This window comes from Armigeres subalbatus, chromosome 3, assembly GCF_024139115.2.
Source record: "Armigeres subalbatus isolate Guangzhou_Male chromosome 3, GZ_Asu_2, whole genome shotgun sequence".
NCBI classification, from domain to species: domain Eukaryota; kingdom Metazoa; phylum Arthropoda; class Insecta; order Diptera; family Culicidae; genus Armigeres; species Armigeres subalbatus.
In genome coordinates, this window is record NC_085141.1 from 369,720,792 (window position 1) to 369,842,687 (window position 121,896).

The following is a 121,896-nucleotide window of genomic DNA, read 5'->3' on the forward strand; positions in this document are numbered from 1 at the left end:
AGTTTTAAAAAAGTGTGTCTACAATATTTTATACACATACATCCCTTTTCCATACAGGAGCTTGGCAGAAGGAATTCCAACGGAAGAATCTTTTGAATTTCGCCGGAGAAATCTGATCAACTTCCTCAGAAAATACTTAAAGTTTTTCCAGAATATTCATTTGGAAATTATTCTCAGATTTTCCACGGGAGCTACTTTGAAGATTCGAAAATTCTTTGGAATTACCAAGTGGAGCTCTTTGTGAAAAATTCCTCAGATTTAAGATGAGAATCTCATCAGAATTTTCACGGTAAGTTGTTTCAAATTTCTACGGGAAAATATTCAGAATATCTGCGGAAAGTTCCTGTTGAGTACTCTTCAAAATTTACACAGAAAATCTTTCATAATTGTAGGAGCTTGTGGAAGAAGGTATGCTTTAAAAAGTTGACTTTCTCAATCTAGATTTATTAAGGAAGGTAACTAGTTTGGCATGGCCAACGTTAAAATAGAAAATTCTTCGGAAATATCCGCGGGAGACTCCCTGGAATTTCCACGAGGATTTTTCCGGAATTTCCGCGGTCGTTCGGATCGTTTGGCCACAGAGGTCATTAAGCGAAAATGCCATTTGGCCATTTATCTGAAATTTTATTTGGCATACGGCCAAATGTCAATTACTGAATGGTCAAATATGGTCAAAAATGGCCCCTCATTTGGCGGAATGGCCTTTTTGTCAAATGAGCATGAGCATGAGCATGATTGACCGCCCACGGTTGCTACTCCGTTATTGCCAGGTCAGCTGTAATTACACAGAGAACCAACAGATGATGTTTGGGACTAACAACATCCTCAATGTGTAAAAACTGGTGACCCAAAGTCAAGCAATACCAGCGCCGGCCGTGTCCGAATGCAGATCAATTAGGGAATAGGTAGGAAATTGTTGACGTGATACTCGCTTTGATGGAAGCCGACGAGTCATCTGCACTTCCACGAGAAATCACTGGGATGTTGGATATATGGGGTAGGAAGTGTAGCATGGTTCGTTTTGGTAAACGGTTTGCCGTGTGTAGCGTGTAGTTTAATGAAGTTTGAACAAAACACAATCGAACGCGCACTAATTAATCGACTTATCGACCGCACTTAGCAGAACAAAATATTTCTATGATCACGCGATCGCTCTGCGTACTAATAGAAACACGATAGAACACGCACTAAATTTGTATTTGTTAATTAATTTAATTACCCGCACAACGCAAAGCCTAATATCTCTACGATCACGCGATCGTTCTGTTTATTAGAGGAAACACGATCGGACGCGCACTAATATTTCATTTCATAATAAATTTATTCACTCACACAAAACAGAACAAAATATTTCGAAGAACGTATGATTGTTCTATATTTGTTAATTAATTTACTCATTTGCACAACGCAGAACAAAACATTTTGATAATCGTGGGATCGTTCTGCGCGCAAGAAGTGAAAAGAAAAGACCTGCAATATTTTCAACATATAACTAAATCTCGGTATGAAAACGTATACTCGATTATTTTAGCACAGAAAAGTAGTAAGGCGGCAGTACACTTTATGTTCAGAATGATAAGCTTACCGTATATTTGACATATCATGTTCTACTCTGTTTCTCACAAAACAATTTGATATAAAGGTTTAATAGAGAAAATTGATTAACTAATCCTAATAAAGAAAATTAGCATCGAAGTTGCTTCAAATTGTTGCAATATAGGGAACAACTGATCTGATTTTTTCTTGTGTATCAGTTGATCTATGGATTTGTAGAATTTTTGGATCAATAACTTTATGCAGAACATGATATAGAAATAATAAAAAATGCATTTGAGCAATCGTTAATTTGACAGTGCATAGTAACCTATAATCTATTTTGTAACAGAAAAATCTATGCGTGTAAGATGTAGTGTTAGTTTGTGCTACTCTAGCACATAGGCCATTTTACTCAAGATCTATCACCCCAAAAAATGTAAATAATGTTATGTTTAGTTCATAAAAAAAATCCCTTTTGAAATAGTAGCACTTAGGCACATTAACTTCAACTACAAGGCATTTTTTCCAATCTGGCCACGAGGAGCTCAACGTTCTATTTGTATATATTTTATTTAGAAGACAATTCATATTGAAAATCTTTTATTTTTCCGTAATTTAGTGGGCTTGAGTAGAACGAGTATGCCTTAGAAGCAAATCAGTTTTAGCTCTGAAGCATCAGTAGCAAATGAATATGTTGGAGTGCATTTCAAAAGAAAATAAAGAAGCATTCCATCGTGGAACAAACTCACCGGGCATTCCAGTTGGATATCGAATTCACTGGGTCTCTTGAGAATCACATAACAGGGCTCAGTTTCAGTCAAAATCATTTAAAATACACAACTGACACACACAAGAAAGCACGATGTATACGTCCGAAATGAACAATATATACAATCTTTACTATTTTCCAAATCTCTAAAACTTTTTTTTAGCTTTTCGAGTTAAATTGAAAATTTGAAAGGTAAATTGAATAAACACAGAAAAAATGACGGGAGCAAAAATTTTCTGCGTCCAACCGCAAACTTCTGAATGGCCTTTTTGTCAAATGACAATTGAACAAAATTCCGTAACCTTTCTACTTTTTAAACCGATACTGGCCTTTAAGCCGAGCCGAGCTGAAACTGTTATCAGGTCGAAAAAAGTTTCACCGAAAATGTAGTTTGGCCGAAAAAGTCGTTTGAACGAATAATTCATTTGATCGAAAATGCCGTTCGGTAGGAATGGTCATTTGGCAGAAAGAGCCATTTGGCCCGAAAATGTCCTTTCTGCGAAACAACCATCTGTGAAAAGATTCGTTCGACTGAATTGATCGTTTTGCTAAGAAGTCGTTTGGCCAAAAGGGTTGTTTTGCAGAAAGGACATTTTCGGTCCAAATGGCTCTTTCTGCCAAATAACCATTCCTACCAAACGGCCAAATGGCCCATTCTTTCAAACGACCATTTCGGCGAAAGGACATTTCGGGCTGATGACCTATTCGGTCAAATGACTGTTTCGGCCAAACGACCTGTTAGAGAAAACGACTTTTTCGGTCAAACTACCAGTTCGGCCGTATTTTGCTTTCAGCCAATGGAATTTCCCAAGAATTTGTTATGGACAATACTCTAGTCGTTAGATAACTGCAACATGTTTACTTAAGTACAACGCATTCTGTCAGTTGACGTCAGATCCAATAGAAGTACACCTGACTGTGCTGCGCAATGCAGCTATCATCGATTTTGACATCATTTTGAAGTTCAGCAACTATCGAATAGTAATTGAAAAGCATTGCAATTAAATGACTTGCAGTTATCGAGTGTCTACTGCACAAAGAATTTCCCTTAGAAATCCAAAGAAATTTCTTAAAAATTCCGAGCAATTTTCTGTTGAAACCCAAAGATTTTTTTATAGAAATCTACATTTCAAACAACTTTTCGCCTTTTCAAACTCCATATATTCTCCCGCAGATATTCTGAAGAATTTTCTGTTTTAACGATTACTATGCCAAACTAGACGTCTCAATTATTGTAGCTAGACTGAGCAAGCCACCGTTAAAACACCCATTCTACTAGCCGCACTCTTCTACAATTATGAAGAATTATTCAACAGAAACTCAACAGGAACTTTCCGTGGATATTCCGAACATCTTCCTGTAGAAGTTTGGAACAATTTTTCATGTAAATTCCAAAGAATCTCTTGCTGAAATTCCAAACAATTTTCTTTGGGATTTCCAAAGAGCTTCTGTTGGTAATTCCAAAAAAAATCTCGAAACTTTAAAATAGTTCCCGTGGAAAATCCGAAAATAATTTTCAAATTAATATTTTGGAAAAAAAATTAAAAAAAATTTGAAGAATTTCATCAGATTTTTCAGGCGAAATTCTAAAGATTCTTTCTTTAATGTCTTGAAAATATCCCGAAAAAAGGCAAAATAAAATCTTGAAGAAACGTAATAAAAAAAAATCGCCACGCCGATTCACGCCGCTGCCAACGCCGGCTAAAATGGCTTTCAACGTGACGCCGAAAACGCTGCCAGCCCAAGGAAGACCGATAAATTCCGTGATTCTATGTTGGCCTTTTGTACCGGATATTCCAGGTTTCCGGAACCGTTTCGGTGGTTATCCGGAGGTCAATATATGTATATTGGCTACGAAATGGTGAGTTGCCATCCGGGAAGGAGCGCCTAACATAGCTCTGGTCCTCACAAGTTCAAATCCTCCACGGGTCTTCCGATGACAATTGACCGCCAGCTAAGGGTTGGTTACTTAGCTGGTAGTGTAGCCTGGGCACTGTTGTCCTTCTGACATCAGCTAGAGTGAGAGGGTGCGTCCTGTGGGGTCTGCCTAGGATGTGGTGGGGTTCGACAGTGGGCTCTGTTGAACTTCTATAAAAAGCAGCATGTGTCCCCAAGCAGGCCCTATCAAAGCGACCGTGTGCCGCTCAAAGCGCACTAGCCTAGTCCTGGTGTTGGGTGGGACTTTAAACAAATTTGACCCGACTGATCGAGCGTCTGTTCACCAAAGAGGTGCGGCTCCAACAGCGTCTGTTCTGGCATCCAGCGGCTGAGTGTGAAATGCTATTCCCCGGAAGCTACACCTAAGATGGCAGCCCCATCCCGGTGGATAGGGAACCTTGGGCCAACAACCTACTGTTCCCGAAACATCAATTTGTTCAAGAATCCGATAATAAAAGAATACGGACTGATTTTACGGCAACGACTCTTAGCGCGAAACAACGGACACGAATAGGAACACGGAACGTTTTAACCCTAGCCCAGCAGGGTAAATTGGCACAACTTCCCAATGAGGCACGCCGCATGAAGCTTGAGATCCTGGGACTGAGTGAAGTCCGTTGGCCAAACTTTGGAGAACACAGAACCCCGTCAGGGACAAGTTCTGCTATACTCTGGTTTACGAGGTGAACATGCTCCTCGGGATCGCTGAGCTGGCTTCCCACTCTGCGCTTATGAAGTGGGAACCTTTAAGTGAAAGGATAATCGTTGCCAGATTTAGCCAACCGATGCTGCCGATCTGCAAGACAAAGAGAACTTATACAGTCAACTCAATGCCGTCGTAGATAGAATTCCGAAGGGTGATATCAAGATCTGTTTGGGCGACTTCAATGCGAAGATCGGATCCGACAACTCGAACCATGAGCGCATTATGGGACGCCATGGTCAGGGAGAAATGAGCAAAAACGGAGAGCTGTTCGCAGAATAGAGTGCCGCGATAGAGCGATCAAAAACCAGAGAAGCCAAAGTCTGAACCCGTCAACGATACGCGGCTCTTGAGGAGGAAGTAAAACGCTCATGTCGACGGGACAAGCGAGCGTGGGCAGACTCTGGACATTCGCCTCCTGTGCGATATCTCACGACGCTTAAGCGGAGCAAAGATGGATGCAACGATGCCTTTGAAAAACGCGAATGATCAGTTATAGACCGACCCAACTGACCAGCTGAAACGCTGGTTCGAACAACTTTTTCAAGTGCCAGCCAAGTCATCACCACCATGATCTGCCTAGGATCCGACGAATAACACGCGTCAATACCGAAGCTCCATCACTGCTAGAGATTCAAACAGCCATCCAAAGCATGAAATCGAATAAAGCCCCCGGGGTCGATCGCATATCAGCTGAGATGCTCAAAGCTGACCCCATGACATCTGCTCTACTACTGCATCGCTTATTTCGTAATATCTGAGATACCGCAACATTCCCGGTCGACTGGATGCAAGGTATCTTAGTGAAGGTACTCAAAAAGGGTGACCTGACTGTATGCGATGATAACTGGCGAGACGAGGTGAATGTTGCTGTGTATCGTTCTCAAAGTTCTATGCAAAGTAATCCTAGCCCGGATTCAGGAGAAGATCGATGCGACTGTGTGGACCATGTTGTCACGCTCCGTATCATTCTGGAGCAGGTCAACGAATTCCAAGAGTCCCTTTACTTGGTATTCATTGACTACGAAAAAGCTTCCGACCGTCTCAATCACGAGAATATGTGGGGCGCCCTATGACGCAAGGGGATTCCTGAGAAAACCATCAGCCTCATCGAAGCACAGTACGAGGCCTTTTCGTGTAGAGTGCTGCACAATGGTTTCCTGTCAGACCCTATCCGGGACGTAGGATGTATCCTATCACCGTTACTGTTCCTCTTCGTAATCGACGAGATTTTGGTAGATGCGATTGACCGAACCAAACCGCGGGCTGATATGACAGCCTATAACCATGACATTTGGCATAACTTTTCTTTGCGTTCGCAGAATGGTGACTAAGTGGTGCGAGAAACATCCCCGGAATAGTAAATATAACACTTGTCGATAACAATATTAAAAAGACATTATCCTCTCGTGGAAAGAATGCATTTGCAATGCAATGCAAAAGTAGGCGCATGCCCGGATTAGAGCAATGGTGGATGTAATTCCTTCTTTAAAAGTAGGCGCTTGCCCGGACTAAGGTCATGGTGGATGTGATTCCTTCTTTGAAAGTAGGCGCTTGCATGGATTATGGCAATGGAGGATGTGATCCCTTCTTTAAAAGTAGGCGCTTGCACGGATCATGACAATGGTGGATGTGATTACTTCTTTAAAAGAAGGCACTTGCCCGGATTGAGGCAATGGTGGATGTGATCCCTTCTTTAAAAGTAGGCGCATGTCCGGATTAAGGCCATGGTGGATGCGATCCCTTTTTTAAAAGTAGACGGTTGCATGGATTATGACAATGGTGGATGTGATTCCTTCATTAAAAGAAGGCGCTTGCCCGGATTGAGGCAACGGTGGGTGTGATCCCTTTTTTTAAAGAAGGCGCTTGCCCGGATTGAGGCAATGGTGGATATGATCCCTTGTTTTAAAACAGGCGCTTGCACGGATTATGGCAATGGAAGATTTGATTCGTTCTTTAAAAGTGGGCACTTGTCCAGACTGAAGCAATGGTGGATGTAATCATTTCTTTAAAAGTAGGTGTGTGGCCCAAATTGTGGCAATGATGGATGTGATCCCTTCTTTAAAAATAGGCCCTGCCCGGATTATGCCAATGGTGGATGTGACTCCTTCTTCATATGTAGGTACTTGCCGGGAATAAATCAATGGTAGATGCGACCTCTTCCCCGAGTAGCACAATTCAGATTAGTTTTAGTTTTGATTAGTTTTAGTAACTCGTCTACGACAAGTGTATTGCTTAAGTTTTTAATGTTAGGCGCTTGTCCGGATTATGGCAATGGTGAATAAGTCAATGATGGATGTGATCCCTCCCTCGGAAGTAATTCTGCTGTTTTTTTTTTATTTCGTTCTTCCGGAAAATGTCTACCATCAGTCTAAATTAAAGTGACCAGACGTCCCGCGTTTCGCGGGACAGTCCCGCATTTTTAATATTTGTCCTGCGCTGAAAAGCGTCCCGCGAAACGTCCCGCATTTCACTTATTTTAAGAAAATATCCCGCGAAAAACAGAAAGGTTAAAATAATTGCAGTCATCCGGTAAACATTCTTAAGATCTTATTAGATTTGGATTTATTATATCGATTAATGGCATGCGTTTTGTATATATATTACATATTTTGGATTAGAAGCAGAAACGTTGAAATTAAGAGACACGTCTGTGGCTCATAAGTAAGGTCAACGATCCGTCTATCCTAGTTAAGTTCTTAGCGCCGCGAGGAACGAGAAATAATGTTTAGTTGAAATTGGATAGCCACTATAGAAAATTTATTTCAAGTGAAATAAAAGGTTCGAACCTATGGAAATATGGTTATTAGCGATCCAATATTTACGTTGAATTACAATACTAATAAGATGAAAATCGTTTTTAACCCGAATAGACTCTTCAGAATAATAAAGCAATTATTTTTTCTACCACAGAATCAACGATAGTTTTTTTTTAAAGAACTTTCAAAACCCAATACATTCGTATTATTGTTAATCTCAAAGCCATAAAATAATATTAATAAGATTTTATAGTTATGTGGAAGATTTTGATTTGAAAAATGTATTAGAATTAACTTCTTTCCCTTCGATGTGACTCGAACCCACGACTCTAAGTACGCTAGACTGGTCGCTAGCCGCTAAGTTGCAAAGGTTCTTCGTAGCTTAGTTGATTAAAAGCACGTTTTTCTTTGTCTCTAGCTTATTAATGAAATAAATTGAATAATACAAAAATTATAATAAATCATCCGTCAGTTTGCAAGAAAAAACTAAATAACTGAATTGCATCTCATGAAAAAAGAAACTAGAAATAGCTCAAAGTAGATGATTTTTGTTGAAAAAGATCTGGAGCAAGTTAGAGGAGTTTTAAGGAGTCACGTACCTATTTGCATAAAACGAAAAATACGCTCCTTTTGAAAGTTTTTTTTTGTATCTTTATTAAGGAAACTTTCAGCCCTAGGCTGGCTAGTCTCCATTTGAATGTTAGAAAAGTGAATCACAGCACAGTTTTGCCTTAAGCACGTTTCTGAATATAAACAAGGATTTAAATGTTTTGTCCCGCGCTGGCACAAAATATATCTGGTCAGTTTAGTCTAAATTTATCAGAAAACAGCCTCGACCTACTTTATCTACATGAAATATCCCTTTCTCTTTCACAGTTCAAAACACAGTTCAAATGTCCGTTATGCCAAATGACCATTATGCCAATTGGCCTTTATGCCAAATGATCTTATGCCAAATGACCCAGACCCCCTGCAGTATATAAATCGGGCCTGGTGGCCTCACAACTGGATCTCCAACAACGAGCTTCATCGTCGTTGTCACCAGAGGCCGATAGCAACAGAAATTCGGGATCGGAAGTGGGGCTGGATCGGCCATACTCTACGTAGGGGCGGAAACGAAATCTGTATTATAAACAAGCATTATACTGGAACCCAGCGGGACATCGCAGCAGAGGCAGACCCAGAGGCTCATGGCGGCGAAGCCTCAATAAAGAAATAAAAGAAGTCGACCGAAATCTAACATGGCAACAGGTTAAAGCGATAGCCGGGCAACGCCCAGGATGGAGATCTTTCAAGTCGGCCCTTTGCACAACCGGAGGTAGTAAGAAAGTAAGTTGCCAGAATGAAGTGTGTTGAAATCAGCACCCCAGATTTTCTCAGAGTGGCGATTAGCTTCAGGACGTTGCATTATCGTGATTCACATGTTTCATCATGATGCATTTTAGCTCCTCGATGCTTATTAGCTTCCATCATATTTCTTTCTTGAGCCGCATTATTTTCAAGATCCTCTGAGAAACACCGCACAACAATCTTGATCCTTCCACTTCTTTTTTTGATTCGATATACCCCTTAGGCTCCATCTTTAAAATGCCCACAGAGAAACTCCAACAGCCATCTTCAGTGCTCTAGGACTTCTTGGAATTCTAAGCGAATTTAAAAATTGTGACTAGACAACGAATTTTACTACCTTCTTCTTTCACAGCACACTATGTTCTTTCTGTTGATAAGAAAGTATGATGCGTGCTTAACTGATTTCATCGACTGAAGTGCTTCGATAGAACGATCATCTGCGATATATTTACCCTTAGAAGTTGTGTTGGAAGAATTCAATTGTACTGATCGATTTACTCCAACTACGCATATCGGAACTCTTCATTTGAACGTTCTCGAATCCGAACCCAGAAGTTAAACACCAATTACGACATTCGGAACAAAAAATAGTACAACTTGTAAAAACAATTGTATTCTTTATATACATAGGTGGATTCAATTAGCTATAGGCACATGCTTATTTTATCAGAAGCACTCGATTCGAGTAGACACTTAAAGATCATTGAATATTAGAGTTTAGCTTACCTATCAGTATTAGCTAAGGAACTTTGTGTGTGTGTTACACACATCTCCACACGCATGCAGACCTTACAATTACTGTCCGTCGAACGGTCCATAATATCCGTTGATGTTGATTACGCTGATGAACTCGTAGATCTCCTTCTGATAACCATGATCGTACATCTTGTTCCCCAAGTAGATTGTGTATTTGATCAATTTTTCAAAGTCACTTTCGTCGTCCAGGATCTGGGCATACTTTGGGTGGACGTAAGGCGAACTGGGATTCGATCTGTCCTGTGGCTTCCATGGTTTCGATTTGAGATGCTTGTAGAACCGCAAAACGACCTTGAAGATCTCCTCTACGTTGTTGTAGAACTCTACGCTTTTTTTGTTCAGCAAACATAGAAACAAAATTCGTTTGATGTAACTGGTGTGCTTTCGATAGAGATCTTCCATCGATTCGGCCGATTCCAAATCTTTACGAAAGTTTTCCCACGATGCCAGCAGGGCACTACTGGTGATATAATTCTTCAATGCGTTGACAAGATGTGACAACTTGTGCGAGATTAACTGTACTCGGCTGTATTGCGGCGATAGCAACATCTGTTTTCCAAACTGTTTGTGGGTTTCCTTTAGGAGTTGGAATGACTTCCCCAGGACGAAACTAACCCTCCGAACCTTGACCAGGTACTTGAAGATATTCGTATACTGTTCGATAGTCTCCGGATTCAGAATCAAGTTCAATGGCCATTCTACACGATAGCTTAGATTCAACATGCTGACCACATTCGGATGGTATAAATCAAACCGTTCCGGAATTAATTCCACACTAAATGACAGTCTGTCGGCATTCGTATCAGCTCCAGCGGCACTAGAGCACAATGCCGAGTCCAAGATCGTGTGAAGAGTTTGATAATTCAACAGCTCATCCGGGCTCCTCACTTCCTCCAGCATCATGAATATGTTGTCGCAAACATAGCAGGAGAACTCCCCATCCATCAGCAAGAAATAGTTTCTCAGGCTTTCGAAGTGTCCTAAAATATCCAGATCATTCAAGTACATTTTCAGGATCTCACTGTTTACAATCTCCATGTGTGCCTTCAGCGGTATTACCAAAGAACTTTGCAAGAATCTAGTCACTGTCAGAACATCAAGACTTCTCAGTTCACTACCAATTTCTTTAAGTTCCGACACATTACCAAGATCACTCGTCACGTTCGGCAGTTCGCACAGGTTCAAGTTCCGTTTCTCCATCGCCTCAATGAACTCCCGATAGATTTCATCGTCTTCGTAACTAGTTTCTGATCTTATCTCCGACTCGGAGCAGCTCTCCCGCACCATCGGAAATTCGAAGCTCTGTCTAACTTGCAACCCAGCAGAGATCAAACCACTTTCCGGAGTTTGCTGTGCCAATACTGCCGTATCCGGAACACCGAAACGCCTCTCGTTGAACTTCTCTTGCGCTGCTGCCGTATCCAGCTTCAGCTTCCCATCCATTTCGACAATCGGATTGGCGTTCACGTCCTGCGGAACATCATCGATCACGATCACTGGCACCTGGATATCCTCGCTGACCGTATCACTATCCACAGACATCGGTGTATCGACGAAGTTCTGTGCCCCAGTTAGTATGTCGTATTCGCATTCCAATATCTTACGGCGATTTTTTGAACGATCTGTCTCCAAATTCAAATACATCTCCGGCTTCTTGTGCTTCTGCGATCCACGATCGTGATCATCTAACACCACATTGTACTCTTGGCTCATGATTTTGATTCGATTCTTCTGCAACTCAGTCAGCTCAGTGGATGCCTTGACCGTGTGTTCATCGTCTTTCCGACTTGTGTAATCGCTTATCAAAATTCGCTGACGGTTTCGGTGCCGTTCCTCCATTGTATTGCTATTAAGATCCGTTCCAATTGTTCCTACCTCCCGAACACCAAACTCCTCCGTCATAATCTTCATTTTGTTTCTTTGTGCCTCTGTCATTTGTCGCATTCCAACCACCGCCGTTTGCTTAATTGCCTCCACATTTGCATTTGCATGGTCCTCCGCCAAGTAATCTCCCAAATTTGACCCTAAAACCCGCCTCTTATTTTGCTCACTTTCACTGATAACATCGTTACTATTCAACACATCGCTCTCCGTGATTTCTTTCAAGTTTTCCAGCACTGTTCGATCTTCACTTTTATCGCTGAATGGACTCTTTTGAGCATCCTCGTAAACCGATCCCGCATCTTCCTCCGTAACGCTTCCAACACACGACTCAAAATCGCTGCTGTCCCCGCCGGATGCCGCAAGCTGCACCTTCAACCTTTCCACCTCCCGTTCTGCCTTCTCCACCTTATCATCCATCATCCGATTCAACTCCTTGTACCCTTCCACAGCCTTCTCCCGTTGTAGGTTCTCCGCCATCAACCTTCTGTTTTCAAACACCAACCCCTCCTGCTGATACTGAAGATCTAGCTCCACTTGCTGCTTCTTAGCTGCCAACTTGCTCTCCCTAATCTCGTTCAATTGGTCCAACAGTTCCTCCATTTGGCGTGCCTTCTTCTTGCGCAGCTCGAGCGCTTCGGCATCCTGATGCTGGCGCCACTGCTCCATGCTGCGCCGGAAATTAGCTTCCACCTGTCGCAGGAACTCCTCCCGTTCGCGTTCCTTCTGCTCGTACAGCTCCCGTACCGATAGCGAAGGGCCGCATGCATCGCGTGCTTTGTTCACGTACTGAAGCCATCGGGCTTTCAGGCGATCAACCGCCGGGTAGGAGAGACACACCTCCAGTTTGGGGATTTTCAGCGAGAAGATGGGATGCTGTGGGAAGAGAGATAATGATGAGTAAAAATCATAAGAGAATGAATAGAAAATTATAAAAAATGCTTATAGAAAAAATGGAAAGGTTTTATAAAGGACACGACCGCATTCAAATTAAAAGTGCCGTCAGTCTACTGTAGAGCAAATACGGTCAGACTTTCAAATGTTGATATCAACGAATAATGGAACGTACACACGGTCAAGCAGTTAGACCAGCATTGACTCCACCTCTCGTTTGTTCAAACACCCATCAAGTTTTACCAACAGCGGCACGAACAATCAATTTGTTCGACCAACAATATCACACACGAAAGCGCTAACTTGAGCACCAACCATCAAAAAATATATGGGGATTTGTGCAACTTCACTACAAATGCTCAAACATGTTCGGTGAACCTTGACTCCGCCCCGACAACTCAAACCGAAATCAATTATTTATTTATTTATCATCAGACTAAGGCCGGAGTGGCCTGTGCTGCACATAAAAGACTTCTCCATTCAGCTCGGTTCAAGGCTGCACTTCGCCAGCCACGCAGTCTGCGGAGGGTCCGCAAGTCGTCCTCCACCTGATCGATCCACCTTGCCCGCTGTGCACCTCGCCTTCTTGTTCCCGTCGGATCGTTGTCGAGAACCATTTTCACCGGATTACTGTCCGACATTCTGGCTACGTGCCCGGCCCACCGCAGTCTTCCGATTTTTGCGGTGTGAACGATGGATGGTTCTCCCAACAGCTGATGCAACTCGTGGTTCATTCGCCTCCTCCACGTACCGTCCGCCATCTGCACCCCACCATAGATGGTACGCAACACTTTCCTTTCGAAAACTCCCAGTGCGCGTTGGTCCTCCACGAGCATCGTCCAGGTCTCGTGTCCGTAGAGAACTACCGGTCTTATAAGCGTTTTGTAGATAGTCAGTTTGGTACGGCGGCGAACTCTATTCGATCGGAGCGTCTAAGTACGTACGATTTCCAGCCACTATGCGTCTCCGAATTTCTCTGCTGGTATCGTTATCGGCGGTCACCAGTGAGCCCAAGTACACGAATTCTTCAACCACCTCGATTTCGTCACCACCGATAGAAACTCGTGGTGGGTGGCTCACATTGACCTCTCTTGAGCCTCTTCCTATCATGTACTTCGTCTTCGACGTGTTGATGGCTAGTCCAATCCGTTTAGCTTCGCTTTTCAGTCTGATGTAGGCTTCCTCCATCCTCTCAAAGTTACGTGCCATGATATCAATGTCGTCGGCGAAGCCAAATAACTGGACGGACTTCGTGAAAATCGTACCACTCGTGTCAATCCCTGCCTTCGTATAACTCCCTCCAAAGCGATGTTGAATAGCAGACACGAAAGACTCTCACCTTGCCGTAACCCTCTACGCGTTTTGAAGGGACTCGAGAATGCCCCTGAAACTCGAACTACGCACATCACCCGATCCATCGTCGCCTTGATCAACCGTATCAGTTTATCCGGAAATCCGTTTTCGTGCATTAGCTGCCATAGCTGGTCCCGATCGATTGTATCATATGCGGCTTTGAAGTCGATAAATAGGTGATGTGTGGGCACGTTGTATTCGCGGCATTTCTGCAATACCTGACGTATGGCGAACACCTGGTCTGTGGTAGAGCGTTCACCCATAAATCCCGCCTGGTACTGCCCCACGAACTCTCTTGCAATTGGTGTTAGTCGACGGCATAAAATTTGGGAGAGTACCTTGTAGGCGGCGTTCAGCAATGTGATTGCGCGGTAGTTGCTACAATCCAGCTTATCGCCCTTTTTGTAGATGGGACACACGACACCTTCCATCCACTCCTGCGGCAGAACCTCATCCTCCCAAACCTTGGTAATCACCCAGTGCAGCGCTCTAGCCAGTGCTTCACCACCGTGTTTAAACAGCTCTCCTGGTAGTTGGTCAACTCCAGGGGCCTTGTTGTTTTTCAGCCGGCCGATCTCCTCCTGGATTTCCTGGAGATTCGGAGCCGGAAGTCGCATGTCCTGCGCGCGTGCTCCTAGGTTCATTACCATACCGCCACCGTTGTCTGCCATATCGCCATTCAGGTGCTCTTCGTAGTGCTGCCGCCACCTTTGGATCACCTCACGCTCGTTCGTAAGAAGGTTCCCGTTTATGTCCTTACACATATCGGGCTGTGGCACGTGGCCCTTACGTGAACGGTTCAACTTCTCATAAAACTTTCGTGCGTTATTAGCGCGGTACAGTTCCTCCGTCTCTTCACGGTCTCGATCTTCCTGCTGGCGCTTTTCCTCCGGAAAATCGAGTTTTGTCTGTTCCGCGCCCGTTTGTATCGTGCCTCGTTCGCCCTCGTGCGGTGTTGCAGCAATCTCGCCCATGCTGCATTCTTCTCCTCAACTAACTGCTCACATTCGCCGTCATACCAGTCGTTTCTCTGATCCGGAGCCACCGTGCCTAGTGCAGCGGTTGCGGTGCTTCCAATGGCGGATCGAATATCTCTCCAGCCATCTTCAAGAGATGCTGCGCCTAGCTTTTCTTCCGTTGGGAGTGCCACTTCCAGCTGCTGCGCGTAGTCTTGGGCTAGTCTACCGTCTTGTAGCCGCCCAATGTTTAGCCGCGGCGGAAATCAAACCGTTTTGATTTTTTCAACCGAGCCGCCAACTGTCAAATGGTTGTTAAAACAACTTCACACACGTTCAAACAAAGCAGCAACCGACGCGTTTTCTTGGAGGCGGAGTCAATGTTCGTCAAACTGCTTGACTGGTGTGTACGCTGCATAACAAGCAGGAGAGATGCAGAACTTGCTATTAGATACGACTTATGGCAGCAAGTGTACAATGCCGCTATAGGGGCCCACTATTGAGAATTTTACCCTATATCACGTTATATCAAATTTCCATATTTCTATTTTCCCTTGGTTTTTTTTCCTTGGGGCAGCACTAACGAAGGAGCCATTCCTATTCACACCATGCATACATAATTCAATAATAGATAGCACCCGAAAAGTATTCAAATACCAATTATTGAATCGCACTGTGTAGTGGATACATAAACGGGTAGTAAGTGGTATTATAGTGTGTAATAAAAAAAGAGATCTAAAATAGTCAATCAAGCCTGAAACATTTCACATAAAACAAAACAAGACAAAGCCTCGTAACAAAGTAGCGATTATTAACAAATTATTTTCCATCGAGCCCTTAAGAAGATCCCATCTCGGATCGAAACGTCCTTTACTCTATTAATTTCATCTTTATTCAAAATTGTCAGCACCTTTGGCAAATCTTCATTGTGCGTACCTGCTCAACTGAACTGTCTTTTTTAATTTCAAACAGACTATGATATAAGACTAGTCTATAGTTTGATGGTTGAACAATTCAGTGTGTCAAAAATATCTTTAAATTGCACTAATTGAACAACGAGCGACACTATTATTATTATTTATTCAGACTAAGGCCGAAGTGGCCTGTGCGGTACACTCTAACTTTCACCTACTCAGTGTGACTGAGTAAAATTGTATTGCCCTCTCTTTTCTTCCCATGGAAATTTTACTCAATTTCCGTCAAAAGCAGGTTTAAGCAGGTCATAGTTTAACGGAAATTGAGTAAAATTTTGCGTGGGAAGAAAAGAGAGAGCAATACAATTTTACTCAGTCACTGAGTAGGTGAGATTTAGCGTGTATATAAGAGTCTTCTCCATACGGCTCGGTCCATGGCTACTCGTCGCCAACCACGCAGTCTACGGAGGGTCCGCAAGTAATCTTCCACCTGATCGATCCACCTTGCCCGCTGCGCACCTCGCCTTCTTGTGCCCGTCGGATCGTTGTCGAGAACCATTTTCACCGGGTTACTGTCCGACATTCTGGCTACGTGCAGTCGTCCGATTTTCGCGGTGCTCCCAACAGCTGATGCAACTCGTAGTTCATTCGCCTCCTCCACGTACCGTCCGCCATCTGCACCCCACCATAGATGGTACGCAGTACTTTCCTTTCGAAAACTCCAAGTGCGCGTTGGTCCTCCACGAGCATCGTCCAGGTCTCGTGTCCGTAGAGGACTACCGGTCTAATGAGCGTTTTGTAGATTGTCAGTTTGGTATGGCGGCGAACTCTATTCGATCGGAGCGTCTTGCGGAGTCCAAAGTACGGACGATTTCCAGCCACTATGCGTCTCCGAATTTCTCTGCTGGTGTCATTTTCGGCAGTCACCAGTGAGCCCAAGTACACAAATTCTTCTACCACCTCGATTTCGTCACCACCGATGCAAACTCGCGGTGGGTGGCTCACATTGTCTTCTTTTGAACCTCTTCCTATCATGTACTTCGTCTTCGATGTGTTGATGACTAGTCCGATCCGCTTAGCTTCCCTCTTCAGTCTGATGTAGGCTTCCTCCATCTTCTCAAAGTTACGTGCCATAATATCTATGTCGTCGGCGAAGCCAAATAGCTGGACGGACTTATTGAAAATTGTACCACTCGTGTTAATCCCTGCTCTTCGTATTACCCCTTCCAAAGCGATGTTGAATAGCAGACACGAAAGATCATCACCTTGCCGTAACCCTCTGCGGGTTTCGAAGGGACTCGAGAATGCCCCTGAAACTCGAACTACGCACATCACCCGATCCATCGTCGCTTTGATCAACCGTGTCAGTTTATCCGGAAAACCGTGTTCGTGCATTAACTACCATAGCTGGTCCCGATCGATTGTATCATATGCGGATTTGAAGTCGATGAATAGATGATGTGTGGGCACGTTGTATTCGCGGCATTTCGGCAGTACTTGGCGAATGGCGAACACCTGGTCCGTGGTGGAGCGTTCGCCCATAAAACCCGCCTGGTACTGCCCCACGAACTCCCTTGCAGTTGGTGCTAGTCGACGACATAAAATTTGGGAGAGTACCTTTTAGGCGGCGTTCAGCAATGTGATTGCGCGGTAGTTGCTACAATCCAGCTTATCGCCCTTTTTGTAGATGGGACACACGACACCTTCCATCCACTCCTGCGGCAAAACTTCCTCCTCCCAAATCTTGGTAATGACCCAGTGCAGCGCTCTAGCCAGTGCCTCACCACCGTGTTTAAATAGCTCTCCTGGTAGTTGGTCAACCCCAGGGGCTTTGTTGTTCTTCAGCCGGCCAATCTCCTCCTAGATTTCCTGGAGATTCGGAGCCGGTAAGATTAAGTCCTGCGCGCGTTCTCCCAGGTCCATCACCATACCGCCATCTTCGTCTGCCACATCGCCATTCAGGTGTTCTTCGTAGTGCTGCCGCCACCTTTGGATCACCTCACGCTCGTTTGTAAGAAGGTTCCCGTTTATGTCCTTACACATATTAGGCTGTGGCACGTGGCCCTTACGCGAACGGTTTAACTTCTCATAGAACTTTCGTGTGTTATTAGCGCGGTACAGTTACTCCGTCTCTTCACGGTCTCGATCTTCCTGCTGGCGCTTTTTCCTCCGGAAAATCAAGTTTTGTCTGTTCCGCGCCTGTTTATATCGTGCCTCGTTCGCCCTCGTGCGGTGTTGCAGCAATCTCGCCCATGCTGCATTATTCTCTTCCACTAACTGCTCACATTCACCGTCATACCAGTCGTTTTTCTGACCCGGGGGCACCGTGCCAAGTGCAGCGGTTGCGGTGCTACCAATGGCGGATCAAATATTTCTCCAGCCATCTTCAAGAGACGCTGCACCTAGCTGCTCTTCCGTTGGGAGCTGCTGCGCGTATCCTTAGCTAGTCTACCGTCTTGTAGCCGCCCAATTGTTAAGCCGCGGCGTTCGACTACGACGCGTGTTGTACACCGTCGAGAGTTTTGAGCGCAGGCATACTGCAACGAGGTAGTGGTCGGATTCAATATTCGCACTGCGGTAAGTGCGGACGTTCGTGATGTCGGAGAAGAATTTATCGTCGATTAGAACGTGGTCGATTTGGTTTTCCGTTTCTTGGTTAGGTGATCTCCATGTGGCCTTGTGGCCACCAACTCGAACAACATTCAAATATAAATGTAACAATATCCCCTATCGAATGCAACATGCCGCATCGAAATCTGCTGAAATTATGCACTCTATCAGTGAGAAACATGTTCGCGTAACGCGACACCGTTTGCAGAACACTGTTTGTCGATCAGCGTAAAGAGCGGAGCAGAATGGATACGTTTGCGTGCGTTTTGACAGTTTTGCTATGGGAAAATTGTCAAAACGCACGCAAACGTATCCATTCTGCTCAGCTCTTAACGCGGTGGTGTTGAAATCAATCCATCGAATTTCATTGTAATTTCCGTTTTTACCCACAATTTGAGTTCACTGCCTCATTTCTGTTGATGTATACGAGAAGTGCTTGGAATAAATCGAGATTCCAACCCATGTACCAGAGCTAAAAATCGCACTTGCATTGCAAACGACGAAAAAGTTCATTTCAGCGATGGTGTCGCGTTACGAAATGCACCGCGTTTTATTTACTATATTTAAAGCAAGAAATCTTAAAGTAAATATTCTATCAGAAAGAAAATTTAGTGAGGATTATTATAAACCTGTTTAATCATATGCACCCATATGCTAATTTTCGAATGCAGACCTAATTTATCACTGAAAGTCGGCTCCTCATGGTGTCGCGTTACGCTAGAATGTGTCTTATGCATATGTACAACATGTGATAGATTTAGTTCGGAAAAGGTATTGGAGGGTAACCGCCCCTTCGGTGGGCTTTGATCCCACGACGCCAGTACGCTAGACAGGTGCTTTTCCCTACTAAGCTACGAAGGACCTCCGTCGTCCTCCGCAGGCAATTAACTTTGAATGTACTGAACTCGAGTGGCGATCTCTCTTCGCTTGTGTGGTCGGGTCGGGATCTGACGACCAAACTGGCACAACCTCACACAACCCTACTTCATTGAGTGCCGTTGCTGATGAAGCAAGTGTGTAGGAGCCGGACAATACTAAATATGTACTCATCCTACTTGATTGGCATGTGTACAAAAGGGAGCGGGCCATTTGGCATAAAGTCATTTGGCATAACGCCATTTGGCATACGGTCATTTGGCATAACGGACATTTGGCATAATTGTGACCAGCGTCAAAAGTAAGGGTCTTTTGGCATAACGGACATTTGGCATAACTTTTCTTTGCGTTCGCTGAATGGTGACTAAGTGGTGCGGGAAACACCCCGGAATAGTAAATATAACACCCGCCGATAACAATATTGAAAAGACATTATCCTTTCGTGGAAAGAATGCATTTGCAATGCAATGCAAAAGTAGGCGCATGCCCGGATGAGAGCAATGGTGGATGTAATCCCTCTTTAGAATTAGGCGTGTGGCCGGATTATAACACTGGAGGATATGATCTCTTCTTTAAAAGTAGGCGCTTGCCGGATTAAGGTCATGGTGGATGCGATCCCTTCTTTAAAAGAAGATGTTTGCATGGATTGTGGCAATAGAGGATGTGATCCCTTCTTTAACAGTAGGCGCTTGCCCGGAATGAGGCTATGGTGGATGTGATCCCTTCATTAAAAATAGGCGCTTGCACGGATTGCAATGGAGGGTTTGATTCGTTCTTTAACCGATTCAATCCGGATGGGTCATATATGACCCAAGACGAAAATCAGTTGGCGAAATTCAGTTTTAAGAGATAGAGCCTTGCTTTCTTCAGCACAATGTTCAAAATTAACTGTTCCATCCAGGAAAAATATTGCCCAGGTCAGGTTATGGTCACTGGGATGATCTAGAGCATCCAAACTATCCTTGAGTTCTAATTTTGATGTTCTAAGGAATCAACACCATTTTTTACCACATTCTGATTAAATAATTGAAATTGAAATGCTTTATGATAATATCCCGCACCTTTCCTGCAGTATAACAGCTTTTTTTCTTTACCTAAGATACTCCAAACAGTTCTTGAACTCAGATCTTAATATTCAAATCGGTCAACAAAAAGATCTACGATGTCCCCACTATTTTTATGAGTTGATACAGCTCCACGGTTCTTCATTACACCATTACAGACACACCACAGAATTCGTTCGGCATCTACGGCACTCCAAACTATCCTTGAGTACAAATCCTAATATTCAAATCGATCAATATGCAGATCTTTGATGTTCCCACTAGTTTTATGAGTTGGAATTGCTCCAGGATACCTCGTAACACCATAACAGACACTCCACAGAATTCGTTCGACACCTACGACACTCCAAACTATCCTTGAGTACGGATCCTAATATTCAAATCGATCAACATGCAGATCTTCGATGTCCCCACTAGTTTTATGCGTTGGAATAGCTCCAGGATACCTCGTAACACCATAACAGACACTCCACAGAATTCGTTCGACACCTACGACACTCCAAACTATCCTTGAGTACAGATCCTAATGTTCAAATCGATCAACATGCAGGTCTTCGATGTCCCCACTAGTTTTATGAGTTGGAATAGCTCCAGGATACCTCGTAACATCATTACAGACACACCACAGAATTCTTTCGATATCTACGACACTCCAAACTCTCCTTGAGATCAGATCCTAATATTCAAATCGATCAACATAGAGATCCTCGATGTCCCCACTAGTTTTATGAGGTGGAATAGCTCCGCGATACCTCGTAACACCATTACAGGCACACCAGAGTTCGTTCGACATCTATGGCACTCCAAACTATCCTTGAGTACAGGTCTTAATATTCAAATCGACCAACATGAAGATCTTCGATGTCCCCACTAGTTTTATGAGTTGGAATAGCTCCACGGGATTTCGTGACACCATTATAGACACATCACAGAATTCGTTTGACATCTACGACACTCCAAACTGTCTTTGAGCGCAGATCCTAATATTCAAAACGATCAACATGAAGATCTCCGAAGTCTAAACTATTTTTACGAGATGGAATAGCTCCACGGAACTTCGGTACACAGTAAGATATACACCACAGAATTCGTTGAACATGTACGACACTCCAAACTCCAAACAAGCTCAGATCCCTATTTACAAATCGATCAACTAGAAGGTCTTTGATGTCCCTACTATTTTTATGAGTTGGAATAGCTCCATGAGACTTCATCAAACCATTATAAATACATAACAGAATTCGTTGAACATCTATTATACTCCAAACTATCCATGAGTACAGATCAGAATATTCAAAACGATCCACAAAGAGATCTTCGATGTCTCAACTATTTTTATGAGTTGTAATAGCTCCACGGGATTTGGTTACACTATTAGAGACACGCCACAGAATTCGCTCGACATCTACGACACTCCAAACTGTCTTTGAGCTCAGATCCCAATATTCAAATCGATCAACAAGAAGATCTTTGAGGTCTCCACTATTTCTATGAGTGGAAATAGCTCCACGGGACTTCGATACACCATTATAGATACATTACAGAACTCGTTGAACATCGACGACACTCCAAACTGTCCATGAGTACAGATCTCAATACTCAAATCGATCAACATGAAGATCTACGTCACCCCATCTATTTTATGAGTTGGAATAGCTCTACTGGACTACGTTACACCATTATAGACACATTGTAGAATTCGTTGAACATGTACGACAATACAAATTGTCCATGAGTTCAATTCTTTATATTCAAATCGATCAACAAGAAGATGTACGATGGTCTAGCATGAATTTACCGCCAAAAATTTGTATGGTGAAAGACATCTAGGGAAGATCGATATAGTACGTGCAATTACTATTTTTAACACCCCTCTCCCCTTCGCCACTTCTTGTAATGAACCTCTAGTTTTTTTTATTATTCGTCACGCAATTTGTGAATAACCACCTTACACAAATTTCATCAATAATGAGAGCATTTCTCGAAAAAAACTACACTCAGAATAATATACTTATTATTTGCATTAGTTTTGCACTTAGAATTTGACCAGTGAGTTTCGATCTTAAAAAGTATGTGCAGAGCTGTTTGATTTTTGTCGATTTAATCATTATATATTATATGTGTGTCGCGAATATATTTTCATTATTTTGCACATAAAACGCATTACGAATTAAGGTTAGGCATTATTAGTATTGCATATAATTTTCAATATTGAAACTACTGGTCGAAATATATTAACAACGCACATTTTTTTTTAATTTTGTTTATATTTTTAGAGTAATTTTGTCATTATTCACATGGATTCACATTTATTTATAACGTAATGCAATAAAACGATAACGGAAAACAACAGGATTCGGAGGATTATATTGTTAAGCAGAACGGACGGAAACGGCCGGATCGACATTTGTTTTCATCACCGATTCGTTACATTGCGTCCAAGGCTTAAGAATTGCTATCGGATGGTCAAAGTTTTTTATGTAAAAATGCAGATTACAGCTCCAAATCCACCTTTTGACACAGTTCATCCCTGCTGATTTCGAGATCGGATTTAGCCGCACCAAATTCCGTACCCACATCCGCGGTCTTCTCACCAAAACGTGTTTTAGGTATCCGATGGCGGGGGATGATCGAGCGTCAGCGTCTTTTTGGTGTGTGCTGCATAATTTTCTTTTCAAAGTTTTTTCTGCTGCGGCAATAAGCTGTAAACTACAAGAATCAAATATTTATGAATCATTCGGAATGATTGTTTAGGCGGTATCATGAACGTAATTTAACTTACCTTTGAGTCGATATCAACATTTCAGATGGTTTTCCTTTGGTATCGTTTCCAAACCTCCGTATCGTTGCTTTGTTTTTTTCTTTCAATTTGTGTTGTCTATAGAAGCAACTCTATATGCAGCATGTAATAACTATCAGAACGTTGCATATAAAATGCTTGCAGACGGTTATGTTATCCATTACGATTACATATAATTCATATAAGTTGCACTTAAAATGGGAAACCAGATCAATTTTCAACTTCTATGCGAGTTTCGCACATAAAAATAATCATTACATTAATTTGAGTGTACAATGACCTGTTACCTGTTAGTCTACTAAATGAACCGTTTGTTTGAGAAACTGCATATGTAACATTTTTGGCCAAAATGAGATTTTTATATATTCTGAATCCTCTTCCAAAAATACGTATTCTGGCAAAAAATACGAAAAAAAAATTTTTGTTCAGGAATGTATGAAATTTTTTTCGTTTGTTTGAGAAACTACATAAGTCCACGCACTTTGAAGAGCAATTATGGAGTACTGTTTACAGTTTTTGCACTGGAAGTGCCTCAGGGTGTTGAGTTTTGCCAAACACTATTGATCTGTATCGAAGAAATCGAAAGGTTCGGTGCCAATTTGTCCAAAAACAGTTTTTTGTTGTTTTCTCGAAATTGTGTAAAATGGACTTATGCAGTTTCTCAAACAAATGGTTCAAATATTTTTTCGATGAAGAAGATTATTATTGAGAAACTTAACTATTGATTCCTTCTGGTACACTGCCGTCAAAAAGTTTACTCCTAGTGTGCTGCATGTTTGCAGCAGTGCACCAGAGCTTAACATGTCGATTCGAAAGTTTTACTGAAACGCCTTCTGTTGACGATCTCGCAGAATCACATCAAATGGTTGCAGAGGAACTGAGAGAGATTTTTTTAGCAACATGATTTAGCTATTACATTTAATTATTTAATTCATTTTGGGATAAGTATGGAGAAAAGCATTTGAAATGAAATTTTGTGATATTATTCATACGTAAATTACTTTACTCTTACATATAAATGTTAGTCTTAGTAACATCCACTTCCGTGCAATACTGAAACCAATTATATTGTCGATTGAATGTATTGCGAGCTTTATTCAGTTCTTGGTACGCAATCCTCATTTATTGGTTAGACTGTCATCTCATGATACCCCTTGGTGGTTTCAATACGTATAGAATGGTAAATACTTGGGTAAACAAATCGTATAAAATATATTATATGTATAATAAGTATGAAACAAGTAAGTATGAGAGTACCAACGCCTTCAGGGTGCAACTTACTCTAATTCTGATCGATTATGGAGTAGCAATAATTCACATGTATAGCTCAGCCGGTCATCAAGAGACGCCGTGGTACCAAGCTTTATTCTATAACACTTCTTCTTTTTCTTCTTCTTATTGGCATTACATCCCCACACTGGGACAGAGCCGCCTCGCAGCTTAGTGTTCATTAAGCACTTCCACAGTTATTAACTGCGAGGTTTCTAAGCCAGGTTACCATTTTTGCATTTGTATATCATGAGGCTAGCACGATGATACTGTTATGCCCAGGGAAGTCGAGACAATTTCCAATCCGAAAATTGTCTAGACCGGCACCGGGAATCGAACCCAGCCACCCTCAGTATGGTCATGCTTTGTAGCCGCGCGTCTTACCGCACGGCTAAGGAGGGCCCCTCTATAACACTATAGATGATAAAAGGAAGAAAAAAATTGTGGATGCGATGTTTGTGATCACAATAACACGTTTTTTTTCGTATTGTGTACGTAATGATGTCCATTTGAGCAATTCCAACTAATAAGATTTTTATATAATGGTGTAATGATGTTCCATGATGGTTCTCCAACTAACAAACAAGCTTCAGAATCCATGAATCACTATGTTGGTCTTTTAGACCTCCAATATCTGAACTTATGTATGGCGCCGTAAATATTCCGGGAATGTTATGATTTGTATATACTGGTATATTGATGTCCCTTGGGGTTTCTACACTGACGCTCAGGATCCTATGATTCACTCTCTTGGCCTCGTAGACCTCCAATATCTGAACTCAAAAATCGTTTGGAGTACGATATTATTTGTTGTTACTATGCGTACACCAGTAGATATTCTTGGAATGTTTAAATTTTCATATACTGGTGTAATGGTGTCTCATGGGGTTTTTACAACTAACACATAAGCTGAGTTGCCTTTTAATCACTCTGTTGGTCTTGTAGACCCCCAAGATCTGAATTCAAGAATGATTTGGAGTACCGTAGATACTCAAGGAATATTGTATTTTGTATACACTGGTGTAATGATGTTCCATAAGGCTTCTCCAGCTAACACACAAGCTCGGAAATCAATGAATTATTCTGTTGGTCTTGAAGACCTCCAGTATCTGAACTCAAGAATGACTTGGATTACCCCAGGAACTCTGGGAATGCTGTGATTTGCATATTCTGGTGTAATGATGTCCCAAGGGGTTGATCCAACTAACGTACAAGCTCAGGACCCTATGAATCACTCTGTTGGTGTTGTAGAACTTCAAGATCTGAACTCAAGAAAGGTTTGGAGTACCGTAGATATTCTGGGAATGTGGATGTTTTTATATATTGACATAATCACGTCCCATGGGGTTTTTACAACTAACACACAAGCTCAGGAACCTATCAATCACTCTGTTGGTCTTGTAGGCCTCCAAGATCTGAACTCAAGAATTGTTTGGAGTACCGTTTATGTTTTGGTAACACTGCGATTTGATAAAAAATAGTTTAATTATGTCTCAAGTAGCAATGCCAACTTCAAATAAGGATTGAGGCCCCGTAAAACGCTTTGTTGTTTATGTAGATCATCAAGATCTGAACTCAAGGAAGGTTTGGAAGCCCTAGAAGATCTCAAAAAAAATATTTTATCCCATATTTCTACTTTTTCATGGTTTGCATACGTTTTTTAAGCAGAATGTCCAAAATTTATGTTGAAATACGACGAAAAAAAAAATCCGGGTTGAATCGGTTAAAAGTAGGCGCTTGCCCGGATTGGATCAATGGTAGATGTCATCCCTTCTTTAAAAGTAGGTGTGTGGCCCGAATTGTGGCAATGGTAGATGTGATCCCTTCTTTAAAAGTAGGCCCTGCCCGGATTATGGCAAATGGTGGATGTGACTCCTTCTTTATGAGTAGGCGCTTACCGGGAATAAATCAATGGTAGATGTAATCTCTTCCCCGAGTAGCACAATTCAGATTGATTTGGTTGCAGTTACTCATATGTGACTTGATTGGTTTTAGTAACTCGTCTACGAAAAGTGTATTGCTTGAGTTTTTAAAGTTGGGCGCTTGCCCGGATTAAGGCAATGGTGGATTTGATCCAGTCTTAAGGCGCATGCCCGGATTGAAGAAATGGTGGATGTAATCCCTACTTTAATAGTAGGCATGTGGCCGTAGACTGGCCCAAAATGCATGAAATCCTGAATTTCAAACCTTGCACCCTTAAATGACAGTTTGGGGGTCCCAGAAGCTCCCCTGAAAATTTCAGCTCATTCGGTCCAGTGGTTGGCGTGCGCAAATGGCTCAAAGTTTGTATGGAAAAAGTGATCCAAATGTATGGAGAAACGCAACCGTTTCAGTTTTTTGCTTCTAGGTGGCGCTGTAGTCGACGGATTCCTGTTGTGGACAAAATGTAGAACCTTTTTTATATAAGGAAGCGACTGGTGAAGACCGGATGTAAATCCCTTTGAAATTGGCCAAGTTATAAGCATCCAATGTCGAGGGTTTCGAGCGTGTCCCCCAGGGGTGTTTAAAATGAGAGCAACGTACCACCGACCATTGCGGCAATGCAGGCGTATTCGGTGCCGTGCGAAATTAAATGCATGATTATCACGCAATCTTGCGAATTTTTATCCGATTGGTAAATACTTTCCGTACTCTGTACAGTAGTGTAACTAGAGAGGGAGGGTGAATAAGGGAGGGCAAGGGGGGGGATCTTTTTTTTAGTTCAAAAACACATCCGGGACATTGTTCGATGTTTAATCTCGCAATTTTCTGGCGTCGTTTTATCTTCGAGCTAACACGCTAAAAAAATTTACTCAAAATTGACATAAATTGAAGAACTCAAAATTTGGTCAATTTTGCTTTATGCTATAGTTTAAAGTTCAATTTTCGAAGCGTGAATGTAAATACACGAAATAAATTAAGTTCTTCTTCCATTTATTTTGTTAGCCTCAAATAAAAATATGCAGCCATCCAGTTCCAACATTATCGATATGATCCCTCAAAATTACCTTATATTTGGTAGGATCGTTCCTTATAGAACAATATTGGCCCCATTTTATTATTTCCCCTTTATGGTGACCAATTTCAATGTAGGGTATTCAGAAAAATCGATCATTTCAGAAATTTGAATTTTTCATAAAATTGTAACTCCCAAATCATTAGGCCTATTTGTTGTATTAACAAATCAAATAAAAGCTCTTTATTTCTACAGGTATACCTCGATATAACGTAACTAATTTTTCACTCTTCAAATCGTTGTATCTCCAAAACCACTGGTCCTGCAAGAAAAATGTGCTTCTTGCTTTTGTGAAGTGATATTTGATCGTGCAAGTGGAATACATAAAATGGATTCAAAATCTAAGGAAGAATTAAGTATGGAACTTGTTGTCCCAATTGAAAGTTTTAAAGGTGTAAAGTTGCCTTCAAACGGTGATGTGCTTGGTCGGATGTGTTTTATAATGAAAAATCAACACTTGAGTATAAAACCAGCTGCTAAAACTGTAGTAACTGAACTTCAATTTTTTTGAGAGAAATATAGAATTCCTCTAATGCAACACTACAATGCTGTTGTTAAGCTCCTAAAATTATTTAACAAAATGCGAGCAATTATCAAAAAATCTTCTCACGCGGGAGATAAACAGAAAGAGCAAGAGTCTAGTTTCATTAATAATTTGGATCGATTGTTTGACATTGCTCGACGAAATGCATTAAATTTGATTAAAAACGATAAGGATAAACATACATAACATATGTGTAACTCGGGTAGCAAAAGTTGTACCCTTATAACTAGCAACACTATAACACTATATATTATTCTAGTATTTCTCCTTATAACAGATTGAATGTGTTATACGGAACATCGAAACGTCAAAAGATATGGTATAACAGTATTGAATTAGCAAGGGGTCGCGTGATTTTTACTATTTATCTGATTATTATTCACACCAAAATTAGCCAAATATTTTTTTAGATTACAACGTCGTGGTGGAATAAAATTGAATAGTACTAAACTCGTCTTATGACAGGTGAAGATACCCAGTCAACATTTTGATATGTACAACTATTGATATAGGCAATCATATACAAACAAACTTATTTGTATATATTGCACAGAATCGCCATATACCTACTAAAGTGGAGGCCATATACACAATGAATAACGAGTTTCACGAGTTTCCATCTGCATTGTTACGATCCAGTGGAAATAATGAAAAATAAATGTAAACAACACTGTCTCGAACATTCGAACGCTGTATCTAAAAGCAGGGGTGGCATTGCGCATCTCGATTCGAACGCAATTCTATCGAGTCAAACATGTTTGGCATTACGGCTTTCGATTCGATCTCGAAAACGACTCATCGTTCGAGTAATGCTCGATGAGGTACAAGAATAACGAGATGTTTTGGCATTATGGATACTCGATAGCACACTGGAAAACGACTCAAGTCGAATGAAAAACACTCTTCACCTTTATACCTTTCGAATGTTGTTCGAGAGTCATTTCTTGCTGAAAGTTTTAATTATATTTGTTATTATTTCTCTACGGGAAGTGAATAAATGTTTCATTATTGTATCTTGAAGGAAAGAATTTCATTAGTATACCTACTTTTATAGTTTCCAGACAATATGCAATCTCTAATTATCCCGAAATCCGTGTAAAAACAACTTCAATCAATTTTTTTTGCCTTTTTCATGTATTTTATGACAATAGCGATAAACCGCGTGAAATCGATGGGGAAAATCGACGTAAAAACGTGTATATACCAAAATCTACGTAAAATAGTTGAGTTAAATAAAAAAACGCGCAAGAGATAACCCAAGTGCACTTAACTAAAACACATGGAAACATCAAAGTAATTTATTATCGAATCCTTCTTTAGCTTTAAATTACTTAGCTCAAAATTGATTCTGTGGCATACACTCGAATAAACATAAAACTTATAATTTGTGTCGTAACAATATCTCAATTTACAAAACATATCGTATCGGCATGATGTTTTAATCGGTTGCAACTGCTCAATAAATAATATTCCTTTTGAGTCATTGAGCACAAATTGCTTGTTTATAAATTAACTGCCAATTCATGCCCTGAAGGATGCCTTTCCAACAGGCAACATGCTACACGCAGATGAAATTACTCTTATTCTCTCTGTTTACTCACTTTCGCCATGCGCTGAAGGTTGTCTCTCCAACGGGCGGCATACAAAACACGGAGACAGCTATCTCTTATTCTCTCTGTTTACATTTCGTTTGACAGAACATACTCGATTGAGCTAGTACAGCACCATTCGAAATCTTGTACTGCGACTGAATGAAGTCGAACGAAATACATAATGCCGCAATTTTTTCGAAACGAATGCAAAAACGTACGAATCGAGTGATTCGATTCGAGATGCACAATGCCACCCCAGATTTTCTACCCTTGTACCACTCAGCCACTCTTGTAAAGCAGACGAATTTTGACAATCATAATCATACAGTATACGATACATACTACATTGATACGATTTGAATACCTTGTTGTTGTATGTACAGAAGTGCCATAAATCGTATATGGAATCAGCTTTTGATTATTATGATGACGTGCATACATAATAACTAGGGGTGGTGGAAATTCGCGGCAAATTTTTTAAAATTTCGCGGTCGGCCAATTCATAAAATCTGAAAATTCGCGTCAATTTCGCGGTAAATCATATTTCGGTACAAAAAATAAAAAAGACAATGTAGTTTCCATATTTATTTAAATTGTTGCGTTTATTAATTTCAAATATTTGTTTTAATTATTTCTTTGCATTATTGGTCAAAACCATTTTTTCCCGTTAACTTTTGGCGCTGGGAAGTGTTGATTAACCCTTAAAGGCGCAAGGCGATTTTTAGAAACCGTCGGAAATATTTTCAACGTAAATAACCATTGAAATTAATAACATTTAACGTATTTCCGGTTTGTTGTTTTAAAACAACATTGCGCATTTAAGGGTTAAATTGTACTGGCAGACACTACGTTCAGCATCTACCGAGTTTCCAGGAATAGACAGCTATTTCACCGCTATTTTGTGCTGAGGAAAAACGGAAAAAGGCCGAATAAGAAAAAATAAATTTGAAACATGCCACGAGACGATCAACGTTGGGAAACTTGTTTCTCCATACTTCGCCGATGTGAGTATTGGGGGTCATGTGAATTCGGTAGTAGCCCTTTGAGAATCTCTAAGTTTCCTAAAGAATCCATATTTTTAAAGTCTATTTTTACAATTTGAAAGAACAACAAAATCGTTCTGCAGTTTACTTTTGGCTCAACATTCGACCAATTTCGGACTACGCACTTTAAAAAAAAATCGAGTCGTCAAAAAATGCGTTGTTTGTCGAGTTGGTATTGACTAGGTCAAAAAACCTACTGAGGCAATAGAATGAAATAAATTTATTGACGGGAAAGGTAAATTTCGCGGTTTTTCGCGAACATGTTTAAATTTCACGGCTAACATCAAATTTCGCGGATTTCGCGGCTTCCGCGAAATCGCGAATTTCCACCACCCCTAATAATAACGATAATGCAGCATCACAAACGACTCTGTGAACAAACAAACGATTATTAAATGTCAAACACAGTATAGTGTTTTGCATCTCCGTGTTTAAACCCGACTTATTTCATTTTGTAATAGTTTAGTTGTTTTGATTATGGTTGAGGAGTGGTGATTGGCAGCATAACACAGCAGTAAAAACAGAAATTCAGGAATATCAGATAGAGTGAAGCAGGTAAGTGAAAATGAAATTAATTTCAACAGTAAAGTGCAGTGAAAAGGTCTTCGATGAACGCTTCGAAGTAACATAGTATATACGTACAGCGCATATCAATATACGATATACATGACAATGTGCGTATGCATAAACGATATTTGCGATTCAATCACATTACACTGATATTGTTCATATCGATTTACGACTATTTTTAAAAACAATCGTAAATATTTCATTCCCAAGAATCATATAAGATATTAATTATGTTTTAGTCATCTTTATAAGTAGTCATGTACGAGTGTGATATAAAATAGTAATATATGCGATAAAATTTCTCTTTTAATATACGATCTGTGGTTGACTGGGTATTCCACAAAAAAGGCTTATTGTTTTACAGTTATGTAACCCAATTCTTTGAAAATAATGAGATTCGTATGGAAATTTCGTATGGGCAGTTCACAACGCGCACTTTCGCCTAGGTACTATGCAGTAGAACGTATGCCGGGTCGACTAGTTGGTAATAAAATTTGGCGATCTTGAGGAAAGACAGCTCGTTTTGTATTCGTTGATCAAGATGTCATCGTTAACCGGTCACTGTGAATCAGAAAAGTAAGCAGCAATGCAAGCCCACTAGACACAGAGGAAGAAGAGGAAGACGTACATTAGGGTGGCTCAAATTAGTATGGGAAAAACTTTGTTCAGTTTTTTTGATGGGCCGCCTCTTATTCGGAACTATTTGATGCCCTGATGCTCTGGACAAAATTTCAGCCAAATCGGTCAACGTTTGGGCGGTGCTAAACTCGTTGGAAGTTCATATGGAAAAATGTATGCAGAAACATCCAAAAACAGTAAATTACAGCTGGACTACACAACTTACGATGAAGAACTATGATACTCATTCAGATCTTGGAGAATTTAATACAGAATGTTATGCAGAAAACCGCGAAAAGATTCGAGTTTGCCCTGCTAAGTTATTAGCATTTCTCTGAAGTGGGGTTTGAGCAAATTTCGTTTCTTTTACCTTTGAAAAGAAATAAATTCACCCATACAACACTCCAGTAAAATGCTAATATCTTTGCGTAATAAACTCTAATCTTCTCGCGGTTTTCAGCATAACATTCTGTATTTTATTTTACAAGAACTGAAAGAGTATCATGGTTCTTGATCGTAAATTGTGCCGTCCAACTGCAAATCACTGTTTTTGGATGTTTCTGCATACATTTTTCCATATAAACTTCCAACGAGTTTAGCACTGCCCAAACGTTGACCGATTTGGCTGAAATTTTGTCCAGAGCATCAGGGCATCAAATAGAACCGAATAAACGGCCCATCAAAAAATTTGAAAAAGTGTTTTTTGAGCCACCCTAACGTACATAGTAAATAAACTATCTGTTATTGAGCTAAAATCTTTCTTTCTGCATTACCAGGCGAAAAATGTCAAATAAAAGAATCGAACTTCGTTGCTTCAAATAGTTAATATAGACCAGGCTTCGGAATTCTCACTCATATGAATAAAAACCTGCGAATAATCCATTAAGCGGAGAGTGATTTTTCTTGGTCCCCCTGTCTGTGAGGAAGTATTCTCACACAACATTTTTATCCAGATAGAATGGCAGGTGATAAATTCGTGAGCGCCGGATCGCCGGATAATTTAATTTTAATCCACAAATTTTCCTTCTCGTCGCCTCACCAGATAAATTTTACAAGCATATTTACAAAAATTTAGGACCGCAACGGGATTCGAACCCAAAACAATTTTAAAATGTTCAGAGCGCCCACTAAAACCACACCACCACATGAATTGATTGAAAGCGAGGGGAAAAACTGCTGTATTGAACCTTCTGCTTATCGTGGCGCATCATCAGATTCAATCAGCTTGGAGAGGCAAAGTAAGCTGCATTTGATTTTCGCGAAGCATGGGAAGGAGGATAACAATTTTTCGCACCATCGCTTGTGCCGGAGTTTATCGCACTGTAATTTATCCGGATAAAATGCATGGTGGAGTGATCAGTTGTCGCGTGAGTGAGTGAGAAATCCGAACCCTGATATAGACCATTGGTTCTTTGAATATAAAAAAGATTACAGTCAAATCTCCATTAGTCGATGTTCTATGACTCGATGTCGGCTCATGGAAGCAAATTATTCCACATGAAAACAATATTTTCTGGGTTACGTTTACTCGATATTTCCATGAATCGACTGTTCCTTTCAATATCGACTCATAAAGGTCAGTCACAATCATTATAAAATTATATGATTATTATAAAATTGATTATTAACATAATTATACGATTTATCTTTTGAAACTCTGTAATTAACTATGAAATATTTTAACATGAAACTTCGATTTATCATACTACAGTAACACCAAACTTTTGAATGAAGTATTACAATATTGGTTCACAATATCACTGTTTTGCTGTTTGAACACTAAATGTAATCAATATTTCCCCCTATCGGTACAAATTTTTGAAACGTTATTACCAGAATATTATCAAGCAATTTGTCAAGTTATTCAAATTAACCTAATGCTTAGTTAAAGCGTATTAAGTAAATTAGTGTTGAAACAGCTTTTCAATTCTCAAAATGGTCAGAAACATCGTTAATATAGTTCATTATTATTCCAAACTAAAAACACCTCGCGACGCCGTCCCGTGAGTTTGCTTTCGTATACTTGGTTAATGATTTAGGTTAGAGGATATACATATATTCAACATTGCAGTCTATACGGAATAAAAGTATTAACAAGAATGACATCTAGTCAATAATAAAACTTTAATTTTGAAAACCGTTTGATTTTTTTTTTCATTTCATTTCGCAATTCATTTTTGCAACTTGTAAACCAACATTGATGTATCCCTCGCCATCCTTTTGAAAAAAATGAAAACTGCATATTCACAGATCAGTTTCTAATGTAGAACAGTTTTAAACGACATCTTAATTTATACTTTTTGGAAAAAACAATTCATACAAAAACTAATTGAACCGGTCTTAGGATCATTTCATTTTCGATACTAGTAATTGGTAGAAAAAATATATTGTTATAAAATCGCCTGAAAATAGCTGTTTTAGATAAAGAAAATGTCGATATTGATTTTATATCTTGTCCATTGTTGTGAGAAGCGCAGAAGAGATTTGTTTTCGGATATTATCTCCCATTTCTCGATAATGTTTAAAATATATGCATGCTAAAACTGAATTTCTCCACACATCGGTTGTCTATCCTGACCTTTGTACTCTTTGAAACAAAGTGTTCTAATTTTCTGATCATATGGTGTTTGTTTACATTTGAGAATGACAGAACGATGTTCCCGACGCTCGTTATAACAGTTTTGGCCCACCGAAAGGGGGTCAACTTTTTGATGGGGATTTTGTTCTAAGATCCACTTATGTTATGTGATAAACAGTTCCTTATTCTGCAAAGGGAAGTTGGGAGGGCTGGATCTGTCTTTGCGAGACTTAAAAAAAGCAACATCGAAGAAGAACCAACAACGCAACCAGAGCCTTCCTTGGAATTTCAATCAGCTACCAGCGTTTTTACTATTGATGGAGGAGGTAAGAATATAATCAAATAAGATGGTAACTTCTACTATATGTCAATATTTTTATGTCTTGCTTCTAGACGAGAAACCCTCCACTAGTAGAGCGTTTTCCGAGCGAAGTAAATCAAAAATAATGACTCCTATACTAGCTGCCACCCTAGACCGTGTTGGACTAGGCGACCGAAATGCAATGTATGTTATTTCTGCGGTTTTAACAAGTGATTGACTAAATTTAGGTAAGTTCTCGTTAACAGTACTTTTATTGTATTGTTCTTTCTCCTTGAGTTTAAATTTATTAAAAAAAAATTAAATTTATTATATTGATAGTATCTTGTAACTAAAACAAAATCTTTATCAACTTTATTTATTTTTCAGACGATTTTACCGTTAGCAGACAAACAATCTCAAAGGCCCGTGCAGAATATCGCGAAGAGATTGCTCAAAATATCCAAAGCAATTTTGATCTAAATGGACCACTTGTTGTACATGATGAAAAGCAGCTTCAAGATCTCACAGGTAATATATTTGAGTATTTTTTATAGCATTGAAATGTGTTATTTTGTGTTATGATTTTTGGATATCTTCTAACTAAGCATGATTTGAACTTTTGAAGTAATCGATAGGTTTTTTTGTTATTTGAAATTTCTTTCCTACAATTTTAGATTACATTTGGTAATATTTGTTTTTTTAAAGAAGCTATTTGTAACATATTTTTACTTTTTTTTAAAGAATTTATCTGATTTTTTTTTTCTTTTCAGGTACTGACAAAGTAGAAAGATTGCCAGTTTTGGTATCTTCTGGAGAAAATGTTCAGCTGCTTGAAGTCCCAAAATTGTCTTCTGGAACTGGTGAAAGACAGGCAAGTGAAGTTTGCAAATTGATGAATGCATGGGAACTAAGCGATCGCATCTGTGCAATGGGATTTGATACAACAGCAGCAAATACAGGAATCAAAAAAGGCGCTTGTACCCTAATCGAGAAGCGGGTTGGCAGAGATCTTTTATGGCTGGCGTGTAGGCATCATATTGCCGAAGTTTTGATGACAGCAGCTTTGGAAAAACTATTTCCTTCAAAAGGCCCTTCTTCAAGTATTTTTATAAAATTTAAATCGGCGTGGCCTACTATGGATCAATCCTTTGATGAAAATATGGTAGACGAAAACATTATTGAAATCCTTGGTGATGAAACACAACATTTGATTGAATTTTTTAAAAACCAACTCAATATTCAACAGCAACGACAAGACTATAAAGAGTTGCTAAATTCATCTTTAGCATTTCTTGGTGTGAATAGAATTAAATTTTCGCCACCAGGAGCACATAGCAATGCCAGATGGATGGCGAAAGCAATATATTGTCTTAAAATATGGCTGTTTAGAGGCCAATTTGACATGACCGATGATGAAAGGCGAAAAATTCCAGTAATGTGTGCTTTTATTTTACGAGTTTACATTTGGTCTTGGTTTAAAGCTCCTTTACCCTCATCAGCAGCACGAAATGATCTAAACCTGGCAAAAAAAATGATAACTTTACGAGATGCTTTCCCTGATCAATCAAGAAATGTGTATATGGCTGCGGCTTCAAGATTTGCAAATCATCTATGGTACTTGAGTGAAGAACTAGTCGCTCTGGCTTTTTTCGACCCAGAAATATCTACTGATGAGAGAAAAGAAATGGCACGGATGTTGTACGCTTTCGGATTTTGTTTCTCAAAATACGATGATTATTTTGAAATTTCTGGAATATCTGCAAATTTTCTCAAAGAAGATCCTAGTATATGGGATGAATTGGAAGAATTTGTTGAAAGTAGAAATAAAATTAATTCATTTTTGGTAGTGAATAACTGTGCTGAATGAGGAGTTGAACTAGTTCAAGATCTTTGTGGAAAACTGACAAAAAGTGAAGAACAGCTTCAATATCTTCTCAAAGTTGTTCAACAAAGGCAAAATTTTCCAGGTTGCACTCGCTCTGTTATAAAGAAAGGCCTAGCAGTTGAAATAAATAATTAATATAGGTATAAGTGTTGTTTGTTGATAACTTTGTAGTTTTATACAGTTAATAAATTATGCTATAAACATTAAAACTGTTGTTTGAAAAATATATAACTTATATAATATCCCAGGTCTCTCTGTCTTTCTGTCCTGGTACCAGAGGTACATGTCTGTAACGATTATATCATATCGTTCTAAAATTGATGCAACGGGCATCACGATGTCCGAAAACAACTCGTTACAAATATTTCATGAATTTTGTCTCCCTTTAAAAACTTCAGCTCGTTAGCTTCAGTGGTAAGTCACCCCCTCCCTCTCTAGCAACACTATTGTACAGAGCACGGAAAGTATTTACCAATCGGATAAAAATTCGCGAGATTTCGTGATAATCATGCATTTAATTTCGCACGGCACCGAATACGCCTGCATCGCCGCCGCAATGGTCGGTGGTACGTTGCTCTCATTTTAAACACCCCTGGGGGACACGCTCGACACCCTCGACTTTGGATGTTTATAACTTGGCCAATTTCAAAAGGATTTACATCCGGTCTTCACCAGTCGCTTCCTTATATAAAAAAGGTTCTACATTTTGTCCACAACAGGAATCCGTCGACTACAGCGCCACCTAGAAGCAAAAAACTGAAACGGTTGCGCTTCCCCATACATTTGGATCACTTTTCCCATACAAACTTTGAGCCATTTGCGCACGCCAACCACTGGACCGAATGAGTTGAAATTTTCAGGGGAGCTTCTGGGACCCCCAAACTGTCATTTAAGGGTGCAAGGTTTGAAACTCCAGACTTTTCACTTTTTCCATATAAGCTTGGGCCACTCTAATGTGGCCGGAATAAGTCAATGATGGATGTGATCCCTCCCTCGGAAGAAGTTCTGCCGTTTCGCTATTTCATTCTTCCGGAAAATGTCTACAATCAGTCTAAATTTATCAGAAAACAGCCTCGACCTACTTAATCTACGCTAAACATTACATGAAATATCCTTTTCGCTTTCACAGTTCAAAATTATGCCAAATGTCCGTTATGCCAAATGACCATTATGCCAAATGACCATTATGCCAAATGGCCTTTATGTCAAATTACCTTATGCCATATGGCGTTATGCCAAATGACTTTATGCCAAATGACCCAGACCCGTACAAAAATACATATGAGAGAGTTAGTTCTGACAATTTATTGAGAGAGTTCGGCTGGTACCTGGTGCTCTGAATATGGTTTCATCAGTACCCGCTAAGCTGCGGAGGGCGACGGAGGTCCTTTGTAGCTTAGTAGGGAAAAGCACCTGTCTAGCGTACTGGGGTCGTGGGATCAAACCCCACCGAAGGGGCGGTTACCCTCCAATACCTTTTTCGTTACAGAGGTGAACCAGCCACGAACTGAAAACCTCATTAATAAAGAAAAAAAAACGAACAGTGGGTAAAGTCTGTGACATAACCGCGAAGTGGACGTAGGACTTGACTTGACCATGCCTTTAAAGATGTATAATATATCCAAATCTCTCACGTCACCTAATTTGTATAAAAATCGGCGATAACAGCCCAAACATTATTAAAACATTTTTCATGAGCAATACAGAAAAAAATATCTCAAAAAGAAAACCTCTCAATCGATTTTTCATCTAATAGTGGATTTTTTTGTGATTTATTTCATTATATGTCACAGTTCTTGTTACGTAACGGTTATGAAAAAATCTTGAAAATCTGCTATTCGCGTATAACATTTTATCTCTAGTGTATTTTAGAATTTTTAAGAACTCTTTAGTAAGTCTATCAATGGCTCTCAGAAGAACCGTATCCTTTGAAAATAAACATTTTCTATGTCCATCTGTTGCGTCATGTTGCACTGGATTGTAAAACTAATGTTGGGTGCTCCGGGTGGAGCGCGAAACCAAAGCTGTCTTCATGCAGTGTAGGTATGTGCCGACGTGTGTTGTTTCTCCAGATGGAACCAGCGGGATACGAACTGCCGACCGATGACCCGGTGACAAATTGCGAGCATTATTATGATCTTTCTTGGACCTGATAAGGGTCGGAAATTAACTTTTTCATGGACAACTGGTTGACCGAAAGAGTTTCTTGTTCGAAACCAAAACACACACACGGTTTCTTCCAAAGCATCGCAATTCTTTCACTTGCTTTTCTTCAGCCTGTCTCGGATCGATACTGATGCCGGCCGGCCTCGACTCGACTCTGCTGCTGTTGCCGGTATCTGCTCGGCATTGCTACGGTGCCGGGTCTGTGGGGTGGACTGCTTCTGGAACTTCTTCTACTGCTGTACTGATGGCTATGCTTCGACTGATGTTGGCCTCGACTCTGCCGGGCCGAAAAAGTGGATAGTATGGACGATGCTGCCTTGCTAAAAGGTGTGAATGCTGTCGAATCGATATTAGAGTAGAGTGGGGCAAGAGTACGCACTTAGTTTTCAATCGATCATGTGGCCCTTATGAAGCAAGCTTCTGCATATCAAATCAGTGTCGATGGTTCATGTACTCTTCCTTTATGTTACCCAGTGGAAAAAATATTGAGATTATTGAGATTCGTTTTAGTAGAACCCTTATTGCAAGACAAGTGAAAAACGCACTCTTACCCCACCGGTGGGGTAAAAGTGCGCATCGGGTGGGGTAAGAGTACGCATTTATCCAATCATGTGCTTTAAGTATATATTAACACAAATAAGAGTTAATAACATTTAATTGATGTTTAATGAGCATATATTAGGGAATGTTTAAAGATTACGTAACTTTTAAAGGGGGAGGGGGTCCTAAAAATGTGCACTTTCATACGAAAAACCATTGTTTTTTATATATACATAAAACTACAGAGGTAAAAATATATATCAGGTTTCGCGTGGCGTATACAAAGGCATTTTCCTTAAAGAAAGTCTACCAATCACGTAACGTAAAATTTGGCTATTTCATCACCCCTCCCCCCTATCTTACACTATTTGTATGAATCCTCTAAAAATTATAAGGAATGTCACACATCTCGCAACCCCTCCCAGCTAAACGTTGCGTAATTTAATAATGTTTCTTTTGGTGAATTGAAATTTATTTAAATCATTTAGATGAAATTGTGTTTTTGTACTATGTTTAGGTGTACAACAAGTCCTAATGCAATTTCATTATTTCGCTTCAGTGCTTTGATCGCTAAGTCCTTTCTAACACCGAATTACTTCAACTTATCCTAAAAACTTGTGATATTTTCGAATTCTGTCCCTTTTTTTATTAGTTGTGGAGCTTGACGCTTTGGAAGAAGTCTTATTTCGGCCGGAGATACGAGTTTGACATCATAACTTGAAAATTCATATGCGTACTCTTGCCCCACCGGTTCCTGCGTACTTTTACCCCACATTCTCAAAAAATATTCAAGTAATGGTTTTGACTTTTTGGAAAACCAACCGGATTGGTAATCTGTACCATGAAGTACTCTATACAATAGGTTATCGAAATGGTATAATGTTCACCTGATTGAACGTACATATAGTAATGAAATACTAGTTGCGGAAACCCAATTATTTTTAGCAAAATGACCGAAAAGTTATCTAACTCCATATCTCCTTTGTTGTTTATTTAAATCGTTTACAATTATACATGATAATAGTTGGCCAGAATACCTGTCAAACTGATGCAGTGCTGCTAGTTTATCTTTTATTATTACTTAAAAAAATCGGAAACGTACTCTTACCCCACGCGCACTCTTGCCCCACTCTACTCTACTGTTACTTGGCTTGTCCCGGTCAGAATGAAAGGAAAAAAAATCACGTTGCGCTATTTTATGCCTTCTCGTCAGACCCAGCAGCAGCTCATTCGCAGCTTCGACTGAAGGGCCTCCGAGTCCATGCGATATCGGCTGAATAAGGAAATTATTTAACTCTTATAGCCTTGAAAAAGGCTGTTTGTTTCGGCTTGGTCCAACTAATATGAAGGACTGAATGCTCTGTAAGCGAATGCACTTTTCTTTTATACTTAATTTTGAATCGTCTCTTCTTCCTGATAGGTCGGCCAATCAGTGAACGTCTTGTATCCCGTTCCTTTGTCAGCCAAGGCGTCATCATCATCGATGCGTTCGTGATGGTCTTTTTCTTCTTCTTTCGTTTGTTGCTCGCTGCTGGCGTCTATTTCCTAACGGGACCTTTCGCACGGTACTGGCCACAAGCCAGTCATTCGAGCTAAGAATGGCTGTTCACGTGGGAAGTGCGGAAAATTTAGGATTGGTAGCTTGGGAGAACATTCAGTCACGTTCGCTTTGTGCGCGAACAGTATCAAACAATGTTTTCCTATATAAATCGATTGATAGCTTTTCATTTTGAGATATTTTTATATAATAATGTTTGGGCTGTTATTACCGATTTATTTATCTAAATTAGATTATGTGAGAAATTTGGACATATTAAGTGTCTTTAAAGGCATGGTCAAGTCTAGTTTTTCGTCCACTTCGCGGTCACAGTTCTTGTTATGTCACGGTTATAAAAAATCTTGAAAATCTGCTATTCGCGTATAACATTTTATCTCTAGAATATTGGATTTGACACCCAACACGAAGGGTATTTAAAACTTTGATATTATATATATATCAGTGGCTCTCAGAAGAACCGTTTGCTTATAAAAAAATAATTTCCTATCTCCATCTGTTGCGTCATGTTGCAGCGGACTGTAAGGCTGATGCTGGGTGCTCCTGGGTGGAGCGCAAAACCAAAGCTGTCTTCATGCAGCGTATCCGCTTGACGTGTGCTGTTTCTTCAATGGAACCAGCGGGATGCGAATTGCCTTAATGCAGCATGCGACGAACCAGTGACAAATGCCACCCAATTGCGAAAATTATTATTAACTCTCTTGGCCCTGATAAGGGCCGAAAATTAACTCCTTTCGGGGAACTGGTTGACCGAGGGGGTTTCTTTACTCGAAACCAAAACACACACACACGCGATTTCTTCAAGAACATTGCAGTTCTTTCTCTTGATTTTCTTCAACTTGTTTCGGCTCGATACCAATGGCGGGCGGTCTCGGCTTAACACTGATGCCGGTCGGCCTCAGCTCTTCATTGATGCCGGCTAGTTTCGGCTCGACTCTTCTGCTGCTGCCGGTATCTCCTCGGCATTGCTGCGGTGTCGGGTCTGTAGAATGGGCTGCTTCTGGAACATTTTCTGCGGCTGTACTGGCATGCTTTGGCTGATGGTGGCCTCGGCGCTGCCGGGCCGAAAAGCGGATGATGCGGACGATGCTGTTTTGCGAAAAGTTGCGAGTGCTGTCGAATCGATGCTGCTGTGGCTTTGCTTGTCCCGGTTAGTATGAAAGAAAAATATCCCGTTGGAAGTTCTGAACAGAATGAGAAGGAAAAATTGCGTCATCCTCTTTTATGGCTTATTTTGGTGCGCAATTGCAGCTTATCCGCTAGCGTCTGCACCCATCAGAATCAAGCGAACAAATGACGCGAGTAGAGATGTCGCAAATTAATCGATTACTTCGATTAATCGATTCATCGTTGTGATAATCGATTTATTTTGAATCGATTATTACCCAACGATTAATCGATTCAATAATCGAGATGAATCGTGAGTAATCGATTAGTTACTAATCGATTAATCAGAATTTTACGACATCATAATGGGTCAAACACAATTGGTACGTTTGCGTGCGTTTTGACAGTTTTTCCATGGGAAAACTGTCAAAACGCACGCAAACGTATCAATTGTGTTTGGCCCATAAGGATGTCGAAAATTAATTGATTATTTCGATTAATCGATTCATCGTTGTGATAATCGATTAATTTTGAATCGATTACTATACAATGATTATTCGATTCAATAATCGACAAGAATCAAGAGTAATCGATTAGTAACTAATCGATTAATCGGGATTTTACGACATCACTAGACGCGAGGAACAAGCGGCACCAATATTTATAGGTTTCAGTGCAGTCAATGTTTGGCTTCGAAAACAGTTTTAGGCCTATTGAAACAAGTTTTTCGGGTCATATCAAGTTTGCATATGAAAGGCATACTTAAGATCTGTCGATTAAGGGGTTTTCCGAAGAGATCCGTTCACTGGGACAAACGCTATTAACATTCAAAATCTTTCAACACAGCGTAACGCGGTCGATTTAGAAATATTGAAATGACACCCGGTATAGTGAAGAGAGACGTAAGTCCTACGTCAAAAACCTTTTCCGAACTAAATCTATCGCATGTAGTACAATGTACATATGCTTAATCGAGTTTAAAACATAGTAATTAATCAAAATACATGAAGCTTTAGTTTGTTGGACAGATAAACTCACACTAAACTTCAAAATGATCTATTTGACTACCTAGGCTTAATAAATGGCTAACCAGTATTGTACGTATGCTGAAATATGAACATTGAATACTTACCGACTTTTTGAACGCCTTCAGCAGCATGGTGTATTTCCCACAGAGCAATATATCTTCTTCGAAACCCTTCAGAAAGCCCGGCACCGCTTGTCTCCGGATCAAAAACGCTTTGTCGAAAAAATGCTTTGTCTTCGGCCTATAATGATCCACAAAGTAGATGAACAACTCTCCGCTGGGATCCCTCAGTTGGCCACCAAACAGCCACTGTTGAAACAGCAGAAAATATGCATTACAGCAGTGCTTTAAGATGTGCAACAGAAAAGCCGACACGTCCGAGCTCGTGATGTAGATGATTTCTTTGTACAAGTGGTCCAAGAAAACCGACCCCATGGGAAAGTCCTTGTCGCTTTCGTCTGGAAGGAAGTAAAATATCATTATCTTTCAAGTTTAAATCTACAATATGATGAAAAACTTACAATTAGGATGAATCCCGCAAAATTTGGCCAGCGCTAGAATTTGCATCCTCATGGGATCCGTTTTACGCTGTAACTGGAGCAAAGACTTCCCTTCGTAAGCCGTGACCAGGACACGGAAGCAACTCAGAATGCGTTCCACGCAGTCGCTGAACGCCTTGAACACGAATCCTTCAAGTATCATCGCATAGTTGTAAGGATTCTTTTTGGTCATTTTGTGCAACCGACGGAAGCAAGTTCCCAGTTCAATAAACTGATCCACCACTGCATTGATTGTCAGCGGTGAAATACCATCAACAGTAAAATTTCCTTTCATCCGGAACAGATTATTGCCATCATACTCGAAGCACCGAGAGCTGAATCCGGTAATTAGAAATTTCACATCATGCAGAAAATCATCTATTCGAACTATACGGATGTCAACCGACTTCTGGAAACGCGTCGCCTTCAGAGATTTCAAATGCAATACCGAGTTGCACTCCGATGCAAACGGACGTTCAACTGGGACAAATCGATTTCCCAGATTTTCCCAATTGAAATTGAAAATCTGTTCCCTCGGGGGCTCGCTTACTGCTACCACAGTTTTTGATTCGTTACTGTTTTCTGCAGCTGGGATGATCTCAAAGCTAGTTAGAAGCTGCTCATCATCTTCGATCTCCACCCCTTTCATCATATTGTACCGGAAGGGGCCTTGATAGCTATCCAATTCCGCCATAGGATCGCTAAAATAACTCGTTTCTATTTGAGGCAACTTTTGCTCTTTCTTGGAAGCATTTTCCGTCTTCTCAAGTAAGCTCGATATGTTGTCCGTAAAAACCATTCTACTCTCTTTCAAGCAGTACGGATTGGAAGACTTCTTATTTCTATGTGCATCAATGCTCATTGTATCCGCATAGATATCTCTCGTTTGGAAGATCGGATAAGGACCAATATGCAATGATGGCATCATGTCGCCTGGAAGAGTGCCACTCTGCAACAAGAACAAGAAAACCAAACTAGTAACGCCCCGTTTTGCTTTTAAACCAGTCACATACCTCTTCTCCTTTGTCCCACCCATCCGGAACCGAATCTCTCAGCATCAACAAAAACTGTAATACCTCCTTCTTTTCGAGCAGTGCTTCCCCACTCCTCCCGGGCTCTAAATCCTCCAGCAGCTGTTGGAACCGCTCGCAACGGCGCTTTTGGAACTGGTACTGCGTCCTTAACTGCATATGGAACAAATGGCAGCGTAACATCTGCTCCGGCTCCTCCGCGATGAGCTTCCGTTCCAGCGCACTGTCCCCATTGTCGATGGTGGTCAGCCGTTTACCGAGCAGAATACCAAATGCTTCCGATTTGCATCGTTTCAACACCGAATCGGATGGCCGACCAACCGTTTCGCGAGCCAATGTCTGCACCAGTTCGCCAATTAAAACGCTAACACTGTCCGAGGACATTTTCGCAATTCGCGCCCGGGAGATTATCGATTTTTCACTTCTAATTGATTCTTTTTTTCTTTTGTTCATAAATATTTACATCGTATGAACGTTGAAGGTTTTGTTTATGATTTGATTGACCTTTTTTTGCTTTTTATTTACGAAACTGCGGGCGGGAGCGGGAGAAGCAAAACTATGGATCATTGAAGAATTACGTACCACGAACGAAGGGCCTAACACTTCTCGAGTACTTTTTTAAATCGACGTATGTAACATTTTGAACAAGCTGAGAAAATAAGCTTGGAAGTTTTCAGATTTTATTAAACTAAACATTTTTATTGCAATGAATTATTGGCAGTGGCTGATTTTCTACTCGCCGCTGTCACATCCAGGCGCTATAGTATATGCGCAAAATAGCCAGCAAGAGTTAACCGCCAGAAATTTGTATGGCGAAAGTCATCTAACGCGGGTTTTCTCAAAATAAGAAACTTTTCATGAAAAACTATTTGGTACCGGTTATGTAGGAAGGTGTCTGCTAATACGCCTACCAAATATTTTTTCGATGAAGGTGCTTAACTTTGAGAAATCGAACCTTATATGTCTTTCGCCATACTGATTTCAGAAAGTTAACTCCTAGTGTGCCGCTGTAAGCACGCTCAAAGTAGGCGATTCATTAAATTAACCTCAACAAAACATTCTAGATTGCTTTGAGAATAGGTCGTATGTGCAAACGAAAGATTCTCTTTGATCACGCTCTCTTTCGCTAATATATCGGCTAGTTTTGCATGTTTTGCTACATTTCCACTTCAGCAGGATAGAAAAAGCTATTGTCTCTGGATATCTGCCAAGAAATTCGAAGTAAATTTTTGTATAGTTTCGTAATAATCGAAAGAGAATAGATCCAAAGAGAGACTCTCTTTTGCACATACGACCTATTTTCAAAGCACTCTAGCATTAAGAAAAGGTTTATCGTCGCTAACTAGTTTGCACTGCGTGTGAACATTTTAGTTATTTTGATATTATCAATTCAGTAGAAAACCGAAATATACGATTAGCGAAGTGGGATTTTTCTCACAATCCGTATGCTAAACCTGACTTCGGAAGAGGTGCGCTGTTTTCATTTGGTGATGCGCTATTGGCAGTCTAATGTTGCATGAAGAAGAAGAAACAGAAAAGATTATATTCGAAAAAAAATGCACGGGGAAGCATACGTAGAAAATTTTGATACTCTTTGTAAAAATTCTAGAAGCAATTTAATTAAAAACGGTTAGCAGTACGGGGTCGGAAATTTCTTATATTGCATAACTCACATAATTTCGATTTAAATTTTTATTTAGTGATATTGCACTTTATACAAAGTATAAGAAATTTTCAACCCTGCGCTGCTAACCATTTTTGATAAAATTGCTTCTATAATTTTTAAAAAGAGTTTCGAATAACATCTTTATGCTTCTTCTTCTTCTTCATGCAACGTTTGTTCGCCAATACAGCACACCACTTCCGAAATAAGATTTAAGGTATGGATTGTGAGAAAAATCCAACTTCACTGGCGGCTAATTCGGTTTTCTACTGAATTGATAATAAAAATATATGTTACAACGTTCTGCAACAGATAAATCACATATACATCATTTTGAAATCGTCGAAATTGTTGATACGTCGAAATGTTGCGTCAAGATGAAACGTTTCACGCAAATGCGACAAAAAAAATGCAACACCGACAACACGACGTAACAACATTTGCTGCATAAAAACAACGTAAAATGTTTTTCTTAACGAAAATCAGAATATACAAGCAACAAGTTTAATTTAGAAATCAGTGATGAAAAAAGTAGACGCATGCATGCATGCATATACGTTTTGAACTATTTAGTTGTCCGAAAAAAGTTTTTAAAGTACATTTTCTGCCAAGCGGTGTATGTATTGGTTTGTTTTTGGTGTTTGGTGTTGTTTGATTCGACAAATCGACGTTTGAATCTTTGTTTACAAAAGCAGATAAGTCGTTTTAAAAAATTTGTATTCAATTAACCTTTCCCATCAAAACTTTTTATTCGCTCAATTGCTTCTTCATTTCATTTTCGATTTTTATTAAAAACTTTTTAATATCACTCTTCGACTTCTTCTTCTTCGTGCAACCTTTGTTTGCCAATACAAAAGTCAATTTTCATCATTGCATTTACATTAACCGCCCACGGTGCTCTCCTGAGCGTTATTAACAAAAAAAATTCTCCATCAAAACTAATACCCGGAGCTGAATTCTGGGGCTATACTGCATCTCTGGACGAAATTTGAAAAAAATCGTAGGGCCCGTTTTGGAGTTACGCCCTTTTTAAGACGTAACTGTAAGATATCGAAGAAAATCAATATAATATCTCGTCTTATGCATATTTCTCAACTTCCTTTGAGTCGTCAGCAGTAAAAGTACACCCGATTCTTTTTTAACACGGAGGATGCGTTTCGCGTAAAAAAGTTTTCAGTTAAAAATTTGAAAATCCATGTAAAAAAAGTTTTATGATTTCTCGACGAATCATGTAAAATGGATCAACTTTGCAAAAATGTTGTATGGGATTTTTTTTACACGGCCGTGTAAAAACAGAATCAGGTGTAGTTTGCTGATATACCAGTTGCATACTACAATGATGTACCAGCTTTGATTTAATGTATTAAAAACAGTAGACATATCCTTGACGAAAATGTGTTTATTGAAAATGGTATCGGTATCAATGGTATTAATAATTCCAGATCAAACAAAAATTTCAAAACCTTGCGACAATCGGCTACAAGTGCTGTCTTTGTATCCACACTTATTACCTGGAAAATTCGAACCGTATTTATATGGAACAGTTTGTCAAATTGAACCATTTCGAGTACATTATTGCAGGTGACCTTAAGACTATAAACCTGATGATAGGAATAATGACTACTTGCGAAGCCGAGAAAAACATGAGAGCGGCGTTTCCAGGACTATTGTAAATATTCAGCTACTAATAAAAATTGAAAAAGTCGGGCATGCTGCGAAAAATACATCTAATTCCCGACAAGGACAGTGATTCTATATTGAGTGTCCTCCTCTTTCAATCCACGTGAACACTCTTTGTTCGTTAACGTTACATAAAAGCAGTGTTAAAACTAACTGGGCAGATTTATTGGTTTAAGGTGTACGTCAAAGGTATCTTAAGCATAAAAACGGCTTTACTAAGCATACCACGATCTTCACGATGCTGCGCACATTTTGTAAAATAATGCGGATTTGAGAAAGTTTGTTGACGTATGTATGGATGAAGCTTTAGTAAATAACATGTGGGTTACTGCTCCTTGAATGCATGTACCCAAACCAATATCAATCAAAAACATAGAATTGATGTGCAAATTGCGTTGCTCTCATTTTTGTTATTTTTTCAGCAGTAAGCATGCACGAGATTATTGAAAATGACACGTAGCAAGTCGAAATCAATAACTTTTATATAGAATAACTTTTCTCACATGTTATGTACAATTGTGTTTTTTTATAAACAAGTAGCCCTTAATGGACCTTAAAACTTTTTTCTAATATATCATTTCTCTAAATCTAAAATTGTTGGCGTTATCGAAGCATGTTATTAATAGTAGTACAATTACTCTATGTGAATGACATCTGTGGTTTTTGTTTAAAGGTTTTGAAGCATTTTCAAAATGTTTGCAACTCCTCATATAAACCTTCACCTGGATTCTATGTCGCAGTTGATAAGTTCGTTGTCTCCGAGGTTGTCTCCTGGGAAAGTTAGGATCTTCCGAAGACCTTCAAATATCATATCCCAAAGTTTCATTTAAAATGTTTTTTAATACATTCGGCCATGGGCAGGGATGGCACAAAGAGTATACATATATCGACATATACGCCGAAGTTGTATAAAACCCATCTCTTGCGAGCTGAAATTTATTGCAAAAAGAAGATATGTATGCATTTGATATTGTCCATTTAATTTAAACATAAATAAAAAGGGTTAATCATACGTAGTTGGCTAGAATTGAATGTAGACTTAAGATGAGGCTAATCTTATTTTTAAATGTTCTTAGACAAATCTCATATTACTTATCGTCATAGTCAACAATTTTGTATAGAATTCTAATAGCTATAACAAAAAAAATCTTTTTTTTATCACTGACGATGCCTTGGAAGTTGAGAAATATGTATTTGATGATATGTTATACAAAGAATTCTGTTTTTCACACGATTTTGTTTCGGTTGGATTTTTGATAGAGTGGCTTTAATTTATGACCAAAATCCATGCAACATGTTCTTAAAACCGCTAATAATGCAGAAAAAAGTCAGATGATTATTTATATACGATAATCATTTTAGATGGGGATACAACTTAGAAAATTTACAACGTGTTGAAACAGAATCCTGTGAATTCCTTCGATATATATCAGTTACGTCTTAAAAAGGGCGTAACTCCAAAACGGGCCCTACGATTTTTTTCAAATTTCGGCCAGAGATGCAGTATAGCCCCAGAATTCAGCTCCGCGGGTATTAGTTTTGATGGAGAATTTTTTTTGTTAATAACGGTCAGGGGAGCACCGTGCCGCCATTTCAAATACTTTCACGCTCGTTCGGCTGAACTCAATTTTGAGTCGCTTTAACTCAAAATAATAAGTTCTTCAGAGACGTCAAACGCTGAGTAACTGAGAATTATTATTTTGAGTTAGTTTGACTCATTCTGTATAAATCGAAGCAGAACTAGAAAATGAGTTCAGAGTGAAAATTTCAAGAAGTCCAACGGTCGCTGATAGAACTTCAGGTAAGTTTTAATAACCTAAAGTCTCAACTAAATTTGATATTTGGCCCTTTTTTCGTTGCAGTACTAAAATCATTAAGCAACAATCCAGAGCTCGATCCAAAGTAACTATGAAGTATGTACAACTATTTAGTCAAAGTTCTCAGGTCAAGGTAACCCGCATTTCTTGTTTCCATATGAATTAATTTATCAAGTATTTTAAAGATTGCAGTTCCGGGACTTTGGCGACGCCCTCATACACTATACGTCACATATCAGCATCAGTGATCGAAATTACGACACACAGATGCTGTTCAATGTAGATATGAAGGTATAAAGGAGGTTTGAGCAGAGGTCCACGGTTAGAACGATCTTTCAGCAGCCCGCAGCAGCCATTTAAGGAACGTTTTTAATATTGTTTTTGTATATAATGTATATTTTAATTTATATTGGATAATAAATGTATGTGCTCTGTTTCTGAATTATTTCTTTTTTTGACTGAGCAAGATTGTTTTTCTCGATTTGACAAACTCAAAATCCTACACTGCCAAAAATATCTATATAAGATATATGTGTCGCCGTTATAATTTTTTGCAATAGCTCCACCCTAATATAATCGATATAGAACCATACACATAAATTAAATAATTGCTAATTAGAGACCACACATAGAGTTTATTTGGATACATATTTTATTAGTAGTTCGCGTAGAGAATGGTTATGTATGCGCTTATATACATCATAAGTTAAATCTATGGATTTTTGCCAATAAATATGTGTGGATTTTTAGTAGTGTATATATTAGTTTTTGTGAATTTGAGTTGAAGCAACTCAAAATAAAATATCTTCTTCCGTTACTCAAAATTGAGTTCGATGGCCTTAACTCAATTTTGTCTTGAGCCAGTTTTTACGATTTTGAGTTAAACTGACCCAAATTTGAGTTCAGCCGGGCGAGCGTTTTGTCATCTATCCAATCAGCTGATCGCTAATACCAACCAAACAAACACCCCTCGATTGCCGGCAATCGTCAATAAATAATGCCCCCACCAAAAGAAACAGTGCGCACTTTCAGACTTCACTGCTCGCAGTGTCAAACTTGGAAAATTTGGAAAATTGCGAAAGGAAACGAGAGGTGAAAAAACTTTCAACGATTGCGAAAAATCGAAAATTATCCCGGAAAAGTGCCGTTATTTGGAGTGTATTCGGTCGCAAACGGAAGTCCGCGTGCTTCTGCACCCGCGGAAAGTGGAATCCGGAGCGAAACCATGGAATCCAAACGGAAAAGTGAAATTTTCTTTTCGTCATTGTAGAGGGTGCGGAAATTGTGTTACCTCTCTTGTCCTCCCATTTTTTACCATAAGCCACCGTCAATAGCTTCATCATCATCATCATAGAAGAAAATAGCGGAAAATAGTGCAATAACGAAAATAGCAATTAGTGGATAAGGAGTGTGGGGCTTTATTTTTTGCGTAAGTGCTTCGCTAAGTGTGGTTGAAGAGTGGCAATGAGTAGTTTCGGGACGTCCAGTGGTTCCGACTTGCACTTTAGAGCACTTCCGTATCTGGACAAAAAGTGGATCAAGGCCGACGTCGGAACGGCCCTGCGTTGTTCGGAGGATTTAGCGAATTTGTGGAATCATCTGATCCAGGATGAGGAAGTGGTCACTTGTAAGCCCCAGATTTCGGTTAACGCCTGTGGCGATGTGGCGTACGCTCGTCCGGATGGGAAGTACTACTGCGGGCAGCAGGCATTGAGTTGTGCCTGTTGCAAGGGGGTTTGTAGTGCGACCTCTAGCTGTTGCTGTTCGGGGTGTCAGATTTTGGAGGTGGATGAGGGGCCGGTGAAGAAATCATCCGGCTCGGGTGCGAGTCCCCAGCAGCAGCAGAATCAGAACCAGCATGATGTGGGGTGCTCCGGGACCATTCTGGATTCGTGGCTGTGGAGTCCCATACCAAGTAGGTTCATATGATTTGCGTAATTCCAGCTCAAAATTTGTATTAGATATCTATAAAATAATTATTATTTATATTCTTTATTGCTTATATTCTGTCTTTCGAATAAAGAATCAAAATGCAAATTTATAACTATTTATTAAATGAAACAAAATTTATTCTTCACAAAAAGTGGCATATAATTTCAAATTTTGGTATATCTTCAGAGAAATTATGCGATATTCTACCCTTTATAAAGTCTAGGCAGGACGGCTTGTTCCTTCAGGATCGCTTCTATTTGCGGATGAACATGTATTAGTTAACCTTCTATTTCTCGAGCTATACGTTTTCAATTGTTCGCCTTCACCAGAATTGCGTTGCGTAGATTGCATCCTGATAATAGCTGTCATGTATATTCTTTAACTTTCTTACCACAATTGCTTATGGATTTCTATTTTATCTGCACAGGCCACTCTATATCTCAATATGTAAAAATAGGTATGATAACGACTTGTACCAGTTTACAACAAGTGGTTAACGAGAGCACCGGTTCAAAACGCCAGAAGGTCCTTAGTATATTGTATGCCTTTTGCGCAACACTGTTTACTTGGTATGACCAGGTCATGTTTTTGTCCATTTGGAGACCGAGGTTAGTAACATGGTCAAATAATGGAACAACTTCATCACTGAAAACAATTTTCGTTTCCGGTAAGACTGGTCCCGATCGATTGAAGATAATGGCTTGGGTTTTTTCGGGTTCGGGTCCAGACTATTTACTTTAGCCCAACAAGTGATTGCTCTAAGATCACTGTTGCTATTTCTAATTAGCCCATCCACGTCAGCAATCGGCCCCGAAATATAAAACTGCAGATCGTCTGCGTAGGGATGATAATTGCAAGTTGGAAGGCTATTAATATACAAGCTGTACAAGAGTACACATAGGCATGAGCCTTGTGATTCTGCGTACGGTCGCACGTTGCCCTGCTGCACCGACTGATTTCGGTGTTCGATGCGTCCTGATTCCAACAGCTTCTGAGCGAACTCCTGGGTGTTGATGCCTGATCTGTTGGGGAAAGGATTCGGCATACTTTGGAACTCCTTTACTAATCATTTCAAGCATAATTTTTCATAACGACGTATGTAACAAAAGTAAACAAAACGGGGTTTTTAATACAACGTGACAATCACACGCGGCTTTATATAATACGCATCGATTTTAGATCTAAAAATTCTTTAATTTAATCTTTTTGCGAATCGACGTATGTAAAAATTTCTATTTTTGAAGTCTCACTGTTACATACGTCGCTTTAACATATGGGAACTAAGAGCGACCTATGTAACAAAAAAATCAAAACAAAACAAAACTGCAGTTGCGTCAATCGTGCACTATGGAAAACCGACCAATGTACACCGACGTACGTGTAGCATACCGGTGTATGTACAATTTTATCGTTTTTCACAATGAATTTGAATGAACTGAGCTTTACTGTGAAGCACGCTTATTACGTGTCTTGTAATGATGCATGCCAGCGGAAAAAAGTATTGAAAAAAGATTTAGTTTTAAAACAGTTTTAGAAAAAGTTTTGCCAACTTTCAGCAAAGGATTTCTCGAATCCTCATATTTGTTACATACGTCGTTATGGAAAATTATGCTTGATTTAGTCAGATTTTGGGTAGGGGATCCCACTGATGAAACTATCTCTCGCATCTCAGTCTCTGTTGGTGCATCTTTGGTAGTCCTTTAATCCTTAGTAGCACCGGATTTTCTGTCTTCACTCTAGCTTCCCTGATGATCGTCTTACACTCCTTTATCGTTTGCTGCGGATCTCCAGGAAATCCAGGAGGAGATTGACCGGCTGAAGAACAACAAAGGCCCTGGGGCTGACCAACTGCCAGTAAAGCTATTTAAACACGGTGGTAAGGCACTGGCTAGAGCGCTGCACTGGGTTATTATTATTATGATCAACCAAATCAAATGTGTTAACGGGCATGGTGGTCATATGGCCTATTACGCAGAAGGTCGTGGGTTCAATCCCAGGCCCGTTCTATTTCTATCTTCTACCTTACATCTTGACTAGTTCTGGCGGTTCGATATCTGAGCGGCAAAGCTCGTTTCTGACGTCCACTTTACATATACCACCTTTCCATCACTACCACATTAGCAACAACCCGTTAACCAAGATGAACCTATGCCATGAAAACCCCTAGATTTCAATAAAATTCCGCATGAACTCGTGGCGAGTCCAGAGGCGTTTTCGGCTTACAGTGGGCGAGTGACTCGTCATCAATTCCTTCCCATCCTCGATAGACCATGAGAACGTGATCAGCGCCGTTGTCGACCATTTAAAATACAAGAGCTCTCGGACTGCGTACATTGAGGTTGGAGAGCAAATCCCATGCTTCTATCCATTGGTTTCCTGTGTAATTACGATTGTTCTGGTCAATCACGGAGTAGGAACTACAAAATGCACGGTCATCATACCCATCATCATCATAGTGGATCACTTTTTAGTGACTTTTTTCACTTTTTTCGAGTCAGTCACTAAAAAGCCTCAGTCACTAAAGTCACTTTTTCTCGAAAAAAGTCACTATTTTTAACAATTTTGACTATGTTTCGTGAGCATCGTCGTGGAATGAGAAAAAATGTTTAAAAATTTACGCTAGACGGGTGCTTACTGAGGGTCGTCCCATCGAAGGGAAAGTGGTTACCTCCAATACATTTTCCAAATCAATATCATTCACATAATGTACATATTCACATACCTATGAGCTTTCAGAACATTGTAAATTAATGTCCAAGTCGGGTGGTTTAATCCCCGGAATAAAGGCAATTAACTTTGATTGAACCCAAAATTATTTATTTTAATTAAAATGGAGAAATTCGCATCTCTGATTGATACTGCAATGGACTTGCCAAGATTTCTGTCAAGGTTGTTGAAGATCACACATTTTTGCCGGGATATTAGTATTTAAGTCCTGAGAAAATTCTTTAGGTTTTGAAATTATTTTTGGGTTTCAGATTTATAAACTATGTGAGTTAAATTAAACCTATGTCTGAAAAATTATATAAATTTCTGTTAAAAAAAACTATTTTTACACAAGGTAAGATTTTTCGAATAAGTTCGAACCCATAATAAACATTATTGCACATTATTCTGTATGACTTGCTTCAAAGTTGTGCTTTTCCAGTGGTGAAGGGGGTGGAAAAAATATAAAAAAGAATCAAATTAAACAAACTTATCAGATTTCACTTGTCTAAAGACGAACTATTCCATTTATTTCTATCACTTTGTAAACTTTGATCAGTGTCTCATAGTTGACTCGACTTGACAGACTAAAGACGTCTTTACTCTTGAGGTCGAAATACGTATACTTGTGAAGATTGCAAAGTAATGGAATTAAATGGTGCATGAAAAGTGAAGACATTCCATTAAATAAGCACACAATTTCCATTTTGATAAGAAAATTATTTTGAGCTTTTTAGTGGAATGTCTTCACTTGTCATAAGACCCTTCCCCTCGGATATGTTACCTTGCCGCGGTGGGTCGGCTTACGCCATTAGCACTGATATGGCAACCAAATGCATATCCTGTCGTGGTGGTATCACATGTTGACTATTTTTATTTGGTGCCGCGTTACATATCTGGCATTGACGCACTAATTTACGGCATTTACATGTGATCCAACGGATCTCGTGTCTTGGAGCCTTGAATGGTAGTGCAGTCATGCAGAGGCCTTTTTCATCAGTGATAATGATGTGAGTTCTCTTCTTTTCGGCAATACTTTTCTGATGCGTTCCATGTGACGATGACTCGTAGCCACGCTTACATTTAGCTAGCTAGGCATTTATTAAAAAAAACTAAGTATTCAAGACATTCGTAGGGAATCGACTGCTGGATTCACTGAGTAGAAGTTTTTTCAAAACTAGGAACGTGGTGCCAGTTTTATTTTGTTATGCCTCACTTCGAAGAGCAATAATAAAAAATACCGCAAATTATAATGATGGTATATGAACAATCTTATGCCGGCTTCATTCACGATAATTTTTACTAATAGTAGGGAATAGGCGTGATGAAGCTTTACTTTGCCACCGAAAAGTGAATCCTATAGCTGACTCATAACTGATCATTAGTACATGATAGATAATGACAGTTAGTTTGGAAACGATCAAGCTACTTATTAGAACATAATAATAGTAATACCTTGACAAAGGAATAACAAAAAAATAGACTAAATGCACGAGCAGTTTCCACTTTTTACAAGACATAACTTACATTGTGTTTGATAGTATTGCCACAGGAAGAACCAATAACTTAGGCAAACAAAGTAATTCAAGGAACGCATACTTCATACCTTCTGACCATAAAGACAAAAATGACATAGTACAGACCAATCTGTATGATTCGGCAATTGAGCCTCCAAAATAAACAAAAGATTTAAAAAAATTCTATATGATTAGGAATGAGATAATGGGAGAGAGTATCTATTAGAGTTGTAAATGTAATGTCTTTTGAGCCAGTTCAACAGTGTCTTAATGGACGACATGATCCTTGTACGGCTGGAAAACTGCTTCAAAAGTTATTAACTTGTCATTTTTTATAAATCGGGGATTGAACACTTTCTTATACTTGATAAAAAAACTTCCGACTCAGTTTCTTCGATGAAGCATTGGGCAACATGTTCCATGTGAGTTGAAAAAACTGCTTCGGTCGATTTCGAGCGCGTACAATGACAATAGACGTCTAAATAGCATAAAAACTGACAAAATAGTTTGACTCTGACAAGAAAATGACAAAAATTACTTTAAACTATAACGATGTTAGTTAGCATGAGACCTGTCTGACTATTTATGAACGTAATTCCCTCTGATTCAGTTGCAACAGCGTCTTCTTGGACGACATGTTCCGTGTACGGCTGGCAAACTGCTTCGAAAGGAATTATGCAACGGTATCATCAAAGGCCTGGTGCAGAGGTTTCTACTCTATTCAGAGTCCCGCCAGTAAACCTCCAAAAAAAAAAAAAAAAAAAAAAAATGTCTTCACTTGTCATAAGACGAGTTAATACAATCCCATTGAATTCCACCACTTAATTGTATCTTGACAGATACGTATTTCGACCTCAACAGTAAGGCCTTAAGTCGAGTCAAGTACGAGACACTGAAGACGGCCTTACTGTTGAGGTCGAAATACGTATCTGTCAAGATACAATTAAGTAGTGGAATTCAATGGGATTGTATTAACTCGTCTTATGACAAGTGAAGGGGACACAATTTCCTTTTCATCAGATTTCTTGAATAATGTTTTGACAATTATTTTTTTTAAAATTTATTGCCCCTTCAAATTGAAATTTTCGACCAAAAGATATTATATTAGGGGGAGACATAATTTTCAAAAATTATTTTTATCGGCCTTATTAACTTGAAACAAAGTCCATTTTGTCACTGCAAATGAAATTAAAAGTCACTATTTGGTCACTTTTTCTGCAGCTGAAAGTCACTATTTGGTCCCTTTGTTCACCAGTGTTGGTCACTAAAGTCACTATTTTGAGCAGCATTGATCGCTACCAGCCCTGCCATGATCAATCAAATCAAATGTGGATCTGGTAGCGATATATTAAATTAGGGAAATATGCACCCAAAAAGTTCCAAGTGTGTTGTGGAAATCGTGAGGTTATTTCCGATTCATGCCAACTATGATCTTTTTCTGCACGAATTTTGTCAAAATGCGAAAGGCGAACCTCAAGTAAAGAGTACAGAATTTAGGAGTTTTGGTACCAGAACCACGTAGTCTGCTGGTGAGCGTTGATACCCGCCGGTGTCTTCAGTTTCATCACATGACAATGATGTTTGATGTTTCTCAACGTCAGGGAGAATAATGAGCAATAAGGGCGTCGATGTTTAATGGTTGTTAAATCTGTTTATGATTGTTAAATCCGCCTTGCGACCTTTCGGGTTAAGTTTCGAAAAAAAAAATTGTGGAAGTGATTATATTCAGAAAAGATACGCAAAAAACTAGTGTGGAGGTGAACAAATTGGTCGGATTTTTAAAATCTAAAACAAAATAAAACAAACTAATTAGATTTAAAAGATTTTTTAACTCGAGATTATTTGGCCACCCATTTTTAATTAACTTTAACACTAAAGTCTGCCATTTAGAAATTAAAGTTTATTAGAATTTTTGGATTTCTAATAAGATACCATGGTTTTATTGGATTTTCAAAATTTTCCTCATAATGCCACGTCAAAAACTTCATTTAAATTTGTTATTAAATCATAGTTCAATAACAGGTGAAATCGTATTTAAAACATTTCTTTATTATTTTAATTACTTTGTATTTTTTCCAACAAATGGTCATAACCATTATTTATAAGCTTTGTGAGTCCAAATAGTCTAGGAATCAATTAGATAAATTTATATAATTCTTTAGCTGTAACTTTGAGCTCATATTAAACAACAAATGTCCACACAATTTTGCGATACAAATCGTAACTCTCTACCCGTTCACGTGACGCCGGGTAGATACCTTCTCGTGGTGTGTTATTTAATATGAGGTACCATGGTCACATTGCTAGCTTCTGGCTGATCCAACGAATCTCATCCTCAATATCCAACTCCGTGGTACCCTTGAGAATGTTGCAGACGCTGGACTCTTGCTTCCATCCTCTCCCTTCTTACGGTGAAGATGGGCGTGGCCAGTAGCAGTAATCATCATGCTTTTGTTGTTTTTGCCTTTTCTTGATTTATTATAGCATTCTACATTAGGATTTCAAAAATAACACACTAGGTTGCAATCTACGAATTATACCGTAACAATGCTATTCGGTCACTTTTTTCTGCAATTGAAAAGTCACTATTTGGTCACTTTTTTTGTCATCGTTGGTCACTAAAGTCACTATTTTGAACGGCATTCATCGCTACCAGCCCTGAAGGTGTCATGTGTCCCATCTACAAAAAGGGCGATAAGCTGGATTGTAGCAACTACCACGCAAACACATTGCTGAACGCCGCCGCCTACAAGGTACTTATGCCGTCGACTAACACCAAATGCAAGAGCGTTCGTGTGGCAGTACCAGGCGGGTTTTATGGGCGAACGATCCACCACGGTCCAGGTGTTCGCCATTCGCCAAGTACTGCAGAAATGCCGCGAATACAACGTGCCCATCGACTTCAAAGCCGCATATGATACAATCGATCGGGACCAGCTATGGCAGCTAATGCACGAACACGGATTTCCGGATAAACTGACATGGTTGATCAAGGCGATCAAGGTGATGTGCGTAGTTCGAGTTGGAGGGGCATTCTCGAGTCCCTTTGAAATGCGCAGAGGTTTACGGCAAGGTGATGGTCTTTCATGTCTGCTATTCCTCATCGCTTTGGAAGAGGTAATACGAAGAGCAGGGATTAACACGAGTGGTACAATTTTCAATAAGCTATCCAGCTATTTGGCTCCGCCGACGACACGTAATTTTGAGAAGATGGAGGACATACCGACCAACCCACTTTCAGTTTAGCCCTATCCATTACCTTTTTGGTCTTTTTGAAGACTGAATAGGGAAGCTAGACGGATCGGACTAGTCATCAACACTTCGAAGACGAAGTACATGATAGGAAGAGGTTCAGCTACGTTCAGCTACGGTACAGGGTGCTGTGTGCTTCATTGCAGGAGGAGCGATTCCTGGTGCATGGACGGTGGATGGCGGTTGCACATGCCACATGACCAACGACGGTGGTTTTTTCAACGAATTGAAAAGAGATGTGGTCATCGAAGTTACACTAGCTGATGGTACCACAACTAAGTCAGCTGGAAGTGGCAATGGCGTGCTAATCGCCGTGAGTAATAAAGGTAATCGAATAGCGATCAGGTTGGAGAATGTTTTATGCGTGCCGTCTCTCGAAGGCGGTTTGACATCAGTTCGGAAACTGGCTTTGAAAGGATTTGCAGTGGTGTTCAAAGGGGAGATTTTAGCGGATAACGGAGCTGTGATAGCGGTAGGAGAAACGGTTGGTGCAGTGCATAGCAGTGACAAGTGCAAAACACAATGGCCAATCCCAACACATCTGGCACAGGAGGTTTGGCCACCGAGATCCAAGTGTCATAAGTGTCATAAAACGAACGAGCTGGCGAGTGGATTCAATGTCAAGGACTGTGGTGAAAAGATCGTTTGTGAATGTTGTCTTCAAGGAAAGTTGGCACGTAGTCCATTCCATCCTGTGACCGATCAAAGTTCTAAGAAACCTCTGGATCTGATTCACAGTGATCTCTGCGGACCGATGGAACATCAGACACCGAGTGGGTACCAGGTACCTAATGACCATAATCGATGACTATAGCAGATTTTGCGTGGTGAACCTCCTAAAATCGAAGGCTGAGGCAGCAGAAAAGATTCGTGAGTACGTGCGTTGGACTGAAAACATTTTCGGTCGGAAGCCTCGGGCCATCAGATCAGACGGCGGAGGGGAATATACCGGGAACGAGTTGCTCCATTTCTACAAAACAGAAGGCATCGAACCACAGTACGCGGTTCCCTACTACCCCCAACAAAATGGGGTAGCGGAACGGAAAAATCGTTCACTTCAGGAAATGGCCAATTGTATGTTATTGGATGCTAATTTGCCGAAGCAATATTGGGAAGAAGCAGTATTAATTGCTGCTTATATCCAAAACAGAATGCCATCCCGCGCCATTGATCGTACTCCACACGAATTATGGACATGTTCAATACCGGATTTCGCTAAATTCCGAGTATTCGGGTGTCATGCATACGTCCATGTTCCAAGCAACAAAAGGAAGAAATTTGACCCTAAAGCAAAGAAGCTCGTATTCGTTGGTTACTCGGATCACCAAAAAAGGATTTCGTTTTCTTGACCGTGACACCGACCGAATTGTGATCAGTCGTGATGCACGATTCATGGAACTGGTCGAAGGATCGACACCATCAAATAGCGAGGCTCAGCAGCTGCGAAATGATAACCCGGAGGCAGCTGATAATGAGTGTGAAGTGATACTAAAGTGTATGAAGAAGCTAATGATACAGATGAGAGTGAATTTCCGGGTTTTGAAGAGGACAATGAAGAAGATAATCTTGCAAGTGTTGAATATATAGAAGAAGTTGAATATAAGAAGATCTGATCGACAAACTCGCGGAGTTCCACCGAAACGTTTTGGAAACTATGTAGTTGGACTTGTAAACCATAATAAAGAGCCGGACGATTTCCGACAGGCATTAGCATTGCCAGAGTGGAATAGTGCTATGAAAGATAAAATGAAAGCCCATGCAGTGAATGGACATGGAAACTAGTGAGTTTGCCGATTGGAAAGAAACTGATTGGTGTGAAATGGGGTTTTAAACTCAAACGTGATGAGACTGGTAAAGCCCGAATCATAGCACAAGGCTACACACAGAAGTTTGGTGTAGATTTCACCGATGTGTTCGCTCCGGTGACGCGACAAACAACGCTACGCGCATTACTTGCTGTTGCTGGAAAGAGAAAATTGTTTCTAAAGCAGTATGATGTGAAAACTGCTTATTTGAATCGTCGACGAAGAACTGTACATGCGTCAACCACCAGGATTTGCTGCAAGCGGACAGGAGGAGTTAGTGTGTCGGTTAAAGAAAAGTATATACGGCCTGCGACAATCAGCAAGGTGCTGGAACAGAGTGTTAGATGATGTACTTCATGAACTTTGTTTCCTGCAGTGTGATTCAGACCCATGTCTATATATTCGGCGAGATGGATCTGATACAGTATACCTACTTGTGTAGGATCACCTGATCATTGGATGCATGAACGAAGCTGAAATTGATCGAGTGTTCAGCTTTTTTCGCGACCGATTCGAAATTACTGATCTCGGTCCGGTGAGATTCTTCCTAGGATTCCAAATAGATCGCACAAACGGATGTTTTTCTCTACAGCTCACTTCGTACATCGAGCAATTAGTTTCTAAGTTCGGTATGAAGGATTCGGCACCAGTAAGAAATCCAATGAATCCAGGTTATGCGACGGTGAATAACGACAGCAAGCAATTTTTAGAAATAGCTCGATATCGCAGTCTTGTAGGGGGATTACTCTATCTAGCTGTAAAAGCTCGTCCTGATGTATCCATCAGCGTAGGAATCTTGGGTAGAAAGGTGAAAGACCCAAACCAGAATGACTGGGCAGCCGCTAAACGCGTACTCCAATACTTGAATACAACGAAGTACAGGAAACTACGATTCGGTCCTGGGCAAGGCTGGAAGTTGCTAGGTTATTTGGACTCAGATTGGGCGGGCGATCAACGCACAGGAAAGTCTACCTCTGGAAATGTTTTCTTCTTCGGAGAAGGCCCTATCAGTTGGACTAGTAACAACCAGGAGTCTGTGGCGCTTTCCTCGCTTGAAGCAGAATATAACGCGCTAGCCATTGCGTGTAAAGAAGCCATTTGGATCAGAAGGCTGTTACATGACCTGGGTGAATGCCAAGATGAACTATCTTCGAGGACAACCAAGGCTGCATATGGTTTGCCAAGGCGGAACGTATAAGTGACCGAGTGAAGCATATAGAAACTAAAGGTCATTTCATCAAAGAGTTGTGCGAGCGTAAAATCATCGTATTGGCTTATTGCCCTTCAAGTGAAATGGTTGACGATGCCTTAACAAAACCATTGGGACCATTGTTACACAACAAATTCGTTGAGCGAATCGGACTTACGGCTTAGTGGTAATTCAGGAGGAGTGTGGAAATGGAATGACCACTAAGTCACCCCTCGCTCTGTAAAACACATCGCATTGTTATACTTTATTTGTCTTGAGCCATACTTGTAGTAATACACAGTGGCGTTACCCTAACCTCAATCTACCTGTGCACTGGACTTAAATTTAAGGAATTTTCGTGCGAAAATGTATAGAATAACTAGATTTTGATTAGTTTAAACAACTCTGATAATTTTATTTTTCCTTTGGACTGCAGAAACATCAAAGTTTTCATTTTTTGTGTCAGTGCACAGGTAAAAAGTGAGGTTACGCGACGCCACTGGTAATACATAAGTTAGTTATCAATAAATCGTCATAAAGGAAGGTTTTGTTCGTCTCTTTTATTCTCCACGCGTCTCGAGTTTCTGTTTGCTTTTCCAGTAGTAAAGTTCGTTTCCCGGGTGAATTCCTGTTCTTTGCTCATCAATTCATTGTGTCTGTACTGGCGCTAAGAGACAATGTGCAGGGTTTACGATTTATATATGTCCAAATCTCATTTCTCCAAATCATTCTGGAGATCAGACCATCTGGTCTACCAAGGCAACTGGGCTCGAAACATAGCCAATAGCAATCCATTTACGATTTAGATATGTCCAAATCGGATATTCTAAGTTCTCCAAATAATTCCAGAATTCAGACCAATCTATTTATTTTATTTATTCAGACTAAGGCCGAAGTGGCCTGTGCGATATATAAGAGTCTTCTCCATTCGGCTCGGTCCATGGCTACACGTCGCCAACCACGCAGTCTACGGAGGGTCCGCAAGTCATCTTCCACCTGATCGATCCACCTTGCCCGCTGCGCACCTCGCCTTCTTGTACCCGTCGGATCGTTGACGAGAACCATGTTCACCGGGTTATTGTCCGACATTCTGGCTACGTGCCCGGCCCACCGCAGTCGTCCGATTTTCGCGGTGTGAACGATGGATGGTTCTCCCAACAGCTGATGCAACTCGTGGTTCATTCGCCTCCTCCACGTACCGTCCGCCATCTGCACCCCACCATAGATGGTACGCAGCACTTTCCTTTCGAAAACTGTTTTTTGCCTTTCTTGCGCGTTGGTCCTCCACGAGCATCGTCCAGGTCTCGTGTCCGTATAGGACTACCGGTCTAATGAGCGTTTTGTAGATTGTCAGTTTGGTACGGCGGCGAACTCTATTCGATCGGAGCGTCTTGCGGAGTCCAAAGTATGAACGATTTCCAGCCACTATACGTCTCCGAATTTCTCTGCTGGTATCATTTTCGGCAGTCACCAGTGAGCCCAAGTACACAAATTCTTCTACCACCTCGATTTCGTCACCACCGATGCCAACTCGCGGTGGGTGGCTCACATTATCTTCTCTTGAACCTCTTCCTATCATGTACTTCGTCTTCGACGTGTTGATGACTAGTCGGATTCGCTTGGCTTCCCTCTTCAGTCTGATGTAGGCTTCCTCCATCTTCTCAAAGTTACGTGCCATAATATCTATGTAATCGGCGAAGCCAAATAGCTGGACGTACTTATTAAAAATTGTACCACTCGTGTTAATCCCTGCTGTTTTTCGTATTACCCATTCCAAAGCGATGTTGAATAGCAGACACGAAAGACCATCACCTTGCCGTAACCCTCTGCGAGTTTCGAAGGGACTCGAGAATGCCCCTGAAACTCGAACTACGCACATCACCCGATCCATCGTCGCTTTGATCAACCGTGTCAGTTTATCTGGAAAACCGTGTTCGTGCATTAGCTGCCATAGCTGGTCCCGATCGATTGTATCATATGCGGCTTTGAAGTCGATGAATAGATGATGTGTGGGCACGTTGTATTCGCGGCACTTTTGCAGTACTTGGCGAATGGCGAACACCTGGTCCGTGGTGGAGCGTTCGCCCATAAAACCCGCCTGGTACTGCCCCACGAACTCCTTTGCAATTGGTGCTAGTCGACCGCATAAAATTTGGGAGAGTACCTTGTAGGCGGCGTTCACCAATGTGATTGCGCGGTAGTTGCTACAATCCAGCTTATCGCCCTTTTTGTAGATGGGACACACGACACCTTCCATCCACTCCTGCGGCAAAACTTCCTCCTCCCAAATCTTGGTAATGACCCAGTGCAGCGCTCTAGCCAGTGCCTCACCATCGTGTTTAAATAGCTCTCCTGGTATAACCGTCAGCCTTACTGACCTTCCCGGCTTAAAAGTGAGATGGCTTAAGCGCCACTCCCGAGGGAGGCCATCCACCAATATTTGGGTTGCCCGACAGTTGAGACCTTTCAGGGGAAGAAGGCTCAGTTTCTGAATTTGGTCCGGGAAGTAAGGTGGCTGACTGAAACTGTCCGCAAAAAGAAACGCTACTAATGCGATTTGTGAATAAAATGACTTAGAACACGATTGCAATTAACGGCCAGTGATGAATTATGTAGAGGGGGTTTTGTCATCACCGGCAAGTATCCCGAAATTCCCAATCGAATCGACCCGTGTCCGACTAAAAAGTTGCCCGGTTGGTTTCGGAGCCAACCTCCCCAGTAAAACAATTTCTACAACAAAAACTACAAACGGGACACGTGTGACATGAAAAACACTCAACTCATCTCACTTAATTGGGACCAACATTTATTGCGTGGATCTATTTGTCCGCTTTCTCATCTCTTATACTGTACAACGGAAATGTTTCGACATCACATACGCAACAAACGAGCTTTTATCCGAACAATTTTGAGCTTTATTTTTACTTTCTATCCTTCTACATCAGTGTTCATTTCTCTTTTCTCTTCTCTTGCTACTCTACTCTTGCTCTCTCTCAACCTTTCCCATTAGGTTCTGCAGCATGACGTCACGAATGAATTCGGTCCTCGTCGAATGAACTTTTTTGACAGTTCAGTAGTACTTTCCACTGACTCCGACAAGGATCGAGTTCGTGATTGGTTGGCTGCCCCCGAGTCCAACGCGAAGTACTACTAATCAGTCATCAGTTTGAGGTTAGATACAGACGCTGCAGAACCTAATGCTCTATCATGGTCCCTGTCTACCTATCGTGTGTGTGTGCTTGGCTTAGGTGTGCTTTACGAACAACGTGCTATTGAATCTCTCGTTCGCCCTGCGAACGCAACGATTCGATTCACGGAATGTTCAATTCACGGTCTTATAAAAACGGCCGTGCACGCCACGCAACGAAAGCTGTGTTGCGGCGTGAATTAACTTGTCATGCGCATGAATGTTAAAAGGGGTGGGTACTCAAAGACCTTCTTCGGTGACGATGATGACGCCGCCGGATGAACGGAAAGGGGGTAGCGGTGAATTCGCTGCTGCGCTCTCGTACGACGACGATGCTCTGTTGCCGCCGGGAGTAGGGGTCTGTTCACAAATTACGTAACGCTTTTGGGGGGAGGGGAGGTCCAACTTGTGTTATACTTTGTTACACTAAAAGGTGGGGGAGGGGGTGGGTACTACCAAATGTTACGCATAACGCGAATAAAAAATATTTTAAATGTTTTTAACACTGATTGAAGTAATTGCTGACATGTCATGAACAAGACGATAAATACGCATCAACCTCTTCAAAACCATACTAACCATAAATGTCTGTCTAGCTGGGCTATTTTGATGTTTTTTGCCTTTCTCGTACAACTAAGTTGTACCGAAAGGCTATCATTTCACTCCGAAAACGAACTTTTTATAGAGGGCTCTGAGACCCATAGTATTATATACCAATCGACTCAGCTCGACGAGCTGAGCACATGTCTGTCTGTCCGTGTGTATGTGTGTGTATGTGTGTGCACAAAAGCTATAAAAAAACATTAGACAACTTTTCGTATAGTAATCCTTAACCGATTTTCTCGCAACAAGTTTCATTCGACAGGGGACAAAGCCTTGTTGATCGCTATTGAATTTTATAACGATCGGTCATTGCGTTTAAAAGTTATGAAGAAAATGGTACATTAGACGATATACACCCCATATAAGGTTGGTGTCTTAATTAAATGCGAGAAAGGCACCACCAACGCTAGGTGGATTAATCTGGGTTTTTTTATTCTAAAAGACATCCACCTTTGTTCGAAAAATTGTTGCTACATTTCGAGGATTTTTTGTCTCACGAAGAATATTCACGATTTTTACAGATTATATTATTTGATGGAACGACCTCGGGAACGTCGCTTTGATTGGTATTGTGTTTCATGATTGGAACTTCCAAACTAAGCCAAAGTTAACAGAGGAAACCCAGAGAGTTTTCATTCTAAGCAGTTGCATTTTAGCTCAACCACTTAAAACCTGTTAAAAAATAGCAAGACCCACATGTTTCAGTGAAGGAAAACAAATCTGCCTTTAAAATTTTCACAGTTACGCGTTACATGGGGGAGGGAGGGGGTACCAAAAATGTTACTTTTTGTTACAAGGGGGAGGGAGGGGGTCAAAAACTCGAATTTTTGCGTTACGTAATTTGTGAACAAATCCTAGGCGGATTGCCTTTCTGCTGCTGGTTGGCGGTCGATTCACTCGAACATCGGAAACTTACTTTCTTCGCGCGACGCGACACGTGCGTCGAGGTTCCACTAGTCGTCACTAGGGGAACGGAAATAACGTATGCGCTGATGTACGTCCTGCCTAGGGAGCGTGGAGAACGGAAGCGTCCCTCTTCCGGCGTGCCCCGGGAGAACTTCTGAGCCTGTTGGTGGGGTCAGAAATGGCCACTGGGAGTCCGGTTGTGGTACCACGGACGGTTGAACGGCTTGGCAAGAAACCTTCAAATAGTTGGTTACACGTATCACGTGTTAATTTCACAATACAAATAGCACAAATTAGCACGAATTACCTTTAATTGCACGAAGCCACACACGATAAAACACCGCCTTTTAACAATAGTACACACAATTACTATTTGCTACAACTAAGGGAAAGGAATTTGAATTTAATTAAGTTTAACTAATTGATTATCTTTCATGTCACTACCTTCTACAATACACCACGGCGCGAGAACTTTGGGCCACTCCTGCCTCTTCCACGGATCAGTTCGAAGTGAACTTGATCAACTTGGGAATCCTCAGATTAACCGCCAAATTGTAAATTGCAGCACCGGACATCACGAAGTTAATTTCATGATTCCGAAAATTACTCTCGCGCTCTAAATAATCATATTCGCGCATGTTTGCGTCTCTTTCCACTAACAGCTTCAATCATCCATCTCGCTGTTCGGCCCCAAAATCTTGGGTGGAAAGAAAACGCCAAAGGTCAACGCATCCTGAAAGGATTCCTAACGGGTCGATGCACGCGAGCGATAGCATGTGCTACAAGCCACCCGGCAGATTTGATCAATTTTAATGGGCAATAAATTCCCACGGCCGCTCACAACGTCAGTAGGAACTCACATAATCAATTTTGTTTTGCGCTTCTTGCGAGTGTCGCTCATGAACGGAAATGAACGCTAATGCAGTGAATTTGTATTTTGGGCTCTAGACTGGTTCAACTGTTTTGGCAAATTACTAAATTCATTTAAATAAATAACGGATATTACGAGTAACATAAATTGAATAAATAAACATGAAACGACCTGCTCGTTACACTGGTAGTTGGTCAACCCCAGGGGCTTTGTTGTTCTTCAGCCGGCCAATCTCCTCCTGGATTTCCTGGAGATCCGGAGCCGGTAGAATTATGTCCTGCGCGCGTTCCCCTAGGTCCATCACCATACCGCCATCTTCGTCCGCCACATCGCCATTCAGGTGCTCTTCGTAGTGCTGCCGCCACCTTTGGATCACCTCACGCTCGTTCGTAAGAAGGTTCCCGTTTATGTCCTTACACATATCAGGCTGTGGCACGTGGCCCTTACGTGAACGGTTCAACTTCTCATAGAACTTTCGTGTGTTATTAGCGCGGTACAGTTTCTCCGTCAATTCACGGTCTCGATCTTCCTGCTGACGCTTCTTCCTCCGGAAAATCGAATTTTGTCTGTTCCGCGCTGTTTATATCGTGCCTCGTTCGCCCTCGTGCGGTGTTGCAACAATCTCGCCCATGCTGCATTCTTCTCTTCTACTAACTGCTCACATTCGCCGTAATACCAGTCGTTTCTCTGATCCGGGGGCACCGTGCCAAGTGCAGCGGTTGCGGTGCTACCAATGGCGGATCGAATATCTCTCCAGCCATCTTCAAGAGACGCTGCGCCTAAATGCTCTTCCGTTGGGAGTGCCACTTCCAGCTGCTACGCGTATTCTTGGGCTAGTCTACCGTCTTGTAGCCGTCCAATATTAAGCCGCGGCGTCCGACTTCGACGCGTGTTATACACCGTCGAGAGTTTTGAGCGCAGGCATACTGCAACGAGGTAGTGGTCGGATTCAATATTCGCACTGCTGTAAGTGCGGACGTTCGTGATGTAGGAGAAGAATTTACCGTCGATTAGAACGTGGTCGATTTGGTTTTCCGTTTCTTGATTAGGTGATCTCCATGTGGCCTTGTGGATATTTTTGCGGGGAAAGAAGGTGCTTCGGACTACCATTCCGCGGGAGGCTGCGAAGTTTATGCATCGTTGGCCGTTGTCATTCGATACGGTGTGCAGACTATCCGGTCCGATGACCGGTCTATACATTTCCTCCCTTCCTACCTGCGCGTTCATGTCACCGATGACGATTTTGATGTCCCGCAGTGGGCATCCATCGTATGTCTGCTCCAGCTGTGCGTAGAATGCTTCTTTCTCGTCGTCGGGTCTCCCTTCGTGTGGGCAGTGCACGTTGATGATGCTATAGTTGAAGAAACGGCTTTTTATCCTCAGCTTGCACATCCTTGCGTTGATTGGCTGCCACCCAAACACGCGTTGGCGCATCTTTCCCAGCACTATGAAGCCGGTTCCCAGCTCATTGGTGGTGCCACAGCTTTGGTAGAAGGTAGCCGTTCGATGCCCGCTTTCCCACACTTTCTGTCCTGTCCAGCAGATTTCCTGCGACGTCGAAGTTGCGGGGATGTAATTCATCGTAGATTATCTTGTCGCAACCTGCGAAGCCTAGCGACTTGCAGTTCCATGTTCCAAGCTTCCAATCGTGATCCTTTATTCGTCGCCTAGGTCGTTGCCGATTGTATCGAGTCGTATTATCTTCTATGTCGTTCGTAATGGTTGTTTTTAAAGGCGGCTTATTAGGCCTGCGCAAACCTCCTGTCTCGTCGGAGGGCCGTCGTGTCAGGGCTGTTTAGCGTCCCACCTAACACCAGGACTTGGGCTTGTGCGCTTTGTTGAGCGGCACACGGTCGCTTTGGCGGAGCCTACTTGCGGATACATGCAGCTTTTTATAGAGGTTTAACAGAGCCCACTGTCAAACCCCACCACATCCTAGGCAGGCGCCACAACTCGCAGATGGCCTGGGGAGGGATCGTCAAGCCCTTGGACATAGTCCCTGCTGCCCCGCCAATCTATCATATCAATTATGTACGGTTCAAAAACAATAGCAATTCAGCCAGTGGAGATATATCAGCTTCCACACTGATATTCTTCCCTCCCCCTTCATACGGGAGCTTGGCAGAAGGAAGGTCGTGTGATATGTGCCATCACAAATATTGCCCTCCGCTCGCTTTCAAATCGACTTCTATAAAAACATTCTTCATGCCTGCCGTATCCTAACCTAACTATCAATTTTATACTTTCGCCTCTAATTCTATCATGAACATGTACGTCCAAGTTTGGAAGATGATATTAGCATTTCCATATCATAGCAATTCATGGTGTAGATATGTCAACAAATAATGTTCTAAATATTTCAAATCACTCAAGAGTTCAGATGAATGTCCAGAAAGTCAACTCGGTACAAAACCGATTATTCAGGCAACTATCGGCCATGCTTAAAATTTACGACTTATGTTCGTCCAAATATGATGTTTTGAGCTCTCATATTATCATATGAGATCGTATCTAAATGTTTGTTCATATGCATGGACTTCAGGGACTTAAATGAATATAATAACTTGCTATTGGTTCCGTACCTAGCGTTATTGGCATGGTGGATTAATTGGCCCTTATAGCACATATTTGAAAAACTTCGAACAACGTACTCGATCATTTCTAAACCAAAAACTAGATACATATTAGTCGACTGGTAGACCTAAGTTTTGAAATCCAGAATGGTTTGGAGATCCTAGAACTTTCGAATGAAAGCACGTTCAAACTCAAAGAGGAATACGAGCGATTATTGTTTGTCGATTGTATGTTATCGCTTAAAAACGAAATTCCGTAACTTACCATTTTATTTTGTGGAACATGTCAGGGCTTCAGAAGTCCCTTGTACTTTCATTAGGTATGAAATATTATGATTTAAAAGCACGTGTTGAGTTTGACCGCAAAAATAATAAAATTAAAAGTGTACATCGTTATCATCTGTTAAATATCGGATATTCTGTTTTATTCAATCGTTATTTTTTCCATCATTAAGTTTGGCGGAACAAAGATATGATTATTCTATTCTCTATTCCAGGTGCGGAAGAGAAACGTGCCTGCACCAAGAAGCTCATCGCGGAACAAAGAGATATCTGTCTGCAAGCGGCGGCCAATTGCCTCTCGGCCACACGCACCAAGCAGCTCTTGCACGTCTATCGGCGGTATTTCATTGCCTTGCAACGATGCAAATTGGAGGAGAAAGCCGCCCCCGTTGGCGCCGCGGCGGATGACGGACGATCGGGAATCAGTCAGGAGATGGTGGCCAGCGATATCCACGACGCCACCAAGCTGAGCGTAAGTGTTAGCATTTGTTGGTCTACTTTTGTCTCGCGTTTGGCTTCCCAGCTGATGTGGCGGCTACACAAAGAATTCGATCTAGACTGGTCAATTATATGTAAAAAAAAAGTATAATAATCAGACCTAATTTAAAATTATATAAATCATTCGAAGCCAACCAAAACTCAACTAACTTGATATTGTTTGGCAAAAATTAATGGTCTATAAGAAAGATTTCATTCATGGTTCAGTCTAATGTGCGCCGTTCAGTCAATGTTGATACAGCGCATTATTTGTCTGGAATTTGAGAAGGTCATTGCGCTTCATTGTTGACGCCACCGCCACGCCACGACAGAACATGTGTTCGTTGCAGTAATCCAAAACCGACATTGGAATGCAGCAATGATATGATGCAACTCAACAAGACTCTGTATGCAGCTCAAAGCCATCGATGCATCCTGGTTTATTTCTTTGATTTTTTTTCTAATTGCCTCAAATTATTAGATCCAAATTATAGAAAATAGAAACTGCGCTCTGATGCAGTATCGTTAAATTCCTTAAATAAAAGTCTAAGGAAGTCTTCCTTAGAAGAGTCTTTGTCCTTTTTTTCGCGGCTTCAATGGAGGTAACGTTTAGATAGTTATGCACAGAATCATATCAAAGTGTCTTCAATATTTAGTAGTGTGGAGTCAAATTCGAGCATGTAGACAAGACACCTCTGTATAAAATGTCTTAAAAATAAATATTTCTGTTCAATCATTCTCAGAAAAACCCCAGCTTCGATCGAACTCCCATGAAGGACTGTGACAAAGCCACATTTGGGTTGGCTCGCGTTGGAACCCGTGCTGCCCTGAACTTTTCCTTCGCCTTCCTTCGAAGAGCATGGCGCTCCGGCGAAGACGTCGAACTGTGCTCAGAGCTCCTGCTGGAAGCCCTGGAAGCTCTACAAACCCTGCCGGAAGCATCCCTCTTCGACACGTCCCAAATGTCTACGCTGTGGATCGAAGTGGTCGAAAAATCTATCAAGTTCCTGCGACAGGTTGTGCTCGGCGACATCATGGGAGGTCGATGTTCCGTTCCGAAACCAGATCGTCACATTGCGCTGAATTTGTTGCTGGAGCTGGGCGCACAGAAAGGAACCCTTGGTGGTTCCTTGGAAGGAATTTCACTGCTGTTAACGCTGCACGAAAAGGACCAGGAGAGCGACGACAATCGAAGCCCACCGCAAAATGTCGGAGCACCATTGGTATCGCTTCTTAAACGCTACGAGCAAATCGACAGTTTCGGATCGTACAGCGCAGTCGATTCGTTTCAGTTTGGGCCAACCGAATCGTTTCTTCGTTTTCTAACGCTGCCAGAAATCGAAACAGCCAACGTGGATCTGAAACAGGCTGCTGTCATCATTATAAGTCATTTGGACCGGCTAGCGAAGCCGCATCTTCCCGCAGGAAACTACTCAACCAAAGTTAACAAGTCTAATTCACAAAAAATCTTTACTCTGGGATGGAGCTCTTGTTCGCCGGAAATGTACGGATTTACGTCTGAGACGGCCAGCGGGACCACGCAGCTACTAGGATCAGTTCCAAGGTATTCGGCCGCGACAATTGAACTGCCAACAACCCTGCAGGTGCGCCAGGTTGTTTGCACCGAAAATAGCATCTACATTTTGACAACCAGCGGCCAGGTATTTTCACTGCACTCAAATTGTTCGGAGAACATAGCTCCGAAGCAGTTCGAAGGACTGGAAGGAGTCAATGTCATTCAGATCGCGGCCCATTGTGAAGGACGACATGTCATGGTGCTCAGCTCAGCGAACGAGGTGTGGTCCTGGGGAGCAGGAGATGGTGGACGATTGGGACATGGCGATACGGTGCCGAAGGAAGCTCCGGCGATGATTATCGGGCTCCAGGACAAACAGGTCTGCGGAATATACTGTGGAGCGTCGTATAGCGCGGCCGTGACGACCGCAGGGGAGTTGTTCACGTGGGGACGAGGAACTTACGGCAGACTAGGTCACGGTAATTCCGACGATAAGTTTGTCCCGACACAAGTTCAAGCATTGAAATCGTACAAAATTGTGGATGTTGCGCTTGGTAGTGGCGATGCACATTCCATGTGTGTCACAGATAATGGTCTGTTGTATGCGTGGGGTGATGGAGATTTCGGGAAGTTAGGAAATGGTTCATGCAATGGATCTCCCATTCCGATTAAAATAGATGCGCTGGCCAATGTGTCTAGGATTTATTCAGGATCTCAGTTCAGCGTGGCACTTACCTTCGATGGAACTCTCTACAGCTGGGGAAAAGGACACGGTGGACGATTAGGTCATGGGAATTCAGAACATTCCAACGTTCCAAAGCTTGTGCAAACTCTGGAGGGAAAGAAGATCGTCGAAGTTGCTGTTGGATCAGCTCATTGTTTAGCGCTGACAAGTAGCGGTGAATTGTACGGATGGGGACGCAATGACTATCAGCAAATTTGCCCTTCAGGTGTTTCACGAGATCCCATAATTCAAAGCCCAATTCTGACAACGCCACCTACTTTGAGAATTTCTGGAATGACTTGTGGGGCAGCTCAAAGCATCGTTTGGTGTCATTCCTCTACGCTGGGTGTTGCCTCCAAGATTCCATTCGTAGTAGATCTCAGTGAACATACATTCCGAATGTTGGACCAATTGCTTTGCATGGTCTGCGTTAGCCCGGGAGACGTCCGTCATCCACCGAGTCAGGAAGCAGAATGCATAGCCGTGGCATCGCTCAATCTTCTTCGTCTCCAACTGCACGCCATGATTGTCAACAATGTTTCTGCTCGCCAAGTCGGCCTCGTAGAAGGCTCTCGTCTACTTGCCAGCCTGAAATCAAGAATTTTGAATCTAGCTGGCGGTCCAGTCGTGTTGAAAACGATGCAAGAAGCTGCCCAGTGGACTCTCCAAGTCGGATGGTCAATCCTTCTACCAACTGCTTCAGAACGTGCGCAAACACTAACCTCGCTTCTCCCGACCGGCCACGATACGACCACCACCAGCAATAGTTCCGGCCATCGCTTCATGACTGATCTCCTCGTTGGTTCCCTAATGGCCGAGGGAGGCCTACAAACTGCCCTTAACCAAGCAATCAACGCTCAACGCTCGCAAGACTGTACATCCACTGGAACCCATCTGTCCCTGTTGCATTTACTCAAGCAGCTATTAAGAAACAATTCCAGCCTTACGCAGGCTCGTCTCGGCCAACTCATGCTGGGACCTTATCTTAAGACTGAGGAAGGATTTTCTTCCCCGGAACCACCCTCGCCTAGTCTAGATCTACTTCACAAGTTCCAACGGTTACTCCTGTCCTATATTTATCAATCCAAAGCGGACGATCTCAGTGGCGCCGAAGCTCTTTTAGATACCTACATCCAACAGGTCGTCGGAGCATGTGTGACCACCCTGAACAAGGCCCATGAAACAATTCTGCAAGGCAAGGACGGGGTGGCTGAAATTCTAAAAAATGACATTTCTGATGCTCTCTTGTACGAGCTTCTAATCGGACTTGTGCTGATCCAAAAGGAGAAATCTCTATTTCTGTCATCTTTCGATTGGAACAAACACTTCATATCTCTTCTACATGCCCTCGACAATTTTAATCGTCTGACACACGAGGGAGAGGTGCACGATTCTGACGATATGGGCTGGCCAGGAATCATCTGCCGTGGTACGGCCAAAGCCGCACCCATGCAGGAAGAGACCTTACTCATCCGCAAAAGCGACATCGAAAATCACTGCGCCGATGGAGGCAATTGGGTAATAATAAACGGCAACGTATACGACGTCAAGGATTACCAGACGGAAAATATAGCTACGCAAGAAATTCTTCAATCCAACGCAGGCAAAGACATCTCGTTGGAAATAAGCAATCCTCAGCACAGGACCGCATTCGAGTTCATCACTTCATTCCTTCGGGTTGGCCGCTTCGCCGTTAACGAGATATGTGACAAGGAAAGTCCCCGGCAAATGACTACCCTTACCCATTTCCTCTCGGAGTGCATGTTAGCGTATCTGCTCGGTCTGCGAAGTAACATCCTCCAGACTGGATCTCCGCTTCAACCAGCGGAAATTCAATGCAAGAATTTACTGAATTCGTCCATCTTAAGCGGTGGATTGCAAGTCCTGCAACCGAGCAATCCCTTCGACGAGGAAAAAGGTGAAGCACGCAGCAGTGGATCCACCGCAGGTAGCACACCCACAGATGCTTCAAGCCAAATCCCCATCGCTGATGTTCCACAGATGGCCAACTGGCCCTCAGTACTGATATCACACAGAGTGGAGACCATGCTTTCGAATTTGGGCGAAGGTAAGCTAACGGACCCATTGGTTGCCTCGTGGATTGCCATCTGCGAACGATACTGTAAGGAAAACCACCTGATTTGGCACCAAGAATTTCCACCAGAACATCCTGTCATGGAGCTGGAACGATTACTAATGGGAGTACTCATTCGACACCAGAATCTTGGTCCACTTGCCCTGGCCGTCGTCGATCGAGAACTCAGCGGCAATTGCTCAAAGCCACCAGTCCCAATTATCAACATCATCAAAATCGTGCATCAAACCAAGTGGGGCATCGTCAAGATGCGTCAACAGCTGAACCGTAGCTACAAAGAAGTTTGCGCTCCGATGATCGACAAGTGCCGCTTCTTACTGTACGAAATTCGACCGGCTATAAGCCTGGAACAACATGGTCTTACGAATCTCCACATCTTACACAAACTGCCGCGGTTCAAAGCGCTCGTTCGAAAGATCATCACGGAAATGCGCGCTGCTAAAAAGCAACTAGAATGCGCGAAACCCGAAGACATCCTAAATGTGACTATCCAGAGCCAATTCACATCCTCAATTACTAAGATCCAGTCGCAGGAGAACCTCAGCTGCAAACACATCTCCACAGAGAACCTGGTCAACGAAAGCCTAATCAAAGTTGAAAGTTTGGAAAGCTTGACGACGGCTGCGGCACGTGATCGTTCCTCATCTCCGGTCATTCTGGCCGTGCAGAAGCATGCCGCATCCGATGAGAACCTGCTGAGCGTTGCCAGTGTGGACAATGGAAACGGAGGCGGAGACGCTGCGGATAAAAAGATTTCAGTTACAAACGAAGAGATCAAAACCCCAACAAACGAGCTGATCGATTACAACAACTCTAAAATGAAGAACACAGACGGTGGAGATGAGTTTATCAACAACGTGATCGCAAGCTTGAGTGAGAAGTGTTTGATTGAGTCCTATCCGACGGAATTTAAGAACAGCATCAGCCAGCAGATTGTGGATTTTATTCTGTACGATCTGTGTGACGTGGAAACATTGCGACGAGCAATGTACTGTCAGATCCAACGCTACCAAATTCGCAAACAAGGACTGGTTATGTTCTATGAACTTTTGAAGATTGCTGGTTTGTTCGATGCTGCACAGTACAACTTGTTCAACGGGTATCTTGGGCTGCACGTATCCAACGGGGAAGCGCAGCAAAACACGGAACACATTCTAGAAAATCTCAACATGATTACGGCCTTCCAGAAGGCGGACATTCTGATCGCTCAGGCTAAGATCATCGAATGGGCTGTGGCTGAATTGCAAAAGTATGTGAACCAGGAGAAGATAAACGGGCGACATCGCAATCATGGTGAAAAGGACAACTCCAATTTGGGGACGTATGTTTTCCTGAAGAAGTTGCCGAGGGCGCGGTTCCTGTTGAGTATTTTCGGGATTCTGTCGCGGACCTACGAGGCAAATGAACTGAGTTTGCTCATCAACTCTGGAATTTTGGGAAGCATCATGGGGCTTCTAAGACAGACCGGAGCTGATCTGCCAAATAGCAAGAACAACACGGATATTTCCGTGATCTACGAAGATGTTGTAACGAATGTAAGTGTCTTAAACGGTTATGTTGTGTAAATTGATGGACATTAATTGATCAATCCTTTTCAGCTCAAATCATCCAAAGAAGGATTGCCTGGACCGGAATTGGCAAAGTTGATGAAAATTGGAACGAGGATTGCTCGCGGTGCTGATTGGAAATGGGGAGAACAGGACGGCCCCGGCGGAGAAGGAAGAATCATTAGCGAAATTGGAGAAGATGGGTGAGTTATATAATAAGTAGTGCAATGAGTGGACGTATATTGCTGTCGGTGTGTATACAGCGTTCTTTTAGCTCTAAAAAATGGTCTATTTACTGTTGTGATAAATGGGCCGATGATTTACACAACAAACAGATTAAAATCTTTATTTAAAACTAATTACAACAATTTAAAAAACGCGGCGTGGTTACTGTTGAGTGGTGGTGAATGCACTTAATGAATGACTGTCGCTGTCGGCTGACAGATCGCTTCCTCTCGTTTGCTCGCTCGGTAGACGTCAGTCGCTCTGACAGATTGTGTCAGACGATGAGCCCACCGTTAAATAGATGGTGCGTTTCATGGTCGTAGGGTGGTCATGCCAACACCTCCCCCTCTTAGAAGAGGTGATACGGCTCATACCTCACGGGTTGTCTTCTGGTTCTCGAAGACTGGCGAAGCTGGCTCGGTTCCTGCTGAATAGTAGCTCTTGGTGGCTTGACTGGTGCTCGGCGATGAACCTCTCTTGAGGATACTTCTACTTGCTGAAGCTGACTGCAACGGTTCGGATGGTTCTGGTACTGCTGGTACAGTAGCTGTAGGTTGACTGAGACCGCATGAATCCAAAAGTATACTGAGCGGGATTTGAGTACACTTGTTTTGCGCTGTTGATGCTAGTTGTTCTGATTCATACCGTTTCTTCAGTTGATTGCAGTGTGACCTAATAAGGTTCCGCTTTTCCGGTAGCCACACGTTGTCGATGACTCGACCAATCCGTTCTAGTACTTGACCGGGTTCCCATGACCAGGTATTGTTTCGATGTACTTTCGTCCAAACCAGCTCTTCTGTATCGTAGTTTCTTGCTTTCGTGCCATGCTTACGGTTGAACTGACTTTCTTGCTTTGATTCGGCTTGCTTGTAGAACGAAGTTGGTGGTTTCAGTAGATCTAGTGATGTCCTTAGTTTTCTTCCCAGTAACAGTTCTGCTGGTGACTTCCCTTCAGGTGCGCTACGACAAGGAGTTAAGCGGTAGCACAGAAGAAAAGTGTCAATAGCATCGCGGAGTGTTTCTCCCCCCGATGTGATTTTACGAAGTCCTCGCTTGAATGCGTCGACGAATCTCTCGGCGAGTCCGTTTGACTGTGGATGATACGGCGGCGTTTTCAAATGTAGGATGCCACTGTTACTGCAAAAGGCTTCAAAATCTTCACTGGTGAACTGTGTACCGTTGTCTGTAACCAATGTTTCCGGCATTCCATGTCTGGAAAAGATCTCACGGAACATGGCCACTGTAGCGGACGTTGTAATACGTTTGGTAGAGATGACTTCTGGCCACTTACTGAATGCGTCGACAACAATCAAATAGTAATTATCGTCGACTGGTCCAGCATAGTCTGCATGAATCCGCTGCCAAGGTTTTTCTGGTGTAGGCCAAGATTCCATGTTGGTTTTACTGTTGGTTTTGGCTGCTCTCGAACATTCTACGCACGTACGAACATGATGATTGATCTGCTCGTCGATTCCAGGCCAATAGACGTAGTTACGTGCTATGGATCGCATTCTTTCTACTCCAGGATGTTCTTTGTGTAGTACTCGTAGAACTCGATCTCGAAATTTTGATGGAATAACCAGTCGTTCCCCATAGGTGAGGCAATCGGAGACAATGGCTAAACTGCCCCGACGCTGGTAAAACTGTTGAAGCTGTGGATCGCTGATTTTGGACTGATTTGACGGCCATTCTGTTTGAACGAACTGCTTAACCTGCTTCAATACTGCATCCGACTGTGTTCCTGCTTGAATCATCTTGAACGTGACTGGCAGAGCTTCCACTGATTGCTTGACGATGTCTTCCATGGTGTCTTCCAGTTCAATCGATGCGATGACGTATTCTTCATTCGGACGGACGTGAGTGTTGATCAGGCGAGAAAGGATATCAACATAACCAAAACTTTCCGTACTCACGTATTTGATGTTGAAGTCGTACAGTAGCAGCGTTAATGCCCATCGCTGAAGTCTGTTGGCTGTATATACTGGAATGTTCTTGGAACCAAAAATAGCTAATAAAGGCTTGTGATCCAGTATAAACTGTCGTCCAAAAATCATACGGTGGAACCGGGTTACGGCGAAAATCAGTGCGAGTCCTTCCTTCTCGATTTGGCTGTAGTTGGACTCGGCTGGTGTAAGACTTCTCGACGCATAGGATATCGGTTTCACTGATCCATCTGGTAGCTTGTGGGCAATGCGCGCACCGATTCCGTAATTTGACGCATCAGCCGACACTATGATTTCCAAATTTGGATTGTAGTGCGAAAGTGTTAACGGTGAATTTCTCGGAACCGATTGAATGATCGCTGACATGCTTCTGACCATACCCACTTTGCTCCTGATTTGAACAGCTGATCCATCGGGAACCGTAACTTACGCATTTCTGGAACGTATTTTGCGTAATAGTTTACAGCTCCTAGGTATGAACGGAGTGACGAAACATCTTGAGGCGGTGGCATGGTGTTCTAACCGTTGAAGCACTTGTTTCAGATTGTAGTCGTGTTCTTCTTTAGTGCGACCACCCACTAACACGTCATCCAAATAACCAGAGGTCTTTTCGATACCACTCAACACTGCGTCCATGATCTGCTGGAATGCACCCGGAGCTGATTTGATACCAGGTGTGAGGCGAGTATAGCGGAAAAGTCCCTTGTGGGTGTTGACTGTTAGCAGATGCTGATCTCGGGGATCCACTTCCACTTGTAGATACGCGTCCGACAGGTCGATGTGACTGAAAAACTTGCATCCGGCCATCTTGGTGAAAATGTCTTCTGGCAAAGGAAGCGGACACTGATTCGACTCCAAAACATCGTTGAGACCCGTCGAAAAATCAGCACAAATGCGAACCTTACCGTTCGGTTTCCGCACTACGACGATCGGAGCTGCCCAATCTGAATGATTGATTGGTTTGAGGATTCCCAAATTCTGCAATCGATGAAGTTCGTCTTCTACCGCACCTTGTACACTGTATGAAACTGGACGTTTTGGTCGGTAAACTGGTTTTGGTTCTCCTTTCAGCGTCAATCGCACTTTTGTTTTTGTGCAAAGTCTTGAACTTGCAGAGACTTTTCGGTACGTGTTTGTTCACCACTGACCTTGTTACAAAACGAACTGATAGGCACGTCCCATAATCCGAAAAGCTCTATCCAGTCGGAGCCAAGAATGTTTAACTCCAGATTGGGTGAAGCAACACGACACAAACATCTCTTCGTTTTGTCACTGATGTTTACATTGCACAAAAATTCCCAGGCGAGATCAAGTGATTCCCTGAAGCAGATTTGGCGTTGCATGACGGTGGAATTCCTTGAGGTTGTCCGATTTTCGCCACAATTTGTCGGAGATGATTGTTATGTCCGACTCTGAATCAAACTGCAACCGAACGGGAAAATCGTTGATATAGATTTCCACGTACTTCCTCCGCTGACTGATGTTCTTCACTGACACAATATTCACATCCTTACTGTGCTTAGAACTGTACATTTTCTTCTTGTTTATACTGCCGCTTGTATTTACAGATGAAAAACAGGCACAATACCTATCTTTATGCTCTTTATGTCCTTTTTCTTGCACTCGTGGCACTGATGTTCACGGAATGAGCAATCCGCAGAAAAATGCATTCCCCCACATGACCAATATGGGATTTTCGATTGATTGTTGTTCACTTTTCCCCCGACACCTTGTTTATTTTTAGGCTTGGATGGTCGATCCTGATGAACTGCATTAACAGCACTGAATGATTGCTGTTTTTCTACTTGTTTCTGGTTCAATAAACTTTTACAATCTTCGACCACTTTTTCCAGAGAAATGTCTTCTGTCTCATTCAATTTGGTAATCAACCTCATACGAATGTCCGAATCTCGCGACGACTTCAGACCGCACACAAAAATGAGACATTTAAATTGCTCTTCGGACAGTTCTCGCAACTTGAAGTCCACACACGCTTTGTTCACTTTGCACGAATACGACACAAAATCATCCGAATCTTCTTTTGTCGTTTGCAGACACAAATAACGGCGGTGAAACACAGAAACTGGAGATCCAAAAATCGTTTTCAATTTCGCGACTGTTTCACTGAATGTTAACTCTTTTGATAGTCTAGGCAAAATAAAACTTGTGAACCGTTCATGCGCTGCTGGATTCAATTTCCTCATCAGCAATCGGACTTTCGCAGCATCGTCGAGTTTTTCGGCATCTTTGTCGAACAAATCCGCATACCGTGCGTACCAAGAGTCAAAGGTACAGCCCTGCTCCGGATCATAAACGAACTCAGTGATGTTGCTGGAGAGCGAATCCAAAACAATTTCGTCCCTCGACAACTTCTGAATGGCCAGCTGGGTTGCTGAAACCTGCTGAGTGAGTTGCGCCATCAACTGCTGCTGCTGTTGGAGGATTTGCATCAGCATCTGGTTGGAATTCTGCGATGCGCCTCCTGATGCCTGCTGTACAGTTGGATCCGGCATTATGCTGCTAACCTTAACTTTTCACTGCACACACGCGGTATTTTTGTCGACCGAAAAACTGACTTTTTCCGACGGAATTTCGCGAAACCGACACTGAATATACTCGTCGCCACTTTGTTGTGATAAATGGGCCGATGATTTACACAACAAACAGATTAAAATCTTTATTTAAAACTAATTACAACAATTTAAAAAACGCGGCGTGGTTACTGTTAAGTGGTGGTGAATGCACTTAATGAATGACTGTCGCTGTCGGCTGACAGATCGCTTCCTCTCGTTCGCTAGCTCGGTAGACGTCAGTCGCTCTGACAGATTGTGTCAGACGATGAGCCCACCGTTAAATAGATGGTGCGTTTCATGGTCGTAGGGTGGTCCTCCCAACATTTACCTAATCGTGGTTCGGATGAACAACGGTTCAAAAAAGATCCACAAACGGCAAAAGGAGGTCTTGGTGAACTTCCATTTGTTGACAAAGAGTCGGGTAGCCATCACACGAATTCGATCGGCGGAATGCCTTCATCTGCTGAGTAGCACAATGTCCAGCTGCCACCCAGCAGAAGGGTCCTCCAGTGCGTCGACCACCGCGAAGGTATCCCCGTCTATCGTAACACTGCTTCCCAGGCGGGCCCTGACGCGCTCGGTTCCGCCCACAAGCATGTACCTTGTCTTTGACGCATTCACCACCAGTCCAACTTTTGTTGCTTCACGTTTCAGGCGGGTGTACAGTTCTGCCACCTTTGCAAATGTTCGGCCGACAATGTCCATGTCATCCGCGAAGCATATAAATTGACTGGATCTGTTGAAAATCGTACCCCGGCTGTTACACCCGGCTCTCCGCATAACACCTTCTAGCGCAATGTTGAACAACAGGCACGAAAGTCCATCACCTTGTCTTAGTCCCCGGCGCGATTCGAACGAACTGGAGTGTTCGCCCGAAATCTTCACACAGTTTTGCACACCATGCACCGTTGCTTTGATCAGTCTGGTAAGCTTCCCAGGGAAGCTGTTCTCGTCCATAATTTTCCATAGCTCTACGCGGTCTATACTGTCGTATGCCGCCTTGAAATCAACGAACAGATGGTGTGTTGGGCGTTATTTTGTGCAGGCAGATGGCTAGCTTTTCCGGGCCCATCTTGATGAGCTCAGCTCCGATACAATCCTTACCAGCTGCTTTATTGGTCTTTAGCTGTTGGATGGCATCCTTAACTTCCCTCAAGGTGGGGGCTGGTTGGCTTCCATCATCCGCTGAACTGACGTAGTCATCTCCTCCGCTGCCTTGACTTCCACTGCCTGTTCAGCGCCATTCAAAAGTTCCTTGTAGTGCTGCTTCCACCTTTCGATCACCACACATTCGTCCGTCAAGATGCTCCCATCCGTATCCCGGCACATTTCGGCTCGCGGCACGAAAACTTTGCGGGATGCGTTGAGCTTCTGATAGAACTTGCGTGTTTCTTGAGAACGGCACAGCTGTTCCATCTCCTCGCACTCCGCTTCTACCAGGCGGCGTTTCTTCTCCTGAAAAAGGCGGGTCTGCTGTCTCCGCTTCCGTCTATAACGTTCCACGTTCTGCCGGGTATCTTGCTGCAGCGCGACCGCCCGTGCTGCCTCCTTTTCCTCCAGAATCTGTCTGCACTCTTCGTCGAATCAATCGTTCCGTCGACTTCGTCCCATATACCCGACGTTGTTCTCCGCTGCGTCGTTAATGGCTGCTTTGACTGTATCTCTGCACTAAAAGTAAACAATCAAAACCATTGTATTTCTATCAAAGTTCAACAAACTAATTAATATCATTATTCTTTCATCATTTTATCATCATTTCTTTTAGTTGGGTTCGTGTCGAATGGGACAACGGCTCAACCAATTCGTACCGCATGGGTAAGGAAGGTCAGTATGATCTACGGTTGGCAGATAGTGCGCTGAAGGCTCTCTCCCCGGACAAGGACAGCGAGAAAGAAGACTTCATCGATCACCATCTCTACAACGAGTCTCATCCCACCAAGCTGCTACGGAACGCATGCATCAAAACGCTCCAGATGATCTTCGCCTCCGTCGGAATTCACGCCGATCGAATGCAGGAAAATTCTCTACGCAACGTTGCTTCCATGTTCCGATCGATCCTGACCAATCGAATTACATTCTACAACTTCGGAATGGAGCAATGGACTACGATCGGTTTCCTTCGGGCTATCTCTTCTTCGAAAGCCCTCTCCAAACATCTGACATCACCGGTGTGGATCGATCTCGCGTTCGAAATTCTGAATTCTGCCATAACGTGTAAAAAGGACGTTTATAAGAAATTGCATTGCCTAAGAATGCTACAGTCAACGTTGATTAACTGGACCAGTGAAGATACTGATCGAGTGGACAACATCATATTTAAACTTTTTGAAGTGTTGGGTACGATTAGCTTGAATTGCCCAAATGATCTCTCACTGTTGAACAATTCCGCTGATATCAAATCAAGAGTGCTGTACAGTGCATCCCATACTGGTACGATCGCCGAAGAAATCATAGTTCTTATCAGAAAGCTCCATACACTACCACTGTGGAACGAAAACATCAACTCATTCATTGCGCAAAAACTCTGTCTAGTGGCCGACGTACTTCTCGTGAGCGACCTGGAAATAAACTTTGAAGGCGAAAAAGCATCGATCATGGGAACTCTTTGCACCATTGGTGGCTGCGATTCAAGACCCCGTTTGGGTCTCAATCTAACACTCGATGGCGTTCGCGGTACGATCTCCCGAATGACTAAAAAAGGAAAAGTGGTCATGAATGTCCACGCTTTGGCTGAAACTAAGAAGATTCCAATCTTTAAGGTCTCCGAATGTGCCGACATTGGAGCTTTCAGTCTTTCAAAGTTAACCATCAACGAGATGCTGTTAAATTCGTGGGCCGTTCTATTCTACGGCATAGGTCAAACACCAATGAACGTAGTCAACAACATAAGCTCGCCCCTTCTGCAAACTCAACAGATCAACTTCTCCGCTCTTAAGGCCACCAAAGTTCTATTCCGGCATCAGAATCTATTGCGAAAAATATTACGGCAAAGATCGCCGGGCGTAACTCGGAGTTCATCGAAAGACAGCATATCCGATAGAGATACCAGCCCGGAAGATGGTAAACCGCGCAGTGAATCTAACACCTCCGAAGAGTCGCAAGCCTACACAGAGCTGTTGATCCAAACCATCCTTTTAAGGGCTACTCAGCCAAGTCCTCTCAAGGCATGTTACTCGTTCATGGAGATGGAATTAGCCGCTCTAAACATTTCTCAAATGTTGGCAAGTCACGTCCATAATGAGCTGAATGCGCCATCGAATTCCAACAAGCGAGCCTTCCCGATCAGCCAACCGACGATGATTCACGGAGTTCCGATCTATAACAACGAATCTGCCATAGAGGATGTCCAAACCCCATCCGGAGCGGAAGCTGTTGCTGGAGCGTCTTCTGTGGGAACGAAGAGCGGAACGGCAAGACGTAGTCCTCCCAGTGCGCTTGTTGCGCAAATCATGGAAATGGGATTCACCCGCAAGTCGGTCGAAACCGCTATCAAGAGTCTAACGTTGCACACCAACAATAAGCCAACTGCCGAGCAGGTCGTTCAATGGATTCTTGAACATCCGGATGTGACGGCAAACCTGGGTGGCAAAGGTGACGACAATGACGCCTACAGCGACACCGAAAGTGCCAGCTCGGATACGATGGATGGAGGTTCATCACTGCACGATTCACAGCAGGTTCCATTTAAAATGAGGGAGGACTTTAAATCGACCGACCAGTATGCTATGTACGTGAGAGGACTTATCTGCCCTGGTATGCTCGTTCGTTGCTGTCAAGATTTTGAAGAAATTCGTAAGGGAGATATCGGAACTGTGTTGAAGGTTGAACCGGAAGGATTACACGATCTGAATGTTCGTGTTGATTGGCAGATGCATGATCGTCCATATTGGATGTGCTTTGTACATTTGGAATTGCTGGAAGCGCCACCATCGGAGAATAGCACCACAATCAGTGTTGGCTCCCAGGTTAGGATACGAAACAATCAACACTTCCGGTATCGCCTAAACACGATTCCCAGGGGAAGTGTTGGTACGGTAACTTCTGTCAACGGAACGGAAGTAACGGTTGAGTTTCCACAGCAAACTCTTTGGAATGGACATTTGAACGAATTGGAGTTGATCTCCAATCCGCTGCATGCCTTAAATTCCACCGTCGGAGGTATCTTCGACATCATTGACGATTGGTCCCGGTGCATTCGATCTTTGACCGTTTCATCTAACGAATCCTCGGCAAAGAATCTTCTGGATAGAGGTGCAAATTCTTGGCAAAGTTCGTCGAACCAAGGCAAACACTGGATTAGGCTGGAAATACACGATCAAGTGTTCATTCAAACACTCTCGATCAATGTCGATCCGGACGACTACTCGCATATGCCCTCATTGGTCGTGATCAAGGGTGGCGACACGGTAGCTACTCTCAAAGAACTGCACTGGGTTTCGATAAATACGACAGATGTGGTAGTCCCTCTGTTGAATGAATGCAAGCAATACTACGCGTGGATAGAAATTCTGATCAAGCAGTGTCGCAACAATGGGATCCAATGTAAGGTCCATGGTATTAACATCATTGGCAAAAGGAAGCAAACGGATTTAGAGATGATGCTGCAAAATGCTTCATTCCTGGCTACGGAAAACGAAACGGCCGCTGAACCAACATTTTCGACTTCATCGAACTACGCGGATGATCAATCTTTGAACGAAATATCTTCCAAAGTTTTGGTTTGGGGTTTGAACGATAAAGAACAATTAGGTGGGCTGAAAGGGTCTAAGGTGAAACTTCCGACGTATTCTTCAGTGTTGAGTCAACTCAAACCGATTCACATCGCTGGCGGATCTAAATCCCTGTTTATAGTATCTCAAGATGGCAAATTGTACGCTTGCGGTGAAGGAACCAATGGTCGGTTAGGTTTGGGTCATAATAACAACGTACCTACTCCTAGACAGGTCCCGATCCTAAATCAGTACGTTGTGAAGAAAGTGGCAGTTCACTCCGGGGGAAAGCACGCTATGGCGTTGACACTAGATGGGAAGGTGTTCTCATGGGGCGAGGGAGAGGACGGTAAGCTTGGCCACGGCAATCGGTTGACTTTTGAAAAACCGAAACTGATTGAGACGCTTCGTACCAAGCGAGTACGAGACATTGCTTGTGGATCGAGCCATAGTGCAGCGATCACCAGTTCTGGAGAGTTGTACACCTGGGGACTAGGAGAATACGGTCGACTGGGCCATGGAGATAACTGTACGCAATTAAAACCAAAGCTTATTGCAAGTCTTCAAGGACATCGGGTAGTACAGGTCGCATGTGGAAGTCGCGATGCGCAAACACTGTGCTTGACGGAAGAAGGTTTGGTGTTTTCCTGGGGTGATGGAGACTTCGGCAAACTTGGCCGTGGGGGATCTGAAGGCTGTTCAGTGCCCCATCAAGTTGAACGGCTAAATGGTGCGGGGGTGATGCAGATCGAGTGTGGTGCTCAGTTTAGCTTGGCCTTGACCAAGTCCGGTGAAGTTTGGACCTGGGGTAAAGGTGATTACTACAGATTGGGTCATGGAACCGATCAACATGTTAGGAAGCCTACTCCCATCCAAGGACTTCGTGGAAAAAAGGTCATTCATGTGGCGGTTGGGGCTTTGCACTGCCTGGCGGTTACTGACAGTGGACAAGTTTTTGCTTGGGGAGACAATGATCATGGGCAACAAGGTTCTGGAAACACAGTTGTAAATAAGAAACCCAATCTTGTGCTTGGTTTGGATGGAGTTTTCGTCAACCGGGTCGCATGTGGAAGTTCGCACTCTGTAGCATGGAGTTTACCTCAAAATCCATCGGAAAAAGACAAGAAGGAACCAGTGCCGTTTGCTGTCAGCAAAGACCCTCTAGGCAGCCATAGTTTGGGAATCTACGCTTCTGATACGGAACCTACAACTGCTCATCCTCAGGTTGGAACTGCGTCCACTAAGCAGCAGCGACCTTCACTTTCAGAAAGTGTTCTCTCCCTGGAAACATATGGCGCCCGTCAAGCTGCCTTGTCCCATATACTGAACGCAATGAGCATCCTGCAAGCGAGATCCTGTATCATTGCTTCATTGACCTGCCATTCACAATTGACGGCGCATGACAAAACCCTCGGTGCATTCATGGAGACTCGTCCCATTACACCCATTTCGGAAAATGACCTAATTGAGACCAAAACCGACACCGTTGTCACCAACCCTCAAAATGAAGTGATCGCCCAAGGCGGCGGTGAAGGACCTGCTGATGCGTCTGGATTGTCGGTAAGTATCACCGAACTACCGACTGTGAACGACATTCAACAGTTTCCTATTTTCAGACTAACGACATCAATGACTGCGATATTCCCATTGTATCCGGGATGAACAACACTTTGAACGCGTATCGTAGCCTGACGGGATCATTGTCACTGTCGGCGTCCATTTCCAGCTGCAACGCCACCCAACGACACTCCAAAATGTCGGCCAGTGCGATGTCCGTTATGGCTGCCACCATGACGCATCATGACGAGGTAAGTACCATGAAGCTTCGATACAAACTTTACGATTACGGCAAAACCTGTGTTTGCGCCCCAAATGGGGAAGCGTGAACTGAATCAGAGCGCAAAAAAAAAACTTATTTCACGCTTAAAATCAATAACACAGAGATATGTTTGCTTCACACAAAACGGACCTAATGCAGAACAACACCTAGATGAGCGACAGTTTCACAGCTACAAAAATAGCTCGTGTGGTTTTATTCAAGCTTGGATTCCAATATTTTCAACAGTATTTTGTTCCTCATGAAACAAGGAATCTGTACAAACGTTTACATGTTAAAAAGGACCGTTATCACGACCGTACGAGGCATTTTTGTGCCTGTGTAACTGTCGCTCATCTAGGTGTTGTACTGCATTAGGTACGTTTTGTGTGAAGCAAACACATCTCTGTGTTATTGATTTAAAGCGTGTTCATTTTGAGCGTAAAGAGAGGGAGCGTTTTTTTGGTCCAAAACAGTTTGCAATCTTTTGAAGCGGCAGATTTGCCAAGTAATCATTGAGTGCATTGTTCCCGACCTGGCGTTCCGCCCCGGTCGGAAGATAAGAATTCAAAGTTTGGTTATGTTCTCAAGCTCCACACACATGGTGTGCCAGTTGAAAAGCTTTTGAAGAAAAAGTTCTAAAAAGTGATTATGGTAGTGGCTTCCCACCCGAGTGGTGCGGCCACGAAGAATAATGGAAGCGCGAAGCTTTAAAGTGTTGGGGTTAGATTGCTGCATCTATAGGGCGTGCTAGCAAAAACATAAACGAAACGCGACGCTTCAAAAGAAGAAAAGTTTAGCAGTGTATAATAGCGCCGTACGAGCTGGTGTGGCTCGGAAGCAAATTGAAGTTGTGGTTGTGATTAGTTGCTTCACTCACAGGGAGTGCTAGGAACAACATGCAAAGCACAAAGCTTCAAGTAAAAGTGTAGAAGTGGATGAGCTGAGCACCGCACCCGAGCGGTGTGGTTGTGGGGAAGTATTGTTGTGGTGGATTGCTACACACAAAGGGTGTGTCAGCAAAAAACAAACGAAGCGCGACGCTTCTGGAAAAAGTGTGGTTATGTACATAAGTGATAACGTGAAGATTGAAAAAAGCTCACGAACACAAACAAAAAAGAATGATAAATGAGTGAACAAAAAAAGAATACAAATGAAGAACACCGTACAACCCAGAGTGACGAGAAGTGTAACAAGAAGAAATCTATTGGCAGCCTTGACGGGATCGAATGCTTGTGGAGACGCTGTTGATACGGAGGAAAAAATTGGTCAGTGTAATTTGGTGGATTTAGTTGTCAATCCCTTGCGGCCGCTATGCCTCAGTGTTACCTACCAGAAAGAATTGGATCGGGTGAAAAAGGAGCAACAAAAAATGGAGCGTAATCTCATCAAGAATCTCATCAAGGAGAAGATGTTTCGCATCAGAGAAGCTTTTAACCTGGATGCTACAAAAATGTACACTTTCTGAGTCTGCAGCTGCAAACAATTCAGAAGTCGTATGAGGAATACGAATCAGTGTACAACGAAGCGGTAGGTCTCGTCGCCAAAGATAAAAAAAATGAGAGGAAAAATGATTATCTTAATTTTGAAACGCTCCATCCCGAGTTGTACGTAATGGCACAAACAAAAATTGCTAACCTGCATCGGAGTGAATCGAATCGAGCTTCGACGGCAAATACTAACGCATTAGAGTTCCTTCCAAGACCTAAAGTGGTACAAAGTGTCCCTCACCTCCAAGTACCGTTGTCCACATTTGATGGAAAGTTGGAAAACTGGCACTCATCAGTAAGCGAATGGATAGGGAAAATAGAAAGCTGTGGGAATCGTCACTGAATCGCGAAGAGTTGCCATCGTTCGACGAGCTGAGAGATTTTCTCAGGGAGCGTAGCCGCGTCCTTCAGAAGCTCACGAGCTACGGCCGCACTAACCAATCACAGACAGCAGCAAAATCTAGGCAGCAACGAAAGCCAGACAAACAAAGATGTTTGTCCAAATGAACAAGAAGTCATGTCCATGCTATTCCAACCCGCACACTATCTACAAGTGTACCGACTTCAAGAAGCTACCTGTAGCAGAGCGTTTCGATAAAGTGAAAAGGACGGGTCTGTGCTTCAACTGCCTGTATCTAGTGCATCGCACAGTGGACTGCACTTCGGACCAGCATTGTAAGGCCTGTAGCAAGCATCATCATAGCCTCCTTCACATCGAGCGCTCAGGAGATCCCAAGCCAAAGAATCAAATGGAAGCAGAAAAGAAGGAAGAAGCACTGCCTGCGGCAGAGCAGCGGACAGTTAGCTGCTGGGCTGCACACAAACTCAAGCAGTTCCGAAGCAGATTTTTCTGTCTACAGCAAAGATCGTAGTGTTTGGTTCCGGTAATGCAACTACAACTACAATCCGCCGATTGCTATTTGCGGCCTCAACGGTATGAAGACATCTCCGAGTTACCAACAGGTAAGGTAAGAAACTCAAAACAGGCCACCCCCTGTCGGCATAGAACTGGCAGACCCTACATTCAATGTCCCGGACGATGTTGATGTTATTATAGGAGCTGAACTGTACTACGACGTTCTGAAGAAAGGACGTCTCAAGATTGAAACCGACTTCCCGATACTGGCTGAAACAGTATTCGAGTCGTAAGGGGTCCTGCGAAAACCCAGCAACCAGACATCCAAAAACGAGTTTGTCAACTGAACACCACCCACGAAGACGTCAACCGTACCCTCTCCAAGTTCTGGGAATTGGAGGTAGGGTATTATATACTAGCAATATGACTGCAGCAGAGCGTGCTGTAGAGCAACACTTTGAAAGGACCCACAGCCGTAATAGCGAGGGACGGTACGTAGTCAGGCTACCGTTCAATGATCGAAAGAGTCAACTAGGCGACTCATACGAGAATGCAAAGCGTCGTTCTGGGAGACTGATGGTTAGTCTCGCCAAATACACCTCCAAACAAGAAGCCTACAAGCAGTTTATGAAGGAATTGGATCACATGCAGGAGGTCTCCAACGATTTCGATCAAGGTTACTTTCTACCGCATCACGCAGTCTATAAGGAAGCCAGGTCGACTAACCGCGGACGTAGCTAAAATGCGCCATCAGGTACAGGTACACCCTGATGATTGAAAGTACCAGAGAATTGTATGGCTGAACGAAGCGAACGAAATGTCTACCTTCAAATTGACAATATACGGCTGTTCAAGTGCTTCCTACCTGGCAACGAAGGCATTGACCCAACTGGCTACAGGCGAAGCAGACAACTTTCCAGTGGCAGCATAAGTTGTCAAGGAGGATAGCTATATAGAGTATCTGTTCCATTATTAATAACATGCTCCTATATCAATAACATTCGCCAAACAGGCAATTTAGGCTCAATTTGTGTCGTGTTTTGACGTTATCCGGCGTGCTCACTGCTGAAAAAAATCACAAAAATGAGAAATAAAACAATTTGCACACCAATTATTTGTTTTCGAATGGTATTGATTTGGGTACATGGTATGAATGCAAGGATCTACAATTGATTCCACAGGATAAGCTGGTTGTAGATTTCGAGAGGTCCGAGATCAACGACACCATCAAGACTTTAGGATTGATATGGAATCCTGGCCATGACTACTTCATGTTCAACGTACCGCTCCCATTGCTCTACGGAGGTAAGCCCACAAGGATAGTGCTCTCGGAGATCAGTAAGCTTTTTGATCCTCTGGGATTTCTGGGACCAGTAGTGACCACTGCGAAGCTGTTGATGCAGGAGCTATGGCGTTTGAAGCTTGGCTGGAACGATGAGTTTTCCGATGAACAGATGCAGATGTGGCTAGCGTTTCGTTAAAAAATAGTTGCAGTGCGACAGATAAGGAAGAACAGATGCGTCATCCCCGGTGATGCCGCGAAGGTCGAGCTACTTGGTTACTGTGATGAATCGAAACGCGCATATGGTACTGTTCTGTACGTTTGGACTGAGGTCAGTGACGGCACAATCAACATTCAGTTAGTGTGCAGTAAGTCCCGAGTTGCCCCTCTTAAACCGATGACTATACCCAGACTCGAATTGTATGGGGCACTGGTACTGGCGCAGCTGGCTCAGAAGGCGATTGTACCATTGAAAGTAAAGTTTGACAGCGTCACACTGTACTCCGATTCGATGATTTGTCTTAGCTGGTTGAAAACAGTCTGGCGGTTTTGAACGAGTTTGTGTGCAATCGAGTCGCTACTATCGTCGAACTAACGCAGAACTACAAATGGGAATTCATTAGGTCCGAGAACAATCCCGCTGGTGTGCTGTCACGAGGCCTGCATCCGGATCAGCTGATTGAGGAAGAACTTTGGTGGAGAGCCGCACCAGAGCAGAGACAACATCATGAAGTGGAAGATGAGGCCGTGCCTTTGCTAGCAGATAATGAACTACCGGAACTACGGAGTTCGAAAAGTGTCCTTGCTACGATCGTGGCGAAATCGTGTAACAACTGGTGTCGAGTCAGCAACTTTAGTCGATTGCAACATGACATACGTGTGGCGATTTATTGAAATAGCCCCGTACGAAGAAGAGAAATCCTGTCAGCAATCCGATCACTGTTGGCGAGTTGTCCAGGGCCACTAAAACTATTTTCTAAATTGTAAAACAAAAGGAATCCAAACAGGAGTACAAGTACGAAGATTTTATCAGAGTTAGCGGACGACTGAAGTACTCAAACATTCCATACGAAGGCAAGCACCAACTACTGCTTCCGGGAAGTTGAGTGGTTGAGCTACTGGTCCGTCATTTACATGAGAAAAACCTCCACATCGGGCAGAACGTTTTGATCTCAATCGTTCGTCAGCAGTTTGAGACAACGGTCAAGCGGATTACTAGTCGATGTTTTAGATGTTACAAACACAAGCCACAGCAGTTGAACCAATTCATGGGCCAGCTGTTAAGTTACCGCGTCACAGCTGCACTAAGGTTTGCTTTGACTGGTGCAAATTTTGCTGTACCGTTCATACTCAGAGAGAGTGGCAAGAAACCGAAGTTTGTAAAAGCGTACGTTGCGGTGTTCGTGTGCATGGCCGTAAAGGCAGTATATTTAGAACTTTGCACAGATCTGCGATCGGAGACGTTCTTGGCAGCGTTACAGAGGTTTTCGAGTCGACGTGGCATTCCATCTGATCTTTTTTCGAGCAATGCCGCTACATTCACCGGTGCTGCTAATGAGCTAGCGGAACTACGACAACTTTTCCAAAGCCAATTGCACAAAGACAAGAGTTCTGTACAACCAAAGGCATCACCTGGCATTTCATACCGCCACGAAGCCCGCACTTCGGCGGTAATTGGGAAGCCGGAGTCAAGTCAATGAAGTACTTGCTTATGCGTGCTGTTGGAGAGACGAAATTGACGTGCGAAGAGATGACGACGTTCCTTGCGGAAGCGGAGGCGATAATGAATTCACGTCCAATGTGCCCCTCATCGGACGACCCAAATGATTTCCAGACTTTAACACCATCGCATTTCTTGATTGGGCGCACTGGTCAAGCAATTCCGGAGGCTTCATACACGGTAACCGGAATATACTCTTTTATGACTATAAAGTACGCATAATCCTGGAAAAGTGGAACTACGCATAAAAGGAGTATATTTCGTTTACTCATTTATGAGTATATTGCCTATACGTCAAACGAAGCATACTTTTTACTCCTTTTCTCAAAGTTAAAATGCATATTTTTTACTCCAAATAACAAAGATAAAATGCATACTTTTTACCCCTTATTATAAATTATTCGTTTCTAAAGAATAAAACGATTTCTTCATTTTCAGCTAATAATAACAAAAGCGAGGGCATTAATGCATATTTATTCAATAATAAAATTATTCATATAAAACAATTATAATACGACTGTGTCTAACATACTCCTATCGTCAACCGGAACGCACATACCGGAATCTACACAACGTGTCAAGTGATAGCGAGCTTCTTCCTTGAGCAGAATATTCATCACTTCCTACAGCATTTCAATATCGCGAGTTTCGAAACACTTGCAATACATCGGAAAGAGATCCGAGGTCCTCCGCTGGATCCCAACGGGCTTTATGTTCCTCCTAGTTTTTTGTGCTTCTTTCCTTATGCTCGCTTCCGAATGCGTTCCTTGGATGCCTCGATCTCCGACCGGAACTGCTTTTTGTATTCGGTTTAAGATAGTTGGATGCTCTGGAAGAAGGATTCGACTCAGACGCGAGGGCCGACATCAAGCTGCAAAAAGAAATATCATTTTAGCATTTCATTCCCAGACGAATTCACCAAATTTCAACTCACCTTTTTGGCAATGTCGTGAGCAATGGCCCAGACTGTGTTTGACCTGCATTTCCATCAGATCGCCAAATCGACTTTAGTTGGCCATATCCTGACAAGCTTATGATTGTCACGCAAAAACACTCTAGAACAGGCTCTAGAATCATCATAGTTCCTATAGATATTATATAACATATATTTTTAGTTAGAGAACATGAAACAAATCAATAATATAAACTTACCGATCAATAAAATAGTTACTAACTTGCTTAATGTTTGGTTATGAAATTTTCTTTTCTTTAAAATACTACTTTTCACTCATTTTTAATTCCTTTTACATTCTCTAAAAGGAGTGAAAAATACTCTCCACCAATGATTTGAAAGTACGCATTTTTTGACGTATTGGCCATATTCTCAAATAAGACTAAAAAGTACTCCTAAAATGAGTATTCTAATATTACCGTGTATGACCAGAAGAAGATCGGCAGAATGTCAAGATGGCAGCATGTGCAATACATGAGAGATTATTTTTGGAAGAGGTGGTCCGCAGACTATCTCCATGCACTGCAAACTCGACAAAAATGAAAGGACGGTTTTTTAGACATCAAAGGAGCCTTGGTGCTATTGGGAGAAGAGAACGTTCCACCCCAGTAGTGGAAGTTAGGCCGCATCACAGCCACACATCCTGGCCACCTTATCCTCGGTGGTGCGAGTGGTCACCGTTAAGACGGTGAGCAGCGAGTACAAAAGGGCAGTGACCAAGATCTGCCTGTTTCCGGATGTTGAATCTATCGACCCAACGGGAAGTGTATGATTGCGCAGCAAGAAAAATACAGTCCATTTATTTTCAGTGTAGACACACACTATGTTATAATTTGCTGTAAAATTCACAAATCTTGTCAGAAAAACAGTTGAAAAATAAATCTTGTACCGAGCGGACGCGTCCGAGTTTTTCTTCTTTTCGGCCATTGAGTTTCGCAAGTCCGAAACACGTGAAAATTCCCCCCAAAAAAAGAAATGAAAATTAAAGAACAAAGAATAAAAAATGAAGAATAAATAATAAAAAAATAAAGATTAAAAAATTAGGATTAAAGAAAAATAAAAATAAAAAGAACAGAGACGGATGAAGGATGGCAGCAGGAAAAGAAAGGAAGAAGGGAGAGAAAAGAAGGAACAAGGAAGAAGGAAGCAGAAAGAAGGAAGAAAGAAAGATGAAAGAATAATGATGATAGAAGCTAGAAGAAGGAAAAAGGAAAAAAGAGGAAGAAAGATGGAAAAAAGAATAAGTCAGACAGAGGAAGGAACAGGCAAAAAGGAAGGAAGAATGTATATAGAAGACGAAAGAAAGAAGAAGCAAGCTTGAAGAAGGAATAAGGAAGCAAAAAAGAAAAAGGGAACAGTGAAGAAGGGAGAAAGAAGAGACAACAAAGAAGATGGTTGAAAAAAGAAAAAAAATAAAGAAGGAAAAAGGTAGAAATAATAATGAAGGAAGCAGGAAGAAAGATATAAGTAATAAGAAGGAAGGAATTAATAATTAATAAGGAATTAATTAGTAAGGAGGTTCATTCATTTATTTAGTTAACATCTAAACAGATAACACTGAATCAACAATTTGACGCCACAATGCACGGTTCGAGGCCGCATCTCTCCATCCTCGGATACGCCCCACGCTCGCCAAGTCGTTCTGCACCTGGTCTGCCCATCTCGCTCGCTGCGCTCCACGCCGTCTCGTACCTGCCGGATCGGAAGCGAACACCATCTTTGCAGGGTTGCTGTCCGGCATTCTTGCAACATGTCCTGCCCATCGTACCCTTCCGGCTTTAGCTACCTTCTGGATACTGGGTTCGCCGTAGAGTTGGGCGAGCTCATGGTTCATTCTTCGCCGCCACACACCGTCTTCTTGCACACCGCCAAAGATGGTCCCTAAGCACCCGTCTCTCGAATACTCCGAGTGCTTGCAAGTCCTCCTCGAGCATTGTCCATGTTTCATGTCCGTAGAGGACTACCGGTCTTATTAACGTCTTGTACATGACACATTTGGTGCGGTGGCGAATCTTTTCGACCGCAGTTTCTTCTGAAGCCCGTAGTAGGCCCGACTTCCACAGATGATGCGCCTTCGTATTTCACGACTAACGTTGTTGTCAGCCGTTAGCAAGGATCCGAGGTAGACGAATTCCTCGACCACCTCGAAGGTATCCCCGTCTATCGTAACACTGCTTCCCAGGCGGGCCCTGTCGCGCTCGGTTCCGCCCACAAGCATGTACTTTGTCTTTGACGCATTCACCACCAGTCCAACTTTTGTTGCTTCACGTTTCAGGCGGGTGTACAGTTCTGCCACCTTTGCAAATGTTCGACCGACAATGTCCATGTCATCCGCGAAGCAAATAAATTGACTGGATCTGTTGAAAATCGTACCCCGGCTGTTACACCCGGCTCTCCGCATGACACCTTCTAGCGCAATGTTGAACAACAGGCACGAAAGTCCATCACCTTGTCTTAGTCCCCGGCGCGATTCGAACGAACTGGAGTGTTCGCCCGAAATCTTCACACAGTTTTGCACACCATCCACCGTTGCTTTGATCAGTCTGGTAAGCTTCCCAGGAAGCTGTTCTCGTCCATAATTTTCCATAGCTCTACGCGGTCTATACTGTCGTATGCCGCCTTGAAATCAACGAACAGATGGTGCGTTGGGACCTGGTATTCACGGCATTTTTGAAGGATTTGCCGTACAGTAAAGATCTGGTCCGTTGTCGAGCGGCCGTCAACGAAGCCGGCTTGATAACTTCCCACGAACTCGTTCACTAATGGTGACAGACGACGGAAGATGATCTGGGATATCACTTTGTAGGCGGCATTAAGGATGGTGATCGCTCGAAAGTTCTCACACTCCAGTTTGTCGCCTTTCTTGTAGATGGGGCATATAACCCCTTCCTTCCACTCCTCCGGTAGCTGTTCGGTTTCCCAGATTCTGACTATCAGTTTGTGCAGGCAAGTGGCCAGCTTTTCCGGGCCCATCTTGATGAGCTCAGCTCCGATACCATCCTTACCAGCTGCTTTATTGGTCTTTAGCTGTTGAATGGCATCCTTAACTTCTCTCAAGTTGGGGCTGGTTGGCTTCCATCGTCCGCCGAACTGACGTAGTCATCTCCTCCGCTGCCTAAACTTTCACTGCCTGTACTCTCAGCGCCATTCAGATGTTCCTCGTAGTGCTGCTTCCACCTTTCGATCACCACACGTTCGTCCGTCAAGATGCTCCCATCCTTATCCCGGCACATTTCGGCTCGCGGCACGAAGCCTTTGCGGGATGCGTTGAGCTTCTGATAGAACTTGCGTGTATCTTGAGAACGGCAAGGCTGTTCCATCTCCTCGCACTCCGCTTCTTCCAGGCGGTGTTTCTTCTCCTGAAAAAGGCGGGTCTGCTGTCTCCGCTTCCGTCTATAACGTTCCACATTCTGCCGGGTACCTTGCTGCAGCGCGACCGCCCGCGCTGCGTCCTTCTCCTCCAGAATCTGTCTGCACTCTTCGTCGAACCAATCGTTCCGTCGACTTCGACCCATATACCCGACGTTGTTCTCCGCTGCGTCGTTAATGGCTGCTTTAACTGTACTCCAGCAGTCCTCAAGAGGGGCCCCATCGAGCTCACCCTCTTCCGGCAACGCTGCCTCGAGATGCTGCGCGTATGCAGTGGCGACATCAGGTTGCTTCAGTCGCTCTAGGTCGTACCGCGGCGGTCGTCGGTACCGAACATTGTTGATGACGGATAGTGTTGGGCGCAGTTTAACCATCACCAGCTAGTGGTCAGAGTCGATGTTAGCGCCACGATATGTCCTGACGTCGATAATGTCGGAGAAGTGCCGTCCATCAATCAGAACGTGGTCGATTTGTGATTCTGTCTGCAGTGGTGATCTCCAGGTGTACCGATACGGGAGGCTGTGTTGGAAGTAGGTGCTACGAATGGCCATATTCTTGGAGGCGGCAAAATCAATTAGTCGTAGGCCGTTTTCGTTCGTCAGCCGGTGAGCGCTGAACTTTCCAATAGTCGGTCTAAACTCCTCCTCTTGGCCAACCTGAGCGTTCAAATCTCCTATGATGATTTTGACGTCGTGGCTTGGGCAGCTGTCGTACTCACGTTCCAGCTGCGCGTAGAATGCGTCCTTATCATCATCAGTGCTTCCGGAGTGTGGGCTATGGACGTTGATTATGCTGAAGTTGAAGAACCGGCCTTTGATCCTCAACCTGCACATTCTTTCATTGATCGGCCACCACCCGATCACGCGCCTTTGCATATCGCCCATCACTATGAAAGCTGTTCCCAGCTCATGTGTGTTGCCGCAGCTCTGGTAGATGGTATGATTACCTCTAAACGTTCGCACCATTGATCCCTTCCAACAAACCTCCTGCAGCGCTACGATGCCGAATCCACGGTCCTTGAGCACATCGGCGAGTATGCGTGTGCTCCCGATGAAGTTGAGAGATTTGCAGTTCCACGAACCGAGTTTCCAATCGCTAGTCCCTTTTCGTCGCAGTGGTCTTCGCCGATGGTTCCGGTCCGTACTCTCTTGTTGATTGTTCGTTGCTTAAGATTTTTTAAAGGCTGGCTTGCAGGGCCTGACACCAAACCCCATAAATTTCCGGAGGACCATTCCTCCTTATTTCCGGTGGACCATGGTGCATCGTTTCACTTAGTCCCTCGCTGGCACTCGGACGATGATCAGCCGCCCCTAACATGGAGAACAGACGCTGTTGTGAGCCGAACCTGACATGGAGAACAGACGCTCAGTAAGATTTGCACCTCCGGAGAGGAGCAAACCCCCCTTTTCCCTGTCAGCCTACGACCATAGTTCCCACCGGGGTTGGTTACCCGATCTTCCCTAAGGTTGCTCGTATCCCGGCCAGCACCGCGGGGAGGTAGGGATAGGAGTTGCTGGGTAAGAGGCTAAGGACCGCGAGATGGGGTCTATTTTATTCCTTCAGGTACGCGAAGTACCAATGGTACGCTTTACCCAGCATTTGCCGTGCCAAGGAGGAGGAGGAGGAGTAAGGAGGTTAAAAGAAGGAAAAAGAAGTAAGACGGAAGGAACAAAGAAGGAAGTTGGTAGAAGAAAGAAGGAAAGAGGAAGAATGAAGAAGCAAAAAAAAAGAATAAAGAAAGAAGTAGAAATAAGGAACAAGGATGAAAGAATGGAAGACATAAGGTAGAAGGAAGAAAGAAAGAAGATGGAACAAGGAATAAAGAAGAAGGAAAAAGAAAGAAGAAAGAAAAAAAAAGGTACAAGGAAAAAGAAAGAGGAAGAAAGAACAAGGAAGAAGATAGAAGAAAGAAGAAGTATTAAGGACGAAGAAACCGGAAAGAAAGAAATTAGAAGTAGGAAGAAAGAAGTGAGAAGAAGGAAAAGAAAGATGGATGAAGGAAGAATAAACCCTAGCAGCACACATGTTACTCATTGGTTTCTGCAACTGATATGTGACCAGATTCAGTCACAATCAATTTGCTGTAACCTTTTTTGTCTGACTTGTGCTGCTCGGGAAGGAGAGAGAAGGAAGAAAGAAGACGGAAGGAAAAAGAGAAGAAAGAATAAAGAATGAAAATGTTGAAGGAAAGAAAAGAGAAGGCAAGAAGGAAAAACCAAATGCAGGACCCAAGAACAATAACTAAAACCATTTTCCTTTTTATGTTACCTCCAATTTTCGAGAACTTGCTTGAGTTTGGACCTTCCTTTGTGATACATAGAATAGAATGCGCTCATGGCATATGTTCATGGTGATCCATGAAAACCCTGGGTAACTCATGGCAACAACAATAACTACTTGGAATGCCAACATATACCATGATGGAGTTACACAATTTGTTTATTCTTTATGGAGTAGGTAGACTACCTGAAACCTATGACAATAATAACTACTTTGTATGTAAATAAATGCCAAGATTGGGTTGCACAACTTGTTAATTCTTCAATAACTGCCTCCGTCACGGAGGTTGATCTGCAGATCTTGATTCTATAGAGTTCGTAGTCTACCTTGAGCTCATGACAACAACAATAACTACTTGGAATGCAAACATATATTAAGATTGGGTCTCACAACTTGTTAATTCTTCAATAACTCACTCCGTTATAGGAGTTGATCTGTAGATCTTGAATCTTAAGAGTTCGTAGACTATCTTGAACTCATGACAACCACAACTCGGAATGCAAACACATACCATGATGGAGTTACACAACTTATTCATTCTTCAATAACTGCCTCCGTCACAGGAGTTGATTTGCATATCTTGATTTTATGGAGTTCGTAAACTATCTTGCACTCATGACCAGGGTTATTAATCGTTAATTTATCGTTATCGCCGATAAAGTTAATTGTGTTCAACGTTATCGGTTGCTACGATAAAGATGCATCAACTCAGTAATTATCGGAGTTCGATAATTCAACGTTAATTTAACGTAAGTTAACTCGATAATTTTGCAATAATGTGGTTACTAGATTACGAGAAAAAAAAGTTATGTATAATTTTGACAGAAGCCGAGAATTATGTAAACTGATCTTTTCCAAAATTTCTCAATGATGACCCTCATTGTAGCAGGTTGACCAGAGATGATTTTGATTGAAACGGGAACGGCACGGAACGAATAAAAACCAAGTGTTCTGTCATTGGCTTGATGGACTATCAAGCACTACATAAGTGTTTGGAATATACAACGCGGATATTTGTGCTAACCAGACAGACTTGCTTTGAGATGGAGACATATCTATTGAGAACGCATGATGATTTTTTCTTAGACAATCTTCATCGGATAATCAAGAAGATGTAGCTGGAATCGGAATACTTCGGGATTTAGAATTGGGTTTCAACTGCTAAAGAATAATACAGCGACTTGTAGTATTTCATGTCAGGCATAGGTACCAAGTGAAAATACCCTCCGTGATGAATTGAGCACGATTCGGTTAATCTACTCTCTGAGTCATAAAATAACTATAATTATGTTATACATGTAGGCTCTCCGGATCTCCAAAATAGATGTTTTGTGATTCAAACATAACAAATACGATTCTTTATTATGGAGAACCGCGACTATCTGTGAGATTGAATAAATGATCGTAAGAATCTGTTTGATCAATTTGAACCCCAACTTAATTGCAAGATTTAAATGAGTTACCTAATATTTCAGGGCAATGCTAGAAAAGTATATTGCAAAACCAACTTGTAAATATTATATTTTTACCTGCAGGACATATTACAGTTAACTCGATAATTATCGATAAATCAACGAAGACTCGATAACGATAACGATAAATCAACGCTCACTTTATCGTCAACGAAGCATCATCGTACATTCGTTATCGTTATCGAAGATGGCGTTAAATTAACGATAATAATTTATCGATTAACAACCCTGCTCATGACAACAACAATAAGGCCATTACAAATATTTAATTAAAATTATGTCCTACTGATCTACGCAAGGTAAAGGGGGGGGGGGATAATAAAAAATAAATATTAAAATAAAAATAATAAAAATAAAACTCCTAGGATTTGTTACAGAATGTTCTAAAAATCCTCAAAATTATCCGAATATTATTTTGTTGCCCCCTCAAAATATTATTTTTGGGCAAAAAAAAATCCGAAGGGGGGGGAGGCAATTGTTTTTGAATATTTGTTTTGGCCTAACTACTTGGATTGCAAACATATACCTAAATGGGGTTACTGCATTTGTAATTCTTTATATACCTACGGCCTCCGTCACGGGAGTTGTTCTGCAGATCTTGACTCTATATAATTCGTAGATTATCTGAAACATATACACGCCATCTGAAACTAATTCAAATTTGTCGCTTCTAGGTCGTAAAAAGAGAGGGAGCGTTATTTTCAATTTTGAGCGTAAAAGGAGGTTTCACAGTATGTATTAAAATACCGAATTTTCTCCCCAGATGATGAACGAAGTTCCGATCATCAGCGGACTGGACGATTTCACCGCCCTACTGGGCGAATCGGAAGCCAAACACCTAATCGAGCTGCTCAAGTTGAGCGTATCGGGTCGAACAGGGCCAGCAAACACATCGGAAACCATTGCCACCACGTTGATCGCTTTAGCTAAGGGAAGTACGCCGATCGCCAATATGTTGATCGAAACCTGCATCACTGAGCTTGAGGATTTGTGCACCTCGCGGCACTCCTTGGGCAAGCTACCGAAAGCAGTGGTTCAGGAGACTAGCCATCCGTATATCGATGATATAACATTAGTGGGTAAGTGTGTTAGTCGAGATTCTAAATGTTGTTCTGTATTATTACCATTATTTTTCTTCAGGCCACGTCAAAATCCCCGGTGCCGAAGCACTTCGCATTGAATTCGATAGCCAATGCTCAACGGAACGTCGCAATGATCCCCTCATTATTATTGATGGTACAGGACGAGTAGTAGCGACACGTTCTGGTCGTGAATGGGCCCAGTGGGCACCAGAAATCCGGATTGCCGGTGACGAAATGCGTTGGAAGTTCACGAGTGATAACTCTGTTAATGGATGGGGTTGGCGGTTCTATGTCCACGCAATCATGCCAGAGTCCTATCTCCAAGAGCTAGGATCGGATCGTACTGTACTCTCACAGCCGTCGATCGCGATGGTTATGGGTTTGCTTGAGTCATCGTTGGTTCCCCACAATAGCAATACCCTAATAAGATTGACGTCTGCACTCTCTCAGTGTGCTCAACTCAGCTCATTGACTGTGGCCCAGAGAATCTGGGCTTTGAAGAAAATGCATCAATACCTAACATCTCGGGAAGCTCCTCGCGCACTTGAGCCTTCTGTAGTTGAAATCCTCAGTCCGTTGATTCCGATCATACTAAGGCAGTACGAATATGAAGAACCGCAGGTCCGCACCGGACTTCACTTGATGCATTCCGAATATTTCAAAACCTTGGTGGCCTTGGCTTGTGATATGCAACTCGACTCGCTTCTACCGCACGGTGATGCCCACAAGTGGGCGTGGTTCCGTCGCTACTCCTCCGCTGTTCGAGTAGCTCAATCGCTGATTCGCCGAGTGACGTTACCGCCAACCTTCACTCTCGAAGTTCGTAAAAAGCTCGTTGAAATAGCTTCACCTGCAACAAACCCCTCCCTGCCCAATACTGGGGCAAATAGTCTCACCAGTAGTCACTGTTCGTTGGTCCAACACACCAATAGTGGTTCCAGTCTCAGTCAACAAGGTTTCGATTTGGGTTCCGCCACAGGGAGCGAAATCGAATCGATCGATACCTCAAAGTATTTGCATGAGGACCACAACTACTTTACACCGCAGTACGATTCACAGCTGTTGCAGTGGTTCAACAGACGGCCAGAGGATTGGGCGTTCTCTTGGGGTGGAGCTAGTACCATTTTCGGATGGGGTCACAATCATCGGGGACAGTTGGGAGGTCTGGATGGCAGCCGGATTAAGATGCCTACACCGTGTGAAGCGTTGAGTTTGCTGAGACCTATCCAAATTGCCGGAGGAGAGCAAACATTGTATGCGGTCACCCCGGATGGCAAGCTGTACGCAACGGGTTACGGAGCTGGTGGACGGCTGGGAATCGGTGGTACAGATTCGGTGTCCGCTCCGACATTGGTGGAGTCTTTGCAGCATGTGATCATCAAGAAAGTGGCGGTAAATTCTGGAGGGAAACATTGCCTGGCATTGTCATCGGATGGAGAAGTATTCTCGTGGGGAGAAGGTGAAGACGGTAAATTGGGTCACGGAAATCGGGATAGTTACGATCGACCGAAGTTGATCGAGGCGTTATCCGGAATCGGTGTTATAGATATAGCGTGCGGAAGTGCTCATTCGGCTTGCATAACATCGCAGGGGCATGTTTTGACCTGGGGTAAAGGGCGATATGGTCGATTAGGTCACGGAGATTCTGAAGATCAATTACAACCAAAACTGGTGGAGGCCTTGTTGGGTTATCGAGCGATCGATATTGCATGTGGGTCAGGAGATGCCCAAACGCTGTGCATAACGGATGATGATAATGTGTGGAGTTGGGGTGATGGTGACTACGGAAAGTTGGGTCGAGGAGGTTCTGATGGGTGCAAGATCCCGATGAAAATTGAAAGTTTGGCGGGTTTGGGAGTTATAAAAGTGGAGTGTGGATCGCAGTTTTCGGTTGCATTGACACGATCGGGAAGTGTATATACTTGGGGCAAAGGTGACTATCATCGGTTGGGTCACGGCAACACGGATCACGTCCGTCGTCCAAAGAAGGTGGCAGCCCTACAGGGGAAAAAGATAATATCGATCGCAACGGGTTCGCTGCACTGCGTAGCTTGCAGTGATTCGGGAGAAGTGTTTACCTGGGGTGATAACGATGAAGGCCAACTGGGAGATGGCACGGTAACAGCAATTCAACGACCAAGACTGGTACAATCTCTGCAAGGCAAACATATTGTTAAGGTGATTTGTGGTTCCGCCCATACGTTAGCGCTATCGACATATCAATTGAGTGAAGCCGTCCGACCGCCACCATCCCCTCCGTTGGAGTATGACCTTGTAAGAGACATTTCTCCGGAGGTTCTCCATGCTAGATTAGTGTTACTGCATCACTTCTCTGAACTGGTGTGCCCTTGTTTGGCTATGCTCCCGATCAGTGGTGAGCTTTCGCTTGGTGCTTTGAAGGACATTCTGGTATACTCGATCAAGGAAGCTGGCTTCCGAAAAGTCATTCAAACGACCATGGTACGTGATAAACCTCACGGACCGGTGATCGAACTTAACCGGATACAGGTCAAGCGATCACGCATGCGCTCAGGTAACGGATTAGCTGGGGTTGACGGAATGAAGAGCGTATTCGGACAGATGGTGCAGAAGCTGCCACTTTTGACCCAGGAAGCCCTATCGATGCCCCACCGTGTCTGGAAGGTGAAATTTGTGGGCGAAAGCGTCGACGATTGTGGTGGTGGATTTAGCGAGTCGATCGCTGAAATGTGCGACGAGTTGCAGAACGGTAGCGTACCGTTATTGATTCAGACACCAAACGGACGTGGAGAAGCTGGTGCTAACCGGGATTGTTTCCTGTTGGATCCGACGCTAAACTCGGTGCTTCATATGAACATGTTCCGATTTTTGGGAGTTCTGATGGGAATTGCTGTACGGACAGGATCACCGTTAAGTTTGAAGTGCGTTGTTTAATGTACTTGTCCCCACTTGAATGTTAAAGTCTGTTTGTTGTTCCAGTTTGGCCGAACCGGTTTGGAGGCAGCTGTGCGGAGAAGTGCTCCGTCCGTCAGATTTGACCGAAGTTGATCGTGATTACATCACTGGGTTGCTTTACATTCGGGATATTGAAGACGATCTGAAGGTTTTCACGTCGATGGAGCTTCCGTTTTCTACGCCATCGGCGAAGGGTCATGAGGTACCCTTATCAACAAGGTACGCGGAGTGCTCGAAAGGAATGTGGGTAGATGTGACTCTAATTACACTTACTTTTATGATTGCAGGTTCACGAAAATCACTCCGGATAATCGCAGCGAGTACGTCAAACTAGCCCTGAAGTATCGCATCCACGAATTCGACGAACAAGTCAAAGCCGTCCGTGACGGTATGTCCAAGGTGATTCCAGTGCCGCTGCTATCGCTGTTTTCGGCGGCTGAACTGCAGGCCATGGTTTGCGGTTCACCGGATATTCCACTGTGTTTACTTAAAACTGTTGCCACCTATAAGGGAGTGGAGTCGACGTCATCTTTGGTGCAGTGGTTCTGGGAAGTAATGGAAGAATTCACCAATCAGGAGCGGTCCCTATTCCTACGGTTCGTGTGGGGCCGAACGAGGCTTCCCCGTACCATTGCAGACTTCCGTGGACGAGATTTTGTCCTGCAGGTACTGGACAAGTATAATCCACCGGATCACTTCCTACCGGAGAGCTATACCTGTTTCTTCCTGCTCAAGATGCCCAGGTATTCGTGTAAGGTGAGTTTTGTCTTGTTTTAGTTGATTTAGTAACTAGGGGAAGTCGAAAGATATCACCTAGTCTGGTGATTTTCTAATGTTTATTCCTATGTTTCTTTTCATCGTATTAATATTTTTTCTTCAAAACGTTTACGTTATTATCGCATTGTGGGCAGCAGGAATGCTGTCCAAGGGCTGGACAAGCCCTTCCCAGGCCCTTACGAGTTGAGGGATTTGTCTAGGTTGTAGTGGAGTTTGACAGTGGGCTCTGTTGAAGCTTTATAAAAAGCTGCATGTATCCATAAATAGACCCTACCCAAACCGCACCAGCCCAATCCCAACTCACCAAGCGTCTGTTAGCCAGGGAGGTACGGCTGTCTGTTCTCTATGTTATTGATGGCAGCACTGCGCCATTCAGTGAGAGCGCGAGGGACTAAAAGGGTAAATGGTTCTGAACGAATGAAGTGGAATGAATGAAATGAAGAATGAATAAAACTCACTCAAGTTTGTTTGTTCGATCTGACCAGACGTGTTTTCCCTAGTAGCAAAGTTCAGAACGCTTTGGTTGCAACAACTCCAATGTGACTGGATTTGGTCGCATATGAGTCACATTGACTGATATGTGACAAGTGTGCTACTCCGGTGATTGCCTCTCTGCTATTTTCCCCTCCTAAAGGTTATGGGCCTTCGAGTTAGTCATTTTGCGTTAGTGCAAAGGGGAGGTGGAAGATCAGTATGGCGAAATTGGCGAACGATAATTACGATTCGTGGAAACTGGAAGGCGAGTTTTTGTTAGTGAGAGAAGGACTTTGGAAGTATGTGTCGCCGGGAGTGAAGCCGGTGGCGGCTGCAACGGTGCGAACGCGGCAGAACTAGCTACCTGGGACGAGGGAGACCAGAAAGCGCGCGCGACGATCGGTTTGTTGCTGATCCGAAGTCAACACGGGCACTTCCGGAAAACGACATCCGCGAAGGAAGTGTGGGACAATTTGGAAAAGCAGCACCAGAAGAAAACTCTCACGACCGAAGTGTATTTGCTCAAACGGATTTGCGACATGCAGTATCACAATGGGGACAACATCGAGGAACACTTGTTGGAATTCGAGTATTTGTTTGAAAAGCTGGCTAACGCCGGGAGAAAACTTGATAAGGATCTTCAGGTGGTTCTAGTGTTTCGAAGTTTGCCTAGTTCGTTCGATGCCTTGACGACAATGCTGGAGAATCGAGCTGATGATGAGCTGACGCTGCAGCTTGTAAAAGGGAAGATTGTGAACGAAGTGCACAAGCGGCGGGAATCATCGGTGGCGGATTCGGTTGTTTTGAAAGCGGACGATAAGAAGAAAAATGTTGTGTGTTATCATTGCGAGAAGCCCGAAATTGAGGCAGAGGCAGAAAGACGAGAGTGCCGGTAGTTCGAGCGGTAGCGGGCAAAGTGATTCGAAAAAAGTCGAGAAAGCAAGCAAAGGCCAAGCTCACGGCATCGGAATCGGACTCATTTGCGTTTATGGCCAGTGCGTATTCGGTAAATGACTGGATTGTTCAGACACTCTGAAATCGGTGACGGTTGCCGACGGCATAGGGGCTGTAGTGAAAGGTGTCGGATCGTGCGTGATTTGGTGTCTCGGGGGAGCTAAGGACGAAAAACAGATTTTGCTTAGAGTTCCTGAACTTGATGTGAATCTTGTGTCGGTCGGCAGGCTCATGCAGAAGGGGGTTCTTGAGTTATTTTTGACAACAACGGCTGCACAGTTGCGAACGGGGACAGAGTTGCGGCGGTTGCGCCGTCGGTCAAAGGTCTTTACCATCTACAAATGGTTGAGCGGGTGTCACACAAAAGGCTGCATCCACGAGTGGCACAGGAAACTGGGGCATCACGACGTTCAAGCTATTCTGGAACTGGAACGGAAAGGTTTGGCAACTGGCATTAAGGTACGTAGCTGCTCTGTTAACCATTCTTGTGAAACCTGCTTGCAAGGAAAGATGGTACGGCGGCCATTTCCTAAGAAGGTGAAGCGGAAGTTGAAGGCGGTACTAGATTTGATCCACAGCGACTTGTGTGGGCCAATGAATACGGCCACACCGGGGGGTCGTCGGTATTTTTTGTCATTGATCGACGACTACAGCCGCTATAGTACAAGCTGGAACGGAAGTCCGACACGGTGGATGCTATCCATGATTTCGTGCGCTGGATGAAGACGCAGTGTGGTAGGTCACCGAAGGTCATCAGGTCGGATCAAGGAAGAGAGTACAACAGCGCAGAGTTGGTCAAGTTTTTGAAGCAGGAGGGTATCCAGCAGCAGTTTACGACAGCATAAACGCCACAGCAGAACGGAGCTGCGGAGCGCAAGAATTGTTCTCTGGTGGAGATAGTGCGGTGTATGATCATCGAATCTGGATTGCATTACCGGTGCGGGACTAAACCGGACATGAGTATGATCCAGGTGTTCGGTTCGGAGGCGTAAGTGTTCATCCCGATGGAGAAGCGGTCAAAGCTACAGCCGAAGGTGACAAAGATGACGTTCGTCGGATACTTCGAGCAGCACAAAGCGTGGCATTTTATTGACTTGAAGACAAACAAAATCGTTTTTAGATGCTCGTTTCTTGGAGTTGGGAGAGAAGGTTCCGGATGCGATTGATGATGATGTGGTCGAGTTGCCGCAGGTACCAGCGAAGCCAAATAGCACCAAAAAGCAGGAGGAGTTGGATGCGTCCGACACGGAATCCATCGACGACGGTGAAGATGAAGAAGGTTTCCGAGGTTTCTATGAGGAGCAGCTGGAACACGGATTTGACGATTCAGGTAACCAGAGTGTGTATGAAGATGCCAGTGGAAGCGATGTGCCATGTCAGGGTGACGATAATATTTTGATCCAGGAGGAGCCGTCTCGCGTCCAGGAGGAGCAATTTGCAGATACACCTCGCCGTTCTGAAAGGTCAACGAAGGAAGTTTCACCTGAACGTTACATATGAAACGAAGCTCTTAGCATATAACAGCTTAAGCGCCACTTTTTTTTTGTGGTTTAAAATTCAGTTTATTTGTCAGTTCATTAACAGTTAAAATAGTTTACAAATTTAAAAATTAACGTCCAAGTGAAAGTTCAATGAATTTACATCTACAACATCGTTACTTAAATTAACAAAATTGATGTAATTAATAAACATTCGTAGGATCGCTACTCGTTTTCGTTTGTTGATACCTGCCAGTGCAGGTCTCGCTAAATCTTCGAATGAGAGTCTTCTCCATCCATCCATTAGCCCGGTTAGTCTCTGCTGTAGGACCGTCCACGCCGGGCCGACATGAGCACAAGAACAAAATTTGTGTTGGAGCGTTTCTTGTTGTTGGTTCCCACAATGGGTGCAGTTATCATTTGCTACTCGCTGCATTGTGTATAGTAGCTTCCGATGTACGATTTTTCCATTTACAAATAAGTACATTTGTGAACGATGGGCTGAAGACAGCTGTTTGACGGCGATGTTTTGCCATGCGAGTGGCCAGTCGATCATCGGACTGTTTTGTTCCACCTTAGGCCGTTCCGTTTGTTGAACGAAATGTTGGTGGATTTGCACGGCGGAGGAGTTATGTTGAATTTGTTGGGGGATTTGGGATAAGCATGTAAGGATTATTCTGATGTCGGGATGATCTATTGGAATTGCAGGGCGAGGATCAGCGGGGAAGAGGAGGGATCTATAGTACGGAAGGGAATCAATCTCTTTCAGATGTCTGTTCGTGGCCAGACTACGACTTTTAATAGCCGGAATGTGTAGGTTCAAACCACCATGCTCCCTTTTCCTGGCCAACTACATGATCGGCACGCGAGCGAATATTTATCTCCAGGAACGTCTCCATCGTCGCTCTCCATCGTTATCTCCGCAGTGTGTATTCCTAGTGAAGGCAGCACCGACGAGAGGTACCACAATTTGGAAGTGCCGAAGGTGTTCAGCATTATTATCTTCTGGTGCAGCGGCATCGTACGATGAGACTGCAACCACATTTGTTGAGAAAATTTACCCACCAACACGTTCCAGTTCAGCGTCGTCATCAATCGAATCGAATTTGCGAAAGTGATACCCAGAATTTTGACTACGTTTGCCGTTTGCAGCCACTGGGTATCGATTGTGTTGCCTTCGCAGTATCCAACATTTATTGCAATTGTTTTGCGCAAATTTAATTTTGCGCCGGCTGCAACAGAGAATCGGTTGAATATTTCACGGATTATTCTATCCGTGCCTCCGTTGTGACGACGACGGTGTTGTCGTCCGCATATGCCACAACCAGATCCTCCCCACACGCTTGCTCTAGTCTGCATACCAGTGGATGGAGATACAAAACAAGTAGATGCATGGACAACGGATCCCCTTGGCTCGACGACAATTTCTTCTTCTGTCTGCAGTTGCGTAATTAACGTTTTCTTCCTACGTCTTTCCCCCAGCTGGAACATTGACATTGGCTCCCCTGCTACGTGCGTCTCGTTAATTCTCATAAACATGTGCGAGAAGTTGCGTTGTAGGGCCAACATTTCCCCTTCCAGACGGTTGATGGTGGTTATCATTTGTGGTTGCTGATAGTAGCCGTCGTACGCTAGTCGTAGTTGCGCATAAAGGTGCTGATGCGCGTCGTAGAATTCCTTGTAGAATTCTCGAGATTTCCACTTGAAAAAAGATTTGATCTTGGACTTAGCGTACGACAGCCACCAATCCATCCATGACCCGTAGTTTCTACGTTGTCTAGTCCAGTATTGCCACTTATATTGGAACTCGGCAACGTTGTCTTTGGTAAGGAGATGCGGTCTAATGGCCCAGAAACCACGCCCGGGCTCGTGCCCAAGAGGGGGAAGACAGAGTCTTATCGTAATCGCTTTATGGTCTGTAAAGCAGCAGACATGGGTAAAAGCAGACTGCAATTTGTCACGTAGTCCCCGACTAACGTAAATACGATCAAGTCGAGATCGCGCATCCCGATTGATGTATGTGTAGCCTGCATCCCGTGGGCATAGCTTTTCCCATGCATCGTGTAGCTGCAGCTGGTGGACGGCAGCTTTTAAGGATGGGCTTGTATTCGGGCTGGACGAGTCGCATGCACGTAGTACGCAGTTGAAATCGCCAGCGAGGATGACATTTGTGGTGCGGTGACGGAGGTAGTACGCCAGCGTGCCGTTGAAAAAATCTTCTCTGGCCGCTCGCTGCGCAGTGCCGGAGGGAGCGTAAACGTTGCAGATGGTTGTGTCGTGCACTCGCAGTGCGATCAATCGGCTATCCAGACTCTTCTCCACGTGAGTGACCTGGATGTGCTCCTTCACCGCAACAGCTGTGCCTCTCCTCGTATGGTCTACATTTGCGAAAACGACAAAGCCAGGCAAGGAAAGCTGTTCGTTCTCAACTTCTTGTAGACACACGATATCGAGGCTTTGACTGCTGATAAAGGTTCAGAGCGCGTTGAGCTTCGTGGGGTTCGTGATTGTGCCGATGTTGATGGATCCGAGGTTGTACGACGTAAGAGCCATTTATGGAAGAGAGTCCACACCCTGCTCGTCGTCACCGTCGTCGCAACGTTGTTTTTTGCCGGGTGGACGTCCTCGGCTTCGCACGCTTCTTGTGGAAGTTGACGACTCATCTGTTTCGTTACCGGCGGTTCGGCTTTGGGATCGAGTCGCAGGTTTTTTAAATAAGTCGACCAAGACTACGTCAGCGCCGTATGTTTGAGTTTGCAGTGACGACGACGATGAGCTGCGCGCGCTTTGCAGGTGCAGTAGCGGGCTTGGGGACATCATTCGTGCGTTGCTCGGTGGCTGGCTGGTTGATATTATTGTTGAGCCAGACAGTTCGGTCTGACTCGCTGGCTTAGGCAGCTCGGGAAAAGTCTCCAGCGATGCTGGTGGTGGAGCGACAGTACGCTGTTCAGCCGGTTTGACGATCGAAGGTTTCGCGCCGCTCGTCTTCTTCGGTTGTGATCGTGGCCCAGCTTGTTTCGTCACGTTGGCGTAGCTCTTCTGGACCAGCAGTTTCTTGTTCTGCACACAAGATATACCAGTGTGGGCTTGCTCTTTGCAGTGTTTGCATGAGGAAATCTGCCCCTTGTAGACGATGTATGCCTGCTGGCCATCGATCGTGACCCACGAATCGATATTTCGCTGAACCAGCATACGCGCCGACCATATGCCGAGCGGAATCCCACCAAACTCAAAGCCATCACCCCACGTTAACTCTCGCAGCGAAATCATTTCACCGAACGCACTGAGAAACTCGATGATCTTCTCTTCGGAAACGTTTTCCGGCAAATCGTGCACCTTCACTTCAACACTTCCATCTTCCATCGTTATTCGCAACTTGTGCTTCTTCCCCGCAATGTCCACTTCATGTTTTTCGTCGTGTTCGTCCACGATATTTTGTGCGAGCGTCAGGTCTTTAACCTTGACGAACGCACATTGTTCACCGCGGTGACACTGGAATCTCACAACATCTTCTTTCTTCAGTCCTAAAACTGTGTTGCAGAAGCTATGCACCTTCTCAAAAGACGGCTTCACAGGGAAGCGCGAGTAATCTATACGAAAAGTATTTTCACGCCTCATCGCGGATCACTAAAGCGCGACGCGGCACGGACGGGTGAAAAATAAACCACTGGATTTAATCGCTTGACTTTCGGAGAGCGCAATCGAAAATACGTCTGCTCGTCTCAGAAGCTGAGCGGTAACTAGCGGGTTGGAGAGACTGTTGATGCTGATCTAGAGGCCCGGCTTGAGGCTCTCTCCAGGGCGAATTGATAATGCTCAAACACACCAGTCTCAAGAAGCGTATACGAAGGGCAAGTTGGTGACTTTGCACGTGGGTCGAGCTTTCACGGTGTGCCGAGCGGGGTGGTTGGCTTGGTTGACTAATGTGGAGAGTTTGGCGATAACACCGGCAAGGTGAACGGTGGGCCACGGGCTGGATGGTACGAAAGTGTGGGCGCTGGAAAAAGCTTCACATGGCTGGTTTCTCCACGCTGTGGAATTCTATTGCGTGCCCAGGTTAGGGTGATTCCGTCACTCCTAAACCAACACCCACGTTGAACGGTGGGTGATATCTGTTCAACGGTCAGAATACTTTACAAAGTGCACCAGAATTTAGCAAATAAAACCTTACCCAATTCAATCTTCGGTTATTCACAAATTTTACTCGCTTTCACTATACCATAAGTCAAACAAAGCCTGTCTGGCCTTGGAGCCTGAATAATTTTCAATTCTCTCTTCATTTAATTTCGTATAGGGACAATTTGAGTTCATATTATATATTTTTTTACTTTGCCCATCTTTTTCTAATAAAAATAATTCCCTCTCGTATCCGTAATGTACAGCACAGTGTACATCCTAGTTTATGTGGATGATATGCTGATTGTGAAATCCAACAACAAGGAGTACAATGGAGTTGTGAACAGGGATGGGAAAAATCAAATTTTCAAAAAATCGAGGATAATCAAACTCACCTGCGATCTTACTTTTAAATTATCAAGTGATAAACACTCGCCAGCGATTAAGAATCGTTTGAAAATCGTTTCTTGATTTGAAGCATTTACCGTTACATTATGAACTCTTTTTTCTTACTACCATGAAACCATAACGCCAAATAGAAGATATAACGGGACTATTGACAATTAGCTGATATTAGTAAAGATCAATGTTTGAATGAAAATTCTGTGTTTATTATCGTTTGAGTACAAATTTTGAGAAGTTGTCGCCGGCGACAACTCGTCCACTGTTTTCACGTGAAAAGTTTTCACATGAAAATTGCAATCATCATCGTTTGATGATGATTCAGCACAACACTAGTTGTGAAGGCTTTGGCAGGAGAGTTCCAGATAACAACGACAAGTTGGTTGGACAGTTTGGACTGACGGAAACCAAAGGATCACGAATTCTAATGGATGTCGGATATTTACAGCGAAAGGAGGAGTCGGAGTGTCTGCCGAACAACGAAAAGTTCCAGAGCCTCGTCAGCGGTTTGCTGTATTTATCCGTCAATACCCGGTCAGATATTGCCATACCCAAGTAACAATTTCAAGGCTTCATGGATTTATTTAAGTTTTTTGACGGTTTTATCGCTGCTTTGTTCAATGCTGCAAGATTAGCTTTGTTTGAAGACTTATAGCTATCTCAAAAATCATAATAAAACGTCTAATAAAACCACAAATGTCAAAAACTTCTTGAGCACTCCAAAAAACCAAAACTGAAAACTGTAATAAAACCGGATATTTTGGTCATAGACTTGTCTTACGCATAACCTCCATAAAACTTAGTGGTTTTTTATAGGTTTATAATGGGATTATACAAGAGCACAATGTTTATGTTGAACTTCATGCACTATGGCCAACCGAATGGCAAAAAAAAATGTTTCTGTCATAATGTTTCTGCTACAAGTTTCTCGAAAACTCAAACAAAGAAAACAATAAATAGGGGAAATGTCCCGATATCCATCTCACTGAGCTTGAGCTTGAGCTTGATTGACTGCTCGTAGTTGCTACTCCATTATGACCAGATCAGCTGTTCTTGCACAGGGAACCAACAGATGTTTGCTTGGGACTAGCACACATCTTCAATGTACAAGTACTGGTGATCTCATTTGTTAGGTCATACTGGCGCCTGCCACGTCAGAATGCAAGTCAATGTAGGGAAGGGGAGGAAATGATGATGCAAGCCGAATATACCTCTGCACTTGCCACGAGTTCATGCGGAATTTGTTGGAATTTTTGGGTTAGGTTCAAGAGGCGGAGGTCCGTCTTGGTTAACGAGCTGCCAATGTAATAGATAGGAGAAAGCAACTGATGGAATTTCTAATTGGATGTAGGAAACGAGCTTTATAGTTCATTTCCAATTCTAGCAGATTACTGCTAGAATATTCAAGTTGAAGGTATAGGATTAGAAATGGAAACGGTATGGAAGTCCATTTCCAGTTCTAGCGATTGCAAAAAGAGGCAAAGAGAGTGCTGTGCTACCTGAGGGAAACAAGCGAATTGAAGCTGAAATTGGGTGCCAACGAAGGAGAACCTCTAGGGTATGCGGACGCGGACTGGGTCGGAAATGTGAAGGACCGTAAATCGAATTCGGGCTACCTGTTCCGTTTGGGTGGTGGCACGATTTCGTGGTGTGCCAGAAAGCAACAATGCGTGGCACTTTCATCGACCGAGGCGGAGTACATCTCATTGGCTGAAAGTTGCCGGGAGCTGCTTTGGCTTAAAAAGCTATTGAAGGACTTCGGAGAGCCACTGCAGATTTTTGAAGACAACCAAAGTTGCATCAAAATGTTGGACCAGAATACAGGACTGAACCGTTCCAAACACGTAGATACCAAATATTATCACTTCGTGAAGGATTTGGCAGAGAAACACGACATCAATGTGACTTATTGCCCATCGGCGGATATGTTGGCGGATCTACTCACCAAGCCGCTGAATGAATTTGGAATTGGTCTACGATCTCTGCGCGATGAGGAGGAGTGATGGCAGCACTGCGCCATTCAGCATCGCGCAATTCAGTGAGAGCGCGAGGGACTGAAAGTGTAAATGGTTCTGAATGAATGAAGTGGAATGAATGAAAAGAAGAATGAATAAAACTCACTCAAGTTTGTTATCTCGATGTGATTGCCCCTCTGCTATATTCCCCTCCAAAATTTATGGGCGTCTGATCGTCGACCCAGTGCCATCAAGGGACAAAGAACAAAAGAAAACCTACGATGAATTCACGGTAGTGACCGCCGTCGAGCTCTCAAATGGTAGATCGAGGAAACTCGACGTGTAGTCAAAGCCAAGCGGAAGGACTTGAAACCTTTAGCCTGGCTCAGTACTGACCACCCCCTCAGGCAAGATACCCTGGAAAACTACAAAGAGAAACACAGTTAATATAAGATAGTCATGACGTAGGCAAAAACCAAGTGGTTGGAGGAGTTTCTCGACAGCATCAACCCAACGCAGACCGCTGCAGAACTGTGGAGTCCAATAAATGCAATAAGCGGCAGATCAAGGGTGGTTCTCATTCACCTTTACCTGGGCAGCCGAACGATCTCCGACTCTGCACAGGTTGCCAACGCGCTCGACAAATACGTCTCCTCCCTGATGGCCACCTCAAAATACCCGGCCGAGTTCCAACGAACGATCGCTACTCGTGGTCCAACTCTTTCCGCGGACCACCTCTTGAACCAATCAGTTTTAGCAAGTGCGTTAGTTCATGCGCTTGTAAAGTTCAATGGGAACCCTTCCGGGCCGGATAAGTTGATGTTATCCAAGTTGAAACGGCTCTCTCCGGTATTTAAAGACCATCTGCTGGATCAATGACATTCGGAAATACCGAATTCAATTTCCTTAGACCCTGGTGCTCCGAAGACCGTTGAGATAATACCGCTGACTTAGAGAGAAGCTGGAAGCTGACAGAAGGTTCGGTTTGGTTCGGTCAACAACACTAGCGGATACGGCACAAGCACGTTTGTTGATGGCAAGTATGTTGACCTGGTTTCAGTAGACATAGCTAACGTCTTCAGTAGGACAGAACGCCCCTGGTCCTCCGAAAACTCCAGAAATGGGGTATTATCGGCAACAAGTCTGCCTTTATTAAAAATTGTCTCGCCGGACAGACCTTTTAGGTGCTGATCGGCGGCACCGCATTCAACGAATTCACTGAAGAAACTGGAGTGTAACTGGAAGTAACCATCTTCCTCATTGCCATAAACGGGGTTTTTGGTGTACTATCGGCAAACGTAGGGGAAAGCGGCAAGATAGATGACTTCAGTGAACATTATATTCACATTATTCTTAAGAGGGATGGTTATCAAAGACAAGGCATCATAAAGGTGTTTCAGAGTAAAATCTACAGAATTCGGAGGAGTCTTACTATTTATTTCGACCTTAAAAATAGATAACTTAGCTTCATGTTCTCAAAGTTACGTCCCATAACACAATTTAAAGAGACTGAAATAATTGGTTGATAAGAGTAAAATTCAACTGTTGAATAATTTGGAATTTCAGAAGAATGACAGCCTTTCTCGTTATTTGCAGGCTGTTCTTCAAGAGAAGCTAAAATATGCCATCTACTTCTGCAAGAGCATCGATACAGACGAGTACGCCCGGGTAGCAATGGGTGATCCAACGGAAGCGACCGGCAGCGAAGATAATAGTGAAATCGAATCGGTAAGTTAATTTGCATTCGAGATTCCAAGTAATCACGTGAAGTTATCGTTACATTCCAATCCATTTTGTCGTAGATTGCTTAAACTATGCCCTTCTAAACTCGTGTGCCTCTGCGAGCTTATACGACTGATCATAAAATTCTAACGAACAGAATCCTCAAGAAGGTGTACTCTCGTAACGATCGAAACGTTCTAGTAGGTACCTAAAAGTCATCCTCATCGACTATCTACGCGACTTTGAGTAACCGCAATCTACAATACCCCTGGGTATGTAAATCCACCAAAAAGCAAACCGTGCTGCACGGCATGAATTAACAAGTGTTATGAATGAAATGCATTTAATTGAACTCATAAATAATATTGAAGAAACACCGAACTGTTGAACATTATGCGAGTGAATCTGTTACTAACATACCTACCATGCACACATGAGAACAAGAACCGCTGCACGGCATTCATATGTACCGATATTGGTATGAACTGTTTTTCTATTTTGCCACCAGCTTTTACACGAAACCTTCGATTACCTACCAACTAACGATAAGTGTACTAATGATAAGATTTTTTCATTTCTTGAAATTCCACTGAACGAATTGTTTTGATTTTTTTTATAGAGAGCACTTTGCGCTACCAGGCTTGAACAAAACTGTATACATTAAACAATGTCCAAGAGTGCACATAGACATTCAGATACAATTTGTTTATAAATGAAAGACGACAGGAATTAAAGAAAGAAAATGTGTTAGTTCTACAAAGTTTGGAGATATGCTTTGACTGATTGATGATCATAAGGAAATCATTGTTATGGAAAACTTAAGCGAAATATTCGATTGCTTCGGCGTATCGGCTTATAACATCGGATGACACATCAGAATAGGTAGATTGAGTACGCTATTATTTCGTTGGTTGGACATATCTAAACAAATTGAGACCTGCTTTTTGAATATTTATAGTTTGACCACCTACTCCCATTTTGAAGCAATATTTGTTGCGTTTTTCGTAATCTAAAAGTATTTGAAATCACCATATGATTCTGACCATTTTTTTGGTTTTGCGCGTTTCAAGCAAAACCTAATTGATAATATTTAGCAATGTTTCGAAATTGATTGGATTCTTAATTTGTCGCATACAAACCTTTAATACATTTACGTACACCCAGGTTTTTTTTACACGGTTTGGTTTTGGTCGTTTAAGACCTTCAGGGTCAATGAAGCAATGAGTTAACCCCAGCAAAAAATTCACAAAAAATCAAATAAAATTCAGGGGGTATTTGAAAAGCTGTAAAAGTTCAGGTTAACCGAGAAATTAATGAATTCCAACCGCGTAAAAAAAATTCTGGTTGTACTCCGAGAGGCAAATACTAGTCAGACAAAAAGCTCATACTAATCAACAAGACCAGTAATCTATTTTTGTTTTGAATCGTACCGCATATTATTTCTTTTAATTCAAACTAACTGATCAGAAAATTATTTTGAGCTTTTTAGTGGAATGTCTTCACTTGTCATAAGACGAGTTAGTACAATCCCATTGAATTCCACCACTTAATTGTATCTTGACAGATACGTATTTCGACCTCAAATGTAAGGCCGTCTTCAGTGTCTCGTCAAGGATGTTATCGATCATTTAGTAATCTGCGTTCGATCATTTAGTAGTTTGTCTATAACTCATTCCAGAGGCTGAATTCCAAAATGTGTTATACGGTGGACTTCTGATGCGAAGGTTTTTCTATATATCTGCCTAATATATCGATGTTTCAATTCCACCATTGAAGGAGTTACAGTGTTAGTTGCAGTGACTTATACCAAATGATAACAAAATTCCAATCATTCAGTATAAGCTACTGCTACTAGCTCTATAGCTCTATTACCAGTATAATTGAAACATCGAACTGTTAGGCAGAGTTGTAGATAAACCTTTGAATTAGCAGTCCACCATACTACACATTTTGAAATCTAGCCTCTGGAATGTGTTATTGACAAACTACTAAATGATTGAACGCAGATTACTAAATGATCGAAAACATCCTTGTGTCTCGTACTTGACTCGACTCGAGTCGAGTCAAGTACGAGACACTGAAGACGGCCTTACATTTGAGGTCGAAATACGTATCTGTCAAGATACAATTAAGTGGTGGAATTCAATGGGATTGTACTAACTCGTCTTATGACAAGCAAAAAAAGGGTCAAACTAACTGTTGGAAACAGCGATCGGATACTTCATTAATATGAGAATTTAAAATACAAACTATGCCAATTCCACTTAAAACAATCTATTTGAATCTCATTTTATAATATTTGTTCAAATGAATGAAATTATAACTACAATCCTGCAGTAATGAATTTTTATTAGAAGAACATCTAGAAACATCGTAGATCGGTAGTCCCTTTCGAAACATTGCACATCAGTAGCACCTTGAATGGGTAAATGATCATCTCCATCAAATACAAGCATCGTCGAAAATCAAACATTCCTAACGCTAACCTTATTAGGAGATATGAAACTAAATTGTGGAGTTCATCAAATTGATAAAATAAAAGTTATATGTAGACTGTAGATCCGTACTGATATTCGCAAACTACTTTTATTATTAGGGCATATAACTTAAACTCATACTTTTAGGGCAACTAAACAGCAAAACAAAATCGCTAGGAAAGTACACTAGGAGGCTACAAAGGTCTTGATTACTGCTTTTTGTAGATAATTCCCATCATCCGAGCAACAGCGTTAGATATTTTGATCACGTTGCTGCAATAGTTAAAAAGTAGGTCACCCTACGAATTGGCAGCTCAGTTATTTATTAAAATCAAAATGCGCATAATTTATTCATACATCACCATCACACTTTGCCGTTCAGTCACTAGTTTTTGAATTTTTCGTTTGTTGAGCAGTTGAAAAAAGAAAATAATAAGAAAAAGATTTACAACAGCTAAATGTCTTTCTTTGAAAAAAATAAAAAGTCGATTCAGCTTTATACCATTGTAGCTTTATTAGTCGAAACTACTTTGCGTGAGTCCGTCTATGATTAGGTTAGGAGAAGTTTATCAAGTTTGATCCTAGCAGCAGGAAATTTGTGCTGGGTTCTGAACTGCAGCCCTCACCCTGTCACTAGCTAGCTTGTAGGCGAAGTTGCGCTACAGTATATTGTTCCTTTATCTGTCGACTGAAAATGAGCTCGATTTTTTTTTAAGAAATGGAAGGGAGGGGGCTAATGAATGACGATGCTGAGGGGGCTGGTACACAGAAGTGGACTATGGAAACTAAAAACTTCTTAGGAAGCAAAACTATGATGGTCTGTTTTCCTTATGGTACAATAATTATTTTCTGACTAAGATTACTTTAGTTTGCATATGCGTGAGCCTCAATGTAACATATGTTTTATATTCTGTGATTATTTTTTATGTTTGTACTGTCTATTCGATGAACACGAAGCAAAAGCTGAAATAAACAATCATATATATGTCAAGAATATGTCGTATATTTAGCTCTTTATCCGAACAATCCTTAGAGAACTAGTTCTTGAAAACCTTTTGCAAATGGTCGGAGTTCTGGCTAATCGCATCAAGCGCCAATCATTTTCTTGCACATGTTTTTGCGCAGCAGATCCAATTGATCACAAATCGTATCGGATATTCTTCCACCCTATAACTGAGGATATCCAGCAACAAATGTACGAATGAATAGCACAAGTCAGTCAAAATAACGCTTGGTGCGGTTTCGCTGAACCCAGGCCAAATGATGAGTTCCAATTTGGGCAACACTCGTGGGAGGAATCTATGTGTGAAAAGGTCGAAGGACAAAATGTAGAGAGGACAAAAGGCCGAAAGGATAAAACGTCGAAAGGATAAAATGTCGAAAGGACAAAAGGTCGAAAGGATAAAAGGTCGAAAAAAAGGTCGAAAGTCAAAAAATTGAAAGGAAAAAAGGTCGAATGTTAAAAAAAATGAAAGGACAAAAGGTTGAAGGAAAAGAAGGTTGAAAAAATAACAGGTCAAAAAATCAATTTTGAAATCCGAACAATAAAAAAATAAAAAAATATGAAAGTTTCTCGTTTGAAGGCGTTAGTTAGAGGGTTACTAGTTGACTTCAAAATGAAGAAAAATATATTAAGCTCGTTTTTAGTGGAATGCATTAAACCCTGAAGACGACCACACAGTTGTGGTCGAAATACGTATCTGCAAAGATAACGAAAATTGACTGGTGGAATTAAATGGACAGTACTTAATTCGTCTTAGACGGTTCAAAATGAAACACAAACGTTCACAAATCACGTAAGGGAGCGTCCATAGAGTACGTAACGCTTAGAGGGGGGGGGTGAGCGTCCATAGAGTACGTAACGCTTAGAGGGAGGGGTGAGCGTCCATAGAGTACATAACGCTTAGAGGGGAGGGGGGTTGAGCGAAGTGTGACGATCCATACAACATTTTTAGATGTTTCTTACAAAAAGTGAGA

General features: G+C 42.6%; 2 protein-coding genes across 3 annotated transcripts; one reads left to right on the forward strand and one right to left on the reverse strand.

Annotated features, from left to right (window-relative positions):
* Nucleotides 1–9,646: 9,646 nt before the first annotated feature.
* On the reverse strand, nt 9,647–45,027 carry LOC134226419 (gamma-tubulin complex component 6). Its single transcript, XM_062707187.1, has 4 exons — nt 44,502–45,027; nt 43,471–44,437; nt 43,055–43,407; nt 9,647–12,568 (listed from the first exon to the last, which is right to left on the reverse strand). Exons 1-4 carry the CDS (start codon nt 44,970–44,972, stop codon nt 9,851–9,853), a joined length of 4,509 nt encoding a protein of 1,502 aa, XP_062563171.1. The 5' UTR covers nt 44,973–45,027; the 3' UTR covers nt 9,647–9,850.
* Nucleotides 45,028–50,745: 5,718 nt separating this feature from the next.
* LOC134226420 (probable E3 ubiquitin-protein ligase HERC2) lies at nt 50,746–120,631 on the forward strand. Of its 2 annotated transcripts, XR_009983473.1 has the most exons (13): nt 50,746–51,594; nt 70,718–70,974; nt 71,723–76,849; nt 76,913–77,064; nt 83,368–87,871; nt 87,928–88,119; nt 102,312–102,627; nt 102,689–105,530; nt 105,589–105,783; nt 105,852–106,320; nt 117,317–117,448; nt 117,523–117,714; nt 118,062–120,631. XR_009983473.1 is itself a non-coding variant. In XM_062707188.1 (12 exons), the coding sequence occupies exons 1-12, from the start codon at nt 51,144–51,146 to the stop codon at nt 117,529–117,531; spliced, it is 14,646 nt and encodes a 4,881-aa protein (XP_062563172.1). In that variant the 5' UTR covers nt 50,746–51,143; the 3' UTR covers nt 117,532–120,631. The 2 variants fall into 2 exon arrangements, 1 of the variants encoding a protein (XP_062563172.1); XM_062707188.1 differs by having other exon boundaries at nt 117,523–120,631.
* Nucleotides 120,632–121,896: the final 1,265 nt, after the last annotated feature.

Excerpts from the sequence above, each read along its gene's own strand:
- LOC134226419 (XM_062707187.1), bottom strand. The coding sequence starts at position 44,972 with ATGAACAAAAGAAAAAAAGAATCAATTAGAAGTGAAAAATCGATAATC. Across the intron at positions 43,408-43,470 it reads TTGCGGGATTCATCCTAATT|ACGAAAGCGACAAGGACTTT; the intron begins GTAAGTTTTTCA and ends ACTTCCTTCCAG. Across the intron at positions 12,569-43,054 it reads TGAAGGCGTTCAAAAAGTCG|CATCCCATCTTCTCGCTGAA; the intron begins GTAAGTATTCAA and ends CTCTTCCCACAG.
- LOC134226420 (XM_062707188.1), top strand. The coding sequence starts at position 51,144 with ATGAGTAGTTTCGGGACGTCCAGTGGTTCCGACTTGCACTTTAGAGCA. Across the intron at positions 77,065-83,367 it reads AGCGAAATTGGAGAAGATGG|TTGGGTTCGTGTCGAATGGG; the intron begins GTGAGTTATATA and ends CATTTCTTTTAG. Across the intron at positions 105,531-105,588 it reads GGATCACCGTTAAGTTTGAA|TTTGGCCGAACCGGTTTGGA; the intron begins GTGCGTTGTTTA and ends TTGTTGTTCCAG.